At 36.9% G+C, this 144179-nt stretch overlaps 2 protein-coding genes across 6 annotated transcripts in view; both read left to right on the forward strand.

Moving 5' to 3' along the window:
* Positions 1-12416: 12416 nt before the first annotated feature.
* LEMD3 (LEM domain containing 3) lies at positions 12417-91333 on the forward strand. Of its 2 annotated transcripts, none has more exons than XM_025403548.1 (13): positions 12417-13965; positions 53808-53845; positions 58772-58838; positions 61356-61423; positions 81454-81533; positions 81622-81767; positions 82918-83019; positions 83147-83249; positions 83912-84090; positions 86406-86487; positions 88667-88772; positions 88860-88938; positions 89161-91333. In XM_025403548.1, exons 1-13 carry the CDS (start codon positions 12444-12446, stop codon positions 89322-89324), a joined length of 2736 nt encoding a protein of 911 aa, XP_025259333.1. In that variant the 5' UTR covers positions 12417-12443; the 3' UTR covers positions 89325-91333. The 2 variants fall into 2 exon arrangements, with proteins under 2 accessions (XP_025259333.1, XP_025259334.1); XM_025403549.1 differs by having other exon boundaries at positions 53811-53845.
* Positions 91334-117013: 25680 nt separating this feature from the next.
* The window catches only part of MSRB3 (methionine sulfoxide reductase B3), a 195425-nt gene continuing 168259 nt past the window's right edge, over positions 117014-144179 (forward strand). For 2 of the 4 annotated variants that reach the window (XM_025402405.1, XM_025402404.1), the window contains exon 1: positions 117071-117281. Coding sequence is in view for 1 of the 4 variants with exons in the window: in XM_025402403.1 (XP_025258188.1) it covers positions 117065-117281 (217 nt within the window). In the remaining 3 variants the exon portion in view is untranslated. Of the gene's footprint in view, positions 117282-117407; positions 117493-144179 lie in introns of those variants that run through there. The other 2 variants (XM_025402403.1, XM_025402406.1) reach the window with 2 other exon arrangements.

Below are 144179 nucleotides of genomic sequence, written 5' to 3' on the forward strand. Positions count from 1 at the left end.
CTTTTGTATAACCAGCAAAGTTTACTCCAAACATACCTCTATCACTGCAGTCTAGGATTGCATTAGCTTTTTTGGAAGCTGTGTCATAACATTGGATCACATTCTGTTTCTAGTTAATGAAAATTCCTGCATCTTCACTCAGCAACTGATGTTAATTCAAATCTACTTACCCTTGCACTTAGGCAGTTGGTGTTTTGAAATTATGGAAGGACTGACCAAAAAATTATCTTCTTTCATGGAATTCAATTATTTTTGTTCACAGAAATTTGCATCAATGCCTTTAATTGCTCAGTTTTGCTACTATGGCAACACTGTTAGTTGTTACTATTTTTTCAGCCATTACATTTTCTCATCAACTTTTCCTTCCTATCTTCCAACTGTCATGTAACACGAAAGTTTGTTGTTGTTGTTCTTATTTTATAGCCGAGGTTATCTTTTTTTTGAGACGGAGTTTCGCTCTTGTTGCCCAGGCTGGAGTGCAATGGTGCAATCTCTGCTCACTGTAACCTCTGCTTCCCAGGTTCAAGCGATTCTCCTGCCTCAGCCTCCCAAGTAGCTGGCATTACAGGCATGTGCCACCACGCCTGGCTAATTTTGTATTTTTGGTAGAGATGGGGTTTCATCATGTTGGTCAGGCTGGTCTCGAACTTCTGACCTCAGGTGATCCACCCGCCTCGGCCTCCCAAAGTGTTGAAAATGGAAAAATATTGTAATTGTAGAAAGAAAAGTTAAATAGGATTCAGAAGGCCTGAGTACTATCCCATCTACTAGCTTTGTGATGTTGCAGAAGGAAATTAAACTCTATTTTTCAATTTCATCACCTGTATAAAATAAGAATGTTGATAACTTGCATCTACTATTGAATAGGGTTATTTTAAAGTTCAGCGACATCATAGAAGTGCCAAAGGAGTATTGATATAAAACAAGAAAAATGACCAGAGACCCTAAATTGAGTTATAATCAGACTAGCTCCTCTTATTCTGCTACTTTTTTTCATTAAAGCATAGTTCAACAGTATAGAGAAATGGTCTGGAATTTAGGATACCTGGGTTCTAACCCCAATTTTCTCACTAACTAGTTGAGTAATGTTGGACAAATAACACAACCTGATAGGCTTTATTTCCTTAACCTAAAATATAATGGGATTTATCTACATACTTTTTAAGATGCCTCTCAGCTCCCTGAATTTTTAAAAATCTGTCATGCTGGCCCACACTCAAGAATCACATAAATCTTATTTGCCCATTTAACTTTATCAAGGTACATCTCTAGTGATGTTTATGATTATTTTATTTATGATATAATATTTAGGCTGCATTTCAAATAGGAGCAGTGGTGCCATCCTTATATGAGCAAAAGGGTTTTCAAGGAGTCCTAAAATACCAAAATGAAACCAACAAGGTTTAGTTCAAGTAATTCAAACAACCACTTGTGCTAAACTAGAAAGAATTTTTTACTCACTGAATATAAGTTTTATAGCTCAGGTCACCACCTATGGTACTAAAGACTTTAATAACAGTAATACATCCTGCTTGAATAAAAACAGCCTTTTAATATGAAATTTAAAAGATGTAGACAGTAGCAATCAATTATTTTTCTTTCCTTTAGAAAAAAATGTACCACTTGAACTTTTATGCAAACAAATCCAAATGCTAAGAAAAGAACCTAAGTTAATATGAGCAATAGAAAAGAATGACAACTTGGGATATTAATTCCAGTTTTATGAAGCATATTTTTATTGAAAACAAGACATGATTAAATATTTGACAATTAAAATAAATATTTATAACCCCACTATGGTAATGCAGCTATTTTTAAAATTTTGTTTATTACTTCTTATAGACATATATTTGTGTTCCTTAACTTGTTGAGAATCACCACCCTTAGGTCTTTGTACAGAGTGTCCATTATCCATAAGGAGAGCATATGATTGAGGAGAGTCTTCGGGAACTTAGCTTAGCAGCTTCTAGGTATCACTCTCTTGCTTTTCCTCCATCTCACTGCCATCTTGTTCTCAGCCTCCTGTGCAGGCTCTTTCTCATCTCCTCCATCTCTAAATGTTGGAGTACTTCTGGGATCAGTTATCAGACTTTTTTTTTTTTCCTATCCTGCTAATTTCCATGGCTTTAGATTTCATCTCTCTGCTGCTGACACACATTTATGACTTTAGCCCAGAGGTTCCCTCTTGAACTCCAAGTTCATGTATACATTTTTCCCAAATTCCTTTTCTTCAAAGCCCCAAAAATCATATTCAAATGAATCCCCTGAGTTCTCTAAAGACTTACTGTACACCAGGCTGCTACATCTCAGTAAATAGCAACTTCGTTCTTCTGGATGCTCAGCCCAAAAGCCTTGGAATCATTCTTGATTCCTTTCTCTCACATTCACAATCTAATTTGTAAGGAAGTCCTTTAAAATACACTCAGAATCCCAATACTTCTCACTTCCTCTCACTACCATCCTGCTGCAAATCATAATATTTTCAACCTAGATTGTTGCAATAGCTTTCTAACTTGTCTCTTTGCTTTTCTCTTTCCTTTTCTAAAGTCTACTTTGGAAACAACAGGTCTTAATATGTAAACTATATCACATTGCTCCAGTCCTCAACCCCTACCCACCCCTACAAAGGCTTGCCATCTTATTCAGAGTGAAACTCAAAGTCCTTATCATGGCTTAAAAGGCCCTACAAGATCTACACTTCTCCTCCACCACTGATCTGATCTTATCTCCTATGGCTAGTGCCCCATTTCCCATCCTATACCAGTGATATTGCCCTCCTTTCTGTTCTAAGAATAATCCCATCTTGCATATTCCCACACTGGGGTTTTGCCCCTGCCATTCCCTTCTCCCTTAGATATCCACCTGGCTTACTTCCTCACTCTCTTCAGATGACTGCTCAAATATCACCTGATCAGAAGGGTCTTCCTAATCACCCAAATAAAATAGCATCATTTGCCTGAAGCCTTCACTCTGTATCCTATTTTACCTTCCCTCATTTTTCACCTTAGCACCTATTTCTGACATATTACACATTATTTACTTAATATCTATCTTCTTCAGCTAAAGTGTAAGATCTAGGATGTCTATTTTGTTCATTGTTGTATCCCCATCACCTAGAACAATGTTTGGCACAAAGTAAGTACTCAGTAGATATTTGTTGAACAAATGAATAAATGAACCAGATAGTCTTAACCAAATACTTAGACAAAATATACAGGGGAAGGTAAAAGTAAACATGCTATTCATTGATTTAATACAGTGAAAACAACTGAACTAGAGTTATATATGGCTAAATCTCACAAAATATTGAGCGACAATATAAGTTGCAGAAAACTGTATATATAAAATGTGATATCAAAACATTTTATATACATATTGTGTGTGTGTGTGTGTGTGTGTGTGTGCACGAGACAGAGAGACAGAGAGAAAGAAAGAGAGAGAGAGAGAGACTGAAAGGGGGAAAGAGAGAGAGAGGAAAGAGATGATCCTTATTAATGATAAATACCATAATCATACTACAAAATGAATGGTTTTTAACCGAGGGGGTGGTAATGAAGACATATAATGATATTACTCTTAATGTTTTGAAAGTCAAAACAAAAAAATTAGTTATATAGACCATACTGTAGACTTCTTAGGGGGTCACAAAAGAGAATTTATATCTCACATAATAGAACCAAATAAAATTCCCATTATACACCTTTGTTTTGCTTCAAAAACCTTCTGCACTACCAGGCATCTTGTTTCTACCTTTTTTTTACAGCTTATTTTGGGAAATCTCAAACACGTAAAAAAGTAGAGAGATTAGTACATTAAACCCCCATGTACTGGGATTTCTGCTTCCTGTCAAAATGGAATAAGAGGGATTGGATTTACTCTGTAGCCTGAAACAAGTTTCAAGACAATGGGCAACAAAGGATAGTAACTCCGAGAGAGGGGAAACAAATAAGGTGAGGCTAAGATTGCCCCCATTTATTGTTAGGAGAGAAGTTCCAGGCTGTGTACCAGAAAGGAGGAGCCCAGTGACCACTGCCATTTATTGTAAACCTGTTCTTTAGGGCCAAATGAACAATGAAAGGATACATGACACTCAGAAACATTCCTCTTGTATGGATGAGTAGAAAATTCTCTTATTTAGAGTCAAGCAGCAGAGGTCAGGAGCAGGTTTCAGCCACGGGCAATGGAAAAGGATGCTTTCTAGTCCATCAACAAAAACTAACATCGGCCCTCTCCCCTTCTGTCCCCTTTCTCCTTTAAGAAGGCTTAAGCTTCTGGGAAGAACAGACAAGAAACATCAAGGGATAAATAAATCAAAGCTTAAAAGTCTTATTAAACCAAAACCTGGTGATTCTTGATGCCTGTTTCATATGAACTTCTCTTATAACAAATAAGATGACATTTAAAGAAAGGTTTCTGTTAACAAGAATGCATAATCATAAATGGAGGTGCTCAGACCTCTTTGTTTACACCACTGCTCATATGATGTGGGACAGGAAAATATTGGTATTAAAATGCTTTCTGCTGCTTAATGAAACCAAACCTCTAGAGAACCCTGGACCATGATCCTCTTTGCAGGTGTATTCCTTAAATTTCACGCTTAATTTGTAGACTCATATCTTTCTCTTATTTTTAGATACTCCTACAGGAGGCCTACTCCAAATGTATTTCTTGGTGTGTAACTCAAAGTCTTCCTAATGCCATTTTGTTACATGTGGCATCTCTTTACTATTCAGGCAACACATTTGTACAGAATACTGTGCATAAGACAATAAGCTAGGAGACGGGAGGGATGCAAATTTCAAAAAGGTATAGACCCTTATCTCAAGGAATGTAGAGTCTAAGGGGCAAGATAAAGCAAGTGTATAACTATAATAAAAAGTACAATAATAAGTACTATAAGAAAGTACTCTCAGAAAGTTTTGGATTTGGAAGGGATCTAAATGGTACAGTAGCTTTACTCATTTTAGACATGAAGAAACTGAAAGCCAAAAGATTAAATGACTCATTTCATGCAGTGTATGGGACAGCATGGTGGGTTAGAAAGAACAGTGGACTTACGGGTCAGAGAACCTAGAGTAATTTTGAATTTCAGTCCGTGCTAGCTTTCACAAAGGACAAATGATAGAGGCTTCTATCCTGGTTAAAGATCAAATGAGACAATAAAAGAATCTTATAGACTATGAGGCAAAATAAAAATGTAAAATATTACTACAATTGTAGAACTGGGAATAGAACCCAAACCTCCAAATTTTCAGACCCTTGTCCATCATGTATTAAAGTGAAATGTTTTTCCATGACTTTTAGTTAGCAATTTAGGCAATTCACTCACTTGCATAGTTAGAGTAGAATATAATTATCAATCATCACATACATATGTTGTTTACTTGAATCCTATGACAATTCCCCACCTGTCTGAGTTATATATAGAAAAATAAAGCAGATGCTCTCACTGCAAAACTTTCTTGGCTAATTCTTACAGTAACATAGGATAAAAATTTTATCCAACATTTCTCAATACCGTGTTGTATTTTCAGCCTGTTTGTTCTGGTTTCTTCCTTATAAGCAGTGTTAGTGTTGAGCAATTAAAAAGAAAAATAAATATCAGGAACTTTGTAGATCAAAACTACTGAACACATCCTAGAGGCATTTTAACAGAAGTGATAGCATTGGCCGGGCACGGTGGCTCTCGCCTGTAATCCCAGCACTTTGGGAGGCCGGGGTGGGTGGATCACAAGGTCAGGAGATCAAGACCATCCTGGCTAATACGGTGAAATCCCGTCTCTACTAAAAATACAAAAAAATTAGCCAGGCGTGGTGATGGGCGTCTATAGTCCCCAGCCACTCAGGAGGCTGAGGCAGGAGAATAGCGTGAACCTGGGAGGCAAAGCTTGCAGTGAGCTGAGATTGTGCCACTGCACTCCAACCTGGGCAACAGAGTGAAGTGATAACATCAATATAATATTGTGTTACTTATTTGATCTGCTAAAATGGTAAGTGATATAATCAGTTTTGTATTTTTTTCTTTCCAGTTGTTACATGTAGCAACAAAACAAAGAAACAGATTAATTGTAAAAGCCTTTGTCCTCTCCTTCACCCCATTACAGACACCTTCCTCTTTAGGGTAGATAAGAAAAGAGGGAACTAAGTTTATTTTTACCACCATATAATTGTATGACTCAATTAAGGTATTCAATGTTGGTATGGTATAGTAGAAAGAACAAGGAATTTGGACTCAGAGGTCCTGGGTTTCAGTTTCTCATTTGTCTATGGAGACTTGAGTCAAGTAACTTTGCTAGCAATCAGTTTTTTCATCTGTAGAAGATAAAGACTAAGAAAACCTACCCATTGGGTTGTCAGATGAATTATATAAAATTATATAAATTAAATGATTTCAGGCAGCTAAAAAGGTGCATATTAGGAAGATAACATAAACATTAAAAACATCTTAAAGTTTTTTTTTGTTTTTCTTTTCTTTCTTTCTTTTATCTCAGAGACAGCTCTTGCTCTCTCGCCCAGGATGGAGTGTAGTGGTGAAACCACAGCTCCCTGCAGCCTTGAATTCCGGGGCTCAAGCGATCCTCCTGCTTCAGCCTCCCAAGTAGCTGGGACTCTGGTGCACACAACCATGCCTGACTAAGTTTTATTTTATTTAACTTTTTGTGGAGATGGGGTCTTGCTACACTGCCCAGGCTGGTCTTGAACTCCTGAGCTCAAGTGATTGGCCTCCCAAAGGGTTGGGATAACAGGCATCTGCCACCATGCTTGACCAAAATAAAATAAAATAAAAATATTTTAAAATGACACACACAAAAATAAAGTTAGGAAACTTAGATGGACTCAGCAAGAAGGTTAATGTATAAAATATAGGCTACGTAGTCCTATACACTTGCTCTGACTGGATTGCAAATTTGAGTATAAACTTCTTAGCTGTCATCTCAAAGGGGGAAACATGGCAAGTCACCAGACAGTGTCCATCTGTTAAAAGGAAAACTTAAGACAAAATAAATTTGACAGAGTTTAAGGAAAATAATGATTAATGAATTGGGAAGTATCAAAACCAAAAAGAGTTTATGGGCTCCACTCTAGCAGCCAAAGCAGGGAGGTGTTTCTTTTTCCTTTTCTTTTTTTTTTTTTTGTTTGCCACGACATGGAAACAAAGTACAGAAATTACCCGATTAGCTACAGCTATGCATTGGCCTTATTTGGGTATGGTCTGATGGGAAGTCTCTAGTTATGTATCCAATCAGCTGATTGGCTGTTTGTGATTGGCTAAAGCTGGTGGGTTTTTTTTTTTTTTTTTTAAGTTAATTACAAGAACTGCTTCCACTTCAGTTTCAGTTTGCTTATATAAGAGCTTTAGGTGCAGAGACAACCTTAGGCTAATGGCCTCCTTCTTTTTTCTTTTTTGTTTTGAGACTCAGTCTTGCTCTGTCACCCAGGCTGGAGTGCAGTGCTGCGACCTCAGCTCATGCACCCTCCGCCTTCTGAGTTCAAGTGATTCTCCTGCCTCAGCCCTCCAAGTAGCTGGGATTACAGGCACGAGCCACCACACCCGGCTAATTTTTGAATTTTTAGTAGAGATGGGTTTTACCATGTTGGCCAGGCTGGTCTCAAACTCCTAACCCCAAGTGATCCCTCCTCGGCCTCCCAAAGTGCTTGGATTACAGGTGTGAGGCACCGCACAGGCCTAATGGCTTCCTACATTCATGAAGTTAAAAACAAATTAGTAGTCTTGTGATTCCTCAAAAAGTTCAACATAGAATTACCATATAATCTGCAATTCCACTTTGAAGTACATACCTAAAAAAAAATGAAAACAGCTATTTAAACAGATACTTATACACCAATGTAGCATTATTCACAATAACCAAAGGTGGAAACAACCAAAATGTTCATCAATGGATGAATGGATAAATAAAATATGGCATATTCATGCAATGAAATATATTATTCAGTCATAAAAAGAAATGAAGTACTGATACATGCTGCAACACATATGATCCTCGAAAACAAGTGAAAGGAGCTAGAAACAAGAGGTCATGTAATGTATGATCCCATTTACATGAAATAGCCAGACTAGTTAAGTCCCTAAAGACAAGAAGTATATTAGTATTTGTCAGGGGCTGGGGAGAGAGGAAAATAGGAAGTGGCTGCTTAATGAGTTCCGGGTTTACTTTGTGGGTGATGAAAATGTTTTGGGACTAGATAGAGTTGATGGTTGTGCAACATTATGAATGTACTAAATGCCATTAATTGTATACTTTAAAATGACTAATGTTGCCGGGTGCAGTGGCTCACGCCTGTAATCCCAGCACTTTGGAAGGCCAAGGTGGGTGGATCACCTGAGGTCAGGAGTTTGAGACCAGCCTGGCCAACATAGCAAAACCCTGTATCTACTAAAAATACAAAAATTAGCCAGGCATGGTGGTGTGTACCTGCAGTCTCAGCCACTTGGGAGGCTGAGGCAGGAAAATTGCTTGAACCCGGGAAGCAGACGTTGCAGTGAGCTGAGATAGCACCACTGCACTCCAGCTTGGGAGACACAGCAAGACTGTCTCAAAAATAAAATAAAATAAAACAATTAATGTTATATTTTATGAATGTCATTTCAGTAAAAATTAAAACAAGTGAATTGCTCTGGAAATATACAACCATTTCTAATAATGAGACCAGACAGGACATTCTTTAAGGAAATGAACTCTCAGCAATATCTTTATTTGAATGAAATGTTGCATTCATATCATTCTTCAATATAAACTGATGTCAAGGTTAAATGGGTGACATGGTGAAAGGTATTCTATTGGGAACAGGGTGGGTAGGGAAAGAGAGTAGGAGGAATAGCGTGTTAGTAATGTGGCCCAAGCTACATTGGTCTTTCATAAGGAGGCTTAATGCAGAAATAAAAACACCTCAAAGAAGAGTTGGACCAGAATCCATCATAAATGTTTTCCTCAGATTTTTGGAAGTTATGGAGCCGGACTGAGTTTGACATTGCACTGCCTGTCAAGTATTCAGGTGTAGTCAAGAATAGAGCCTCATACTTTAAGTGTTAGCCAGTCTGGAAGCAGGAGCAAGATCCACTGGCAAATGAGGAGAATGTTGGAAGTGAGCAGTGACAGTGTTGAGGTAGTGAAGGTTCTCCTGAAAAAGTATTGGGTCTTCTCAAACACCAAACAAAGGGTAATTATAAACCCATATAGTTCCATGAAATAAATTATGCTCTCAGTATCTTCAGAGTGGAAAGGTTTCTTGTAGATCAAACAAAGTCATGTATAGGAAAATTCTTTGAAAAGTATAAAGTAGCATATCAATCATAGTTGTCATTATTATTAATATCTGATAATAATACTTAACCTGTAAACAACATATTTGAACAACATTTTCACATACAGTGTTCATTCATCATTCTCAACAAATATTGATTGAATTGTCTGCCAGGTAGGGCAGGCAATATCCTCCACATTTAAAATTTTTATTTTTATTTTTTTTAGACTGAGTCTTGCTCCATCATGCAGGCTGGAGTGCAGTGGCACGATCTCGGCTCACTGCAACCTCTGCCTCCTGGGTTCAAGCGATTCTCCTGCCTCAGCCTCCTGAGTAGCTGGAATTACAGGCATGCGCCACCACACCTGGCTTTTTTTTTTTTTTTGTATTTCTTTTTTTTGAGGGGGGCGGAGTCTCCCTCTGGCGTCCAGGCTGGAGTGCGGTGGTGCTATCTCGGCTCACTGCAAACTCTGCCTCTCGGGTTCAAGACATTCTCCTGCCTCAGCCTCCCGAGTAGCTGGGATTACAGGCGCCCGCCATCATGCCATTTTTGTAACTTTTTGGTAGAGATGGGATTTCACCATGTTGCCCAGGTTGGTCTCAAACTCCTGACCTCAGGTGATCCGCCCGCCTTGGCGTCCCAAAGTGCTGGGATTACAGGCATGGGCCACCGCACCCGGCCCATCTTCATTAACTCTTCATTGGAATTACTTAATGCCTTGAGGGAAGTTTGACCATTTCCATTTTTGTCTATGGAGTAGCATTTTCTTTAATTGCTATTACATAGCGTTCTTAGGGGCCATGCTACCGAAATGGCTGCACACAATACTTAGCTTTATATATTGACTAACATTTGTTGAGTGCACACTGTGTGTTACGTATGGTGCTAGGCATTATGCAGATTATATAGTTTTATTTACTCTTTAAAACAGCCTTCTGAGGAATTTTTATCATCCCTCTTCTGTTTGTACAGAAGCTAAAGCTCGGAAAGATGAATTAACTTGTCCAAAGTCACAGGCAGAAACATAAATGGTTCAACAGTCCTTATAGGAGGTCATTTAAAGGTTCATGAAAATCAGAGGCTGAACCAACAGAGCTCTATGATTCCTATCAGAGGAGCCAGTATGGCATAAAGCAAATGTTGAACCAAGAATTAAAATAAGAAAGGGCTGGGTCCATATATAGTTTTGTCTAACTCCAAAGTTCACAGCTTAAGCACTCTGCTACATGGAGACACAAGTCCGCTAAGTTTATAATAATTTTAGTTCCCACCCAGATAATTATGGCAATAAAGTCCAGGTCATCATCATCATAGCCACTATAATTTACCGTTCAAAACTCTCTTATAAGTGTGTAACGGTCATAGATTCAGGAACATTTGTAAATCTTAAAGTCTCAATGATAAAGGACAAGGAAGTGAGGAAGTGTCCTCCACAGAAAAGTTTTTTTGAGAAGATGGCAACCTTTTGCTAGGAAAAGTGAAAAATTGAGGTATTATTCTGCTGTTTGATTCTGGTTATTGAAAAGCTAGTATCTATGCTTTTTTTTTTTTTTTTTTTTTTTTTAGACGGAGTCTCGTTCTTGTTGCCCAGGCTGGAGTGCAGTGGCGCGATCTCGGCTCATTGCAACCTCCACCTTCCCGGGTTCAAGCAATTCTCCTGCCTCAGCCTCCGGAGTAGCTGAGATTACAGGCGCCTGTCACCACGCCCGGCTTTTCTTTTCTTTCTTTTTTTTTTTTTTTTTTGTATTTTTAGTAGAGACGGGGTTTCACCATGTTAGCCAGGCTGGTCTCAAACTCCTGACCTCGTGATCCGCACCCCCCCGTCGGCCTCCCAAAGTGCTGGGATTACAGGGGTGAGCCACCGCGCCCAGCGGTATCTATGCTTTTGACTAACATTTTTCTGTACAGGTGTATAATGTAATGTAATAGGTAAAATAGCTCATTCAACAACAAAAAATTATTGTAGTATTTTGTAGCTACTAGGATTGAAGTACTAAAGAATTGTCTGTCTGCCAAGGTTTGGGGAAATGGGAAAATGGGAAAAGATCTTCACCACACTGGGCATATTTCACCTCTCTGGGATTCATTTCCTATTCTGTAAATGGGAGAGTTGGGTTTCCAGGTCTCGTCCTTGTTTTTTTGACTTTGTGTGAAGGTTTCTCCACCTCACCTGGCACTAGTCTTATTTCAAAATATTCATCTCATACTATCCTTTGTTTGCAATTCTTTAATTAATTCAACAAATATTTATTGAGCTTCTACTAGTATCGTAACAGAAGCAAGTTTCCTCCACACATGGAGCTTATTACAGTCCAAAAGGATAGGACAATAAATAATTTTGAAAATAAATACAAATATTTATTAATAACTAATAAATAACTATTGGTTGGAAAGGTGCTAAGAAGGAAATAAATAGGATCATGTGTTATGTCTTTGAGAGTCTTAAAATGAAGCAGATAAGCTTTCACTTTCAGAAGTGCTGACGTAGGGAAGTCATTAGGTTTCAAAAAAGGAAAAAATAAGATAATATCTTACAATTAACTAATGAATATGAACAGCCATTACGCTAGAAGAAAATTGTATTGTGATTGGTGTACTCTGTATCTTCTCAGAATGGGAGAGGTGAGGCTTCTCAAGAGCAGTGAGAGAAAGTCAATTTTTTTTTTTTTTGGTAAGTCAAGCGAAAGACGAACTGAAGTCAGACGGGAAAGCTGCCAATCTAGTCTGGCCAGCAGAATTTCTTTCAGTAGGTCTAGGCTTCCTTGGCAGTGGGAATCCAGATGTAAAGAAAACTTATGCCATGAACTTCAAGGTAGATTTCAATTATTACTGCCCGGTGGCAGGAACCTAGTAAGGAGAGGTCAAGGTGTGGTTTAGTAAGAGACAGCTCCTGGGAACGGCGCTTGGAAGGGCAGGGCGGAGAACAGCTGGAGATGAGACAGAGAAGAGCGGGGAGAATGCGCCAACACCTCAAGGTGAGAGAGTAGAAACAGTCTCCGCCGTGGGAGCCGCGCGCTGCTCAGGTGGCTGTTTCCCGCTCAGGTGAGCTCCTCCCGCGCCTCCCATTGGCCGAGACTCCCGCAGCGCTGGGAGGGCGACGCCGCGCGGTCTAGTTCAGGGTCTAGGGCGGCGCGTCACTTCCGGTAGCGCGGAGCTTGTAAAACACCCTGGAGAGAAAATGGCGGCGGCAGCGGCTTCGGCACCTCAGCAGCTCTCGGATGAGGAGCTTTTCTCTCAGCTCCGCCGTTACGGCCTGTCTCCCGGACCAGTGACGGAGAGCACCCGCCCGGTCTACCTCAAGAAGCTGAAGAAGCTTCGAGAGGAAGAGCAGCAACAGCACCGGTCGGGGGGCCGCGGCAACAAGACGCGGAACAGTAATAACAATAACACGGCAGCCGCCACGGTCGTAGCCGCGGGACCAGCGGCGGCAGCAGCCGCGGGGATGGGGGTCCGGCCAGTCGCGGGCGACCTCTCCTACTTACGGACTCCTGGGGGCCTGTGCCGAATCTCGGCCTCCGGCTCGGAGAACCTCCTAGGAGGGCCCGGGGGCGCCTCCGCCGCCCCCACGGCTGGCAGCAAAGTGCTGCTGGGCTTCAGCTCGGACGAGTCGGACGTGGAGGCCAGTCCCCGGGACCAGGCCGGCGGCGGCGGGAGGAAAGACCGGGCTTCGCTCCAGTACCGCGGGCTCAAAGCGCCGCCGGCGCCCCTGGCCGCCAGCGAGGTGACTAACAGCAACTCTGCCGAGCGAAGGAAGCCCCACTCGTGGTGGGGGGCCAGGAGGCCGGCGGGCCCCGACCTGCAGACCCCGCCGGGGAAAGATGGAGCAGTGGAGGACGAGGAAGGGGAGGGAGAGGACGGTGAGGAGAGGGACCCGGAGGCCGAGGAGCCGCTCTGGGCGAGCCGGACCGTGAATGGCAGCCGGCTTGTCCCCTACAGCTGCCGGGAAAACTATTCGGACTCAGAGGAAGAGGACGACGACGACGTGGCCTCCAGCAGACAGGTATTAAAGGACGACTCCCTTTCCCGGCATCGGCCCAGACGAACCCATAGTAAGCCTCTCTCCCCGCTGACTGCTAAATCGGCCGGCGGCAGGCTGGAGACTTCAGTTCAGGGAGGGGGAGGACACGCGATGAATGACAGGGCGGCGGCTGCCGGGAGTCTAGACAGGAGCCGAAACCTCGAAGAGGCGGCGACGGCGGAGCAGGGAGGAGGGTGTGATCAAGTGGACTCCAGCCCGGTTCCTAGATACCGTGTTAACGCTAAGAAACTGACCCCACTCCTGCCCCCGCCACTTACTGACATGGACTCAACCTTGGATTCGTCAACAGGCTCCCTTCTGAAAACCAATAATCATATTGGCGGTGGGGCCTTCAATGTGGACTCTCCCAGGATTTATTCTAACAGCCTCCCTCCCAGTGCGGCGGTGGCCGCCGCTAGTTCACTCAGGATCAACCACGCCAATCATACGGGCTCCAATCATACCTACCTGAAAAACACATACAACAAACCGAAGCTTTCCGAACCCGAAGAGGAACTTCTCCAGCAATTTAAACGGGAGGAGGTGTCCCCAACAGGGAGTTTCAGTGCCCACTACTTGTCGATGTTTCTCTTAACTGCTGCCTGCTTATTTTTCCTAATACTGGGACTGACTTACCTAGGAATGAGAGGGACAGGAGTATCTGAGGATGGAGAACTCAGCAGTAAGTATTAAATCCTGTGGGTAAGGTAACAAAGGGAATGTTGTTAGTGGTCCGCTTTAGCCGCGCTTAGCGTTTTACATGAACTGACTTACCTGCAAGAACATGGTTTGACAGCAAAAACGCAACAGTCAGTGCATGTGTCATCTTTCTTTAAGAAAGAACACCATTATCGAAATGATATCATATGACTGGTGTTAAGTTTTCTGCATGATGTATTGTAAAATTCAAAACAATTTTTAAAAGAATATTATAAGCTTGTTAGTAAAACTTATTTGTATATGTGACAGTTTTCTTTTAGCCCTAAATAACTATTTGCGCAGATGCCAATCACTCAACAAATTTGAAGTATTAGGATAAGGCACATTATAAATGTAGTGTTTTTTCAAATTGAGTTGTGATTCTAGCAGGCAATGTAGTGGCTCTTGAAATTTGAATTATTTGTAGTATTAACTGTATGCATAAATTCGGGTTAAATATTTTGTCGTATTAACTATATGTATAATTTCTTAATAGTGAATGAATATAAAAAAGCAGCAAGGCACACCTCTTAATTTATTTCCCAGCCCAAAGCACTTTCCCTGTCATCTGTACAAAAAGTAGTGGTAGGGCAGTGCAGGAGCTTGCAGTCAGATTTCCTTGGATTGGTTTCCAGGTCCTGTTATTTACTTGCTAAATGACTGTAGGTAGGTGTGTTCATTGTCATTATCAAAGTATTTCTGCCCTTAAACACAAAAAGAAGATGAATACAGACCATTTTGTGTTCTGCGAAGGAAATAAAGATGAGTAATTGAAGTACACAACTTTATTTTTTTTCCTTTTTAAAAAAAAACTTACCACACTACACTGACGTAGGTGTACACTGCTTTAGATTGAGCGGAGGAGGTACTGTTTGAGGTGAGACCTGAAGCAGGAGACAGCCTTGTTGAGAAACAGGAGACCATTCTGAACAGAGATTGTAAGAGGAAAGACCTTGAGTTGAGCAAGAGAGCCTTCTTGTAGGTTAAAGTGGTTAAGCACCTTGAGCAAAAGGGAGAGAGTAAGAGTTAAAGCTTCTGAACTTTCCTAATCTATAAAATGAGGCCTCTATTGACCAGAATGATGTTTGTGAAGATTAAAAGAGAAAGTAAATTAGTACAAAATGGACTTCTGAATACATAATTTCTCAGTGTTAGGTCTCTCTCTGCATTCCCCCTGAAGCCTTCCTACTCTTTTCACCCAAGATGAATTCACCGTATTTTTATTTGTATTCATAAAGTTGGCTTATTAGTTTTATTTCAAAATAGAGTGAAAGATGCATTTAGCCAACTCAGATAAAGAATAGGAGTCAAAATAGTGTAAGCTTTGATATAGCCAATTCCAAGACAGTCAAATAATAGATTATTACTCTATTGCTTAATTACAGGGGTTAGAACAAGAATGAAATTCAGCTCTCACTTTAATTTGTTCCCTGGGAGCATGAGTGTATTGTGTCCTGCCCCAAATATTGGGGAGAAAAAAAATAAGGGCACACTAGAAGTTCAACTAGTAAAAGTTCACATAAATTAAATGACATTACCTATCAGCAGTAGCTATCTGCATCTGTGTCTCTAACAGCTATAAGATCTGGCCTTTTTCTTTTTTTTTTGAGACAGTCGCGCTCTGTCGCCAGGCTGGAGTGCAGTGGCACGATCTCTGGTCACTGCAACCTCCGCCTCCCGGGTTCAAACGATTCTCCTGCCTCGGCCTCCCTAGTAGCTGGGACTATATGCACGTGCCACCAGGCCTGGCTAATTTCTTTTTTGTATTTTTTAGAGACGAAGTTTCACCATGTTAGCAGATCTGGCCATTTTCTAAGAGCTAATTGTTTTACATCTATTGTACCATTTCATCTTCCCAGCAACTCACAGAAGCAGGTGGTATTATCCTCATTTTTTGGATGAGGATGATACTAAGTTAAGAAATGCACTGAGTGGTGAACAGTTAGTAGTAAGGCTAAGACTTGGTTTCAGATTTTATTTCCAACTATAAAGACCATTTTAACAATTTTGGGTATTGTTTGTAGAGAACTTTCTAAATAAGTAGGTACCTTTATTATGATTAAGAAAGTAATTGACGGCTGTGCACGGTGGCTCACGCTTGTAATCCCAGCACTTTGGGAGGCCGAGGCGGGTGGATCACGAGGTCAGGAGATCGAGACCATCCTGGCTAACATGGTGAAACCCCGTCTCTACTAAAAATACAAAAAAAATTAGTCGGGTGTGGTGGTGGGCGATCGCGCCACTGCACTCCAGCCTGGGCTACTGAGCAAGACTCCATCTCAAAAAAAAAAAAAAAAAAAAGTCATTGACTGTTTGGTAGGATTTCATACAGAATTATTGATAAGCACAATTCTCAAGGTGACTTTCACATCTTTCTCATCAGTATTAAGATGAATGACTAATGTGATGTACTAAAAGTTTAGGTAGAATAGGATAGGATTTTGGTACTCTTCACCTTCACGGATAAGGAAGGAAGGAAATTATATTTACATTTTAGTAAATGGTAAATGTGAAGTAATCTGGGTGTTGGAAAGAACAATGGCTAAGAAGTAGAGGATCTGGGTTCTAGGACTTGTCTGAATGACTGTGGTCAAGCTCCTTAATCTCTGAGCCTCATTTTATATACTAAATGGAAATAACAATATCTGCTGTCTCTGGGGTTGTGAAGGTCAAGTGAGACAGTGTGTTAAGCATAAGGTGGTATTATTCAGAAGTTTAGACAAAATTTGTTGTATTCCTGGTAAACTAGAGAGAGAAATAGTTAAGACATTTCTATAAATGATATAGTAGTGCATTTCTTACCTGTTTAACATTTGGTTTTTATCCCATTAAATACACATTCTAGAAATTAATACAGAAATTTGAATCAAAGTATGATGAATCCTTAATGTATGATATACTTGACATATTGTATGTCTACCCTGTGGAAAGAAGTGCCTAACTTCAGTTAGTCTGCACACCTAACAGTGTTAGGGTATCAAGAGTGAATAATATTTTCACTCCATATATATATGTATACACACACACAGACACACACACACACGTATTCGATATCCTTTGTTATATTATGATGCTTTAACCGTGGAGTTCGTTGGTCAAATACTATGCTTAAGGAAATCCTTGTACTTTGAGCAATAGTTTTCACCAGAAGATTGTAGGTTATATGTGAGAGTAACTTTTAGGAGACTTTTATTAGTTCTTTAAATTACATATAACATATAATAGATTAGTCTTTTAAATTGTTCTTAATCATATAGTCTTTGAAACTTTTTCATCAATACCCTATTTTTTATTAATTGAATTGCTATAAGTCTCTTCTTCCTCATCTATAAAACTAGGGGGTTGGATTAGATGATTCCTAAGCTCTTTCCAGCTCCAAGGTTTAAGATTCTAACTTTGAACTGCCATACCAAAACAACTCAAGGATCAACCTGCAGTCAGAGTAGTCACTTGTTCCACAGGCGATTAGATCATTATAGCCCACCAAACGAAAATAGAGAAGCAGAGTAGATCAACTGTCCTAGGCTGATATGATCATTATTAATTTTTTTTTTTTTCAGTTACAAAAGACATGACTTCTACAGAAAGTTTGAATAGAGATGAAGGAAACAGTGAATGGTTATTGTATACCTCTCTTCCTAGCCTCATGCTGCCCCCATATAAATAAGTTCAAGTATTAAGATCCTTTCTGACCTTCCGTAATATTTTTCATGTAAATACATCTGTGTATGTGTGTGTATATGTGTGTGCGTACAGATTTTCATTCAAAAACAGAGTGTCTACTATGTGCCCGGTACTATTTTAAGCAGCAGAGATATGTGGCGAACAATATGTTGCATATGTGGAAGATGAAATCTCTGTTACAGAGCTTACACTTCTAGGAGGGGAATGGACAAGTAAATAAGAATTTCAGATAATGGTAGTTGCTAACACAAGGTATTGCTGGTAACTTTTTGGGGCTGAGGTGAAGAGATATGCAATATTACATAAAGGTAGGCAGACCTCTCTGAGGAAGGATGTTTGAACTGAGATGTGAATGACTTGAAGGAACTAGCCTTTGATCAGGAGAAGAGCATTCTGGCAGAAGTAACAGCAAGTGCAGAATTCCTGAGGCGAGAACAGCCTTGTGTGTTGAAGGACCAAAAAGAATGGCCAGTGTTCCTGGGACATAATGAATGAAGGGGAAAATGGCATGCTGTGAAGTTAGAGGTAGGTATGGGCCAGTTCGTAAAGACCTAAACACCTTGAAGGGCGTTGAAAGGAGTCAGAATTTTAAGTGACATTATAGCATACATGTTCTGCAACTTGTTTTTTCACTTAACATTGTATTATGGGTAACTTTTCCATATACTAATTTTAAGTACAGAGGTATAACTTTAAAATCTCATTTTCCACTAGTCCCTTTCTCATTGTATAAAAATGCTAAAATCTCTATCATTCTAAAAATGTTGCTCTTCAACGCTCTTTTCTTCTCTAGTTGTTACTCTCTTCTCAAACTTTCTACCTCTATTTTCTTCCCTGCCATTCACTCAACCCTGTCTAGTTTAGCTTTCTTCACCAGCCATTCCTCTGCTACCTCTCTTCTTCAAGTCACCAGTTACTCAATTTTCAAATCCTCATCTCTTTGGTATGTTTAGTGCATTGACAGCTCCCTTCTTCATGAAACTTTCTCCTTTCTAAGCTTCTGTATCACTACTCTCTCTTAGTTTTCATACTCCTGTCTGCCTGTTTTAAATATTGGTGGTCTCCACAGCTTGATCTTTGGCTGTCTCCTATTGTACACATTTCTCTAGGAAGTTTCATTCACTCTCCTGGCCATTATCTTCGTTTTGTATTTTTACCTTGGATTTCTCCTGAGATCTAGGTATACCTATTTGTTTACTAGACATGTTTTGGGTATACTAGAAGTATGTACCAATACCATCTGACATTTTCCTTATATTTATCTTGTTTTTGCTCCTCTTCCCTGTTTTAGTTAATGGTGCTTCCATCCACCCAGACAGAGCTCAAGAGAGAAACCTTGGATTTACCTAGATTCTTTCCTTTCCCTCACCTTCCTCCAAACCCCCAACCTAATTGGTTACCAAGTCCTGTAGTTCTGTTTCCTGTGTATCTTTTGAATCAGTCTTTTTCTGTTCCTTGCCACTGTTCTAGGTTAGTCTTTTGGCTGAACTCTTTTAGTAACCTAAAATGGTGTCCCTGCTTCTAGGCTTTAGCTCTTCCAGTCCGTTTGTCAGTACAGAGCAGTAGTTCTAAAGCACAAATGTGATCATCCCCTCTTGTTTAAAATTACACAATGGCTTTCTGTTAGTTATTGGCCAAAATCTAAACTCCTTGGCTAAACTGTTCAAGATCTGACTATACTTGCCCTTTCTACCAGTCCCCCTTATCACACTTACTTTCTAGAAAACTGAACTACTTGATGTTCTCTAAGTAATGAAATTTGGGCTTTTCTACCTTTGCACAAGTTATCCCCTTTTTTGGGAATGTTGTTTCTTTATTGTGTAACTGTGATTCATTCTTAAATATGTCCTCTCCAGACATCTCTGACTCTCTGTCTTTTTACCCTAGAGTTTGGCCCATCATTTTGTGCTCAAATAAGACATTAATGCATCCTTCATGGTATTTAGGGCAAAGTATTATATTTGTGTGTCCATCATGCCAAATAGATTACAGCTCCTCTCTTTAGAGTAATCTTTCTATAGGAGTAGAATACAGTGTTAAAGAGTACAGACTTTTTACTCAGTTCTGATTTTGGCTCTACTTTTTAAAGTAGACTATACTAGAGATATAATTGCCTCATACTAAAAATGAGATTGATAATACTGTCTCAAGATGACTTGTATTAAGTGAGATAATGCATCTAAGCTAGTGTTGTCTGGCACGTGGAAATCTCTTAGTAGATGGAAGTCACATTAGTATCTTCAGCACAGATTCATTATTCAGCAAATATCTGTTGAATAAATGATCACATATCAGGTACCCAGTATATATGCACTGTTAACTCATAATATCTAACTCAGTAATTGGTTATCTACTTAGTGTCTTGTAAGGATATGTAAAAGAAATCTTATTTCTGTAGAAGCCTCCACACCACTAATAACGGTAATAGGAAATGGCTAAGAAACATACGGGATATTATGTGGTGACACACTTGTATAAAAGGGGAGAATTCACTGTAAATTCTCAAATGATCGGTCTTATATGATCAGAAGCTCTAAATTCAACATTTGGATTTTATTCTGTAGGTTGAGTAATGGAGTTCATAGAGGTTCATAGAGGTTATAAAGCAGAGGACAAGCATGATTGAATTGGTCTTTTAACAAGTGATGGTGTAGATAGTGATAGGATTGGAGGGAAGGAGTAGGGTGATGAAACCTGAAGGAGGTTGATAAGTGGGAATGGAGTTGGGCCTCTGAACGACATAATTCATTTGAAGAAAGACATACGGTTTTGAATATAGGGAATAAAGTAGAGATAGGAGTCAAAGATTATTCTGGCCATGAACCTGGATGACTGTGAGAATGGTAATGTCATTGGAGGAATTAGAGATGTTGAAGAGGGATCTTGTTTGGGGAAAAGTGGTCTAGGGAAAATGAGTTTACTTAGGACTTATTATTTGAGTTGTTCAAGTGAAAAATTCTTGAAGGCTCTTGTAGATACAGAATTGGAGTGAAGATGAGAGACTGGTGCTGAATGTGAGTACTAGTACTGTTTACTAAAGGAATACTTTTAAATGTTTGTTCTTTTAATGTGTTGTTTTTTTTTTTAAAACCAAGACCGGTTGTTACAAAGAGGTAACTTGTTTTATGTCATTGTCATTTAAAAAATACTTTTACTTTTTAAAGTAGACTAGCCAAAAGGTCCCAACCGAACTTGGTATCTAAAATGAATATGGGGAATAAGCATTTTGAAAAATAGTTGTTGCTCTCATTCTTTTTTTTTTCCCCAACATGAGACAGGGTCTTGCTGTGTCACCCAGGTTGGATTGCAGTGGTGTGATCATGGGTCACTGCAGCCTCAACCTCCCAGGACTCAAGCAATCCTCACAGCTCAGCCTCCTGAGTAGCTGGGACTATAGCTCTGCACCACCACACCTGGCTAATTTTTTGTATTTTTTGTTGAGATAGGGTCTCACTTTGTTGTCCTGGCTGGTCTTGAACTCCTGGGCTCAAGTGATCCTCTTACCTTCGCCTCCTAAAGTGCTGGGATTACAGGTGTCAGCCATAGTGGCTGGCCTATTCTCTCATTCTTGAAGAATGAAAGCTCTGTGTTATGTTTGAAGTTTTACGAGTTGACTGCTTTGTAAAAAAAAAAAAAAAAAAAAAAAAATCCTAGATCTATGAGAATATTCCCATGAATGCCAGGGATTTGCGTATACCAGTTTGATGATTTCAGAAATTAAAGTCTACTCTATGAAGATGTTTTTCATTTGAAAATTATCCCTAGAATGATTTAAAATTAAAAATAATCAGAGGAAAAACTTGTGAATCTCTACAGATATATCCACGGAGACTAGTTTGAGGATACATTGGCATAGCTATCAGAGAACCTAGATGTCAGTATTGGCGCTTCCACTTGCTAGGTTTTTTTTTACTAAGGCAAGTTGCTTAGCTGTTGTAAACTTCAATATCCTCATCTGGAAAATAGGTTAAATGAGAATTAATGAAGTAATATGTGTAAAGTAAAACTTATACATGGCACATAGTAATAATAATAACTAACCCTTATGTAGCATTAACTGTGTACCAGGCACTGAGCTAAACAATTATTATTTAATCCTTATGAGGTAGGTACTTATCCCATTTTATAAGTAAATGGAGAAGTAACTGAGAAGTAACTCACCTAGGGTCTTGTAGCTAGTAAGTGAAGCAGCAGTAGTTGAATTCAGATAGTGGCTCTTAACCGTTCTTCTAGATTGCCTTTTAATATGTATAAATAAGGACTTGATATATGTTCTCTACTATTATTGTTATTAGAAAACTGTGAAGAGTATAGATTCATAAAATCCTAGAAGTGCCAGGAATAATCTATGAAACCTAACAACTTTAGGAAAAGTGGTATTCATTCAACAATTATGAATCACATGGAACTTTTTATCCTTAAGGTTTTAGATTAATTAAAGGGGAGGGGGCATCTGCTATAATACAAACTATAATATGTAATACATAGAACAATAATACAATATGAAAACTGTTTCTAATTTTTAAAATATTTGCACAGTCTCAAAACTGGTAGGGAAAGTGATCTTTTGATTTGTATTACCACTTACAACTTGTTCTTTCCATTGTTCATTTTTAGGATATAAAGACCTTTTCGTACATTTGTTCCCCCTTTTTTGCTCCTTTTAAATAAACTTTGTATTTTCCTTTTATACTCATATTCGTTTTAATGGAAAGGATGTGTTTGATAATTTCAGGGACACTTTAAAAAATTATTTTCATGATTCCTAAGAGTTGGGAAGTTCTTAAAGCTTGCTTCTCCTTGCTCATTGGTTATTCAGTATTAACTTTACCTATCTGAAAAATATGTTATATAAATAAAAGGAAATTTCTATCCTCAGTGCAAAGATAATTATATAGTTTATAAGTTGTTTAAAAGAGAAAGACACCTTAAACTGTTGGAACTCTCCTCCAAAATATACTTGTTAGTTAATAAGTACTACTAACTTCTTTGTGAAAATTTTATTACTAATGATATAATCTAAATTAGAATAAAGATATATTCTAAGGGTGGGGAGAATGTCAGGAGAAATAGCTAATGCATGCTGGGCTTAATACGTAGGTGATGGGTTGATAGGTGCAGCAAACCGCCATGGCACATGTTTACCTGTGTAACAAACCTGCACATCCTGCACATGTGTCCCAGAACTTAAAATAACGTTTTTTTAAAAAATGTATTTTAATCTTGTATTGATTATACACTAAAAATTGCTGCCATTTAATTTGGGAACATAGCTTAATATTAATTGTGGAAATTGTTATGACAGTTATTTGCTTATAACTTTGGATTTTGATTTTCATATTTAGAATTTATTTTTAACATAGATTTTATTTATTTTTTATTTTTTTGGAGACAGGGTCTCGCTCTGTCGCCCAGGCTGGAGTGCAGTGGTGCAGTATCTGCTCACTGCAGCCTCCACCACCCAGGTTCAAGTGATTTTCCTGCTTCCACCTCCCAAGTGTCTGGGATTACAGGCACATGGGACCACGCCCAGCTAATTTTTGTATTTTTTAGTAAAGATGAGGTTTCACCATGTTGGCCAGGCTGGTCTTAAACTCCTGACCTCAAGTAATCCACCCACCTTGGCCTCTCAAAGTGCTGGGATTGCAGGTGTGCGCCACAGTGCCCGGCCTTAACATAGATTTTAAAGTGAACCAGTAGCAGTATATTTGAGCAGTAACCTTTGGATTTCACTGTTTTAATAATCTATGGTTTAAACTGCATCAGTTTATACATTATATCATATATATATAGTTAATAATATTCTTTATTAACAATACTACCAAAATTTTTTTAAACAAGAGTTGATCAGGAAGAAAGAAGTTAGATCGTAATAATTTATTTTGCACATTTAATGTCATTATTTAAAAAATATATTTCTAAGGAAATTAGCTCTTCAAAAAGGTTATAAAAATTATTGTAACAAGTAATCTCTAAAAATAGAATAATGCATCTATCATATGGAAGCCATCATGAATTACTTTTCATATGTCTTCATTTTCTTTTATTTCGAGGTATAGTTTAAAATTATACCACTTAATTTTTCCTGGGTAGCAGATTTATTGCTTTGTGCTTTTGCACACCTTTTTACTTAAAATACTTTTGCAAGATGACTTCTGAATTCATCTTTACAGCTATGTTACTATCAAATGACAAGCTAAAGTTTAAAAACAAGGCTTGGTTGTAAAACTATGCAAGAGTTTAGTTCAGCTCTCCTGAACTAACTGGGTAGTAAGTATGCACCAGCAATTGCTGTCCTGCCCTGAATGTGACATGAATAGAAAAAACCCTTTAGTACCAAATGAGTATTTTAGCACATAGCAGAAAATTAATTTTGTTTTTCAGTTAGCTCATATGTATCTGAGTATGTACACACGCGCGTGCACACAGACACACACACACACACACAATTTGCTCACTATGGCTAATTCCTGAAAGCACGCTATACTTACAAAGGATGCTTTTGCTCTGTAGGAGTTCACCAAGGTAAAATATTCAAAGCATATGAAGAGGATTGTTGAAATTAATTAGGAGGTGAGGGGAATCTTGGAATATCTACTTCTAGGCTCTGAGCTATGACTTGGAACCTTGGTCAGCCTTATTAATGACTTCCTTGGTTTATAAGTGTATCTCCCATGGGATCACAATTGCTTTCTTGTTTGATTTAGTTTATTTGAAGAAACATTAAGTTTCTCCTACTCATTTATTCATTCAATCACCCATTCACTCAGATTATTTATTGAGCACCTATACTATGTACCAGGTAATACCAGAAGATAAGTATGTATCATACTTTTTAGAACTATGGGAGTGACACTCTCCCCACACTTTGGCTGGCATTCTCTCCTTTCTCCTAAATATTTCTGCACTAGCTAGCCTTCAGATTGGGATTTTGTTACCATGCAACAATATATCAGATTTTTATATATTGTGACTTAGGAAACATACTTTAAAAATTAGTTTCTGTAAATTCGAGTATACCGTCTGGTAAAGCTTACCACAGTGGATATGTACACAAAAGAAATAGTTGGATAATTGAAGTAATGTGTGTTGATCATTCCTTTCACCTTTTCTGTATTACCATTTTCTCAATTGAGAATTCTACCTTTAAAACCACACAATTTTAATAAATGTAGGTTTTATTATTTCTTGCAGGTTTTTAGGAGTAATTTTTAAAAAAGGAAGAGACATGAAGAATGAATTTGCCAAAAATGAAAATGTTATAAAATCTGAACATTTATGATTATGGTTCAAGATGTTCTAGAAATATTCTTATCCTTTTGACAGCAGTGTTATTTTGGTTTTTTAAAAATTTCATCTCTAAATGTCCCTTCTTTCAGATTTTAAAGCCTTAGGTGATAAGAGCAAACATTTATTGAGAATTTTCAGTGTGTGTGAGCATTTTATTTTAATTTTCATGCGGGTAACTACTCATACTATGTCTGTGAGAAAATGGAAAGATAGAGGGAATAAGGTTACAAGTGATTTGTCCAAGGTCCCACAGCTACTACGTGTTGGAGCCAGCATTTGAACCCAAGATCTAACTTTAGAGTTCACAGTATTAACTACCAGGCAGCAGTAGAATTTTTTTATACTTTATCTTATCGTTAGCTACAAGCTTTATTTGGGCAAGCAAGATACACATAACCTCTGGGCCTTGTTTTTTGTGTCTGTTAAATGAGGGTATGGTAAAATCAACTTTACTTCCAGCCAGTGATTTTTGTAGGGAACTGCTGTGATAATGTCTGTAGAAATGCTTTGGAGAAATTTGGAGTGATACGTAACTGTAATTTTAATATTATAAGTTAGGACTTAACATCTATAGTAGTTTAAGTAACACATGTTCAGCACTATGACATGTCCAGTCAGTAATGTTAATAAGTAATAGAGTTGGCTAAATTTATAGTCCTTATCAGTATTTTTAAACCTTTCTCTCAAGCCATTTGAGCAGATAAAAGGGAGTTATCTTTTCACATTACATAGTTAGTGCCTTCCTTATCTCCAGGACTGAAAAATAATGTGTTTTTTTTTTTTTGCAGCTATATTAAACAGGTGATGACACAACTTGAAACTGGATTGTAGCCTTGCTGATCACTAAAAGGTAGATTTGCTGATAGGAAAGTCAGAGATGGGATACATTGCTTTAATCCAAAATGTAGTACTGAATTTGAGACAGAAAAACATTTTTTAAGAATGAGGATGGGTCTTAGAGTAAGATTCTGTTAATGTTATGTGAAGAACAGACAATGCATACAGTTGGTACAGAAGGGTGACTTGTCACATGCTGTTCTTCAGCTAGTTTGTAAGATACCATGAGTACTGTTATTATCAAAGTGGGAAGATGACGTGTGTCCCCATGAATGCCTAATAGGTGAATATTAATGCTACTTAAATTAGAAGGTATTTAAAGTACATTAGGATCTTCAGTCTCTTAGATAAGTCATATGAAGCACATAATGAAATTTCCATCCCATTTTGCATTTGAAACTGTTACCGGTGATGGTTTAGACCAGAACCGTCCAGACACAGTAGCCACATTAAAACATAAAAAAGTTGAGATTAATTTTAATAATTTATTTTATTTAATTTTATTTAATCTGGTATACCGAGAATATTATTTTGACATCATTAATTTTCCATCATTAATGAGGAATCTGAGGATTAGGTTAATCACTTTGTCCAAGTTTATAGGGCAGGGAGAGGAGTTATGGAGTTATGTCATTGGGTAAAAACCTTAGCAACATGACTTGAAAGCTCATCCACTAACCATTGTACATACTATTTTATAATCAATACAAAAGTTATTGATGAAATATTTTATGCTCTTTTTTGAATTAAGACTTTAGAATCCGACATGTATTTTGCACTCATGGTGTATCTCGATTCAGACTAGGCAAGTCTGGACCGCTCTGAGTTATGGAGTTACATTATTGGTTTAATGAGACCTGATGACTGTCAGTTTTTGAATATTTGTAATGTGCCATGCATAGTGTTCTCTATAGTATTTTCAGTAGATCTTTGTAATGACTCTATGATGTCAGTTTTGTTATCATTTTAGACATAGACAGTGAGGTATGGAGATATTAATTTGCCTAAGATTAAACAGGTAGTCTGTAGAGGAGCAGGATTTAAAGCTAAATCTGACCCTAAAACCCCTGTCCTGTTTTCTGTTTCTGTTGCGCTGTTTTAAAGCACTGCCACTTAGGGTTTGGGCAGGTAGGTGAGTGAGCTATAGTTCTGGCACTGCTCAGCCAGTGACTTGTGATTTAATTTCTCCTTATTTTTAGGCACAAAGGACGTCTTAGCTTAGAGTGGAAGTGATGTCTTCTAAGTCCTTACTCATGTTACTTATTGAGAATGTTCCTTTATACTCATTCCCCATTTCCCATTCATGAAACCGCTTTCTACAATTCTTGAAACATGTAGAATGGAGAGATGGCCCTTTGAGTCTATTACAGGACCGTGGCGGCAGATAAGGGAAAACTCAGCTTGTATTGGCAAAAGTGAAAACTAATGTCTAGTAAAACTTATGTCTGGATGAAGTTTTCTGAGGGTTTCAGTACTTCATTCTGAGAAAGAATTGAGAAGTTCTTATCATGCTCTTTGAATTGTAAATATTTTTTCAGTTATTTTACAGGATGTTATATAGTGGATTAATACTTAGCACCTTGTTCTATTTAATTTGAATAATTTCTTTGAATTACATTTGGATTCCTAGAGAATATTTTCTCACAAAGACAAGCTTTTTCATTTCAAAAGGAAAAATAGGCAGTCCCTGATTTTTGAATATGTTGTCTTCCAGATTGTGTGTAAAACAATTATTTGAACTTGGAGCATGTTTTACTACACTGGTTTTAAGTTCCTGGGCTAGCCCACAGAAGCCTATTTAAAACCACATCCTATTTTAGCATTAATATACTATTGGTTTAAGTTTAGGGAATCAGAGCAATGGATTGTGTTCTGTGAGAGTTGGAGGAGAAAGAAAGTTTATATTTGGGTTTTAATGTTTTCTCTTATACTTTGTTGTTTTCCAACTTATACTGGCCTAAGCTTTCTGCTGTTTTAATATGATCTTGGCTCAATAACTTTAAAAGGTTCAATAACTTCTAAGTACTCAATAACTTCAACATTTTCTGTATGAAATAGGTTTACTTGTTGAGTGCTTGGCAAGTAAACATTTTATGCTCCTTTGTATCTCATTTAGTTTTTAAGAGTTTTATGAGGTAGGGGCTAGTTTTCCATCATTAATGAGGAATCTGAGGATTAGGTTAATCACTTTGTCCAAGTTTATAGGGCAGGGAGAGGAGTTATGGAGTTATGTTGTTGGGTAAAAACCTTAGCAACATGACTTGAAAGCTCATCCACTAACCATTGTACATACTGTTTTCCTCTTTCGCATATCCTCTTCTCCTTTCTCTCTTTATTAAGTCCCAACTTCCCTTATTCCCTCAATTCAGAAACTTTATTTTCTTTTTGAAAGAGACATGTCTTGCTATTTGCCCAGGCTGGCCTCAAGTAATTACTTGGGCCTTGGGCTCAAGTAATCCTCCCACCTCAGCTTCCTGAGCAGCTGGCTCTACAGGCACACACCACCAAGCCTGGCAGTCATCTACTTTAAATGTTAGGGTAAGCCGTTTGATTGAATGAATTCATAATATAATATTGCGGAGCTCTGTTCATAAAAATTGTATGATTTTATGATAAAATTTGATAATGTGATTATCTTTAGTGAGGATTGAGCCAATATGGAATCAGAGTTTAGCCCTGCCTCTCTAAATTGTTCTTTATCCTTAAATGTGTAGTAGCTGGATTGCCTACAATTCTACATTTTCTGTTAGAATTTATGGCAGTAGTTTTCAACTGTGGACCGAGAACATTTTGGGAACTGTGCCCATTATAAAGTTTGTCTGAAGACCTAATAAATAATTTACATTTCATACTGTGCTATTGTTTTTCAATGGTATTTCAATACTGCTGTGATTAAAATATAAAATATTGTATGCATGGTAGAATTTGGTCATATTTTCTTAATAAGTGGATATCAAAAGTACCGTTATGGGGAATCTGAATATCTTGATATAAATGAAGAGGTCCTTTTGCTTTAAGAGTGGAGAATCATTACTTAAAGAATGTTACAAGGAGATTTTATATAAATTTTATATATTATATATAGCATTTATTTTCAAGACATTCATATTGAATGTCAGAGAATCAGTTGTGGTGTTGAAATGACTGACTGACTTACCAGCTGGTAACCCCTTAATCTCACAGGCGATTGTACAAGATCTTGATTAACTCAGATTCTATTAATATCTTTGATTGGTAAAACATTTTTGGCAGTAAGTGAAAAATTCAGGCATTATAAAAGACTTGGGGAGCCTTGCCTTGAAGTCTATCTTTCTAAGAACTGTAATTTTATCCCAGTAGCTCTGTGGTAGAGACAGATGAAGGTTGGATTTGCAGTATATTATGTTATTTTATAAATGTGCTATTTTTTATTTCATGCTAAGATTGGGAAAAGATGACTTAAAATCTATCTAAGATACATGAGTCTATCTCTCTCCATGCTGCTGGGCATAGTTACAAAACATCCCATTTTACATTGAGGAACTAAGAGTCCCAGAGAGGGTAACTTGCTTAAGATTGTAAGTCATAAACTTTGGAGCTAGTGTTCCTTGCCTCAAATTTTTTTTTTTTAAATTTCGCCCATTGCTTTTTATTATGAAGAGAAACTTACTCATCTAAATGATATAACTTATGGAGCAAGCATTACTTAAAAGAAAATTTGTATTTTACTTAAATTCTTTAATTTTTAAAAAATTGTACAAGGTTGAACTTAATACAAAATAGCTATAAATTATATTAATGCCATCTTATCTAAGAAGGAAAAAGGATAAAAATATTACTCAGTGACTTTGAAAATATTCAGTACCTTTTAAAAAATTCTAATATTTGAGTTAGGAAATGAGAGAAACTAGGATGATTTAGGAGGATCTTTTCCTGAATTTTGTTTTGGGAAGAATATCAATCCAAATGCATTTAAAAAAATAGGAATATAATACTCTGCAAGATTGGTTTAGATTGTTTTTTGGTTTTTGGTTTTTTTGCTGACACCTTCTGTTTTCTTTAAAATTCCTTTTGGCTAATAAATTCTTCAAGGGTTAAAATAATAAAAGACACTGGTGTTACATCAGTACGTGTGTAGTGATAAAGAACCATAGTACAAACACAGTAGTTAAGTGAAAATATACAAGCATGGTGTATGGGTTTTGATGTTTAAAAAGCAAGATTAAATAGGCTATAGTAGTATGTTTGGAAATTTGGAAGAAAAAAACAACTTAAAGTGGCAAGTCAAAATTCTGCTAAGACCATATGCTAGCTAGGACAGACATGATATGAATATAAATAAGTTACTTGTGCTTTAATTTGTAAGGCCTTTTACATATGTTCTAACACAATCAGCTTTACCAGTTTGTTACAGGGTTGTTGCCATACTTTTCATTTATTTTTGCTAATCCTTGTTCTGCAGGAAGGGAGGATACACTGAATAAATAAAAGCAGATGAAACCAATGGTTTTGCTATATACGATAATCTTAGGGTTTAAAAGGGTTTTAGAAGCCATTAGCTACTTTAAGCCATATTAGCTACTTTAGCTACTTCAGGTGTTTGAGGGAGATAATGTTTTAGTTGGGCTCTTTTGGTTATAAGGACAGTTTTAAGAAAGTGAGTGTTTACTATGAGGATGTATGTAGACTTCAACTGTAGAGACATTAACAATTCAGTTCAAGGGATTCCAGGTCTGTGCTTGTGTGTGTGCCTCTGTCTCTCGGTGCTGTGCTAAGTTTTTCTTGGATTATTTCACTTAATTCTTGAAATTGAGGCCTAGGGAGGTTAAGAAACTCATCCAAAGTCAGTAAGTGGCAGAACTGATTTGAGTACAGATAATCTGACTCCCACTATGGGATCTTTGTCCCTATACTGTACTATCTGCACAATTTTGTATTATTTCATGTATTTGTTTTTTAGATTTCCCTTGGAATTATTCCCACTTCCCCCCTTTAAAAAAAAAAGTCTCACATTCTACTAGACCAGGAGTTCTTAAAACAGTGGTCCATCAATCTTAAGGAAGAGATAAATGGACTCCAGGTAAGCAGTAACTCCTTGAAATTATATGTACATATTTGAATATGCATGCATTTTTGCAGGGAAAGGGTTCATAAATTTTATTAAATTCTCAAAAGGATCTCTGTCCTCCAAGGTAGTAAGTCACTGTACTACCAGCAGCTCTAGGGAAGATTCTGAGTTATCATCTTTGTATTCCCTAGCACCTGGTTTTTGGTTACTCAGTAAATATTTGTTGAAGAGACCTTAACAAATAGAAATGGTATGTAGGAAAATCAGTTTGAATTTAGTCCTAATCTGGAATTTGAAGATGCCTTCAGTGTTTACTTAAAATGGTATTAAGGATCAATCTTACTGACTTCGTCCAGAAAACTGTTTTCTGGCAGATTCAGATTTTATGAATCAAGTTTTTTGAAGTCAGGTTTTTGAAATCAGAGAATAAAGCAAAATTCAACATTTAGAGTCTACAATAGGGTCTCTAAAAAAGGCCAATTTTTCCCCCCTCCAGTGTAGTATTAAGACTCTGTTAATATTGGATAAAGGATTAGGGACCATTATACATTTTAAACATTAAAATCATACTCAGGGGTTGAAGTACACTATGTAAGCTACATGGAAACTGAGAGCAGCTGAAGGCGGGGAGAGGTAGCCTAGTGTTAAAAGAAAAACTTTACGCAAAATAAATTAAACAGTTTATTTGAGCAAAGGATGATTTATGAATTGGGCAACACTCAGAACCAGAAGGGGTCCGGAGAACTCCTCTCCAAAGCAGTGATGGTCAGTGAGCTTTTATAGGCTGAATGTGCAAGTAAGACAAAACTTAAGTGGAAAGGCCCTTGTTAGAAGTTAGTTGGTGGTTTCTGATTGGGTATGTTTAAGTTTTGTTTTACTGTTTACACGGGATTGGGTTTTGGTTTGCTTACAGAGGAGTTCTGTTCACAGAGAAAATCTTCAGGCTAATGGCTTCCTCCTTACTTGCTTTAACAATTCTCTCCTTTTGTCAGCCTCTCAATCTTGAGTGCTTGACTAAAACTTTGAGCATTGATGACACTTTCTGTCACCATTATAGCAGACTTACTTGGTCTCAGTATGGAATACATAAGTCATGATGGCAGGCTCATGGAAGCAATATTCCTTTTTTTGGTTCATCTTATTTTTGTTTTTCTAATTGCGGTGAGACCATTTGGCATATTGCTGGTGGCTGCAAACATTCATTTAAGACACTAGAAAGAATACAGTGCACCAGGAAGATGACAATGGGCACTATCAGGAGGATAATAGTAGTTCTTTCTTACCCACAGGAAATATGTTTCAAGACCCTCATTACTCCCACAGTGGATGCCTGAAACTGGATACTACCAAATCCTATATATACTATGTTTTTCCTATAATACATACCTATGATAAAGTTTAATTTATAAATTAGGCACAGTTAAGAGATTAAAAACAATAACCAATGGTAGAAGAATTGTAACAATATACTGATAAAAGTTATGTGAATGTGGTCTCTCTCAGAATATCTTATTTTACTGTACTCATCTGTTTTTGGTCCATGGTTGACCAGGGGTAACTGAAACTGCAGAAAGTGAAACTGCCATAAAGAGGAAGGAGGGACTACTGTCATCAAAGGACTGGTGTATGCTCTTTAGCCAAGGCCTCTATGCACAGAACCAAGTAAAATAAAAAGGTTGATGGCTAGAACAAACCATAAACTCACTCTCTGTGTTCAGAGGGCAGTTGGTCAAGGTTTCTAGATTTGAGCTCAAAGCATATTTTCCTGGTTTGCAGTTTGAATGTTTCTGGTTATGGCATTGGGCATTTTGGTGAACTCCCTGAGTGGCCCATTCATCAGCAGGGATGAGTGTTGCCCAATACCCGCCTGTAGGGCGTCAGAAACCAAGAAGTTTATAGGTACGATGTCAAGGACAATGAACAGGACTAGAATCTGATATGCACAAGGGTGCCCTGTAGTTTTCTACTGAAACCTAATTTTTCTCTCTACAGCTGCTCCCATTTCTATCAAAGATAATCGCAATAAGGCTAATTTGTTTGCATAATAGGTCTAGTCTCATTAAATTTGGCTTGGTTGTTCACATACGTGCAGCAAGAGTAGTGATGGACCGTATAGGCTGTCTAAATCTGCTTTGCTGGAAATTTTAAAGGCATCTCAGATTAGACTTTAAAAGCCTCTCTAGGCTATGAAGCCATGCCAAAGACTTACCAGTAGACTTTGCCTGTACTACCTATAGATTTGGATGAATTCCTCTCTTCTCAAGGTCTTCAAAATATTTTTAAAGTTACTGGGCCTGCCTTATGCAACCCTTAAGGCCAGGAAACCCTTAAAGCCTCATGCTGCACCAGTTTTTTTCCAAGGGGCTTTCATGGCTTCATAAAGTAAACCTTAGTTCTTTAAAACTGGCCATATCCAGCTCTACGCACATTTTCAAATAGGACTTTCCAGTTAAAAGCCTTGGTATTATAACCAGTGTTTCCAGTTATAACTTGTTACAAAGAGAACAGATTTTTATTGAACTTTTGCAAGTAATTTACTGCAAACCAAAAATAAAATTTGAAGGTCCCCTGCAACCATCTGAATGGACTTCCTCCTTGGCCAGGGAACCCTAACATTTAACCCGAAAGACTGCTTCAGGCCATGATGGGAAGTGGGGGTTGAACATGCCTCATTTAAGTTGGGGTTGGATGTGCCTCATTTATACCTCTCCAGTATTAACGTCAACACAGACTCTAGGTCTGATAAGAAACATATACAGTCTATTTTCTCTAAAGCCTGCTACTTGGAGGCTTCATCTGCACGATAAAAACCTAGGTCTCTGCAACCCCTTCCTTTCTATATATCATAACTCTTTCAACCAATTGCCAATCAGAATATGTTTAAATCTACCTATGACCTGGAAGCCCTGCTTTGAGTTTTCCCCGTCTTCCAGATCCAGCCAGTATAAATCTTATGTTTCAATTGATGTATTATGTCTCTCTAAAATGTATAAAAGCAAGCTGTACCCCAACCACCGTGGGCACATGTTAACAGGACCTCCTGAGTGTGTGTCATGGGCGATCCTTAACCTTGGCAAAATAAACTTTCAAAATTGATTGAGACTTGTCTCAGTTACTTTTTCGTTTACACTGTATTGCCATAAAAATAGAAATAGTTGCTTATAGTTTCTGAATTCTGGAGGGATCAGATAGTTGAGAAAAGGTGTTTCATCTTCATTCACAAAGTTATACTTTACCAAATTATTGAAAGTTGTAGAGATAGCTTAAGAGAAAAGTTTCCTTAAATATGCAAAGCACAACATTGCAGAATCAGCAATGTTTTAAACAAAAAGGCCATAAAAAAACCTATAATTTTTCTTCATTAGTCGTTCAGTCTCATGTAATTCCTGTTCTGCTTGATGTCAGGTTAACAATTTTATGAACCAGTTTCTTCATCAGTGTTGTGGAAACTCTTAGCCAGACCAACGATATAATCTTACAGTTATAAGAAACTTGTACTTATTCAGAGTCTTTTCCATGAATCTCCTTGAAGATGAAACACTTTAGGAGTATAGTTGCTTGCAAAAGCTTTCAGGAAAGCGTCAGAGTAAAAATTAACTCTGTGGATGACGGGAGTTAAAATGGCTATGATAAGAATTTATTATTCAATTGACAAGGAAATTTTATTTTTTGTGACATCAGTATTTTAACATAAAAATCAAAATTATGACTGGTAACATCGTAACAGGACATATCAGATTTGTAGGAATTCCATACCGTTTCTAGAACACTCAGTAACATACCCAGGCAAATATAACTGAAGGAAAGTTAAACATCATTACTTGTTTGACAGTGCTTACCATGTAAATTTAGCATAATTAACCTTTAAACTAAGGCTAATTAGTTTAACATCTCTCTTTTTATGAGGAGAGAGAAAGATTCTTTTGAGATATTCTAGGAATCCCCTGGAAGCTATCAAAGTTAGTTTGAGGTAAAAAAGACCTAATGGAGGCCGGGAGTGGTGGCTCACACGTGTAATCCCAGCACTTTGGGAGGCCGAGGCAGGCAGATGTTTGCTGAGGCAGGAAGCAGCCTGATCAATGTGGTGAAACCCTGTCTCTACTAAAATTACAAAAATTAGCTGGACATGGTGTTGCACGCCTGTGGTCCCAGTTACTCAGGAGGCTGTGGCAGGAAAATCACTCAAACCTGGGAGATGGAGGTTGTAGTGAACCGAAATCGCACCATTGCATTCCAGCCTGGGCGACAGAGCCAGACTCCGTCTCAAAAAAAAAAAAAAAAAAGATGGAATAATGGAATAGAATTTTGGGAAAGTTTGTCAAAAATATCAAAGGTTTAAAATACTTGATTAAAATAGATCACAGATCACTTGAAATAATACCTACTGATTTAATCAGAGTGATAATTAAGAGGCAAATACAGGAAGTTACATAGTTGCTAAAAAAAAAAAAAAAAAAAAAGCACCTTAGCTCTTTTAGGAGAATTCGGTTTTCTTAAGCAAAGACCTAATAAAGCAAAAACAGACCAATACTTAAAGAAAACTTTGTTACCACTGTACTTTTGATATTAAGGTTCATCATTTTCAAAATAACTTTTAAATATAAAATTCATTCACCTTCTAGCCACTTTGACCACACATAAAATTCCTTTTTCACGATTGCTTTTCTACATGTCTGCAGTTTTCTCGTATGCATTCAGTTTTGCCCTATACCCTTCTTCCTTCCCATTGCGAACAACCAGTCATTCTTCTTTAGGATGGAAATTACTTTTTCCCTTAACAGAAACACATCTTTTATACCTTAATAGCTTTTTTTTTTTTTTAACCAAAAACATGTCTTACTTTCCTCCATACAGAGTTGTTTCCCTTATTATTTTTAACTTAGCAAAACTCCAATGGTGTAAGTTACCAGAGATTTTGGAAACTGGTTTTAAGTAGATGTATTATAACATAAAACAAAGCTAGCCATTATCAAGTTATTTCCTTGTTAGCTATTTTTACAGCATGTGCATGTTAGGCAGTCATCATGAAAGCAAGAATCTTAAAAAAGTTAAATACCTGTTTTTTTTGTTTGTTTGTTTTACTGCTGTGCTGTATAATACATGTTGCTGTTAGCAGCAGAACGTATCAGAGACATGGCACCAAAGTATGTTACTGTCGGCGAATTCATATGGATCTGCAGCAACCTCCGTTCTTGCCTCCTCAGAAGAAAGAATTCTTCTGAGAGGCATAAGGCAGAAGGAGAGATGGAGGCAAGTTTTAGAACAGGAGTTAAAGCTTTGAAGCAGGAATGAAAGGAAGTAAAGTACACTTGGAAGAGGGCCAAGTGGGTGACTTGAGAGATTAAGTGTGCGGTTTGAGCTTTTGACTTGGGGTTTTATATGGTGGCATGCTTCTGGGGTCTTGCATCCCTTTTCCCATGATTCTTCCCTTGGGGTGGGCTGTTTTTATGTGCAGTGGCCTGCTAGCACTTGGAAGGGGCCAGCATATGCAATGTGTTTATTGGAGTTGTATGCATGCTCATTTGAGGTGTTTTTCCGTTATCACTCACATGTCCCTGAAAGGTCATATATCAGTTAAAATCCTCCATGTTGCTTCTTAATGCATATGCTGGAGCCCGCTCGCCCAAGTCCTGAGATCTTACTGGAAAGCTGCTGATCACCAGTTTCAGGTGTTTCTGTTTATTGGTAGACTGCCTATCCCTGGCGCTGGCTGCAACTAATTATTGTTTTAGAGAGACAATTAACAACTGCTTGGCCATCAACTGATGGTCGCCTAACATAACTGGCGTGTGTGTGTGTGTGTGTGTTTTGGGGGAGGGGGCGTCTCCTGCCTTGCTCATACTTGACTAGCTACCTACTGTAACAAGGCACTTGGAAACTGGACACTGCACTTTCACTTGCACATTTGTTCTTAGGTTGAACCCATAGTTCTATAATCTTAAACATCTAGTAAAGATAACAAACTTATTTGACGAGTAAAAGCAGGTAAAATAAAATGTTATGCTCGTATTATGCTTAAAGCTGGTAATTGAGAAGACACAGCTGTTTTTATTAAACCAACAATATTGGGTTCGTTTTGCTTGTTGCCCAGATAGAGCTGATTTATCAAGACAGGGGAATTGCAACAGAGACAGAGTTTAATTCATGGAGAGCCAGTTGAATGGGAGACTGGAGTTTTATTACTTTTCAAATCCACCTCCCTAAAAATTTGGAGGCTAGGGTTTTTCAAGGATAGTTTGGTGGACAAGGGAATGAGTGCTGTTAATTGGTTGTGGATGCAGTCATAGCGGTGTGGCAGTGGTCCCTGTGTGCTGAGTCTGCTTCTAGGTAGGGGCCACAGGACCTGTTGAATCAAGAGTCATGGGTCTGGATGGAGCCGTTGGTGATCAGAAACATAAAAGCTTTAAAGGACATCTCAAAAGGGCAGTCTTAGGCTCTACAATACTGATGTAGAAGTAATTGGGGGAGTTGTAAATCTTGTGATCTCCGGGATAATGGCTGGTAATTGATGTCTGTACCTTAGCAGAATTCGGGCTTCTCTCATCCTCCTAATTTGGTGGTCTTTCATTAGTTTTACATAGGCAGTTTCGTTTTGGAGAATGTTTATTATTTAAACTATAATCTTAATTATAATTATAAAATAATTATTAAATTATTATAATCTAAATTATTGAATTGTAATCTAAATTTCTCCCAAAATTAGCTTGGCCCAAGCCCCAGGAATGACTAAGGACAGTTTGGAGGTTAAAGGCAAGATGGGAGTTGGTAAGATCAGATCCCTTTCAATGTCATAATTTTCTTACCGTTACAATTTTTGCAAAGGTGGTTTCATTCTTGGGTTCTGCAACCTGCAAACACTGTATTTTTGACCCATGGCTGGTTGAATCTGCAGATGCAGAACCTGTGGATATGGTGGACCAGCTGTACTTAATTTACATAAGCACTTGTTTTTCTTTAAGCCGATTAAATAGAGCTCTTTTATAAATTGTCTTTGGCAATACCATCCGGAGGTAGAAAAATATCACACAAATATAACACATGTACGTAAATATATAGGCAGAAGTAAACAGATCGTATAGCTCTCATTTTAAAATTTTAGTCATGTGCGACGTCTAAATACAGAACTCACTTGTTTATTAAAAAAATAGCTAGTTTCAAAGTGTGTCTCTGGCCAGATGGCTACGCTTCTTACTGATGTTTATGAAAAGACTGAAGATTTTTTATTTGCCAATTTCCAAATAGTTGTACCCCCGTTTTCCTCTTCTGATGAGTCATCTTCCCTAAATTTACATGTCTAAAGGGATGGCTCTTAGGTTAGACTAGGTAGAGCATTTATATCTCAAAGGCACACAGCTAAGGCTTCAGGCTTCAGTACTGTCATTTACTGAAACAAGGAAAGAAGGTTGTAGGTAAAGCCCCAGTTACAACAAGATGACCAGGAAAAGCTTCTTAAATGCTTAGGTAAAGCTAGTTATATAGGTTTAAGTCATTGTCTTCTCCATTGTAAGAATTTCTAGTGATTCAGTCCCACTTCTCTCTCTGGTGTAGAGAGAGAGACAAATGGGAGATTTCTTTTATAGATGTAAATTTCCCTTACAAAACGGTCTAAAAATAACTGGTTAAAAATAGTCCTTATGCCAGTAAGGCATATTTTGGAGACTAATTTGGCTAGAAGGATCAAGAAGTCCTGGATCTTGTGCTCCAATGAGAATTCTGAATTCCTCAGCAAATTTCTGGGGGTTTTCCTTTGGGACAGAGAAACCTTTGCTTGATCTGAGCTCAAGATTTTGACCAAGGCATAAAGGTGGTTAAAGATACAGACCTGGTTGATGTGTAGGCCTAACTTTATAAAACATTTGTCTAGCTTTCTTTTCATCTTTGGGTTGGGAAAATAACTGAGCTAAAAGCTTAGTAGATAAAGAATAGGCAGAGGATGGAGTGGGGAGGTGCGATCAGAGTTAAGTCAGTCAACATGTAATTTAAAAAAAAAATCAACTGCTTAAGCTTTTCATTTGCCTTTTGTAGGGAGTCTTTGAGAGAGGCAATTTTTGAGTCTTTTAGAAGCCTCTGCACACCAAAAAAACCCCAAACAGAACTCTGTTGTTTCTGAGGTATTTTGGATCCTTTTTTTCTAATGTGCCTTGCAAATTAAGTTTTATCACTGTGGCCACTGGAACTCTTGAGTTACTTTTGGTAAGGTTCACTCATTTCTCTAAAAAATCACAGGTTCTGAGCCCTTAGTTCTTAAACATAAAATTGGCTGACGTTCCAGATGGCAGAGTTCTAGACTTCTTGCCTGCAGATGAACCCATGATTCACTGCCTTCTCAAACTTACCTGACTTACCTTATATAAGACTATATTGGGCCTCCTGCTAGACCAATATAGTCTCTGTCATGACTTACAGGCCCAGTCTGGATCAGAAATGCTCATAGTCAAGAGAACTCAAAACAAGTAGTGAAGCTTGTATCCTGAGAGGGACCTACCATGGTGACCTCCAAATGTGCAGCAAAAAACCATGAACTCAAGGGGCTCAGTGGGGGCACTTATGCCTGTTACTCATTGCTCCTGTGGGTTATCGTTGGTGGGATCTCCTTCAGACCCTTATTTCTAACACTAGAACTATTAAAAGAAAAACTTTAGACAAAAGAAATTTAATAGAGTTTATTTCAGCAAAGAATGAATTATGAATTGGGCAGCACTCAGAACCAGAAGAGGTTGAGAGAGTTCTACTCTGAAGCATGTGGGCAGTGAACTTTTATAGCCTAAACACAGAAGTAAGATGAAGAAAATTTATTTGGTTAGAGTGGCAAGATCCTAGCTAGAGGTTAGTTGATGGTTTCTGATTGGTTGAGGTTACGTTTCATTATCCTGTTTACATTGAATTGGGTTTTGGTTTGCTTAACGTAGGAGTTCCATTTTACAGAGCTCAATCTAATGGCTTCTTTCTGATTTGTTTTAATAGTAGTCATATTTCCCATCTCAAGATGTGGCTGAAGCACGTGTAATAGCCAAGTAGAATGGTTGTGGGAAATTGTAGGTATCATTTTTTTAGCATTCACTCACACATATTCGTGTATATTCTCTCACTCCACTACAAGTAGAAGTTGTAGAAATTAGAGTAGATGTTAAGTGAGAATCTGATATGACTACAGTATATGCTGAACATTCTGTCCATTGTATTCATGGGGAAGCATGGTTTTTACTCTTAAGGTTCCATATATTATAATCAACAAAAAAGTCTTTAGCCTACTTTACCACATATTATAACTGCTTAAATTGTTATTTTACCAAGCAGTTTTGTTTTTGACTTGATGACATACTTAAGTGTCTCTGTTTCCTAAATGACTTTTCATCTGTGTCTGTTTTCTTCCAGAGGTAAAATCCAAACATATATATCATTTTTAAGCACATTTCTTATAAAGTCAATGATGGGAACTTCTTCAAATTTAGTTTGTATGTTCATTCTGGTCATACTTCCACCTCTATATGTTGTCTGTATGTATAATGCCCTTTTCCTTTTTTATCATACCTCTGCTCTTTATTCCCATTCAGTGAATGGAGGGGAAACTATTATTATTTAAGTCTTACTTACTTTATTCCTCTGTGCATTTGCTGTTTCCAGTTTTCTTATTTGCATATTGTTTTTGTGCCACTCAAAACTACAACTGGAGATAAGCATTGAAGATGTTAAGTACATGCATTGTAATTTTGAATGTTACAAAGTGGAAGACCTGTTGTATTTAATTGTACGTGAAATTCATATTACTTTATTGCATTGCAGATCTCCAGTGCATCACAAATCCCTTTTGGATCTCCAGACTCTTGTTTAGCACAATTCCTTCAGAATTGACTTTGTTATAATAAAGTTTTTCTTGTATCTTTTAATGTAAATTTAGAGGAACTGTTATAGTCTCCAGTGTGTAACAGTTAATATTTAAAATTTCTTCCTACAGTGAGCTGTCACCATGTTTAATAAATTATAGTATTCATTAGCATAAATTACTTTGGGTGCCAAGTTAACTATTGCACAGATGCTTTGTATTATTTATAGATTTGTATCTAACCTTTATAAGTTGACTTGCTTTTGTTTTTCTGTTCACTTGTCGCCGTGCAGTAGGCAGTAGCGTAATTATTTAAGTGTCATATGTACAAAAGTAGTTTTCAGGAAGAGATCTGTTGAAACTCCTAAGAGGTAGGTCAGTAAAACTTTTCTACCTTGAGCAATATAGTAAGATTAAGCTCCCATAATTTAAGTAGACATATTGCTTTGTCTTTATTTGAATCTGATCCCCTTGTATATTAATCCCTCGGTATCCATGGGGGATTGGTTCCAGAACCCCCACAGATACTAAAATCCACAGATGCTCAAGTCCCTCATATAAAATTGTGTAGAATTTGCATATAACCCATGCACATCTTCCTGTTACTTTAAATCATCTTTAGATTATTTATAAAACCTAATATGATGTAAATGCTATGTAAATGGTTGTTATACTGTGTTGTTTTTAAAATTTGTATTATTTTGTAGTTATATTGTTAGCATTTATTGTTTTGTTTTTTTTCCCCCACATATCTTTGATCTCAAGTTGGTTGAGTCCTTGAATGCAGAACACATGGATACAGAGGGCTATCACCACTACCTTTCTTCCCAACATTGTGGTAAACTACAGGGGTGTCTTTAGCTGACAAATTAGATAGAGGCAGCACCTTAACTGTTTCCCTCTGGAGTTTTGAGCCGGAACTTAGTTTGTCTTTGTGGGAGGGGTGAAGCAGGGAATTCATTATTAACTTTGTAGTTTATCTTAGAGTAAATTGTTGATATTTACTTAACAGCTAAGAGTCTTCTCTTAGATTAAACTTTCTTTGAATGAGGACTTCAATTTTAGTTACTAGTCAGATTCAGGAAGAATAATTCTATCAAACAATATTTTTTGAGTTGTGGATGCTCTATAAAGATATCAGAATTCATCTTTGGAAGGAGTAGACTGTCATTAAAGTCTTAAATGTCTATTTTGGTATTTTCTGGATTTGCTAATGATCTAACTTTCTAATTTAGTAATATTTTATTTAAATAAATGAAACCAGACTTACGAAATCATTGATGGATGAATCACCTCCAATTCAATAGGTTAAGCATTTTAGAAAATAATTTATGAATATTTGCAGCCACATTTTTAAAATTTCTAGACACAAGATCTTACATTTTAGCTATTTTTCAATATGCTGTTTCTGACATTGTTTTAGTAAAAATAAAATCTTATTTCTAATGTAAATTTTATGAATTTCTAAAAATAAGGCTATATTAAACATTCTAAAACCAAAAAAACTGTTACATTACAATGAATCTTCTAGGTATTTGCAAAAGAGAGGGAACTTTTCTTTTTCAGTTTTCAATTTATAAAGAGTTTAGATTGAATTATGAATAAAGCTGCTATAAACATCCATGTGCAAGTTTTTTTTGTGGACATAAAGTTGTCACCTCCTTTGGGTAAATACCAAAGAGCATGATTAATGGATCATGTGGGAAGATTACATTTAGTTTTGTAAGAAACCAACAAATTGTCTTCTGAAGTGGCTATACCATTTTGCATTCCTACCAGTAATGAATGAGAGTTCTCAGGCAGGAGAGTAGCGTCTGGAGGCAGGGAACCTAAGACTGACTCACACTGACTTCCTAGAACTGAATCAAAAGGAAAACCCCAACTTTCCACACCCAAGTAACAAAGGAACAGAGGCTACATACACCCTTTGAAACCCCTGCACCCCCAGCCCCTCTGCCACCTTCTGCATTGCAGATGAGAAATGGAAAGTACTTTTGATTGTTCCCGTCCAGGAACCAATCAGACTGATCACTGGCCTAGTCTTCATTTGCATAGGGTGTAACTTTGTGACTTAAGCCTCTGATTGGTCACCTTCCACCATCAATCAGACTGGTAGTGAGCCACTACTTCATTTACATAGGGTGTAACCAAGTGACCAGTGGGAAACCTCTAGTGGGTATTTACACCCCAGAAAATTCTGTAACCAGCACTCTTGAGCCACTTGCTCGAGCCTGCTCCCATTCTGTAGAGTGTACTTTTGTTTCAATAAATCTGTGCTTTCGTTGCTTCATTCTTTTGTTGCTTTGTGTGTTTTGTCCAATTCTTTGTTCAAAACACCAAAAGCCAGGATGACTCGTAGTCAAGACCCTCCACCCGTAATAGTTCTACATCCTCACCGCATTTATGATGTCATTGTTCTTGTTTTTGGCCATTCTGATAGGTATGTAGTGATATCTCTGTTTTTTTTTTTTATTTGAGACGGAGTCTCGCTCTGTCACCCAGGCTGGAGTGCAGTGGCGTGAACTCGGCTCACTGCAAGCTCCGCCTCCCGGGTTCGTGCCATTCTCCTGCCCCTGCCTCCCAAGTAGCTGGGACTACAGGCGCCCGCCACCACGCCCGGCTAATATTTTTTTGAATTTTTTAGTAGAGATGGGGTTTCACCGTGTTAGCCAGGATGGTCTCGATCTCCTGACCTCGTGATTTGCCCGCCTTGGCCTGGTTTCTCATTATTTTAATTTGTATTTCCCTGATGACATATGATGTAGATCATCTTTTTTGTATACCTTCTTTGGTGAGATGTCTGTTAAGTTCTTTGGCCCATTTTTAAATAGGATTTGTTTTCCTGAATTTTTTTCATGTATTTTGGATAGCAGTACTTTATCAAATATGTCTTGCAAATATTTCCTGACAGTCTATGGCTTCTCTTTTTATTCTCTTAACGGTGTCTTTTATAGAGCAGACATTTTTTAATGTGAATGTCAGCTTATCATTTCTTTGATGGATTATGTGTTTGGTGTTGTATCTAAAATGTCATTGCTAAACCCTAGGTCATCTAGATTCTCTTTTATCTTTTATCTTCTAGGAATTTTGTAGTTTTGTGTTTGATATGTAGGTGTGCGATCCATTTTGACTTAATTTTTGGGAAGGGTATAAGATCTGTGTCTAGATTAAATTTTTTGCATGTGAGTATCCAGGTGTTCCAGAATTATTTGTTGAAAAAACTATCTTTGCTCCATTGTATTGCCTTTGTTCCTTTATCAAAGATCGGTTGACTGTATTTATGTAGGTCTATTTCTGGGCTCTCTATTCTGTTTCACTGATCTTTTTGTCTGTTCTTTTACCAATACCACACTGTCTAGATTATTGTAGCTTTAGAGTAAGTCTTGAAGTCAGACACTGTCAGTCTCCCACCTTTGTTCTTCAATATTTTGTTGTTTATTCTGGGTCTGTTGCCTTACCGTATAAACCTTAGAATCAGTTTAACAGTATCCCCAAAATAATCTGCTGGGATTTTGATTGGTATTGCATTGAGTTTACAGATCAAGTTGAGAAGAACTGACATCTAGAAAATACTGAGCTTTCTTATCCATGGACATGAACTATCTTTCGGTTTAATTAGTTCTTTTTGATGTCTTTGATCAGAGTCTTATAGTTTTGCTCATGTAGATCTTGTACATGTTTTGTTAGATTTACCTATTTCATTTTGGGAGGATGCTAATGTAAACATTATTGTGTTTTAAATTTTAAATTCCACTTGTTCCTTGTAGGCATATAGCAAAGTAGTTGAATATTAACCTTGCATCTTGCAACCTTGCTATGGTTGCTTGTTAGTTCCAGGAGTTTTTTTGATCAGTTCTTTCAGATTTTCTACATATATTGTCATATTATCTGTGAACAAAGTTTTATTTCTTCTTTCAACCTCTGTACTTTTTCTTTCTCTTCTGATTGCGTTAGCTAGGACTTCTAGTATGATGTTGCAGTGCAATGGTGAGAGAAGACAAAACATCCTTGCTTCATTGCTCATCTTAATGGGAATGCTTTGAGTTTCTCACCATTAAGCATGGTGTAAACTGTAGGTGTTTCTATTTTTGTTTTAATTTTGTTTTAAATTAATATTCTTTATCAAGTTGAGGAAATTCCCTTGTATTCCTAGTTTATTTTACTGAGAGTTTTTTGTCTTTTTCTTTTTTTGATGCGTGGGTATTGAACTTTTTTTTTTTTTTTTTTTGTTGAGATGGAGTTTTGCTCTTGTTGCCCAGGCTGGAGTGCAATGGTGCCATCTCGGCTCACTGCAACTTCGGCCTTCCAGGTTCAAGCAATTCTCCTGCTTCAGCCACCCGAGTAGTTGGGATTACAAGAGTGTGCCACCACACCTGGCTAATTTTGTATTTTTAGTAGAGATGGGATTTCACCATGTTGGCCAGGCTGGTCTCGAACTCCTGACCTCAGGTGATCCAGCTGCCTTGGCCTCCCAAAGTGCTGGGATTACAGGCGTGAGCCACTATGCGTGGCCTGGGTATTGACTTTGTGTCAGATGCTTTTTCTGCATTTGTTGATAAGATCATGTGATTTTTTTTTCTTTAGCCTCTTGATATGGACTACATTAATTTATTTTCAGATTGCACAGCTGCAATAAATCCCACTTGGTTGTAATATATTGTTCTTGTTATACTGTGGAATTTGCTATTTGTTGAAGACTTTTGCATCTGTGTTCATGAGAGATATTGTTCTGAAATTTTCTTGTAATGTCTTTGTCTAGTTTTGGTATTAGGGTAATGCTGAACTCATATCTGTTTCTGTCTTCTGAAAGATATTGTAGAGAAGTGGTATAAGTTTTTCCTTAAATCTTTGGAAGAATTCTCCATCTGGCCTGGTGCTTTCTATTTTGGAAGGTTATTACTTACTGATTCCGTTTCTTTAATAGGTATAGTCCTATTCAGATTGTGTCTTCTGTGAGTTTTGACAGATTGTGTTTTTCGAGGAATTGGTGTGTTTCATCAAGGTTGTCAAATTTGTGGGCATAGAGTTGTTCACAACATTCTTTTGTTATCCTTTTAATATCTGTGGGATCCATAGTAATGTCCTCTTTTATTTCTGATACTAGTAATTGGTTTCCTCTCTCTTTTTCTTAGCTAGCCTGCCTAAACGCTTGTTAATTTCATTAACATTTTCAAGGAACCGGCTTCTGGTTTCATTGATTTTTCTCTGTAGATTTCTTGTTTTTTAATTTCATTGATTTCTGCTCTAATTCTTACTCTTTCTTATGTTTATTTTGGATTTAATTTACTCTCTTCCTGATTTTCCAAGGTGGAAGCTTATAAATGATATTAGGTCTTTCTTTCCTAATTTATGCATTCATTAAGTCATTTATGCCTTAGGTTGCAATTATTTGAATTTTAGCAATCAGGCCTTGGCGATGATCTTGTGCAGTAGGGTATTAATAACTCCCACATGCTTAGTGTTCCAATAATGGAACACTAGACATAAATTTAATAAATTTCCTTCTAAGCACTGCTTTTGCCATGTCCCACAAATTTTGGTACATTTTGTTTTCATTTAGTTCAAAATATTTTAAAGTGTCTCAAGATTTCTTTGTAAACCCATATGTTATTTAGAAATGTGTTGTTTAATCCCCAAGTATTTTAGGATTTTTGCAGCTATCTTTCCGTTGATTTCTTGTTTAATTTAGTTGCAGTGTGAGAGCAGTCATTGTATGACTTCTGTTTTAAATTTGTTATGGCATGTTTTATGGCCCAGAATGTGGTCTGTCTCGGTGAACATTCCATGTAAGCTTGAGAAGACTGTGTATTCTGTTGTTGTTTGATGAAGTAGTCTTTTGTTCATTATATCCAGGTGATTAATGATTTGTTGAGTTCACCTATGCTTACTGACTTTCTGCCTGCTGGATCTGACCATTTCTGGTACAGCAGTGTTGAAGTCTGTATGTTAGTGGATTCCTCTTTTTTTCCTTTCATTTCTGTCAGTTTTTGCCTCACATATTTTGGTACTTTTTTGTTAGGTACATAAACGTTAGGTATTGTTATATCTGCTTAGAGAATTGACCCCTTTATCATTATGTAATGCTCTTCTTTGTCACTGATAACTTTCCTTGCCCTGAAGTTTGCAGTATCTGAAATTAATACAGCTACTCTTACTTTATTTTATTAGTGTTAGCATGGTATAACTTTCTCCATATTTTTACTTTTAATCTACATGTGTCTTTACATTTGAGGTGGATTTCTTACAGACAATTTATACTTGGGTCTTGTTTTGTTATCCACACTCATGTTTTAATTAGTGCATTTGAACTATTGATGTTCAAAGTAAGAGTTAATGTCATCAGTAGCTTCTAAGAAACTGCCACTTTTTTTCCTTCATTTTTATTTTTTTTAATTTCAGGGGTACGTGTGCAGGATGCACAGGTTTGTTACATAAATGTGTGCCATGGTGATTTGCTGTGCCGATCATTCTGTCAATCCAGGTATTAAGGCCAGTATCTATTAGCTATTCTTCCTAATGCTCTCCCTCACCCCACCCAACCCTCTGACAGGTCCCAGTATGGGTCTTTCCCTTCCACGTGCCTGTGTGTTCTCATCTTTCAGCTCCAACTTATAAGTGAGAACATAGAGTATTTGGTTTTCTGTTCTCGTGTTAGTTTGCTGAGAATAATGGCCTCCAGCTCCATACATGTCCTTGCAAAGGACATGATCTTGTTCCTTTTTATGGCTGATAGTATTGCATGCTGTATATGTACCACATTTTCTTTATCCAGTCTCTCATTGATGGGCATTTAGGTTGATTCCATGTCTTTGCTCTTGCAAATAGTGCTGCAGTGAACATATGTGTGCATGTATCTTTATAATAGAACGATTTCTATTCCTTTGGGTATATTCAGTAATTGATTGGTGGGTCAAATGATATTTCCACCTCTAGATCTTTGAGGAATCGTCACACTGTCTTCCACAATGGTTGAACTAATTTACACTCCCACTAATAGTGTAAAAGCATTCCTTTTTCTGCACACCTTGCCAGAATATACTTCATAAAGACTTGTTGAAAAGCCTGTGGTTAGAAGTCTTTCTTACAGCTTTTGTTACAGAGATCTCAAACTGAGGGTACAATTATCATGTGGAATTAGTGCTTGAGTAAATATAAGTAATTTCAGTTTTAGTCTCTGTATTAATCCATTCTCACACTGCTATAAAGAAATACCCAAGACTGGTTAATTTATAAAGGAAAGAGGTTTAATTGACTCATAGTTCTGCAAGGCTAGGAAGGCCTCAGGAAATTTGCAATAATGGCAAAAGGAGAAGCAGAAGCAAGTACCTTTTTCAGGAGGTGGCAGGAGAGAGACAATGCAGATGGGGAAGAGCCGCTTATAAAACCATCTGATCTCATGAGAACTCACTATCACAAGAACAGCATGGGGGAAACTGCCTCCATGATCCAATCACCTCCCACCAGATCCCTCCCTCAACACATGGGGATTACAATTTGAGATTAGATTTAGATGGGGACACAGAGCCTAACCATATCAGTCTGATATCAGTTCCCCCCCCCACCCCAAGAATCTTCATTTTTATGTTGAGCAAGTGTGAGACTTTCAGATGATTACAAGATTGAAAGAGACCATAATTTTTTTTTATCATATATAAAGACTACGAACCAGCTAAGTAATAAGGATAATGGAAAATTTGACTCTGAGTTTTGACCTTTTACTTCCTTAGACGCATTGTTTTCAGTTTTCTTTATATTCTTAGTACTTTGATAGCAATGTTTAAAGTTTTTTTTTTTTTTTACAAAATCAGTGTGTACTTTGTTATTTTTAAGCATAGTTTATTTGAAAACAGCATGGGATTTTTGCCTCTCAAACAAGGACAGGTGAAAATTGGGAGTTCTGTAGGAGAACAGAAGGCAGAAGTGGAGAAGCTTTTGTGTTCTTGCCCTTTCCCTTCTCTATATCTGATTATCCCCATCTAGGTTTGTATATCGAAATTCAGATCAATAGGTGGGATTACAATTGAAAGGTTATTAATGAATACAAGGGTGGTGGTACAAGAGTTTACCTTAGGCAAGTTTTATGGAAGACAGTAATAGATAATTTTGTCCATAAAACTTTTCCTATTTTGATTATGTAAACTCAATATTCATATGTTAAGTATACATCAAGTGAACTGTTCCTGTCATCTAGAATGACCATCTATTTAATAAAGCCATGAAACAATTAGAGAACTTTCAGAAAACAAATGGGCAAAATGCTGTGTTACAAAAACATGTCCTGCCTTGTTCATCCTGTCCATTTTTAGATTGGTCTGGATAATAGTGAAATGCAGAACTGTTTGCCACACAGGTGCAATGTTTTGCAGCTGTTGGAAATGTTCCCCCTCACCCACAACCCCTTTGCTTTCTTCACATAAAATTATGCGGTGCTGACACCATTATTGCTAGAAGATGGGATTTGAGAATTTGAATGTTTGTTTACATAAAGATGTAATACAGAGAGATAACTGCACATTCAGGCATCTGAATATAACTGCCTAGATGACTTTATTGAAACTGTCCTTAAGGTCACACTAGCCTTAAAGTCATGGAGTTTTAGAGACTGCCTTTAAAACTCCTGTCTGTAGAATTGCTGCCCTCTAGGACTGAATGTCTGAGGACAGGGCTTATATGTATTTATTTTTAAGTCTCTTGTAACTAGCATAATACCTGGACATAGTAGGCACTTTATATGTTTGTGAATATTTTATGTTGCGAGATGAAGCCAAATGAAAATATCGTTTAGATGTAGTATGGTACTAAATCAGAAATTGTAATTTTTTTAAACTGATGCCATGTGGTACACTCTGTAGTAGTCATATGAACAGAGTGCCATGGCCTCAGAGAGAAGGGGAGTGAATAATTCTGTCCATGGAAGTCACGGAATACTTTATATTTTTATATATCATGGAAAATACTTCCCTGGACTACAATTGGAGAATCTGTTTTGAAGAGAATTTTTTCCTCATCTAAGAGAAAATGTATTTTTCAACAGCAGTGTTTTCCTCCCATATCCCCTTTTTTTGTCATTTTTGATGCATTATATAAATAACCAAATTAATGATTCAAAATTGGAAAGTTTTAGAGCATGCTTTCTTTATATAAAACCAATGTTTTATTTTCTATAGTTATTTCTATGATGAGAGTTATGTAGGCTTTGGAGTCAGACACAAATAGGTTTGAGTCGCTTATTTTTGAATCCCAACTTATTAAACTGTTTACCTCAAGGAAGCAACTTAACCTCAACATGTCTCAATATTTCTGTCTGCAAAAATGGGGCTAATATCTACTCTGAATGGTAGTGTTACGAGGATGAAATGAGGTACCTCTTGAGTACATGGCAGCAGCATTATTCCTGGTGCGTATTAGGAACTCAATAAACATAATTTCCTTTTTATTCAGAGAAGAGGGTTGTAGTGATCAAGGCTAGTACTTTTCTGGCATTGACGAAACTACTCATCTCGGAGACTGTAGTATACCCTCAAGTTTCTATTTGTTCAGCATATGCATAGTACCCAGTATCTGCAAAGGCATTGAGATACGTGGCGATATTGCAGTCTTGTTGGGGCTGGGGGTGAGGAGTTGAACACCAAATATTGAAATCATGATGAAAGGTAGTAAATTACTGAGATTCTGAGAAGGGGGGTTCTGAGAGGGAGGTCACGATAAACTGCAGTGATTAGGCATCCTTCATGGTTGTAGCATAGCTGCAAACTGAACCTTCAAGGCAGAATGGAGAAAACATTCAGGCTTAAAGAAGACCAGAAAGATCAAATGCTCAGTCTTCTGAGAGAATATTTTTGCGTGCTATAATTGACAGTGGTTCCATGTATACAGAACAAAAAATTGTCATAGCAGACTGAAGCTGGCTGTGTTGACCCGAAGAAAGCGTAGGAAAGCATCCTGGATGTACTGTTGCCTGTTTTCCTGAGTCATAAGTAGCATATCATTTATTCTGCATATGCTTGGGACTCTTAAGCTAGGAAAGCATATACTTTGAAGTTTATAAAAGTATAGATGTGTTCGCAAGTTTTTCCTTTTTATCTGAGAATTCATAACAGATGATAAATTTTATTTCTATGTAAGAGGATGGAAATCTGTTTACATTTGAGAAAAGACCAGTAAAACTAGTAACATTTTTGGAATTGTTGGGGTGTGGAGGGAGGGATTTGGAAGAGAAGCATTGTGTGTCTTATAAGCAATTATCACAAGATAAGAATTTGTTCCTTGCAACAAAGTGTGATTAGAAACCATTGGAAAATTTTGAGGGTTCTAATGAAACATTTAAGGAATTTGATTTTTACAGTTATTAGGATAGTTTAAAGGGAAAAGAAGTCAAAATATTAAGGACATTTACAAAGAAAAGTTTGGTATATTTGAGGCTTGAAATAATCTGAACTAAAGTATTGAAGAAGAAAGGTCCAAAAAAGCAATAGTGAGAGGCTGTTGGGAGTGTAGGGTTAAAGGAGGACAACAGATCAAAAATGGCTTCAAGGCTTTGCCTTTAGGGGATGAAAGAGTAAATTTTGAAGTACTATCTCGTCATTATCATTGCTCTAGGATAAGAGATAAGAGCTGTAATTCACTCTCAGGTCCCTCCCTAGTTTTCTCTCCCTAGTTGACTGAATAATGAATGAAGTGGCAAATTTTTGCTGTGGGATGCTTTTGAAACAAGGTTTCTTCTCTTCAGTTACCTAACTGGGATAGGGTATTACATATTTTCACTAGGGGTAACAGTATGTGTTGTTTCCATTAAAGACTAGGTAATTTGAATGTGATAGAAGATATTGGTATGTTTTTAGAAATACTGAAATGATTTGGGGAAAGGAAAAAAATGTGTAAAGATACTTTGAAAACTTTGAGGGCTTTTAATTTGTTAGAGTTGCTGTTTTGGGGTGGTGTTTTCCTGTAAAAACTTAACCCCAAGGACATGTTTTACTTCTGCTGTTGTTAATAGGTCTCTGTTCATTTAATAGGTGGCGATTATCATGAGCATTTTGGGAAAAAAAATTTAACGGAAGTTTTGTTGGGCGGAAAGTATACTCTTGGCTTTTTTAGGTATGTTATACTCCAGGTATTTTAGACTACAAGGCAAGAGGCAGAAATCTAGAAGGATACTAGGGGCAGAGCAATATTTTCAGCAAAATTGTTTTCCTCCTCTTCAGCTTTCTGTGTTATCCTATCCCTCTCCCTTCTTAGTAGCTCAGAACATACCCTCCTCCAGCTTCCTGCAGAATTTAACACTTTTGCTTCAGTGTTAAAGCACAAAGTGAAATAAAGAAGAGTGCCTAGATAGCACTACCAGCATTTTTCAAGCACTAACTGTGTGTCTAGTACTATGCTTGGTTCTGGGCATGCACATGTGTATAACACGCTCCCTGTCTTGAGAAGCCCACAGTCTGGTGAACATTCATAATTTACAGTTACGCTTTTATGGAGCTACTCAGAGAGCTGATTTTCCATTTGATAGTCTTAACAAAAAGTAATTTTGCATATAATCAAAAAAGCAATACTAGCATGACTTTTCTTCATAGACATTAAAACTTCTTTTTGGAACTGCACATTTATATTTTTAAGAATCATTCTTATAAAGAGCAAATACTTCTTACACTTCGTATTGTTTGGCTAATTTATTGTCATTTGGCCAAATGACAAGGCATTTTTTTGGTAGTATATTGAGCTAAATATAGCTGTTCAATGTTTACATTGAAAAATTAGTATTATTAAAAAGGGTATCTTTTTAGTCCATGTGTTCTGATCATTAACATTTTGTTTAATCTTGAAGCTGTATTATTTCTTCTCCATATTCCCCTTTTGAGTACTTTTGATTTTCTGTAATATCTTTCAAAACTTTTTCTTTCCCAACATTAAAATCCTTTGATGTATAGAGAAACATCGTTTAAAAATCCATTAGCAAGATCCCTTATGATGATAACAGGATACATTTTTTTTTTCCTTGCTCTTTTATTGTACCTTGTTAAGCTGGTCTCACATGAACTTTCTTAGAATCAGGCAGTTCCTGGTTCCTATGGGACTTCCTGTTTTCTCAAATAAAAATAGAAAAGCATCTCAGAAAGGAAACCTGGTCAGTGTGAACTACTTTGTGAGATCAGTTAGTCTTAGTCGTAACCTGGAGTATACAGATATATAGTCTATATAAAATATAAAAGTTTACAGGTATCTGAAAGCTTTGAATATTTTTGTATGTGATATTAAAATAAACAAAATGATAAGGAGAAGATTCTGAATAAAAACCCTGAGAGGTGCTACATATTCAGCCATAAACATTTTTGTATCTTAATTTAGAGGTGAAGGAGGGGCATAGGGGTTGGATGGAAAGTGGTAAATCTTTTCCTTATTATGTAATATTTTATTGGGCATTTGGAATTGTCTAATACTGAGACTTAATGCTTAGTTACTTCGATCTGTATTTTTTTTTTTTTTTTCTTGCCACTTTTTCAGATGTTAGCAAGGATTAGGAAGGTGGATTTAAAAAAATTAGAAGTCAGAATTCTAAATGAATTATTTAGTTTTAAAGCATCTTATAGATTTCTTTCAGTAGTTAACTGCTTCTTACCCTATATTTTGAAGTGAAATCAAGTTAAGGTGGAAACAATATAGTCATTAACAGTAATAATAATGAATAGTGTGTATTGAGTGCATATTAAGTGCTTGACACTGTGTCAAACATTTTATCTTGTTTATCTCATTTAATTCTGACAACAACTGTATAAGGTAGGTATCATTGTTATCCATACTCCTTTAAATAAGAAACTACAATTTAGAGTAGCTAATTAGATGTTAGTTCAAGGAGACATTACTAATAAGTGGTAGAGGTGGAGCTGGGACTTGAACTCAGCTTCTGTGACACCAGAGCACCTGATCTCAGTGATGATGAGAAAAACCACTAATTCAGAGTGAGAATGATAAGTGTAACTCTGAAAAATTACTTCCCCAACCATTATTATCACCAGTTTGTTTACATTTGGTTTGCATATTTATATCTAGTTTTAGCAAAGTACGTGCTGGCATTTCAGAGAGTTTGTTTGGGGGATTTTAATTCTTAAGTGATGCTAATACTTCTCTTTTTTTCTTTCCTTGATAGTAGAAAACCCCTTTGGTGAAACATTTGGAAAAATACAAGTAAGTAAATGATCATAGTACTGATAATTTCATGTCATGTTTTATATGATAAAAGCATTAGAATACTATCAACTAAAAAAAGTAATTTTAAAGTTATTTTAGTCTAAAACAATAGGTTTTATCAAGTAAAAAATAGTAATTTTAGGGTTATTTTAGTCTAAAACAATAGGCTTTCTTATTCTGAGTGTTCCTTAACTGTAGTATAATTAAATCTGACACAGATTTTCTCTTAAGAGCTGAACTGTTTATCGCTTTACTGTAAAAGACAACTGCCAAGTAAAATGGGAGTGGCATATCATCAGTGGATCTTATACTACACTTAAAAGTATACCTATTGCCTGTAGTTGTTGGATACCTTAGCAGTTTTTGTCTGTTTTGCCCTCATTTTATCTCTTTGGATCTTCTGCATATTGGCATGCCTATTCGACCATCAAAAGGACTTAGAAAGACAGCACGTCCTTCAGGCTATTTCTTTAATTTTTTAAAGAGTGCTATAATACTAATTTTAACCTAAATCTTATTTATGTAAAAATATTTTTCACTTACCCATCATTACAGGGACTTCAGAGATTAAGATGTTTAAGCTTGTAATTAGTTGTTAATTTTTAATTATAGGAACTGTTATATAGACTTGCATAGAAAACATTATTTGTTGTACTGAAGGATGTGTAATAATGTGTAATCACATCCATAGAATATTACTTTCTGTTGTTAAAGTGGAACTCTGAAATGATTAGTAATATTCTATTGTGGTGATAATTGTTTAAAACAAAGTTGGCTTTTTCAGTTGCATTATTAAGTGTAACAGTGCTACAGTGTCATAATTTAAATTTGGTACAGTATACTTACTGAACATTGGAAATAGAAGACTATTTTTTCTGTTTAATTTTCCCCAAGGAGGAAACTGAAGTTCTGAACTTCTGAATAATAGTAATAATTACAATGAAGATAGTGGCTGTTTACTTATATTAAATGCTCATTCTGTACAGGGCCCCTTGCCAAGTTGTATTAGTCTGTTCTCACGCTGCTAATAAAGATTTACCGAGACTGGGTAATTTATAAAGGAAAGAGGTTTAATTGACTCACAGTTCAGCTGGGGAGGCCTCACAATCATGGCAGAAGGTGAAAGTCATATCTTACCTGGTGGCAGGCAACAGAGTATATGCAGGGCAACTCCCCTTTATAAAACCATTGGATCTTGTGAGACTTATTCACTATTCATCACGAGAATAGCATGGGAAAAAAAGCCACCCCATGCATGATTCAGTTACCTCTCACCACTACCTCCCAAAACACGTGGGAATTATTACAATTCAAGGTAAGATTTGGGTGGGGACACAGAGCCAAACCATATCACAAGTGTCAAAATTCATCATTATTTAATCAAAGACATAATGCAAACAGTTAAAAATATCCTTGAAGAGAAAATTGGCTGAGGGTTAAAGAGGGAAATATTTAATGGTGATAATATATGAGAAAATTGGATAGAGTCACCCTATGGATTTTTCTCCCTCTAAAATGAAAAACAATAATCTGGCCCTTACTAAAACAGACAATTATAAAGTAGCTAATTCAAATTATAAAATTGCCTTTATTTAATGAAAGATTATTCGAAAGCTTATTTTATGTATTTACTTGTGGAACTTTAACTAGTTTGCAGAATGATTAGGGAAGCCAGTAGTTAGACATTAAGCTGAAATATTAGGAGACAATCTGAAAAGCAGTCAAAGTGGAAGAAGAGTATAATCAAACTGTAAACCAATAAGTAAGTTTAAAAGTTGATTTGTATACTTTTCAGATTTACTGCTAGTTTAGTGTACTTGTACTAAAGATAATTGAACCAAAACCTTTCTATTTCTTTCTCAAAATGTATTCATTCACTTAACAACATATATCATCATGCCACTGCACTCTACTACAGCCTGAGTGACAAAGCAAGACTGTAAAGATAGATAGATAGATAGATAGATAGATAGATAGATAGATAGAGATAGAGAGATAGATAGATAGATAGTAAATAGTATGTGTGTGTATCTATATATATCATAAACACCTATTTAGATTATAATTTAGTTGGCCATTGGGATAGCAGTTAAGGCCCTTCTAGTATATACATGGTCATTTAAACTCTCTGTTTGTTTGTTTATTTATTCATTTTTTGAGACAAGGTCTCGTTTTTATCACCCAGGCTGGAGTGCAGTGGCATGATCACGACTCACTGCAGCCTCAACCTCCTGGGCTCAAGTTATCCTCCCACCTCAGTCTCCCAAGGAGCTGGGGCTACAGGTGCACACCACCACACCCAGCTAAATTTTGCATTGTTTTGTAGAGATGGGGTTTTGCCACATTGCCCAGGCTGGTCTCAAATTCCTGAGCTCAAGCAGTCCTCCTGGCTCAACCTCTGAAACTATTGGGATTTCAGGTGTGAGCCACTGCACCCGGCCTTAAATAAATTTTCATTGGAACGATAATTCTTGTAAAAAACTATAGTTGAGCTTTCTGAGTTCTTATGTTATTTGTATGAGAATTTAGCAGTGTGTGTGTTATCCAGTATGAGATCAGTTCCATCTGGTTAAGTGTTGTTGCTTGTACTTATCTAGTCCTGTGTAATATCTGTGAATCAAAAGCTAAAGTTTATTCCCAGGTCCCTCTTATGTTTATTAAAGATGTAATCAGAAGACAGATGCCAAATGTTTAAATTTTGTTTTGTTTTCGAAAGGGGAGTGAGGAAGGGTATGATAGGACATATAAAACAAAAAGAAAGAAACTTTCTGTTACTTTAATCCCAAAATTTAACTAGATTCACCTTGGTTTTGTGTGTCACAATCCATAAGCTACACTATCATTGGAACACCTACTCATCCTGCTATGTTGAAGTTATTTATTAAAAATGATTTTGTGGTTTAATATATCAAAATGCTTAGATTTCAGAATCCTGAGTTTCAGCCCCTGCTCTTACTTTTTTTTTTTTTTGAGACGGAGTCTCGCTCTGTCACCAGGCTGGAGTACGGTGGCCTGATCTCTGCTCACTGCAACCTCCGCCTCCCAGGTTCAAGTGATTCTTCTGTCTCAGCCTCCTGAGTAGCTGGGACTACAGGTGCATGCCACCACGCTTAGCTAATTTTTTGTATTTTTAGTAGAGACGGGGTTTTACCATCTTGGCCAGGCTGGTCTCGATCTCTTGACCTCATGATCCACCCACTTCAGCCTCCCAAAGTGCTGGGATTACAGACGTGAGCCACCACACCTGGCCTACTCTTACTTTTTGATATCTAATTTTTGCAGTTTGAATTTTTGTTCTTATGTGAAGGTAAGGACTGGCTTGATTCAGAATCTGAATAAGATAAAGTTGAGGCAAAATATATATATGTGTGTATATGTATGTGTGTGTGTGTGTATATATATATATATATAGGAAGGCAAGTAGTAAACTGAATGAATAAGTAACTTATCTCAGTCAACCATCTGACATAAAACCAGCTATTCTGGTGGTAGGATCTTGGCACTTTTGATGAGTTTTCTTCTTAGTATAACTGATTAAATCTGCAGTGACAAAAACATGCCACCCATAGTGTGCAAACATGTTCTCTTCTGTCCCTGAACATACACCAGAAAATAAGTGGATGAGGTTGCATGTTATTAGACATATAAATGTTATTTTTCCAGCCTTTTATATCTTGCTTCAATTTGCTCCATAATCTGTTCATCCAGTCAATCTGTTTTGTTGGAAACTTCAGGAAGACAGAAAATAATAAAGACAGAGCCCCCTGATGAATCATGGATTTATTTTAGATAGTGCAATAAACTATTACCCCTTCCCCAACCTACCCTCCTCCATCATTTATATGAGTCCCTCTTGATCATAATTGCTCTTAAATTGGGGGTCTTGTTGCTTTAGACTACTTGGCAGGTACTTAGGCTGTACCATTGCAATAATTCTCTATCTAGACTCTTTATACAATTATTTCTGCTTCCAGGCCAGTCTATACATTCTACATTCTGGCCAGATAGTATTCCTGATGTACAAGTCTGTTTTACTCTCCTGCTAAATTTTCAGAATGAAGTCAAACTCTCTGTGTTGCTATCCAAGGCTGTCTGGTAGTTAATACTAAACAACTTTTCTAGTAGTTTGCAGAATCAAACTAGGCTACTGGTTATGTAAGAAATATAACTAATGCTTTCATACCTTCATGCCCTTGCTAAGGGTCTTTCCGATTGCCTAGAATGCTGATCTGTTATTTTTTCCTTTGAAACCAAACTCAAATATTCTGTTCAATAGATTCTCTTCCCTCCTTCCCTTCCTCTGTATTTACAGAAGAAGGAGGGAAGAGAATCTTCTGTATTACTTTACAGTTGTTATATAACATTTAATATGTCTTTTGCCCTTGAGAACAGGAACCATCTTGTTCACTGGGTCTCTCGCTTTGCTGAGAGAACAGTTCTTAACTCCTAGTAGATGTTTGTTGAATGTTTGTTTCATTTTAATGGTTCATAAGTTTATACAGGGGCACCTCATTCCCTTAGTTTTATGTGGTTGAGTTAGATTAAAACAAGACATGAAGGGGGGCAGCCTTGATGAAGAAAACAGTCTCATATGAGCAGTTTACATAAGAATACATTGTGTAGAGGGGGTTGGGAACATTGCTTTGGTGATTGATGGAGTTTATTGTCTGTGAGACCTTTTTTAGCACTAACCTTATGCCAATTTTTAAATCATTCTCCAGAAAGTGAAATATTTAGAGCAATAGAGTCTTAGATTAAGGTTTCTTAAAAATATGGTGCCCATTACGTAAATATGAATTTGTCTTTCAGATTGTGTGGCTTCTATGATTTTAAATTTACTGCTTTTTCTTTTTGAATAAGAATTATTTGGTGTATTTTTTTTCTTGGAATTGGGTATTTCATAATAACTTCTTTTAATTTTAGGAAAGTGAAAAAAATCTTATGATGAACACATTGTATAAGCTTCATGATCGATTGGCACAGCTTGCAGGTAATTGTTTTAACTTTTGTAGTTGCTAAAAATGTTTTGAAAAATGTATGTAGCATGTTATTAGTAGAAAATCTTTTTCCAAGTCCAGTGTTATATTTGTGGAATATTTTTCTTTAGAAGTTTTTATTACCTATACAAAGTGATTTTTGATTTTTACATGTGTATTTAATCAAGGCTTTTTTCCTGTCTTCCATCTGTATTAGAGGTTATATATATATATATACATATTTATATATATTATATAGTTAAAAGTTGATAAAATTCTTTATTGCATTAATAGTAACAAAAAATCCTGAAAGTTTAAGTATCAGAGGAATTAGGTAAGCAATGAATTAACTAAAATATTGGATTAAATATACAAATGCAGATTTTCTTTTATTTGTTGTATAGGTATCATTCTGTTGGATAAAGTAAATTTATTCTCCTGCAGTTTTCTCTCCTGATTCATTGCATTTTCCTCGTATTCTGCTCGTAGCAATTCTTTGAGAGCTCTAAGGTAGTGAGCTTGTCTGAAATTGGAATAATTTATTATAGATGAATTGGTATCAAGTTTAGCACATATAAACTGCAGTAGCAGCTTATCTATTGCCTTTTTTTAGTTCTTTTTTTATTTTTATTTTACATATAATCTGAAAGAAGAGACTTGGATTCTTGTAAGCAGTCATAAGAAAAGAAAAATACAGTTTTCAAACTTTTCTATGTAGCAGATCTTTTGTGTAAACCAGATTATTGGTAGCAGCCTATAGGTAAATATGGAACTTCTCTGGTTGAATGGAAGTATTTAGGATCCTGACAGTTTCCCATTCTCTCATCTGTCTTTGTTTTGTCCATTAGGTGCTTAATTCTGGTCAATTTTTTAAGCTTTTAATTCTGTATTATATTGCCAAAAGCCTTCTTTGCTTTGATTGTCATTCACACACTGCAAGCTAATGACATTTATTTGATATACTGTAGCACTCAGAGATAGGTTAAGTATATGCTAGTTGTGCTAGCCAGGGATATTGCTAACACAAGCTTCTACAGGTATCTCTGTAGCATTGTTTTATCAAGTATGGTTAATGGCCAGCTAAATCAGCATAATCTGGTGTGCTTTTAAAGATAAGATTCCTTCCCCTTGAGTAAGGGTCAGCAAGCTTTTTTTCTGTGAAGGGCCAGATAGTGGATATTTTAGGCTTTGTAGATTAGTTTGCCTCTGTCATAACCACTCAGTTATGTTATACCATGAAAGCAGCCATAAATACTACATAAGTGAATGAGCTTGGCTGTATTCCAATAAAACTTCCTTTATAAAAACCAGCAGTAGGCCAGATTTGACCCATGGGCTGTAATTTGCAGACCTCTGCTCTAAATCTATGGGATCTACATCTCTGAGGATGCACTAATAAACTTTCAAGACTTGTTCATTTAACAGGTACTTCTCCCCTTTTTATAGCTACTGATACTAAAATAATTACTTGAACAAAACTGAAATAAGAACATGGCAACTTTTATTTTAGAAACATTTGCCAAGGATTTTACTTTAATTATTCTACTTTCATGTTAACAAAACTACTTAAAAGACACAGGGAAGGGAAAACGTGACAATTGGAGTTCAATATGAGGATAATTTATTTCTAATAACTGCTTACAGTCTAAAGAAAAAGCTCTGAATTCTCTTCTTATCAACAATTAAAATAAAAGATAAATGTAGTTTTCCAGTGATTTATATGTAGCACATCCCTTTGTAGAAACCAGATCATAGGTGGAAACTTGTACCTGATTTCCCTGTTGATCTGTTATAACAATTTTTTTTTAAGATTTTTTTGAGACAAGATCTTTTCTGTCACTCAGGCTGAAGTGAAGTAGGGTGATCACAGCTTACTGCAGCTTTAAATTCCTGGAGTCAAGCTGTCTTCTCGCCTCTGCTTCCTGAGTAATTGGGACTACAGATGCACACCACCACACCTGGCTATGTTATAACAATTTTTAAGGCATGTACACCCCTTGCTAAAGATAAGATTAGTTATACTCTGACAATGCACATACTTTAATTCATTAATAAATTCAAACTTACTTGAACCTTTAAATGATTAGCTTTAAGAATAGATGCGTAAAATAAGTTAGCACAATGAATTTGCTGAATTTTTTCCCTTTTAGGAATAATACATATTTCTGGAGGGCGTCTTGTGTGCCAAGATCTGTGGATAGGCATCAGTGTGACATAGTTCCTATAACAGCTTACAGTTTAGTTGGGACTATAAGAAAAAGATATGTTCCTGTTTGGACTGAAATGCATTTAAAAGTTGTGGTTAATGTAAGGGTAGTTGTTTGTTTATATTCTTACTGGAATTTCTTTGTTTATATTCGTACTGGAATCGCTTCTAGAAAGTATAAATAATATTGTTCTTGTTCTTTGTTTACTGATTATAATAATATAACCTATAATTGTATAATATATAAAATATTTGAATTAATTGTTTGTTTTCTTGTGTTTAAGAGAGTACTGATTCAAAATTAATGATATGCTAATCTTTCCAGGAGATCATGAATGTGGCAGTTCTAGTCAAAGAACGCTTTCTGTTCAAGAGGCAGCTGCGTATTTAAAAGTAAGCAGTGAAATTAGAATTTTAATAGCTATATTTTAAAAAATTATATAAATCATTGCTACTTGTAAGAATCATATATTTTATTATTTTAATTGTACTGTTAAAAGCTTGGACCTACTGTTTGGTGTAATATGAGCAGTTATGAGAAGGTGAAATTGTGCAACTTTTTTTTTTTTTTTGTGAGACAGTTTCATTCTTGTTCCCCAGGCTGGAGTGCAATGGCTGATGTCGACTCACTGCAATGTTCACAACCTGGGTTCAAGCGATTCTCCTGCCTCAGCCTCCCAAGTAGCTGGGATTACAGGCACCCACCACCTCGCCCAGCTAATGTTTTTTGTATTTTTAGTAGAGATGGGGTTTCACTATGTTGGCCAGTCTGGTCTCAAACTACTGGCCTCAGGTGATCCGCATGCCTCGGCCTCCCAAAGTGCTGGGAATACAGGCGTGAGCCACCTGTTCAATTTTTTTTTAGTTTGTTTTAGAACATTCTCTATGAGAGAATGCATATTAATTTGGAAAGGGTACAAAGAAACATTGGTCAGAGGGAAATTGAGATAGGTGAGTAGTAGCATGTAAGAAAGCAGGTAAACATCTAACCATTTATTTAAAATCTTCTGTCCCAGATCAGTTTCTTCTCAGAATACTAAGAGAACTTGCTGTTCAATTTTCTCAACTACTGTAAATAATTTCTGGAAAATCTTAATGAAAGGAAAGGTGCTAGAAGATTAAAGATGGATAAATGTCATTCTGATTTCTCAGAAGTGGAAAGTGGAATTTGAAAACCATATAGGAAAGCTTGTTGTCAGTCCAGTTCCATAAAGATAATTTCATAAAGATATGAGTTCTTGCAAATGGAAATGTTGATCCCTGGAAGGTGGCTGGCATTTGAATGTGGACAAGTCATGCCATACAAATTTCATGCCTCCCATTCCCTTGTTAAAATTGTGGTAAAAAATACATAACATGAAATCTATTAACATATTTTTAAGTATACAGTACAACTATATGTGCATTCTTGTACGGCAAATCTCTAGAACTTCTTCATCTTGTATGACTGAAACTCTATACTCATTGCATGGCAGGTCCCCATTTTCCTCTGCCCCATATCCCTGGCAACCACCATTTTACTTTCTGCCTCCATCAGTGTGATTAACAGATACCTCATATAATTTTTGTCCTGTAACTGGCTTATTTCTCCTAGCATAATGTCTTCAAATTTCATCCATATTGTAACATGACAGTATTTCCTTCATTTTTTAAGGCTGAGTAGCATTTCATTGTATGTATACACATATTTTCTTTATCCAGTCATGTTGATGGGCTTTTAGATTGTTTCCACCTCTTGGCTATTGTGAATAATTCATCAATGAACATGGCAATGCAAATACTTCTTTGAGACTTTACTTTTAATTCTGTTAGACAAATACCTAGAAGTGGGATTGATAGATAATATGGTAGTTCAACTTTTTATTTTTTGAGGAACCTCCACACTGTTTTCATACTGACTGTACCATTTTACATTCCCTCCAATAGTATAGTAGGATTCCAGTTTCTCCACATCCTTACCATTTATTTGCCTTATAGCGCACTGTATTTTCAATTTATGTTTCCCTGATGATTACTGATGTTGAACATCTTTTCATATACCATTTACATACATATACATCTGTGTGTACATATAGCATATATACAACATATATGTAATACCCTATCTGTTGACCATTTGTATATCTTCTTTGGAGAAGTGCTGTTCAAGTTCTTTGCTGATTTTTAAATTCGGTTATTTTGTTACTGAATTGTAGGGGTTTCTTATGCATTTTGCATATTAACCGCTTGTCAGATACATGGTTTGCAAATATTTTCTCCCATTCCATAGGTTACTTTTTCACTCTTTCACTGTTTCTTTTACTGCACATTTTTCTATTTTTGCTTTTGGTGTCATGTCCAAGAAATTATTGCCTGTATCAACATCAAGAAGCTTTTCTTCTATGTTTTCTTCAAGGAGTTCTATAGTTTCAGGTATTACATTTAAGTCTTTAATCCATTTGGAGTTGATTTTTGTGTATGGTGTAAGATAAAGGTCCAGTTTGATTCTTTTGCATGTGGAAATCCAGTTTTCCTAGCACCATGTATTGAAGAGATTGTCATTTCTCCATTGCGTAGTCTGGCACCCTTGTAGAAGATTGTTGGATCATACATCAGTGGCTTTATTTCTGGTTCTCTGTTTTGTTCCACTGGTCCATTTATGTCTGTTTTTATGCTAGTACTACACTGTTTGGATTACTGTAGTTTTGTCATATGTTTTAAAGTCAGCGTGAGGCCTTTGTGGTTCCATATGGATATTAGGATTATGTCTTCTATTTCTGCAAAAAAACGCTTTTGGGATTTTGTATTGCTGTATTGCTTTGGGTAGTATAGTAATTTGAGTAATATTAAGTCTTACAATTCACAAACATGAGATGTCTTTCTATTTATTTGTGTCTTTTATTTCAGTCAGCTTTTTTTTTTTTGTAGTTTTCAGTGTATAAGTCTTTCACCTCCCTGGTAAAGTTTATTCCTAAATATCTAAATCTTTCTGATGCTATTGTAAATGGGATTATTTTCTTAACTTCCTTTTCAGATTGATTGTTGTTAGTGTATAGAAATGTAACTGATTTTTGTATATTGATTTTATATCTTCCAACTTAGCTGACTTTATTTATTCTAATTTTATATATATATATTTTTTTTTTAGTAGAGACAGGGGTCTTACTGTGTTGCCCAGACTGGTCTCAAACTCCTTGACTCAAGTTATCCTCCTGCCTTGGCCTCCCAAAGTGCTGGGATTACAGGCATGAGCCACTGCACCCAGCCAACTAACAAGATTTTTTTGGTGGAATCTTTAGGGCTTTCTATGTATAAGATTATGTCACCTGTTTAGAGAGATAAATTTACTTCCTTCTAATTTGGATGTCTTTTATTTCTTTTTCTTGTCTAAGTGCTCTGGCTAGGATATCTAGTGCTATGACAGATAGAGATGGGAAAAATAGCCACCCTGGCATTCTTCCTGATCTTACAGGAAAATCTTTTTTTTTTTTTTTTTTTTTTTTGAGACAGAGTCTCACTCTGTTGCCCAGGCTGGAGTGCAGTGGCATGATCTCTGCTCACTACAACCTCTACCTCCTGGGCTCAAGTGATTCATGTGTCTCAGCTTCCTGAGTAGCTGGGATTACAGGTGTGTGCCACCACACCTGGCTAATTTTTTTGTATTTTTAGTAGAGATGGGGTTTCACCATGTTGGCCAAGCTGGTCTTGAACTCCTGACCTCAGGTGATCCACCCACCTCAGCCTCCCAAAGTGCTGGGATTATAAGCGTGAGCCACGGTGCCTGGCCAGGAAAATCTTTCAGTTTGTCACCATTGAGTATGATATTAGCTAAGGTTTTCCATGTATAACCTTTAATGTGTTGAGATAATTTCCTTCTATTCCTCTTTATTAAATGGTTTTATCATGAAAGGATATTGAATTTTATCAAATGCTTTTTCTGAATCTATTGAGATGATCATGTGATTTTAATCCTTTGTTCTATTAATGTGGCATACTCAATTTTGATTTTTGTATATTGAACTATCTTTGTGTCTGAGGTATATGATCCTGGTGTGTGATCCTTTTCATGTGCTTTTGAATTCAGTTGCTAGGGTTTTTTGAGGGTTTTTGTATCTCCGGGATTTTAGTCTGTAATTTTCTTATAGTATCATTGTCTGGCTTTGGTGTCAGAGTAATGCTGGCCTCATAAAATGAGTTTGGAAGTGTTTCCTCCTTTTCAATTTTTCGGAAGAATTTGAATAGGATTGGCATTAATTCTTCTTTAATAAAATAGATAATAAACTCAGAAATGAATTCTGATTTTTTTCTTAGTCTAGTTAAGGGTTTGTCAATTTTGATCTTTTCGAAAAACTCAGTTTTGTTGATTCATTAAATTCTCTATTTATTTTTGCTCCAATCTTTATTACTATTTCCTTCCTTCTGCTAACCTTAGGCTTAGTATGTTCTTTTTTTAGTTCTTTGAGATGTAAAGTTAGATTTCTCATTTGAGTTTTTTTTTTTTTTTTTTAAACATAGTCTTACCACTGTAAACCTCTCTCTTGGTATTGCTTTTACTGCTTCTCATAAATTTTGTTAGGTTGTGTTTTTTATTTTTTTAATCTTAATTTATAATTTTTCTTTTGATTCCTGCTTTGACCCAATGCTTGTTCTAGGAGAATGTTGTTTAATTTACATATATTTGTGAATTTCTCAGTTTTTCTCTGCTCTTGATTTTTAGTTTCATTTCATTGTGGTGTGAAAAGATACTTGGTAGGATTTTGGTCGTCTTTAATATGTTAAAATTTTTGTGGCCTAATATATGATCTAATTTGGAGAATGTTCCATGTGCACTTGATAAGAATGTGTATTCTACTCCTGTTGGATGGAATTTTCTGTATATTTCTGTTAGATCCATTTGATCTATAATCATTGTTCAAGTCTTCTGCTCCCTTATTGATCTTCTATTCATTATTGAAAGAGGGGTATTGAAACATCCTATTGTGTTGCTGTAATTTCTCCCTTCACTTTTGTCATTGTTTGCTTCATATAATCAAGTACTCTAATGTGGGATACATATATATTTAGAATTGTTAAATCTTTCAGATGAATTGACCCCTTTGTCATTTATATAATGAATGTCCTTCCTTGTCTCATGTGATGATTTTTTTTTTTTTTTTTTGAGACAGAGTCTAGGCCTGTCACGCAGGCTTGAGTGCAGTGGTGAGATCATAGCTTACTGCAATCTCAAACTCCTGGGCTCAAGTGATCCTCCTACCTCAGCTTCCCAAGTAGCTGGGGCTACAGACACATGCCACCACACCCAGCTAATTTTTAAACTTTTTGTAGAGACAGGATCTCACCATGTTGCCTTTAAGTCAATAATTTGTCTAATATAAGTATGACTACCCCTACTCTTTTTTAGTTATTATCTGCATAGAATATCTTTTTTCATCTTCTGGCTGCCAGCCTGTGTGTGTCCTTAAATCTAAGGTGTATACATGATAAAATTGGAGGTTTTTTTTTTAATTCATTCAGCCACTCAGTGTGTTTTGATTTGGGAGTTTAGTCCATTTACATTTAAAGTAATTACTAATAGGGAAGGACTTATATTGCGTTTTTTATTAAATATTTTCTCTCTGTATTATAGCTTTTTTGTCCCCTTTTTCATGTCTTACTCTTTTGTGTGTCTTTTTTTGTTTATTTTTGTAGTGACAAGCTGTGATCTCTTTCTCATTTTCTTTTTTGTGTCTTTTGTAGGCATTTGTGGTTACTATTGGGGCTTATATAAATCATCTTATATTCACAATGATATTTTAACCTGATAACACCTTAACTTTAGTCACATGGAAAGTCTCTACTTATATCTCTCTTCATTCTTTATATTATTGATGTCACAGATTACATCTTTGCATATTGTGTATCATCAACATATTTTTATAAAGTTTTTTACACATTTGTCTTTTAAATTATATATCACAATTAAGTGATTTACATACCACCATTACAGTGTTACATATTCTGATTTTGTCTATATATTTACCTTTATCAGCAAGCTTTATATTTTCATATGCTTTTGCATTGTTAGGTAGCATCCTTTCATTTAACTTGGCAGTCCGTTTAGCATTTCTTATGCTTCTTATGAAGCAATTCTAGTGATGATTAACTCCCTTGGCTTTTATTCTGAAAAAGTCTTTATTTCTTCATTTTTGAAGGGTGGTTTTTCTGGATACGTAGTAGTCCCCTTTATCCATGGTTTTGCTCTTCACAGTTTCAGTAACCCCCAGTCAACTATGGTCTGCAAATATTAAATGGAAAATTCCAGAAATAAACAATTCATAAGTCTCACATTGTATGCCATTTTTAGTAGTATGATGTACTACTCCCCTGACCCCCTCGCCCACACACACAGTATTCTTGGTTGGCAGTTGTTTTCTTTCATTACTTTGAATATGTTATTTCACTCTCTTCTGCTTTGTAAAGTCTTTTGGGGACTCCCTTGTATGTGATGAGTAGCTTGCATCTTGGCTGCTTTCCTCTCCTTGGGTTTCAACAATCTGAACATAACATGTCTCAATATGGACTTATTTTGGTTTATCCTCATTAGGATTCATTGGCTTCCTTGAGTCTGAATGCCCGTTTTGTTTTCCAGGTTTGGGGAGTTTTGGGCCTCAAATACATGGGTTTTTTTTTTTTTTTTTTTTTTGCCTGTTTCTTTCTTGTCTTTCTGGAAGTTCCATATTACTTATATTGCTTATATTGGTTGGCTTAATGGTGTCACATTAAGTTCTTTAGACTTTCTTTACTTGTCTTTATCCTTTCTTCATTTTGCTTATCTGACAGAATAATTCCAAATTACCTTCTTTGAGTTTGCTGATTCTTTCTTCTGTTTGATACAGTCTGCTCTTGAACCCCTCTAATGAATTCTTAAATTCAGTTATTCTTTAGCTCCAAAATTTCTGGGTTTTAAAAATACTTTCTGTCTCTTTGTTGATATTCTTACTTGGTTCATGCATTGTTTTCCTGATCTTGTTGAGTATCTTTATGATGGCTTTTTTTGAATTATTTGTCATGTAATCCTTAGACTTCTACTTCTTTAGGATATGTTTTGGAAGTGTATTTTGTTTCTTTGACCATGTTTTTGTGGTTCTTCATGTGCCTTGTTACTTTGTGTTGGGATTCATGCATTTAACAACAACAGAAAAAAAAAAAAACCCAGCCACCTTTGTAGACTTTGTGCAGGGAAAGTCTTTTACCAATATGTCTGTGTAGAGATTCTGGGTTTCTTACATATCTTTTCTGTGGTTGTGGTTGTGTCCTCTCTGGATTTTTGTGTGTGAACTTCCAATTAGAGAAGTTTTGCTGTTTTATTTTCTCATAGTTTATAATCTTTTGATCCCTGGTATCTGTAGATTATCCCTGGTGTCTGTAGATTATCTGGAGCTGCCATAAGCTATCCAACTCTTTTGTTTGTTTGTTTTGAGACAGAGTCTCGGTCTGTTGCCCAGGCTGGAGTGCAGTGTCATGATCTCAGCTCACTACAACCTCTGCCTCCCTGGTTCAAGCGATTCTCCTGCCTCAGCTTCCCAAGTAGCTGGAACTACAGGTGCCCGCCACCATGCCCGGCTAATTTTTTGTATTTTTAGTGGAGATGGGGTTTCACCATGTTAGCCAGGATGGTCTCGATCTCCTAAACTTGTGATCCACTCTCCCCGGCCTCCCAAAGTGCAGGGATTACAGGCGTGAGCCACTGTGCCCGGCCCAGCCCCTTTTTCTTCTTAGGGGCCCCCAGGTGTCAAGAGTATACTCGGGAGGCTGAGGCAGGAGAATGGCGTGAACCCGGGAGGCGGAGCTTGCAGTGAGCTGAGATCCGGCCACTGCACTCCAGCCTGGGTGACAGAGCGAGACTCCGTCTCAAAAAAAAAAAAAAAAAAAAAAAGAGTATACTGAGTCCTGTCAGCATTTTGAATCAGGTGAGGCAGAAGACAGCCAGGCAACGCTCCCTGACCCTGTGAAGTCAGAACTTTGGATGCATGTCTAACTTTTTTCCTCCTCAGGGAGAAGCCAGGAGTTGGGGTTTTTCTCAACTTTCTTATGCCGAGCTGGGGGTAGGGACAATGGTGAGTGAGTGCTGTTGCCTTTGTTCTTAGTAGTCCTTAACTTGGTATCTTTCAACTATTAGATTCAGACACGACAGAAACCAGTTGCCTCCAAAAGTTAGACCATTAGATGTATATTCTAGTCTTCTGTTTTCCTTCTGAGGGGGAAGCCATAAGTTGGCAGTTTCCTCTCTATTGCACTGCCCTGTAGGGTGATGGGAGTGTCTGGGAAGTGAGTGACATGAATTTTCATAATAGCTTTGATACAGGTGGTTTTGTGCTTGCCTAGGTGCAGGAACCTTTTAACTAATTGCTGGATTTTTCTTAAATGGAATTGGTCCATGTATTTTTGTTGAATCAGTGTCTCATTGAGGGAAGGAGGGTCTGAGGCTTCCTATTCTGCCATCTTGCTGATGTCACTCTTCCACTTTTTAAAATTTAAAAATGTAGTATATGTTTTAAGGCTTTCAGCAAAGTTTTGGTAATAATCTCCTGTGATACGCTTGTCAACAAAGAGAAATATTGACTGAGTTTTTAACTTAATGCATGACTTATATGTAGGTACCAAAAAGATCCTAAGACAGTTTAATAATGAGATTATATCTGGAGTCAAATTCTGGCACTGCCAGTAGAAGCTATTGCATTTTGGTAAAGTCTCTTTAACTTTTCTGAATCCGTTTCTTTGTGAGTGTGGGACTGCTGTTAATACCTGTCAAAGTTGTTGGGAGGCTTGAGTATGTAAAATGCCTAGCTCAGTGCCTGATGATTATAGTAGCTTCCCAATAAACTCAGTTTCCGTGTTTTCTAATTAAATCAGTGCCACTCTAGCGAGTAATCTCTAATAACATGCCACAGAAATTTTGCTTAAGGTTGTTTATTGTCTTTATTTTCAATTTTGACCTAGATGAGAGCATTAATGACAGTAAAATTTATGGACAGTGTAATAGCTAATAGACTAGACAGTTAAAGAATCAGAATTCAAAAAGATCTTGACTAAGAAGGAGTTATGATTATAGGGCTCAGTGTTATAGGATGGACGAATGTCAGGGTGCAGGCAAGAAAAGGGATTGGATTGAGGAGGCTAAAGGAGACATAGAATAAAATATTCCGTGAAGAAAGGCATAGTGGGAATCCAAAGCAAGCAAACTGTTCCTTATAAAATAATTGAATGGGTTTTTACTTCTAATAGTAGGACTGTCTTATCCCATTCAGTGTTTCTTTCCTATTTTCTTTTTGTTATGTAGTTAAACCTCTGAGATTTGATCTCTGAGAGGTAATACCACAGATCTGGGTTATGATTGGTCATAAATTCCTGGAGCAAGTTTCATTTGCTTTACAGAAGAATCCTGAGACTCTTAAGGCATATTAAATATAATTAATTCTTCCTTGGTATCTGGGGATTACTTCCAGGACCCCATGGACACAAAAATTTGTAGATGCTCAAGTCCTTTATATAAAATACTGTAGTATTTATGTATAACCTATGCATATCCTGCTATATACCTTAAATCTTCTCTAGATTACTGATAATACAATGTAAATGGTATGTAAATAGTTATTATTATACTGTATCATTTAGGGCAAGCTTGTTCAACTCGCAGCCCAGGACGGCTATGAATGCGGCCTAACACAAATTTGTAAACTTTCTTAAAACATGAGAATTTTTGCGATTTTTTTTTTTTTTTTTGGCTCATCAGCTATTGTTAATGTATTTTATATGTGGCCCAAGACAATTCTTCCAATAGGGCCAAGGGAAGCCAAAAGATTGGACACCCCTGGTTTAGGGTATAATAAGGAAAAAAAAAAAAAGGACTGTACAAGTTTAATGTAGACATAATCATCTGTTTTTTCCCCAAATATTTTTGATTCATGATAGACTATATTGACTCTATTCAGTATTTCAATCCATGGATGTGGAACCCATGGATAAAAGGACTGACTGTATTGTGTTTCAAGGACTGAAGAAATGGGATAGGGACTGGGGACAAGATAGGACCTGACTAGTAATTAAGGTAGAACTGAGGAGGAGGAGGGATTGGTGTAGAATTATTAACCTCTTTTTCACTTCTCCCAACCATTTTCTTGTAGCTGTGGGTCAGTAATAGTACATGTTAAAAAGAAGGGGCACAGACGTGGGGTTGGGGTAAGTCAAAGTCTAAGCCAGGCAGCAGTAGAGTATAAGATTAGTTCTACTAGAGACTGGCAGCAAAGAAGTTACTGGAAGCACCCTTGCATGAGTTAAGTTGGAAACTGCTTATATCTACTTAAAAAAAAAAGTTATTAATGAACTGTAACTTTTTTTGTTTTCTTCCTCTTCTTCTTCTTCTTATTTTTTGAAATGGAGTCTCGCTCTGTCGCTCAGGCTGGATTGCAGTGGCACGATCTCAGCTCACTGCAAGCTCCGCCTTCAGGGTTCACACCATTTTCCTGCCTCAGCCTCCCGAGTAGCTGGGACTACAGGCGCCCGCCACCACACCTGGCTAATTTTTTTTGTATTTTTAGTGGAGACAGGGTTTCACCGTGTTAGCCAGGATGGTCTCGATCTCCTGACCTCGTGATCCACCCGCCTTGGCATCCCAAAGTGCTGGGATTACAGGTGTGAGCCACTGCACCTAGCCACTTTTATTATTTTTAATTAACATAATTGTACATATTTATGGGGTATAGTGTGATATTTTGATACATGTATACAATGTGTAATGATCCAGTGGGGTAATTAGCATAGCCATCACCTCAAATATTTATAATTTCTTTGTGTTGGGAACATTCAAAAATCGCTCTTTTAGCTATTTGAAAATATATAATAAATTGTTGTTAATTATAGTTGCCTTGCAGTGTTGTAGAACACTAGAATTTATTCCTCCTACCTGGTTATAATTTTGTTTAACCAACCTCTGGCTACACCCCCTCCTCCTGCCACTTTGCCACTTTCTAGCCTCTAGTAACCACTATTGTCTTCTCGCTCCCTGAGATCAACTTTTTAGCTTCCCCAAAGGTAAAATAAGCCAAGTTCTTAGTAGTCCTTAACTTGGACTTCTAACTCACTTGTCTTCCGCAAGTGAGAACATATGGTATTTGTCTTTCTGTGATTGGCTTATTTCACTTAACGTAATGTTCTTCAAGTGCATCTGTGTTGCTGTGAATCACATAATTTTGTTCTTTATTATGACTGAATAGTATTCCATTGTATATATACCACATTTTATTTATTCATCTGTTAATGAGCACTTAGGTTGATTCCATATTGTTGTTAATAATGTGGCAATAAATGAGAATACAGATACCTCTTTCACTTACTGATTTCCTTTCCTTTGGATATATACCCAGTAGTGAGATTGCTGGATCATATGGTAGTTCTATTTTTAATTTTTTGTGGATCCACCATACTATTGTCTACAATGGCTGTACTGTACTTTTCCACCAACAGTGGATAAGAGTTCCCCTTTCTCTGCGTCCTCGCCAGCATTTGTTATTTTTTGTCTTTTTGATGCTAGCAATTCTAACTGGGGTGAGTGAATATCTCATTGTGGTTTTGATTTGCATTTCCTTGATGATTAGTATGTTGGGCATTTTTTCATATACCTGTTGGTTGTTTGTATGTCTTCTTTTAAGAGATGTCTGTTAAGCTCATTTGCCCATTGAGTTCCTTGTGTGTTCTGGATATCATTCCCTTGTCAGATGAATAGTTTGCAAATGTCTCCCATTCTACTAGTCGTCTCTTCACTCTGTTGCTGCCTTTGCTGTGCAGAATCTTTTATTTTGCTATAACCCCATTTATTTTTGCATTTGTGTCTTCTCCATAAAAACCTTTGTCCAGACTAATGTCCTGAAGCATTCCTCCTGTATTATCTTTTAGTATTTTCATAATTTTAGGTCTTAAATTATTTAATCCATTTTGAGTTGGTTTTTGTGTATGGTGAGAAATAAGGAGGCTGGTTTCATTCTGCCTGTTTTCACAGCACTGTTTAGTGAAGAGACTGTCCTCTCCCCAGTGAATGGTCTTGGCACCTATGTCAAAAATCAGTTGGCTGTAAATATGTAGATTTATTTCTGGGGTCTTTATTCTGTTCCGATGGTCTGTGTGTCTGCTTTTATGCCAGTACCATGCTGTTTTGCTTACTATAGCTTTGTAGTATATTTTGAGGTTTTATAGTGTGATGCATCCAGCTTTGTTCTTTTTGCTCAGGATTGCTTTGACTGTTCATAGTTCCATATGAACTTTAGAATTGTTTTCTTCTACTTATGTGAAGAATGTCAGTGGTATTGTGATAGGAATTGCATTGAATCTATAGATTATTTTTGGTAGTGTAGTTGTTTTCATAATCTTCTAATCGTGAACATGGGATGTCTTTTTTATTGGTGTTTTGTGGTTTTTCTTAGATATCTTTTACCTTCTTGATTAAATTTAATTGTAAGTATTTTATTCATTTATTTATTTTTGTAGCTATTGTGAGTGGAACTGCTCTCTTGATTTCTTTCTCTGCTAGTTTTTTGTTGGTATATGTTACTGATTTTGAGCATTGATTTTCTGCCTGCAAGTTTATTTAATTTGTTTATCAGTTCTAAGAGGTTTTTGGTGGAACTTTTAGGGTTTTCTACATTAACATCATGTCATCTGCACATAGGGACAATTTTTCTCCTTTCCAGTTTGGATGCCCTTTATTTCTTTTTCTTGCCTAATTGCTCTGGCTAGGACTTCCAATACTATGTTAAATAAGAGTGGTGAGAATGGGCACTGTTGTCTTATTCCATTTCCTATAGGGAAAGCTTTCAGCTTTTTCTCGTTCAGTATGCTGTTGGCTGTGGGTTTGCCATATATGGCCTTTATTGTGTCCTTCAGTACCTAGTTCGTTGAGAGTTATCATGAAGAGATGTTAAATTATATTAAATGCTTTTTCTCCAGTGAACTCTGTAGCCTTTAGAATATTTTTATGTCTTGAGTTATTTTATGTTTCATATTCGATTTTGTCTTATTTATTAGAATTTCTGTTGCATATTTTTATAAGATTGTGGATTAATTTAACTTCATTCTTAATTAAATAATTATTTTATGTAAAATGTTAATACTCTTTTTATGTAGTTAGGCTTATATATGTGTGTTTTTGTTACCTTTTCTTTTTGGAATCTCATTTTTCATGTTTTTCAAATGCTATAAAACCTGCTGTGGTTTGTCATCACCATAGACGCAGTTTGTACTGCCAAAAGCAAAACAGAGAGAGCTTTAAACAGGGTTTTTTCCCCAAAAAAATATAGTTTTAAGGTCTATATAAAAGTCTTAAAGTACTATTTTTAATAATACTTATTTTTTCAACATAAAATTAAGTAATACCGGGTAGTCACCGTGGCTCACACCTATAATCTCAGCACTTTGGGAGGCCAAGGCAGGAGGATCATGTGAGCACACTAGACTGGGGAACAGAGTGGGATCTTGTTTCTACAAAAAAAAAAAAAATTTTAATAGCTAGGTGTGGTGGCACATGACTCTGTAGACCCTCTGTTGTCCCAGCTCCTCAGGAGGCTGAGGTGGGAGGATTACCTTGATTGTACCACTGCACTCCAGCCTGGTTGACAGAGTGAGATCCTGTCTCAAAAATAAAGAAATAAATAACACTCATTATTTAATTCATATGGAAAATGAAAGGAAAAAAAGCTTCAAATTCACTATCTAAGGATAACAACTGGCAAAATTTTGGTCCATTTTCCTCTAATTATTATAAATTTTTTTTCTAAAGCTAATATTACTTTATTATAAATATTTTATACTATAAATATTCATGTGTCTTTCCCTTGAAATTATTGTGTGTATTTCAAAAACCACTGAACGATTTTTGAAAATGTTTTCTATCATTGAATATTTCATTATATGATTTTATTTTATTGGTTTGTGGTTTTTCAATATTATGAAATCACTCTAATCTTTGCATATAGTAATTTTCTAATATTTCTTAGGAAATAATCCTAAAAAGGAAATTACTTGTTCAAACAGCATGAACTTTTAAAAGTGCTTTTGACATATGTTGCTGTATTACTTCCCAATTTGAAATAACTGCTTTAGCACAATCTAGCCTTTATTTTATTTTATTTTGTCCATATTCTGGCATAAATATGGAGGAAACTCTTTACAAAGGTGTAACAAACAAGGATTATAATATCTATGTGGAGGGGCTTCTGCTTATGGAAAAAGAGATCTATTACATGTTTTAATATATTTGCACTGTAGTTTCACCAGCAACACATTTAATTTTTAGATTGAGGAATAAATAAAGCAAAGAATGTGTAGAGCCCCTACAGGTATAAGCTAATTTTTTCACAACTTCTAGTACATTTTAAGCACAATAAGTGTAGTAAATGTTTGATGGAGAAAATGAGTGAATAAGCCTCAGTAACATGTTTTTTGTTTTCTTGAATTTAATTATTTATGTTTAATTCTTACTTTATCCAGTTTTCTTCTTCAAAGGAAATTTAATAAACTTAATAACTAATTTAAATAATTTAAACACTATTTTTCTAACTACTCCAGTGCTGCTCTTGAGCTTTTTAAAAAACTCATTTTTGATATTGAAAGCTTATTTTAATTTGTGAAAAGTTAAGAGGTCCCTCTGGTGGAACATTTAAGAAATACATAGTTTATATTTTCATGAAAATACATGGTTGGTTTTTAAGTTAAATGGTAGTAACTTTGTATAACTTTTTATGGAATGATGTAATGAATGGGGGTTACGTTCCTAGGTTGCTTTCAAAACCTGCTTAACCTTAAACACAATGAATATGTTTAAGATTTGTGAAGAAAATAGGAAAGTAGACAGCTGCAAATGTGTCAAATTATGGGGCTGGATAGACTTTTATGGCCTAGAATGCTAATTACTGTTAATAAAACCTGTGTGGAAAAATGAGTGTTCTGAGAAGTGGAGTGAGGGGGAAATTTTATGATAATAATTAAAGTTTATAAAGTACAATGTGGTACTTTCTATATGTTAATTCTAATTTCAGAATGATCCAACAAGATAGATGGTATTAGACCAATTTCATAAAGAAACTAAACCATAGAGGGGCTAATAACTAGAGTATCCAGCTACTATGTGATGGAACTGGGAATAGAACCAGAGTACTTGCTCTTTTCTATATATTGTTCTGTCTCTTAGATGGATGGAGTGGATTCATAATCCTTAGCTCCAGCTATTGAGTGGGCAGTGAACTGATGCTATTAAGGGTTAGGATTGGAAAAGGTGGTCAAAGTAGATACATCTGAATAGGTGGCATATTTTCACTTGTCCCATTTAAGGTTGTACATATAGCTAATCTATAATGGAGCCAGCATCTGATCCTGGGTCCACTTGGTTCTAAAGACTATGTTTTTTTCTGTTATTCTAGCAGGTGAAAGATCATACAATGCTTACTGAATCAGGAGTGATATCCTATTCAGCATTGTGGATTTTTGTGTGTTATATTTTAATTAAGTTTAAAAGGTGCCATCTGATGTATAGTGTATATCATCTCACAGTTCACTAGAATATTCACCAGCTGGAAAGCTGCATAGCTATTACTATGTAAATTATCAGTTTCATAAACTATCCATAATAGGTTTTTAGTCCTTGCTTGATTTCTGCCTATACCAGTGCCTTTTTCCCTTCTTACTAACTAAAGTTTTGTTGCCTTATTTAATGAAACAGTATTATTTTTGTACTTGGAAACTGTAGTCCAAGTTCAGAGCATCTGATGTGGGTTTACACATTTTTGACCCATTATTTTGAAAATAACATTTGGGAGAGGTCATGGGGGTATGTGTGAGTACACACATGTGTTAGATTTAAGATTTGGGAAAATATACTTCAAATTTAGAAAGATTTACATGAAGCAGTCAGTGGTATACTGACTGAGCTCTTGCCTATAAGTAAATAGTAATAAACAATAGTAATAAAAGTTGTGCCTTAAAAATTAAAAACTTAGTTTCCTTCTGATTTTTGTCATCAGTTATTGGAAAATGTTTGTTTTATGATGCTGGAATGCCTTACCTCAGAGGTTAGCAAGCCATGGCTTATGGGCCAGATCCAGCCTGCCTGTTTTTGTATGGCTTGTGAGCTGTGGTTTTACAACAGTTTTAAAGCTTGGTTTTAAAAAAGAAAGAAATTTATATGGCTGCACAGCTTAAAGCGTTTACTCTCTGGCCCTTCACGGAAAAAAGAAAAAGTTGACCAACCCCTGCCGTACCCACAGCTTTCCAGGTGGCTACAAAAAGTGAATAATAAAACAGTTTAAACTGTTAAAATCAGGTATATGCTATGTATGCTACAGTATTAGCGTCAACTATTTGGCACAAGCAAATAATTCAATTTTTGCTTTTATAAAAATTCCATTTTCTAATACTCTAGAATGCTATATATATATATTTGTGGAAATAATGGCATATTTTAGACCTCAACAGCCTATTAAATCCTTAATGAGGTTTTAAATAATCAATTGTTTATTGAGAATGTGTACCCATAAAATGAACATTCCGTGGTTTCGTTGTATTCCAGATAGTGAGTGGATGTCAAGTGATATTAGCAAGGGAAAGGAAAACAGAAAAAGGGAAAATAACAACAGATTGTCTTTTCTTACCCTTGTTATTTTGTAACTAAGAGGTTTAAGGCCTTCATTCCTCCTCGTACTTAACTTTTTAGATCTGTGGGTGTCCTTGTTAATTTTTAAGGGATATTTGATGAGAACAGTAATATTTATAATGTCAGCCTCCTAAAATTTTTGTATTTAAAATTTGCAACTAATAACCTTGGGAGTTTGTTTTTATGTTATCTGAAACTTATGTTTATAGTCTAGTCTTCGAAGACTAGATTAAACTTGTCCAGTAGTATATGTAGTAATGCAAAGCATGCCATGATACTAGGCAAATCATAGTAATACAAGCTGAACAGCATGTATATAAGTACAAGTAAATACAACATTTATTTCATTCATTTTTAATATATGCATGTATTTCAAGGGTACTATGTGACATCTGTGTCTTTGAAGAACCAAATGAACACAAAATCCTTTTTAAAAATGTATGGTAGTGACAACATTACAAAGAAAACTAAATGCAATAATGCTGTCTTCAGCTGCACTGATAACCTATATTAATCTTGCTTTGTAGATTTTCATTTATACACAAAGTGATTTCTAGTAGTAATTGAAACTAATTGCCTGAAATTATTTTGTGTAACTTTATTGCATATTTTAATACAATATTAAAGCGAATAAAAATCACTTGTATCCTTATTCTTATGCTACTCATATGAGTACATATATTTTTATAATTATAAATACAATTGGCGCTACGTATACATGGGTTTTGCACCCACGGATTTAACCAACCGTGGATCAAAAATCTTTTTGGGAATAAAAAGAAAAAAAATACAATGGAAAAAATACAGATTTAAAAAATACAACTGTCTATATTCATTTACGTTACATTAGGTGTTATAAGTAATCTAGAAATGATTTAAAGTATAAGAATGATGTGCATAGGTTATATGCAAATTCTATGCAATTTTATGTCAGGAACTTGAACATCTGTGGATTTTGGTATCCATGGGGCATCCTGGAACCAATCCTCCATGAATACTGAGGTATGACTATATATATAAATTAAACGTAGTTTTATTTTTTTAAGCAGATAGCTATTTAGCTCTCATCATGATTATTTCTAAGTTCATAATATCCATTGAAATGATCTCATATATAAACCTTTTTTCAATCATTAAATACATTGTCTGCAATTTTTTTGATATTTGTAAATGCTATAATAAACACCCAAGCTTAAAAAGACAGATGGCCTATAGTTATCTTCACTATCTTAAAAATCCCAATAGTAGTTTCATGTAACGATACCTAACAAGATTAGTTCTGCTTTATAAAACTTTGTATTACATTTGCAAATTTGATACATTAGAATAACTGATCAGTTTTATATTAGGAAGTAAACTATACTGATCAAATGAAAACCTTACAATTTCCAATGCTGCTGAAGAATTTGTTGATAAAATACAATAGGGCACTTCTTAGAAGAATCTCTTTTTAAGAGAGATTTTAATGACTTTTTATTTCTGTGTTTAGAAATTCATTTTTTCCTCTATGAGCCAGGCACGGTGGCTCATGCCTGTAATTCCAGCACTTTGGGAGGCCGAGGCAGGCAGATCACTTGAGGCCAGCAGTTTGAGACCAGCCGGGCTGACAGGGCGAAACCCTGTCTCTGCTATTACTAAAAATACAGTGATTAGCTGGGTGTGGTGGCACATGCCTGTAATAGCCCAGTTACCTGGGAGACTGAGGCACAAGACTCTGCTTGAGCCCTGGAGACAGAGGTTGCAGTGAAGCAAGATCGCACCACTGCACTCCAGCCTCGTTGACAGAGTGAGACTCCGTCTCAGAAAAAAAATAAATAAATAAATTCATTTTTTGGTTAAAAAGGACATAAAGACATACTAATAATACAAACTCCATGAACATAGGGAATTTTCACTGTGTTGTTTATGCTGCACCTCTAGTTTCTAAAATAGTACTTGGCACATGGTAAAGGTGTTTATAGCAGTATTATATTTGATAAATTCTAAAAATTGGATATACTCTAAATGTTCATTAATAAGGGGTTGATTAAAAGTGTAGAATAATCATACAATGGTATACTATTTTGTTGAAAAAATAGGATTTTTTCTATGTATACTGACATTGACACAATATTTTGTTCCATTAAAAAAAGCAAATAGAACAATAGTATGTGTAGTATGATACCACATTTATTTTTACTATTTTAATTTAAAAATACTCTACCCACACAGAGCAGTTCTTAAACTTTTTGGTTCCCTGTAATTACTGAGGACTCTCTGGCTTTTGTTTGTGGGAGATATATTTTTATATGTTTTTGTTTATATTAGAAAGATATATTTACTTTCTAATGGTACATATGTATTACAAATACATGTTTATATTAAAAATTAAAACTGAAAAAAATTTATGTATTTAGAATAAGAAAAATGAATCTATTATATGTTAACATAATGTATTTTTATGAAAAGTGACTTTTCCAGAATGAAAACATTCAATGAGAACAGTGGCATTGTTATATATTTTATAAATCTCTTAAATTTGTAGCTTAATAAAAGGAGACTGGATTCTTATCTGCTTCTGTATTCAACCTGTCATGATGTTTTAGTTAAAGTACGTCATTAAAATCCAGCCTCACATTGATATGTAGTCAAAACATTGGAAAGTATTTTAGTTGCCTTTTCAGATAATTGTAGATAGATACTCTTCTTTGATATGATACCAAACCTCTATAAGTAGTAGTTTCTTAAATGTTAGTTGCAATGTGGAATGTCAGACTATATCAGTGAACTTTTTGTACTCTCGTCTCATAAAATCCTTTTGTTTATTTTGTACTTTGAATGGATCTTTTACCTATGCATGATGTTATATGCGTGATTGGTTTTTATAAAAATCAGAATTTTTCAAATGCATTGGTCACATTTCATTATTCCATATCAAAAAACTGCATTTGTGAATGTTACACAAATCTCATTGGAAAGGTCTTCAAGTATTGTGAAGTTGTCCAGATCACAAAGATGAATGCTAGTTTTTCAAAATTCTACTTTTTACTTGAATGCTCAAATCTTATAATTGGTAACCCAGTCAGTTTTTCTTTAGTTGATAGGCTTACTGCTTTTATGTGTTGAGAATATGTGTGTGAAACATCCATATCTGGAAGAGTTTGCCATTTCTTTGTTCATTTGTAAATAGTATTGCATTTTAAAAAGTGGTGAATTCACTCCTATGATGGCACTGATAAACTAATGATAATAAAGAACTTCCAAGCCCGGCGCAGTGGCTCATGCTTGTAGTCCCAGCACTTTGGGAGTCCAAGGCTGGCGGATCACTTGAGGTCAGGAGTTTAAGTCCAACCTGGCCAACATGGTGAAACTTCGTCTCTCCAAAAGTACGAAAAGAAAAAAAAAAAAAATTAGCCCGGCCTGGTAGCTGACGCTTGTAATCCCAACTACTTGGGAGGCTGAGGCAGGAGAATCGCTTGAACCCAGGAGGCAGAGGCTGCAGTGAGCCAAGATTGTTCCACTGCACTCCAGCCTGAGTGAGAGAGACTCAGTTCCCAAATATGTAAAATTAAAAACAAAAAAAGCAAAATATTCACACTGATTATATTGGAGTAGTGGGAAAATGCTAACTTTTTTTTTCTTTTTTCTCATTCTTTTTAAATTTTCAGTAATGAATATTTTATGTTATGTAGTTAAAATAAAATGTTATATAGAGTGTGTTATAAGGGATACCTTACAGAGAGTCGAATGTAGATTAAGAATAGTTATTTTTCTCTATTTTTGTTGTTAGGATTTAGGTCCTGAATATGAAGGTATATTTAACACTTCATTGCAGTGGATCTTAGAAAATGGAAAAGATGTTGGAATAAGGTAAAGGATCTGATTTCCACTTTGACCATTTTGTACTGGGAGAAGTGATTTTGACTTTAAATTCTACCTTACTTATTTTTAAAAATAGGTGTGTTGGTTTTGGCCCTGAGGAAGAATTGACAAATATAACTGATGTGCAGTTTTTACAGTCCACAAGACCACTGATGTCTTTTTGGTGTCGTTTTCGACGTGCTTTTGTTACTGTAACTCACAGATTATTGTTGTTATGCTTAGGTAAGTTGTAAAGGTAAGAAAGGAGATAAATTGCAGTCTGAATTTTTGTGTGTATTTCACTAAATGCCAGAGTTGAGAATTCATTTTTGTGATTGTTGCCACATAAGTCACAGCTAGATGTCTTCTCTAAATATAATAAAAATAATGTCAGGATCATTCTAAGGGCTTGGAAAACAGTAATATAAGGAGAGGTAGGAATAAAACTTTGTCATAAGACTGTCACAAAAAAAACAAGTGTGGTCAGTGTATACATAGAAATCTACTTTAGAAAGTAGAATTGAAAAATATAAAAATTGAGCTTATTTTTAAATAATAGTGTTATAAATTAAGTTTATTAAAATTATGTTTAGTTTTTAAAATGTCATTTACCTAAATTAAAATTTTTATCATTTTAAAATTGATAATAGGGATTTAGGTGATAGGTTTTTTTTTTATTATTTATTTCTTTCTTCTTTAAAAATAATTCATTTTGGCCAGCTTTAGTGGCTCACACCTGTAATCGCAGCACTTTGGGAGACTGAGGCAGGAGGATTACTTGCACTCAGGAATTTAAGACCAGCCTGGGTAACATAGTGAGACCCTACCTCTACAAAAAATTTTAAAAATTAGACAGGCATAGTGGCATGTGCCTGTAGTCCCAGCTACTTGGGAAGCTGAGGTAGGAGGATTTCTTGAGCCCAGGAGTTGGAGGCTGCAGTTAGCCATGATTGTACCACTGCCCTCCAGCCTGGATGACAGAGCAAGACCCTATCTCAAAAACAACAACAACAAAAGAAAAATTCATTTTCTTTTTTAAGATGATTTTTATAAGATTTAGTATGTTTAGTCTTACGAGATTCACTTTTCTAGTCATTTTATGCTGCAGAGGAAAAAAGTTTGGGAAACATAGTTATATTTAATTTTTTTTAAACAGTAGTTAGAATTTAAATGTTCACTTGTCAAGGTAATGGAAGAAATGCTTTTTTCTAGAAAGAAGTGAAACTTTGGAAAATGTTCAGCATTAAATTTTTTTATGTAGTTTTAATCGTATAGCTAATTCAGCCATCTGTCTTGAAGATTCATTCCATTGTGGCAGTTAAAATAATCACTGCAATATTATTGAGTGATATTGACCACAATTTTTAAAACACAAAGTATATTAATATTACAGGTGTAGTGATGGTTTGTGTCGTTCTGCGTTACATGAAATATCGATGGACAAAAGAAGAGGAAGAAACAAGGCAGATGTATGATATGGTGGTGAAGATTATAGGTATGGTATTTCTAAGAATCTCAACTATTTCTAAGAATCTCAACTATTTCTGCAAGAGTCATTGTGTGATTAAACTACAACATTATGTCAAGTGATTGATTCCTTTGTAAATTTTATTTATTTTTAGATGTTTTACGAAGTCATAATGAAGCCTGCCAGGAAAACAAAGATTTACAGCCTTACATGCCTATTCCACATGTACGCGATTCCTTAATACAGCCTCATGACAGGTGTGTTCAAAGCATTATGAGTTCAAGTAAATCAGAAAATATGGGTGCTTTCTGCAGTATTGAAAATCATATTGAGAGCTGTGACCCTTCTCAACTAGACTGACTTACTGCACAGGTTTTGTTTTGTTTGTACTTTATACTCTCTTTCTAAATTCTCTTCTATTATTCTCCTGATTTTGAGTGACACCTGGATTTCTAAGTCATTCTCATTCCTAGGCATTCTTGATTCTGTGTTGTTAGTCTCCATCTTATTTCCTTTAATTTCATATTGATAAAGAAATAGATGATAGCCAGTGGCTGGTGTTTTACTAATGTTTATTAAGTACTAACTTTATTATTAATGAAGCTTTTAAAGTAAAAACTAAATACAACTTTTTGAAAATAATAGATAATTCCATATCCTGAAGCAGCATCTTGACCCTAGCAGCACATAATCGCCAGTGGAGCTTTGGGGGAAAAAAAATACAGATGTTTGTGCTCTAGCTCTGGAAATTGAAACTCAGTAAATCTGAGATGAGGTATAGGCATCTAAATCTTCTTTGAGCAAACTCCATGAGTAGTCGTAAGAACAGCTAGAGTTAACATTACCTCAGATACTAATATTTCAAAAAGATGACATAAGCCAAGATGATAGTAAATTTGCCATTTTGTCCACTTGATAGGAAAAAAATGAAGAAAGTCTGGGATAGAGCTGTTGACTTCCTTGCTGCTAATGAGTCTAGAGTTCGCACAGAAACACGAAGAATAGGTGGTGCAGATTTTCTGGTTTGGCGGTGGATCCAGCCTTCTGCATCCTGTGACAAAATATTAGTTATACCTTCTAAAGTATGGCAAGGTCAAGGTATGTATTTGTAAACATCAAAAAAGTAATATTCTTCCAATTTTTCAAAATGACAAAAATGTGTTAAGTGAAACAGTACAATTCAAAGATGTATGAAGGCAAAGCTGTCTTTCTGGTTCCATTTCGTAGAAGGAATCAGTGTTAGCTTCTTAAGTATCCTTCCACACTTTTGTCCTTGCTAATGCAAACATAAATGGTTTATCTTTAATAAAGATGAATATTCCTTGAATCTTGCCTATTTCACTTAAAGCAACTTAGTATTATATATATTAACTGCATTCTTTTCATCTAATTTCTTTATGTAAATAACACATAATTTATGTTATATATACAGTATAATATATATAACTTGTATGTATATAAGTGAAGTTATAACTTTTTAACTGCTCTTTTTTTTCCCAATTTTTGCCTGCCTCCTCTTACTAAGACCTTTCTATTTATATATCCGTCCTGCCAAGTAACTTTTGTGGGTATCTTTCTATATTTTTCTTAATGCTTACATAGTTTCAAAAACATGTATAAATAAGGAAGGGATAAGTTTGTAGGGGGTTTTGAAGATTGGCTGCCATATGTACCCAAACCTTTGCTACACAGAAAAGCAGAAAACAGTGCATCAGAAGATTATGACTTTTTCCTATAAAAGTATGTCAATATTTGCTAAACACAGTATTTGTGGAAAAGGTAAGTAAGTTGTTTTGGACATGCAATACAAAGTCCAGTCATTCCTTTTTTATTCTCCAATTAAATTTCGCTTTGAAAAAGCTTGAAAAAGAGGCTTCTTTAAACATGGCATAAAAGTGATGCTCTGTCAGGGTAAATAGCTAAAGCATCCAGGGCTTAATACCTGGGTGATGGGTTTGAGTTGATAGGTGCAGCAAACCACTATGTCACACGTTTACCTGTGTAACAAATCTACATGTCCTGTACATACATCCCAGAACTTAAATTAAAAAATGATGCTTTGATGTTGCCAACGATTATACTATTTCCTCTAAATGATGCATGCATTTCAGTTTCCCTATAAACTGAAAATAGAGAATTCCTTATTTTACTTGATCTCTTAACAGTGTTTGACAGTTCAGCCCTCCTTGAAACTTTCTTCATTGGGATTTGGGGATGCCACTTTCTTCTTCTTTTTTTTTTTTTTCCTCCTACCTCAGACTTTTCTTCAGTCCTTTTCTAGATTATCCTCTTTTTCTTCACCTCTAGGTGTTAGAGTTTCTCAAGGCCATCTTTTTTTTCCCACTGTGCCATCTCTTCCTAGATGATCATCTTGCTGTGACTTAATTTACCATATTGGGATAACTCCCCAATTTTTTATTTTGAATGAAGTCTGGTTTTCAGATTTTTGTACCAAACTATATATTTCTCTACTAGGAGGTGGGCCCCACAGATTCAACATGTACACCAGCCTGATCTCTCCAGTGTTCCTAGTCTAGTTAATGATACCTTTTCTGAGTTGATTCTGCATAAACTTAGGGGTAATTCTTAATCTCTCCTTTATCCCTCTTTGTCCAATCTTTCAACAGGTCATGTCATGTCTACTTCATAATATGCCCTGATTCTATCCACTTGTCACCTGCACTGTTGGCCTGTCTTACCCACATCATTATCCTCTCCTTCTTAGACAACTATAATATAATAATAACCTTCTAACTGGTCACCTTGCATTCACTTCTGCTTTTACCTGAGTCTCCACATAACAATGTATTTTAAAATTTGTAGTTTTAAAAGACAGATCTCATGCTCTTCTCCTTAAAAACACTTGAGTGGCTTTCTATTACTCTTACGATAATGCCCAAATACTTTTTTGTAGCCTACATCATCTTAAATAATCTGACATCTTCTGTAGATTTATCTTTCTATCCTTACTACTCCAGCCACATTTGCTCCTTCTTGCCCCAGGAGCTGTGTACAAGCAGTCACCTCTGCTTGAAATTTTCCTTTACATACTTCTTTTCACCCTGCTAATTTTTACTCTTCAGTTCCCACATAAATGTCACTTTTTCAGGGAACTTTTATTTTCTCATATGAGGTTAAGTTACTTTTAAAAAGCTGTCTATACTTTCCTTTCTTAGGACTTAATAATCACAGTGGTACTTTCTTGCATGACACTCTTTATCATCTGTCTCTCCCATTAAACTGTAAACTCTTTGATAGCAATGACTATCTGTCTTATTCACCTTAACATCTAACCAGGGGTCTGGCTCCTAGTAAAAGCATGCAGTGAATATTTTTCGAATGAACTGAATAAGTGAATACCTTTCAACAAATTGGAACAATGACAAATAGTAAATCTAACTTGTTTTTTGTAGCATTTCATTTAGATAGAAGAAATTCACCGCCAAATAGTTTGACACCGTGTCTAAAGATTCGGAATATGTTTGATCCCGTTATGTAAGTATTATGATCAGGGGTACATGTAACTCTTATTCTGAATATTTGGCTGGAAAATGCATGATATTCTCATAATGGTGTGTCTGTAATTGATAATGTTTTTCTTCTGAATCTCTACTACAGAAACGTTATGTTTTTCTCTTTCATTAAATTCCAAGCAAAGATTTGGCCAAAGGACACTAATGTATAAAGATTTGTAACACTTTTATAAATCTTTGTATTCCCTATGAATCCTCATAACAGATAAATAGATAAATGCTTGAGGCAAATTAATGACTCATGTCATTATACATGACTGTCAATATTTTTGCCTCAGTAGAAAATATAGATGAAAAAATCACTGCTTCTTAAAAATTTCAAATCTCAAATTGTAAAACGTTTCCTGTAAAGATGTATACACCTGCTTCTCTACAAAGTCCTGTCTCCACTTTTCAATGTAATATTTGAAGAACTTCTCAGACTTTATAATTCAAACAACATGCTTCCAGAGAATAGCACAGTCAAAAGTGACTACCTTAGAATTCATAGTATTTCATATATAAGCTGTAATAATTCTTACAGTTAGCTTCCTGAGGGTACTGCTTATCTATGCAGTGATATTACAGATCAAATTCTGTTTAAAAGTCTCGACAGTGGAGTGATATTACAGATCAAATTCTTTTTGTTTTAAAAGTCCCGGCAGTGGTAATTACAGTATGTATAAAATACCCCCAGAGTCTCATCACTCATTGATGAAATTCCAAATAAGTGACAGCAAAATTGGAAATGTGAGGAAGCAGTATGCACACTTGTTTGCACGCGCACGTACACACACACACAGACACTGCCTCTAATTTTGCAGAGATAGAAACAATTAGCAGTATGATGATACCTCTGTTGGAAATCTCACCTTGTATCTTAGGAACTCGCAAGTCCACTATTTTATTACCTAAAGTGAAAATTTGTGATTTAAAGTGAAGTCACTTTCCTCTCTCTCCCACCATCTTTGTCTCACAAGCAAGACAAATGTCCATTACTACAGCAGAAAAACCTTAGAACTGTTGTTATAGTGAGGTGACTGTACAAAATGTTAGTCCTGTATCATTATTTTGGAAAAGAGAAGCTCAAATATAGTATTTACTAAGATTTTTCTTTAGGAATTTGAACATATCATTACAATTAAAGAAAATAACATTCGGCTGGGCACAGTGGCTCCCACCTATAATCCCAGTGCTTTGGGAGGCCAAGGTGGGTGGATCACTTGAGCTCAGAAGTTCGAGACCAGCCTGGGCAACATGGCAAAACCCTGTCTCTACAAAAAATACAAAAGAAATTAGCCAGGATTGGTGGTATGCGCCTATAGTCCCAGCTATTTGGGAGGCTGAGGTGGGAGGATGGCTTGAGCCTGGGAGGCAGATGTTGCAGTTAGCTGAGATCACGCCACTGCACTCCAGCCTGGGTGACAAAGCAAGACCCTGTCTCAAAATAAATAAATAACATTTAACTTTTACAACTTTAATAAGTTCACAACTCATTTAAAGTACTTATTAACACTAGAAAGAAAACAGAAATAATTGTAAGTATACAGGATTTTTAAACGTAGGAATGACCCAGTCCATTTTTTCTGCAGCGGTGGGCTAGTCTTTTATTGCCTCAGCTCTCTGCACTCTTTTTTTTTTTTTTTTGAGACAGAATCTCACTCTGTCGCCCAGGCTGGAGTGCAGTGGCATGATCTAGGCTCACTGCAAACTCCACCTCCTGGGTTCACGCCATTCTCCTGCCTCAGCCTCCCGAGTAGCTGGGACTACAGGTGCCCACCACCACGCCCGGCTAATTTTTTTTTTTTTTGTATTTTTAGTAGAGACGGAATTTCACCATGTTAGCCAGGATGGTCTCAATCTGAACTCGTGATCTGCCTGCCTCGGCCTCCCAAAGTGCTGGGGTTACGGGCATGAACCACCATACCCGGCCAGTTCTCTGCACTCTTTTACTGGAAAGTGAGAGGAGGGCTGAGACTTCTGAATTATTATTTTTAAATCCACCTCCTGTTAGTCAACAAACATTTACTTAATACCAATTAAAATCATATGTGGTTTTAAAACTATCCCAATTCTAGTGTATATATATGTTGTAAGAGACAATGAAGAATTTTTACCGAGTAGGAATATGGTTGTTGATTTTTGTTTTCATTAACTTTTAGGGAAATAGGGGATCAGTGGCATTTGGCAATTCAAGAAGCAATTTTAGAAAAATGCAGTGATAATGATGGCATTGTTCACATTGCAGTAGACAAAAATTCACGTGAGGTAAAGTAACTTTTAGTATTGAATTTCATGTTTTGGATTTGTTGCTATTAAACTAAGACTATTTTTTTTCTTTTTTTAATATCCCAGGGTTGTGTATATGTTAAATGTCTGTCTCCAGAATATGCTGGAAAGGCTTTTAAAGCATTGCATGGCTCTTGGTTTGATGGTAAGAAATTTGAGTATTATAAACATTTTGAAAAGATAGTTATAGTTTAATTTTAAACTATACCAGATTTCAAGTAAAAGAATTTAGGTTAGCATTTTTTTGAGTAATAATTTTAGATGACTTTAGTTATGTTTTGTGCTCATATGTCTTTTACCACAGTTAATTTTCTGCAACTATTAAACAGTTTTACTGATCTAAAATATTATTTTTATCTTACAACAGGGAAATTGGTTACAGTAAAATATTTACGGCTAGATAGATACCACCATCGCTTTCCCCAGGCTCTCACTTCCAACACTCCATTGAAGCCATCAAATAAACATATGAACTCTATGTCTCATCTTCGTCTTCGGACTGGCCTAACCAATTCTCAAGGAAGTTCCTGAAAAGATTTCCTTCCATTTCTAAGACTGTTACTTACAATAGGAAAATTCCTGTTTGGCTTTTTGTCTTCCTTTTTAAGTGCTTTTTGTATGTAATATTTTTATTGATGAATACATCTCTGAACGTTCCAGAAGTCTTAAGGTTCCAAAGGGATTTAGCAGTGAGGCAGCAATGCTGAGTAGGTAGGATAATTACTTCATTCAGTTTTTGGAGCTCAGTTAAGCCAATGCATTTAAAGTTTTGCATGAGGAACATTGACTTTATTAAGCATTTTCAGATGTGGTGGTTGTATTTTTGCACCAAGAAGTGTTTGGATAACCACACAAAAGCATGATGAAAAGGCTTCTTGTAGTCCCATACTTTCTTGTGAACTAATGTTGTGAATTTTTGTATGCAGTCACCTGCATAGTTCCTACAGGCTAATGTGGTAAAACTGTTGATTTCCCAATTTAACCTTAGGTTTCTGTTGCTTATAAGTGATTCATTTGCTACAGCTGGAATATGGGAAAATTAATTTGGGCTTTGTGGTTACAAATATGTGTAAGTGGATGTATATGTACTTAAACTGGCTTTGTATATATGTATAAATGCTGGTGGTGGTGAAAGTAGTCTTGTTTTGTGAAGATGTCTGCATTAAAGCAGTAAAATAAGCTTTCTATTTTATTCATAATCTAATGTGTGTGTATATATGTATGTGTATATGTGTGTGTATATATATAGATGTATATATATACACACACACAGATATACACATATGGCTGTACTTTTGCATAGATCAAACAGCCAAACACCTGGAAGTATTAGATACAAGTTTAAAATATCTTTTATAGGTTTTATATAAAAATGTCTGAGTATGATTTTGTGTGAAAGTTCTGATACCAGTTGTAATAGATTTAAATTTATGTGAGCAATAAAGAAGAAATTGGCAGATATTGGAAAAATATTTTGTGAAAAGCTGTATTTATTATAGATACCAGGGCTGTGACATAGTACCATTGGGATTAAGTCATTTTCCCAATCTATTTATAATTTAATGATATGTTAGTGCCTCTGTTGTATGTCAAGTTTAAAGCAGGGCACATTGTTGCAGCAGAATGTGTATTTGACAAATTATACTTGCAATTTTGGGTCATGAAAGTTTGCAGTATAGTAAATGCACGATTGACCGTTGCTTTGTGCCTCAGTATTTAGTTTGTTTCAGTAAACTTACTTTATTACTGTTTATGATTTCAGATAAAAATAGTTGCTGAGTAAATTTTACTTGTAATCTACAATTGGCTTTTTAAAAATAACCTGTTGATATATAATTGTCAGTCCAAATGAATATGTGAAGCAGCTGGAATTGTACCAATTTTGGTTTTATTTAAAGCTCAGTTTCCTTTTCGTTTTATTGTATGCGTTGGGTTTGCAGCATGAACTTGCACAGATAATGCACGTTTTCTGGTTAAGTAAACATGATGCACACTATTCTGTAACAGAAAGCCCTATTGTGCCTTACCTATGTGCTTTTGTGGGCACCTTGTTTATGAAGAATAAAAAATGATTTGTTATCTGAAGAGAATAAATTTTAAATTCTCAGTTTATGTCTCAGATGCTAACGTGTGAAAATATAAATATATATAATATATAAAGTAACCAATCTTCCTGTATTTTATGTGCATCTTAGTGATTTATCTGAGCTTAGTGACCCCCATCTTGTAACCTGTTGCAAGAGTGAATGTAAAAAATAGTTGTGGCATTTTAAAAGGTCGCCTTTGATGCAGATGCATCTTTTTCTTGCTTCTAAAACATATTTCATGTAAACATTGTACATTTATTATTGTAATATATACTATTATGCAACTTATTTTACCTGAAACTGTTAAGCCGACCAAGATCCCTCCCTGCAAGACAGATGGGAATGTGTATAATAACTAGGTATTTGAGAAGTTCTGAAGTTTGATGTAATCTGTTACTTGTCCTGTTAAAAAAAAAGGAAAAAATTCTAATTAAAAATTTATTAGTTTTTTTTTTTATGTGTCTTGGCTTTTTAAAAACTTTTTAAGTGCCCTGTGTCTGTATTTATTTTTTACCCTTGAAAATAGGTGTCTTTAGTTTAAATCAGTTTGACAGTCTATGAATATTTGTGCTTATAAAGATGAATGAAGACCATAAAGTTAATTTTAACTACCCATCCCCTTAGCATTTTATTTTTTCTCATGAAAATGTCTTCATCCAACTTTCAAGTATTTGAACCAAAATGGGGCAAGAATGTCAATCAGCTGCATCACAAAGCATTAGTTCTGCTAGATACTTTTTCAAGCAAGACTTTCTTTAAAAGGAAGCATTTCTTTTTCTTTTAACATTCTGGCTTGAATTCTATTGCATTATAAACTATTAACAGTTCATAGGCTAGTTAGTTACTTTAGCATTGGTTTAGACTTTTTGATATGTTAATCAAGTAAAAAGAAGACTAGATTAGTCAGTCATGTGGTACACTTATTGATTACTAACAAATGCCAAGTACTATTACGCGTTAGGGATACAAAGATGAAAAACACATGACCCAGTCCTCAAGATGGTCACAGTCTAGAGGAAGAACACAGAGCAGATAAAAGATAATGTGGACAATACAGTGAGAGTGAAACAGGCAGAGGAATTCTGCGAGTAAAGAAAGGCACCTTATGCATCTTAATATAGAGAGAAGACTTCAGGGCAGGTGAGGCAACAACTGAGCCCTATTTTAATTCAGTTGAACACTCTTAATTAGTATAGATACAATTAATTATAGTTAGTATACAATTAGTATAGATACAATGATAAAATTTCCCTTCTATTACTGTGGTGAGCTCATGAAAAGGAATGTGATCTGTGTAATTATAAAATCAATACTCATTGGTATGTAGATTCATGAATATCTTGTGAATATTGAAGGCTGATGTTGGATTTTGTTATATTTTCCTTGTATTCACAGTTTGAATGGTAAGTTATGATTTCCAAGTGAACTGTGTTTTGATGTGTCGTGTGCCCAGAACATTTCCTTTAATAAGATTTATCTTGCAGTTCTTCCTCCCTGCTCCTCTTGACATCACATTATTGTAAGTCCCCTCCATGGCATTTTTGCCTTTTTTTTTTTCCCTAGAGTTACCCTGGCAAGTCACTTTTTCCAGCTGACTCATACAGGGTGCTAAATCAAGCAGAATTTTGGCAATCACTCTTTTGAGAAGGATGCTGAAGAACAGATACTTAAGAACTGAGATGATTAGGAACCAGAGTTGTGCTTTAAATAAACTGAATGTCCAGAATGCTCTTGACTTTTAAGCCCCATTGGTTAAACTTTATGACTAGAAATGCATTCTCATGGTGGTTTTCTATGCCTGAGAACCTCTAGTAGGGGTAACAGGATAGACACATTTTATTGATTCTTAGATTTTAAAACCAGCAGAGCCTTTGTAACTCAGATTTACTTTTTCTTTCATGGATAGACACTGGAGACCTGAGAATGCTCCTGAAACTGGAAAGAGGGCAATATAGGTATAGAGAGCATATGAACAAATATTGATGAGAAACAACCCAGTTTATGCACGAACTAAAAGCAGAACTGGGTGTGTTGGCTCATGTGTGTAATCCCAACTAGTTGAGAGGCTGAGACGGGAGGATCACTTGAGGCCAGGAGTTTAAGACTAGCCTTGGGCAACATTTAGACCCATCTCTAAATGAGAAAAAGAGTTAGCTGGGCGTGGTGGCTCACACTTCCTAGTCCCCATCTACTTGGGAGGCTGAGGTGGGAGGGTTGCTTGAGCCCACAAGTTCGATGCTGCAGTAAGCTATGATCATGCCACTGCGTCCAGCTTGAGTGACAGAATGAGACCCCATATCTAAATAAATCAGCTGGGCACAGTGGCACAGGCCTATAATCTTAGCACTTTGGGAGGCCGAGGTGGGCGGATCACTTGAGGCCAGGATTTCAAGACCAGCCTGGCCAACATGGTGAAACCCCGTCTCTACTACAAATACAAAAAAAAAAAAAAATTAGCCAGGCATGGTGGCACGCACCTGTAGTCCCAGCTACTCAGGAGGTTCAGGCATGAGAATTGCTTGAATGTGGGAGGTGGAGGTTGCAGTGAGCCAAGATCACACTACTTCACTCCAGCCTTGGTGAGCAAGACTCACTCGAAGCAAAAAAACAAAACCGTAAGCAGTTTCTTATGACTGAATCACTAAGCTTAAGGACATAAATAGATAAGAGGGGTAGGCAATGGTTACACCATGGAAGTCTTTGTAGGTCACATGAAGATTGGATGTTGGATATTAAGGGGAGTTTAGGTGAGAAATGGATGATACGGATTTATTGACATGAAAAATAGAGAAAAGATTTGAAGAATAAGAAAATGGGAAAGACTTGATTAATTATTGAGAGAGAAACTGATATCTAATTATTTAGCATGGGAAATCTAAAATCCCAACATTTTAAGGAACAGATTGGATAGGAAAAATGATAAATTGGGGTTTTGGCTATGTTGAGTTTGACCTGCTACAAAACATTTAGGTGGTTGTTTCTAGCAAGTGAAGGGGGATCTACATTTCTGAGATATTTTGAGAACTGTCTGAGGGAGGTACAATTTGGGAGTTAGAACCATGACCTTGGGTTAGATGACCTAGCGAGTCCAAATGGTTAATCCCAATTCTGCCATACTTACCTGTGTGGCCCTTAGATGGGGATTGGGGATGGGGTGAAGTAGAAAGGAAAATTTGAACTAAATTAAGAAGGTAGAATTTGAGAAAGTGTTTCAATGATGTGAAGTTAAAGTGTAATCTAATATGACCATCACATTTCTGGTTTGGGTAGCTGTTTGGCTGGTGATGACATTCCCCAAATTATAGATTACAATTGTCCCATGGTATCTGCAGGGGATTGGTTTCAGGACCCCTGTGGACACTAAAATCCACAGATGCTCAAATCCCATATATATAAAATGGCATAATATTTGCATTCAGTCTACTCATACCCTTCCATGTACTTTAAATCATCTCTAGATTATTTTTAATACCTAATACCATGTTATTGCTATCTAAATAGTTGTTATACTGTATTTTTATTATTTACTTTTTTTTTAATATTTTCTGTCTGCAGTTTGTTTAATCCACAGATTTAGAGCTTGTGGATACACAGGGCTGACTGCACTAGAGGAGGGGAGCAGGAAGCCAGTTATGGTGCTAGATAAGATGTCCTATAATTGACAAAATAAGGCAAAATGATCCCTCTGACTTCTCTTTGTCTACTGCAGAACATTGTTGGAGGAAGGGCAAGAGGGGACTGTCTTTGAGAATCTCTCCTCTCCACAAAACAGAATTAACTTTTAAAATGTTCTGTCATTGTCTGTGATTGTTTGATATTGATTAGAAATTTTCCTAGTTTGTAGAAAAATGAGATTTTGTATAGGTCTAGAAACCTGCGGCTGTCGAAAGAAGGAATACATGCTAAAGTTGACTTTTGTCAACTGTTAAGAACAGTTTTGAACTGTTCTTAAATGGTTTATCTTACACTCAAAACTAGAAATTTGTTTGAGGCTTTATGTTAGACAGCCTGTGTAACTGTAATCAAGTCATTTGGCCTGAAAGCCTTTTTCTTTTTCTTCTTCTTTTTTTTTTTTTTTTTTGGTGACTTCATTTTGTTGAAGTGATTTAAAAATACAGCTTTTAAAGGGCAGTACTATTTTTATAGTTCCAAATGTTGCCATACTTCTCTTGACAAAAAAAAAAAAAAAAAACTAATGTGGAATTTTGAAATCTCAGTGACTATTTCCTACTAAATAATAGTGAAATTCAAGTTGGATTTCAAGGCCTGCCTTTATCTAGACAGGTGCTATTTCAGAGAAATATGTCAGTTGTGTAATTAATAGTTTTCTAATGGCCACACTAAAAAAAGTATAAAATGGGTAAAATTAATTTTAGTATGTTTAACCTTATATATTCAAATTATCTGAACCTGTCTTTAAAAATGTTATTTTACATACTTCAAAAATCTGGAGTATATATTATAGCTAAGGTGACCCTGGGATATATGACTTAAGTGCTAAAACCTATACAGTGGGCAACTTTATTTACAGCCTATCTTAATCCAGATTTGACATTTTAATTGGAAATACTTGATCTATATTGAGATAGCATAAAATCTACAGTTGAAACAGTAGATTCACATACCCAAGTTCTTCCCAAATACTTAAAAGTTTTAAAATTTAAATTCAAATTTAAATTAATTTGAATTAATCAAATTAAAACTTGAGTCCTTCAGTTGTACTATCCACATGTAGCCAATAGCCACATGTAGACAGTGGCTACCATGAGTACAAGTCTAAACCAACCTGTACCTTTCTAGCCAAATCCCAGTCCTCATCCATCTACCTGTGCTCCAGTCGAACTAAACTGCTTGCCTGTCTTCTATATACCTAACTTTTACTTGATTCTGCCTTTTCTGATGTTGCTCTCTGGCTTTACTGATAATTATCCTATTATGCCTCCTTCACTTAACTTTCTCCAGCCACACTGGTTTTCTATGTCTCCTGTATACTTCCTATCTACAGGGCCTTCACACTTGCTGATCTCTGCCTGTAACATTATTTCCCTGGGACCAGATCTTTGAATGGCCTGCTCCTCCTTATTCAGGTTTCAGCTCACATCTCTTCATAGAGATCTTCTCTGGCCTTTCTCTTTTAAATTGCTGTTTTATTTTCTTATTAATATCTGAAAGTATCTTATATGTTTGTTACCTATATCCCTTGCTACAATATCAATCCCCATAAGAATAGGGAGTCTTATTTTTGTGGTGTTTGCTTGATTTTTAGGTCCCCAAATAGTGTCTGGCTGAAATTAGGTGCTCAGTATATATTTTTTGAATCAACCCATACACTTTATTCTGTTACTCTGCATCTAAAATTAAGTTTGTGTTTTGATTCTAGGGAGTTCAATATAACTTTCAGGGACCTAATTTCTTCTTAAATAGTGCTTTAGCAGAATCCCACAGATTTTGATGTGTTGTATTTTCATTTGCATTCAGTCCAGAATACATTCTAATTCCCTTTTGAGTTCTTCTTTGCCCCCTGGGTTATTTAGGAATGTGTTATTTAGTTTCCTGATACTCGAGGATTTTCCAGGTAACTTTACTTACACTTTTGATTTCTAATTTTATTCCTTTAGCATCCATTGAATGATTTGAATCCTTTTAAGGTTGAGACTTACTTTATGGTCCACAACACAAACTTTCCATAAAAATTCTATGTGTACTTGAAAAAGAGTGCTTTCTGCTGTTATTTGGTGGGCTGTTTTATAAATGTAAATTTGATGAAGTTGTTTGATAGTATTATTCAAGTCTTCTGTATTCTTACTAATTTTTCATCTACCTGATAATTATTGAGAAGGATTATTGAAATCTCTAACTATAATTGGGAATTTGCCTGTTTCTTGCAGTTCTGACAGGTTTTGCTGCATGTATTGCAAAGCTCTCTTATTATGTATATAAATAATCAGGGTTATTATATTCTCTGTGTTTTGACTCCTTTATGGAAGTGATCTTTATCCCGGATAATATTCTCTGCTCTGAAATCTACTTTGATATTAAGATAGCCACTCTGGCTTTCTTTTGATAAGTGGTAGAAGGGTATATCTTTTTTTCATTTATTTTAAACTTATTCATATCTTTATATTTAAACTATGTTTCTCGTAGGCAGTATTTAATTAGATCCTTTTAAAAGATCTGGTCTGATAATCACTCAATCTCTGCCTTTTAATTGGGGTATATACAGCATTTACATTTAACATTTAATGTGATTATTCATTGGTTAAGTTTAAGTCTGTCATTTTGCTGTTTATTTTTTATTTGTCTCATCTGTTGTTTCCTTTTCCTTTTTTCCTACCTCTTTTGGACTGTAGGTGAAATTAGTCTCTTTCTGAATGCGAAATTAGTCTTCCTCCTAAGAGTTGTGGACTGGCTTCGTACAGTGGCTCATGCTTGTAATCTCAACACTTTGGGAGACTGAGGCAGGAGGATCACTTGAGCTCAGGAGTTCAAGACCAGCTTGGGGAACATAGTGAGACCTTGTCTCTACCTAAAAAAAAAAAAAAACAAAAAAAACCACAAAATTAACCGGGCATGGTGGCGTGTGTCTGTAGTCTCAGCTATCTGGGCGGCTGAAGCAGGAGGATCACTTGAGCCCAGGAGACAGAGGGTGCAGTAAGCTATGATTGTGCAACTGCACTACAGCCTCGGTGACAGAGCAAGACTCTGTCTCAAAAAAAAAAAAAAAGCTGTGGCCATTAGCTTGAAATTTCGACATAGATTTGTGGAAACGATTCTTGCAGCATTTGGTTTTTGATCACAAGTTTGGATGATAGTTTAAAAAAAAAAACACCTTAGTATGCATATGGGCACAAAGGTTGATTAAAGGGTGATAATGAAATAGAGAGAGATGGTTTTGGGGATGCACTGTTCCTACAAGGGGCTCTGTAGAGTTAGTAAGGGGAGTTAGTTGTTAGACTTCCTTACTCCATCATCACTCCATTTTTTTAGTCCCTCTTTCATATTTTCCATCTCTTTGTCTTTCTGTACAACATACTGAGAAACTTCTTCACATCCATTTGTGAGTACACTAATTTTATGTTCAGCTGGGTTTAATCAACTCATAAATAGAATTTTAAAAATTTGTCTTTATGAGATATATTAGGTGTATTTATCTCAACTTTATTGAGATATAAGTCACGTATCATACAGTTCATATATTTAAAGTGTGTAACTTAGTAGTTTTTAGTGTATTCACAGAATTGTGTAACCAGCACCACAATCAGTTTTAGAATATTATCATCACCCCAAGAAACTTTACACCTCTTAACCATCACTCCCAATCCTCTTAACCCTCACATTCCTAGGCAACAACTAATCTTTCTGTGTCCTCATATTTTCCTATTCTGAACATTTCATATAAACGTAATCATACAATATGTGGTCCCTTGTGGCCAACTTCTTTCACTTAGAGTAATGTCAGGGTTCATCCATGTTGTAGCATGTATCAGTACTTTATTGCTTTTTATAGCTGAATAATATGTATAGATACACCATATTTTATTTATGTGTTGTTAGTTGATGAACATTTGGGTTATTGCCACTTTTTTGCTTATTATGAAGAATGGTGGTATGACCATTCATATACTAGTTCTCAAATAGATACAGGTTTTCATTTATCTTGGGTATAAGTAGGAGTGGAAGTGAAGGTTGTGGCAACCCACAAGTCATATGGTAACTCTATGATTAACATTTTGAGGAACTGTCAGGCTGTTTTCCAAAGCAGCTGTACCATTTTACATTCTCACCAGCAGTGTATGAAGGTTCCAGTTTCTTCTCACCCTCTTCAATACTGATGATCTTTTTTAAAACCATCCTAGTTGGTATGAAATGGTGTCTTAGTGTTGCTTTGATTTGCATTTTCCCTGCTGGCTTGTGATGTTGGGCATGTTTTATGTGCATATTGGCATTTATATATCTTCTTTGGAGAAATACCTATTCAGATCATTTGCCCATTTTTAATTGGGGTATAGCCTTCATTACTGTGTTGTAAGAGTTCTTTAAATGTTGTAGATCACAAGTCCCTTATCAGATTTCGATGTGCAAATATTTTCTCCTATTTGTGGGCTCTTTACTCGCTTGATGATGTCTTTTATAGGACAAATGTTTTAAATTTTGATAAAGTCCAATTTATTTTTTGTTGTTGCTTGTGGTTTGAGTATTTAAGAAACCATTGCCTAATCCAAGGTTATAATGATTTACACCTATGTTTTCTTCTAAAAGTTCTATTGCTTTTCCTTTTACATTTAGGACTTTGATCCATTTTGAGTTAATTTTTTAATATTGTGTGAGGTAGTAGTCCAACTTCATTTTTCTGTATGTGGGTATCCATTTGCGACATCCCATGAGATATCCCAGCACTGAGCTATCTGTTGAAAAGACTGTTCCTTACCCAACTGAATTGTCTTGTCACCCTTGTCAAAAATCTACTGATTGTAAATGTGAAGGTTTATTTCTGGAATCTCAATTATATTTTATTGATTTATATGTCCATCCTTATGCTAATACCACACTGTCTTGATTACTGTAGCTTTCTAGCAAGTTTTTAAATCAAGAAGTGTGAGTCCTTCAACTTTGTTTTTCTTTGTCAAGATCGTGTTGACTATTCTGGATCCTTCAATTTCCTAATAATTTTGGTGGGATATGCTTCAATTATTGCAAAAAAGCCAGCTGGCATTTTGACAAATTATTTGAAATCATGAAACGATAATTTTCAGTTTATGTTTGATTTCTGCTCTATAATCAAAGAATCATTTTGCATAATATCCCAGGCTTCATTTTGAAAACGGTCTCTCTCTGATCATATAATTCCTTTTGGCTCTTCCTGTGGTCATTTTTGTTGTTGTTTGTTTGTTTTTGAGACGGTTTTGCTCTGTCGATCAGGCTGTAGTGAAGTGGTGTGATCTTGGCTCACTGCAACCTCTGTCTCCTGGGCTCAAGCAATCCTCTCACCTCAGCCTCCTGAGTAGCTGGGACCACAAATGTGTGCCATCATGCATGGCTAAGTTTTTGTATTTTTTTAGAGACAAGGTCTCTCCACGTTGCCCAGGCTTGTCTCGGATTCCTGGGCTTAAGTGATCCACCCACCACAGCTTCTCAAAGTGCTGGGATTACAGGCCTGAGCCACTGTGTCTGACTTCCTTGTCATTGTTTTTTATCATTTCCAACTTTTTTTTAATTGCTAACTGGACAGACCCTGATACATTTCTGATTGTAATTTGAGCAGTTTTATGTCATTTTTATTGACTTTGTGAAATCCTCCAAATTTTGAGAAGTTTGCTAGTTCACTTTTTAGTGGAGTTTCATTGAACTTATATTGTGTTTTTAATGACAATCTACAAGACACGAACACAGACATTAATATAATGGGCAGAAATAGATCATACTGTGAAGCAGACAAGGATATGCAAGGAGGCACTGACTTTTTAAAGGGCACTTTTGTAAGAGAGTATTTTATGTTGTAATTCCACAAATAACCATATAACCTCCATGTGAGGTTATATAGTTGATAAACACTTGAATTATGAAGATACTCTAGTATGTAAGAATTTAGTATATGATAAAGGTGGCTTTTAAAATTAGTGAGAAAAGTGAATCATTCAATAAAAGTAAAAAAAAAAAAAAAAATTAAGAGGAAAGTTAGAGCCCTAATGTTACTATTGCCAGGGCCTATGGCTCCGGCAACTGTGTTTCCTTAGAAGAGGCACAGGCTCTTTGGCTTGTAATAACTTAGAAGATCTTAATGAATTGATACTTCCACACGGAGAGTCACTCAATTTCCTCATACAAACTTGACTGACAGAGGATATCTTTCACAAAGATTTCCTGTGTCCCAATAATACAACAAATATTTAGTTGTATTCTTGAAATTCAGGCTCTTCTCCTTAGCAGGCTTCTCTCCTTACAGGACAAATGGACAAAAGGACAATGGTTTCCTGATGCTTATTTTATTCAGGATTCTCATTTTGTTTGATAATCTCCACTGGGCTCTTCTATACCACTACCAGCATTTGATTAACAGAACCCAGTAACATATCAGTGAAACAGGGATCCTATTAGGAACATGTAAGTAACAGAACTATTCTCGAACACAACGTCCCAACTGGTATGCCATGAATGCGTTACAGATTTGCCCAAATATTAGCTTTAGAGTGGTGGCAGGACTTGGGATAGTGGAGCTCAAGGCCTAGTTGCCTCCAACAGGTTGTAAGCAGCTTCCTTTATTGAACCAATGCATGGTACAATTATTATCCTTTTCTTTGAGTGCCATTAAAGTTTAAAACAAGGTGGGGAAGCACTGTTCTAAGCAATTAGCTGGGAACAAGGAGAACACGAATAATACCATTAGGCAAACACAGTCATTTGGTATAGGGAAGAGTATCACAGATTTCAGCAGAGAATGGATGAGGAAGCAAGTTAGATTTTTTTCTGACTCTCAATCACTTCGATTCTGTTTTCGTATTAGACTGTATATCATTAATATGATATGTATATTAGTAACAAACTTTTGCAACTTTTATTTGTTAATACTCCTCTACATATACCCAGGTAAGTTCCAGTAGGAATAAAGACTTGAGAAATAGTCATAAAATAAGCAAAAGAAAAATTAGAGGAAAACATTTGATATAGGTCTAAGCACAGACATCAAGAAATGATAAAGAAAAATGTTACATGTTTGGTTGTACTAAAAGTTGTTTCCCATTCTGTAGGTTGTCTGTTCGTGCTGACTATAGTTTCTTTTGCTGTTCAGAAGCTCTTAGTTTAATTAGAGCCCATTTGTCAATTTTCGCTTTCGTTGCAATTGCTTTTGACATTTTTGTCATGAAATCTTTGCTCTTGTTTGTGTCCTGAATGACATTGCCTAGATTTTCTTCTAGGGTTTTTATAGTTTGGAGTTTTACATTTAAGTCTTTAATCCATCTTGACTTAATTTTTATATAAGGCATAAGGAAGAGATCCGGTTTCAATTTTCTGCATATGGCTAGCCAGTTTTCCCAGCACCATTTATTAAATAGAGAATCCTTTATCCATTGCTTGTTTTTGTCAGGTTTGTCTATATTTTTACCTAATGCTGAATAATAATTGAAATTTAATTTAATTTAATTTAATTTAATTTAATTTAATTTTTTGAGACGGAGTCTCGTTCAGTGGCCCAGGCTGGAGTACAGTGGCATGATCTCCGCTCACTGCAAGCTCCGCCTCCCGGGTTTACGCCATTCTCCTGCCTCAGCCTTCCAAGTAGCTGGGACTACAGGTGCCGGGCACCACCCTAGACTATAATTTTTTGTATTTTTAGTAGCGACTGGGTTTCACCATGTTAGCCAGGATGGTCTCGATCTCCTGACCTCATGATCTGCCCACCTCGGCCTCCCAAAGTGCTAGGATTACAGGCGTGAGCCACCGCGCCCGGCCCATTGCAAAAATATTCTGAAAAAATATTCTAACATAGACCAATATCTCAATGAAAAGTAGTCAAATGACATCAGGAGATGAGCCACAAATGAACAACTGCAAATGGCCAATAAATACATAAAACATTCAGCCACAGAAATAAAGGCAAATTAAAGAACAATTGAGAAGGTGTTTTTTATAGGAAACTGGATAAAGTTGACTTCAGTTTAGGGAAAATAGGCCCTTTACGTAACGGTTGGTTGTTGCGTAACGCGACGAGCATTTCTGAAGGTCAATTTGGCAATATGTAACAAAAAAATATTTTAACGTTCATACCCTTTGACCTTATATTTTAATTTTTAGGAGTCTATTCTGAAGAAATTACCAGAGATAACATGAAGATAGATGAAAATGATTTTCATCACAACTTTCTTTATATTGTGACTAAAAATTAAAAGCAACTAAATCTACAGATATGGTAATAAGTAAATAACAGATTATCATATGGAATTCTGGAAAATCATCCAAATAGTGCCTTTGAAGATTATTTAAGATGTGGAAAATAGTGTCTATGAACTGCTTAAGTTACATATACATTATATCATTCATATATATATAATTTTTTTTTTATATGTAGAGAGATAAGGTCTCATTTGGTCACCCAGGCTGGAGTACAGTGGCTCCAGGATAGCTCACTGTTGCCTCAAATTCCAGAGCTCAAACAGCCTGCCAAGTAGCTAGGACTACAGGCATATCCATCATGCCAAGCTAATTAAAAATTTATTTTTGTAGAGACAGGATCTTGCCGCATTGCTCAGGCTGGTCTGAATTCCTGGCCTCAAGCTACCCTCCCACCTCAGCCTCCCAAATCATTGGGATTACAGGTATAAGCCACTGCACCTGGCCTCAAATATATTTCATATAAGACACTGTCAGTTGTAAGAAGCACCATTATTTTCTCTGGACCTTAAGAAAGAAAACAACAACAAAAATGACATTCAAGGTGTAGATTGTAGTAGAAGACCCTAGCATAAAGGTAGGGTCAGGGTAAATGAGAAGTAGACTTGTCTCTAGAAGGGAACCGCAAAGAAACCAACCAGTCCTTGTTCAGATTGTGGTTTCAACTGCTACTACCAGCATCATCTGAAAAGCTTAAGCAAAAAGAAAATTTAAAGTGCTCACAGGAGCAAGCTGTGGTTGCATCATCCACTGCACTCCAACCTGGGTGACAGAGAACTTGTCTTAAAAAACAAACAAACAAAAAAGAGTAGGTTTTGGGTATATTAAGTTTGAGATATCTGTTAGACATCCAAGAGGAGCTGTAGAGCAGAAAGCCATTGCTCAAAGGATGAGACAAGGATAGAGTTATACACTTGGGAATCACTGTGTACAGATGGAACTTAAAGCCACATAACTGGATGAGATCAACCAAGGAAATGAGGGCAGACAAAGCAGAGGAGAGTATTGAGTATTCCAACATTTCAAGATGGGAGAAGGAGGAAGAGCCAGCAAATGAGGCTAAGCTAGAGGAGCTAGTGAGGTAGAAAGATAAGGAAGTGTTTTCAGAGGGAAATGGTGTTCAATGATGTGGAAAACTTCTGATGCATCAGGAAAGATTGTTTCAGTAGGTAGCTAGTAGGTATGAGCAGGGTAGGAGAGGGTTCTCCCCGCCACATAGGCCAGGAGTGTTGGGTGACCATTAGGTGATGGTCAGGTGGTTGTTAACTATTTCTCAAAGGAATAATTGTTAAAGTAATAAGTAATAACTGCCAGGGAAAGGCAGTTTTCTAATAGATAGAAAACACCTGAGGCCAGGCTCAGTGGCTCACACCTGTAATCCCAGCACCTTGAGAAGCCAAGGTGGGCGGATCATCTGAGGTCAGGAGTTTGAGACCAGCCCGGCCACTATGGTGAAACCCCATCTGCACTAAGAAATAAAAAAAATAGCTGGGCATGATGGCACATGGCTGTAATCTCAGCTACTTGGGAGGCTGAGGCAGAATCACTTGAACCCAGGAGGTGGAGGTTGCAGTGAGCTGAGATAGTACCACTGTACTCCAGCCTGGAAAACAGAATGAGACTCTATCTCAAAAAAAAAAAAAGCAAAAAGCAAAAGAAAAGCACCTGAAACTGATCAGCAGCTTCCCACCAAGATCTCAGGAGTGGGGAGAAATAACAAAAGATTCCGGAAGTATGCCAACATTTAAAACCCCAAGTCAAGAGGTCAAGCTGTGTACCTGGCTGGTATCTCAAGTTGCCTGCTTGGCCCTCTTCCAAGTGTACTTCCTTTCCTTCATTTCTTTGCTTTCCTTACTGTTCTAAAACTTTTTAATAAACTTTCACTCCTGCTCTGAAAAAAATTAAAAAACTTAAAAAAAAAAAAAAAGTGCTCACAGTTCATAGTTCCCTCCAGGAAGAAGAAAACATCCATCCCCCTGGCAGAAACGAACCTTAATGCAGGTAGGCAGCACTTTTCTTATTTGTAATTTTGACAACAATTTTAAGATATCATTGATTCTGAAATGTATTATTTCTACATTAGAGTCGTTAAAAGGTGAAAAATTATATGTTTAAAATAAATTGATTGTATTCTCTACACACAATTGGAAAGAAATGCTCAAAAATTTAGCAGTGGAGACCAATCTGTTGGATTACATACGTATTTTACAAAATTTACCATGAATATTTATTACATATTTAAATGTTTACCTTAATTGAGATTCTCATAATTGTCTTTATTCTGTTTGTAAAATTTAATCTCTTCTGCTAATATATTTCGAATTACTGCCAACCTTTGGCAATTAATCTCAGACAATGAGAATTTTTATAACTTCAGCACTTCGGAAAAGGGCTATGTTTATTTTGCCTGCCATGAGTTGTTATTGTTAGCAGACATAGGAAAGGACTTCTGAAACACACCCAATCCTTCCATTGAGAGACAGGGTGGCAGGAGGGGCAGGGAAAAGAGGGATAAGTGCTTAGGAGCATCGTCTCTAGAATCAGAACCATGCTTAGATTTCAGCTTTGACGCATACTAAGGGTGGTGTGACCTTAGGCAAGTTATGTAAATAGATTGTTTCTTCATTTTTAAAACAGTAATAATGGTGTTATCAAGAGAACTCAATGAAATAATGCAAAATGACTGCCATATAATATCACTGTTACTATTTCTAAACTGGTCTGTGAGAGCAACAACTTGATAATATGACTTATTTTTAACATCCCTTTGCTGTTCTTCATTGTGATGCCCCTTAGCGATGCTCACACATAAGACTTGTGAAAATGTATTCTCTCTTCAGTGCTTCCTTTTGAAATGACATATTCCCTATTCCAGCAAATAGAAAAAAGGGGTGCACTCCTGACTGGCATAATCTTGATGCAAATACAAGACAAAAAGGGAAAATTCAAAGGCCAATCTCACTGAATAAAGAAAATAGCAAAAATCCCAAACAAACCAAATTAGTCAACAAACCAAATTCAGCAAATAGAGTGAGAATTACACATCATGGCCAAGTTGGATTTATTCCAGGAATGCAGTTTGACATTAGAAAATCTGGCGGGGCATGGTGGCTCACACCTGTCATCCCAGCACTTTGGGAAGCCAAGGCGAGCAGATCACCTGAGGTTAGTAGTTTGAGGGCAGCCTGGCCAACATGCTGAAACCCCATCTCTACTAAAAATACAAAAAAAGTTAGCTAGGTGTGATGGCGAGTGCCTGTAATCCCAGCTACTTGGGAGGCTGAGGCAAGAGAATCTCTTGAACTCAAGAGGTGAAGGTTGCAGTGAGCTGAGATCGCGGGTGACAGAGCAAGACTCCATCTCAAAAAAAAAAAAAAAAAAAAAAAAGAAAAGAAAATCAGTATAATTTGTCACACTAACAAATGAAATAAATAATATGATCGTCTCAAATAGATATAGTAAAAGCATCTGACAACATCCAATATTCGTATATCTTTTTGTAAAAAGTAATTCTTAGCAAACTGGTAGTAGAAGGGAACTTCCTAAATCTGATAAAAGATATTTACGAAAAAACCCACAGCAAACATCACATTAGTGGTGAATTTTCTGGTATATCCCTTTTGAGTGCAGTTTTGAATGCCCAGAAGTTTTGATGTTTTCCTTTATTTCTGAAACTTGTTGCTTTTCATTAACTGTTTTTGTTATTTTGAAACTACTATATCCTTTTCATTTGCTTTGAAATTATATACCTTGTCTTTCATCTTTGCTAAATGATTCATCTTATTGTTTTCCTCAGCTATTGTGTTCATAATGTCTTTCTTTTATGCTTGGTGCTTCTGCTTCAAAAAGGCAAAAATCAAAATGTAACTTGTTTCTCAATGTGAATAACATTGAGATCGGATACCACGTATGGCAGTGTTGAAGAATTATTATCACTGGAACTAGGGTAGTGTCACTCATTACAGAGGTGTCAATCTGACTGCAATGACCAGTCTGTGCATTCCAATAGAAGATATTAAATCTTGAAACTGACTGTCTACAATTAGTCCTGTGTTATTAAAATGTTCCTTAATGTCCCTCTAAACATATAAGCTAGTATAATCTTTAACCATAGGAGTCTTAAAAATTAATTCATGTGATTACATCTTGTAACAATATGGCTCGATTGTATGGCGGACATCCCTAGAAAATAATAGGGAGCAATATAAACAAGAGAGAAGTAGACAGCAAGAGCGATTATTTGCATAAGCTACCATGTGGGTTGTTGAATCCCGTTTGCAGACCCAAAGAACTAGCCATGAACCTCGTTGATTGGCCACTTACTCTGTTATTTATTTATTATTATGAATTCTACATTGTTTCACATTTAATATTAGCCACATTTTAACATATAACGTTGAAATAAAAGCACATTTTCAAAAATTACATGGTATTATATCTAAATAAAACTCTAATTGTATAAAAATTTATCATTTTCACATTCTACTATGCTTTAATAACATCAAAAAATCAAAATTGCTTTTCTTGGTGTTTCCGAAGGACAGCACAATGTACTCAAAACACAACTTAGCTATAAAACAGAACCTTTTCATACATAGATACTGGTTGAAGAAATATTCTCTGTGTAATTAAAAATGTTTAGAGAAGGCATACTATTTTCATTGTGTTCAGAAAAAATTTGTACTATATTTTGGTATAATAAAGTATATCATATTCTAGTATTAGATTGATACAGTTAATTCCTATTTTCCTGGAATAATTATTAAAAATGTGTCCTGGTAAATTTAATATTACAGTTACCTAAGAGTTATAACTGAATTAAAAGATAATTTCAAAAAATTCACAGCACTAAAACTATAAGCAGCTTAATTTAATCTTTGATGAGTTAGGAAATAATTCAGAAACTTACAGCACCTCATTTCATAATGAACCTCACTTATTGTAGAATAAAACTGAAAATTCTACTTATTTGATTTTTCTGATTAGTTGGATTATGAATAAGCCATGTATTTCAGAAAGGTCATGAAAGCTGTGTCATATATACACTCATGTATTTTCCTATTAATCTTTCTTACCCCTGTTATGGGCCTTACAGAAAAGAGAGATTAAAACTTATGCCCTCATCCCCATTGGGAAGCAGACATGAAAATTATTACAGTTACTCTAAACCAGAGTGTTCCAAAGAATGATCTATGGACAACCTGTCTTAGAATTACCTGGAGTATTTGTTAGATATGCAGATTCCTGAACCTTTCACCAGACTTGCTGAATCACTGTGTCTGGGAAAGACCCCAGGATATTAACGAACTCTCGAAGTAATTCTGATTTTTAAGTTTGAGACTCACTGCCATACAGTTTCTGGATATGATTTGAGGTCTCAACCTAGGGAGGATCATCAGAGCAGCTCCAAATAATTCTTCCCATGAATGTTGATATAGGAAAAAGAGTGACAAAGATTGAAATGGGTGTGTTACTTCCCACAGAGTAGAAGAACAGGAAATAATACATTATGCCATCAGGCTAAAGGAATTTTAGAGGCAAAGTTGGAAATAGTTTAGAACTATTTCATTCATGTTGCTAATATCAATGCTTACTTAATATACGGAGTTTCCAAATATATTTTTCCTTATTGATATGAAGTAACATGAAATTAGCTGACTTCCATTTGATTCATTTGGAAGATGTTTTGATTGCTTTAATGCCTTGCTTTTACTTCAGATACTGTAGTAAATGTCTCTTCTGGGTCTCTTTCCATTAAATGTCTTGAATTTTTCAGAGCTTTGGTTGTGATACAGTTACATATTTTCATTAACATGAGCCAATTTTACTTGTTCTTGTAACTGTTATCACTGGGAACAGAGTATAAATGGTTTCTAGAAGGTTTCTTATTTTTATTTCATTTTATGTTATCATGAAAAGATAAGTGGCTGATGGTTTATTTGGTCTATTTGTTTTCTCTATGAGAGTTGAAACATATAAATTACACTTTAATCATTCCCCCTACCACTATAAAGGGTCAGTCACCAGCATGTATTAAGTATCCTTTACCCTTTGAGGAGTCACAAAAGGAGGCAGACTCTCACTTCCTTTGCAAATCTCTTTATTACTCTTGAGAATTCAGTCAGTATCAAAGTCCTGCCAAGTTTTCCCCTATATCTCTACTATCCACATGTCCAAAAGTGAGCATGGCTCACTTTTGCTCAGGGCCAGCTCTCATTAGGCCACAAGCCAGTCATGAAGGTTGGCTTTACTTTCTCTTCCACTTGTCTTCTCCAAAATACCCTCAACAGGCCAGGCACAGTGGCTCACAATTGGTATAATCCCAGCACTTTGGGAGGCCGAAGCAGGAGGATCGCTTGAACCCAGAAGTTTGAGACCAGCCTGGGCAACATGGTAAAACTCCATCTCTACCAAAAAAAAAAAATTAGCTGGGCATGGTGGCATGCGCCTGAGGGCCCAGCTACTTGGGAGGCTGAGGTGGGAGGATCCCTTGAGCCTGGGAGATGGAGGTTGCTGTGAGCCATGATCATGCCACTGCACTCCAGCCTGGGTAACAGAGCCAGACCCTGCCAAGAAAAAGAAAAAAACCCAGGAAAGATAAGAAATAATACTCCCCAGGGATGTGGACTGCAGGCCTTTTGTGGCCTCTAGCTTTACTGTGGGCTATTCTTGGTTACTGTCAATCATCAATTGTGAATCACAGTCTTTCCCTGTATCTACAAGTGGTTGGAAACCATACCTCTTCTCCTTGCTGCTTTGACCTTTCAGTCTCCACAAAATTAGATGCCAGGCCCCGCTAAGGCAATTCCAGAATGGAATTACAAAGTAGGAGAGACAAGGGTAAAAGTTTTGCAGTTCTACTTTGAATTTCCCCTTGCATCACCCAAGGGTCTTATGGTTTCAGACAGTCACCTTCCTGAATGCTTCTGTTGACCTGCCTCTAGGTTCAAGTTATGACTCCAAATGGATCCCCTTCTTTGAATCTTTCAACTGTCCCTACTCCTCCACTGAAAGGAGCCTTATAGTCTGAGCCCTTCTTCCTTCCCACCCATACCATACACTGTCCAATCACATAAGGCCACAGGTTTGGCCTGTGAGGACCACATTGGGAAAAATATCCCTGCCTCTGTGTGTGTGTGTGTGTGTGTGTTTGTGTGTGTGTTCGTGTGTGTACACTGGGGGATGATGGGTGAGCTGACTGTGGGTCCTCCAATCCATGTTTCCTATTCAATATTCCCTCCAGCAGGAACTCTGATCCTACAATTCCTTTGCTAATCAACCCATACACTAAACGTGCACATGTGCACACATATACACATTCATATAGATTATACAGCATAGTATCAAACCTGTATTGAGAATAGAATGTAGCCACAATATTAATAAGGCTCATGCCCTGGCTGGAAAATAAACAGATCTGTAAAGAAAATTGACATCTTTACTGATCTCTTCAAGATTTTCAAGAGAGCTGGACTAACAATGAATTTCTCTCCATTTCACACTGGTCACATTACACAAGTTTTTTGTTTGTTTCAGAATTTGCCTCTGACTGAAATATGGGGACTTGTGGGGTGGGAGTGAGTTTATCAGTTTCTCACTAGGGCTGCCAGGTTTAGCAAATAAAAATATGGAATGCCCAGTTAAACTTGAGTTTCTGGTAAACCATGAATAATGTTTTAGTGTAAGTTTGCCCCATGCAATACTTATACTAAAAAATGTTTTTGATTTTTATCTAAAATTCAAATGTATCTGGGTACTCTGTATTTTATCTGACAACTTTATTCCTACCATATCTCCTTGTTCATCTTGAGTTTCACTGCTACCATTTAGTCTAGGGGTCCTCATCATCTCAAGTCTGGGTATCTGCAATACTAGCCTGGGTGAGCTTCCCAACATTACTCTTCTTCCGATCTTCCCCACAGCCCACTTTTTAGAATTGTTTTCTTTCTTTTCTCTTTCTCTCTCTTTCTCCTTCCTTCCTTCCTTTCCTTCCTTCCTTCCTTTCCTTCCTTCCCTTCCTTCCATTCCTTCCTTTCTTCCTTCCCTCCTTCCCTCCTGCTCCTCCTTTTCTTTTTTTCTTTCTTTCTTTCTTTCTTTCTTTCTTTCTTTCTTTCTTTCTTTCTTTCTTTCTTTCTTTCTTTCTTTCTTTCTTTTCTTTCTTTTCTTTCTTTCTTTCCTTTATTTTCTTTCTTCTCTCTTTATTTCTTGTCTCTCTTTCTTCTCTCTCTCTTTCTTTTCTTTCTTTCTTCCTCTCTCTCTCTCTTTCTTTTTTTTTTCGTTTGACAGAGTCTTTCTGTCACCTGGGTTGGAGTTCAGTGGTGCAATCATGGCTCACAGCAGCCTTGACATCCCAAGCTCAAGTGGTCCTCCCACTTTAGCCTCCCTAGTAGCTGGGATTACAGGCACATGCCACCACACCTGGCTAATTAATTTTTTTTTTTTTTTGTAGAGATGGGGTCTCCCTGTGTTGACCAGGCTGGTCTCAAACTACTCAAGTGATCCTCGTGCCTTGGCCTGTCAGGGTGCTGGGATTATAGGCATGAGCCACCACACCTGGCTAGAAGCTACTTTTATTAAGCTCTCTTCCACCCAAGAAATTATGATGACTCCTATTGCTTTCCAAAGTGACTTTCTGTCAGCATGTACTTATATATCACATTTTAAAAATTTTAATTTAAACTTCTAAGTTTTCCTTCTTCTTTCACATTCCACATTGGGTCTGTCAGCAAATCTAGTGGGCCTCTCCTTCCAAATATATCTGCAATTTAATCACTTTCCACCGCCGCCACTGAATATTCTCTACTCCAAATCACCTCCTGTCTCACCTGCGTTATTTCAAGACCTCCTAACAAGGTCTGTACATGCCTTATCAGAATAGCCAGAGTTATTCTTAAAATGTGAGTCAGGTAATGTAACTGCTCCACTGAAAATGCTGTGATAGCCTCCCATCTCACCATAAAAACCTAAGTCTTTATAATGACCCATAAGATCCTACAAGATTGCCTCCCAGACCACAGCTCCTAATGCTCTCCCCATCTCCTCACTACCCTTTTTACCATCTACTTCCTAACCTGGCCTCCGGGATGGGCCTCCTACGGAGCAGGCCTGCTTTCACCTTGGGTGCAGCCTTTTGCTTGCTGTTCCCTCCTCTCCCAGATATTTGAATGGCTTGCTTTCTTCTTTCAGGTCATTATTGTCACTTCCCCAGCACTTTTAGCAATGTTTTCTGCCTTATTTATCTTATCAGTAGTTACTACTCTTTAACTTACTAAATATTTTACTGATTTATCTTGTTTATTGTCTATTTAGCACATAGCAAATATTTGGTTGATATTTGAGTGAATGAATGAATGACTGCAAAGATGATTTCCCTTGTTAAAGATATTTTTAAAATTGCATCATATATTTTGACGGCAATTCTTAAAGTGGTTTTCACAAAATAGTTTGAAAAATCATTAAATGTGTGTGTAGTCTTCTAATATTATTGCTTTGAAGGAGTTAAAAATTTTTTAAAATTATAAAAATAATTACTGTTAGTAACTTTAGATGTAAATATAAAAAGAAATTTTGAAGAAAAATATGTTGAAGAGATTACTAAATCTGAACAGATTTCCTTAAGAAGTAATTATGAATACAAATGCAGGATTCTGAGCTGTGAAGAGAAACTGAGTCATGACTCATTTAAGACAGAGGAAAATCATATCAGATAAGGCTTTAAAGGCAAAGAATGACTTTGTAGTGATTGAAAGTCGGGAAGCAATAACAAAAATTAATATTAGTACTATATTGGTATGTATTAAGGACTTACCATGCGCTAGCACGGGGTTAAGTGCTAAGCACCGTATGTGGTAGGTACCTTCACCGTTCCATTTTATAGACACAAGTATCAAGGCTTTAGAGAAGTTACTTGCCCACTGTCCCAAAGCTTTCATAGTAGAAGCCACACTTGGATAGATGTATCTGATACCAAAGCCCAAGTCCCTGACTCCTGAGTGGTCCTGACTCTTATGTGGCCGTTGAGCTGTAACAGCAGCTTGCAGGGTGAAAATCCCTTGAGTCATCATTTTGGAAAACAACATGCCATTTCCCAGAAAACCTAACACAGCTAGAGTTTCCTCTACCACTGGACCAGATTGTAGCCATTTTGGCTGAACAATAGATAAAAGAACTGATCTGCAGTTAGGGCCAAGTTGTTTGAAAAATACACACCTTTAGAATTGGACATACATACCCATAGGGTGAGATGCTGGCAATACAAGAAGCACTTAGGAACAGAGACTGAGTGAATGCTTCTGTACCACTTAAAAAGTTAATTCTTCCCCTTGCCCTATTCTCTGTGTGTGTAGTTGATTTTTGCCTATTCCGCTTTATGTTATAAAACCTTGTCAAAAGCCAAGCAGCTTTGTTGGTCTAGAGACGATTACTTAATTCTCTATAATATGGAAAATCTTGTTAAATATTTATTACTTACTGCAGCATATCCAAAGCAAAATCTGGCAGAGTCAGGCAGCACATCAATCACGGGAGTATAGACTTCAACTTTCTCCAGAATTTATCAACAAAAGGGATAGCTTCGACTGTGTCAAACAGAAAATACCATCATTGGAGATGCAGGCAAATCACTTTACTGTGAAAAGAAGGAAAATGGTCACTTTAATTTGGTCTTCTCTCTCTGCTTTATGAGTCCTACCTGATTTGCTGGTAGTGAGTGCTTATTATTTTAACGTACTTGGTGACTGGGGGCTGGACGGTGTCATGGCAATGGAGATCATTTTTCAGAATCTGAGAGAAAAATTCAGGCGTCTCCCTTAGCCAGTCAGTACTCATGGTGTGTCCCCCACATTGTTGAGAATAGTTCTCAACCCTGTTCCCACTTGCCTTCAGTGCATTGAGGCAGGAGGCATGCTTCTATCAGTATAACACAGTTTTCTCAGGGGTGAGAGTACTTCCCACTTCCCACTATAGGAAAGCAGAATTTGGGGAGTTTGTATTGAGTGTAGTTTGAAGAATTACATCCCCCAAGAGGTATTACTGTTACTGTCCAATTGAGCATTAATTGGTTTAGAACAGTGGCACTTGTTTTGCAGTTGTTGGCATCCTCCTAAGATGTTTCTTGGGGTATGTGAAGTGGGGGCTGTCCCAAGGCTTTGTGCAGTGTCTGAGGAGATTTTATTAAAGAGCTGAGAATAGCACCTTGGGGAGGTTACAGCTTAGATGCCTGTCATGTTCACCTATTCTTTTTGAAAGAGGCTGCCCCAAGCACAGCCCTATAAAAAGACAGCAACACAGGCCTTTAGGATGGGCGGCCATGTTCTGTTGGCATATGACCTTTCCATCTTAGCCACAACTGAAGAACTAGCACCTGGATCGGGGGCGGCCATTCTATAGGCTGCTCAATGGCTTATAAGACAGACTCAATATAAGAATGGTGATAGAATCAGATTCTCCCCCGCGGGGCATTTTTTTATGAGATGTATGGAGAGAGTTGGCACCTGGTTGTGGGAACAGAAGTGGAAACACAGGCAGAGAGACAAAGAGCTGTGGTTATGCAACTTGAATTATTCTGTGTTCTGAAGACATTTCATGAGTTGCAGCTGTGGTATGCCAGAGCTGGCTCTATGGCCCCGAAAACTGGTTGTGTGGATCCCTTCCCAACCCTGCCTTCAGAGACATCTGGTTGGTGGGAGTATTTGTACCATGTGAATTGGTTAATGCTGTAGATAAGGGCCCCTACCCCTTTCATCCAGATCTGGTTGTTAAATGTTTACCAGCACACCACTGGGTTGGGGGAGGGATGGTGTAGGAAGCAGCCAGAAGCAGCTACCTCCTCTGGGTCTTTTGCCTTAAAATTAATGTTGAACGAAATATGGTAACATGATTGTTATTAAGGCTATAATAAAGAAGACATTTAAAAAGCATTGTAAAATATATGATTAAAGTATCAATGGTTAAAACTACAAAACTCATAGGAATGTGGGCAAGGGGGTGGTACCTTTCCTGTTTCCCTAGCTATCAAAGGCACAGGCCCCACCCACCATGCCCACAAAGGATGATCTGACACGCCAGGTAAGCCTCTGGTTCTTATTTCCACATGTATTCTTTACCTTGGTTACTTGAGGTAACCTGAGTGCATACCAGTTACTTAAAACCACAAGAGCCCAACGAATACGGTTTTTGAACGCCACTTTTTTTTAATGTAGAGAAAATAAGACTGATTAGTATGGTAAAATATATATACACTTAGAATGAGGATTTAATTCTAATACTACTTCACCTCTTCCTGGTAGCATATTACTTATCTATGGCTCAGCCTCCTTAGCTGTAAAATAGGGATAAAAATAATCTCAGAGATATTTGTAAGGATTAAATGAGATATCAGGTATAAAAAACATCTAGCACAGTCTAGCTCTTATCACGCACTTAGTAACTTTTGTTCTTTTCTGCCACGCTTAGCATATTTATTTAAGCCTTTAGAATAGCAGTTGGCATTGCTGACAGTGATGTCAGCTATGTTGATACAATGAACTCTGTATTTTTACTAACATGAATTAGGTTGTAATGATATTGTATTATTTATAATTATTTATAATTTTATATTTTTGTATGTAAGATTCTTCACTAAAATATTTTAAATATACCCATAATTATTGCAAGCCTTTGGAATATGTTTTACACTTAGGGAGCTCCTATATTCCTTTCTACAAATGGCTGTGCCCATTTTATTTTTGTTTTTAAACAAACATTTGGACTACGGGCAAAGAACTTTGCAAGGTGTTGTGGGGGAAGTAGAAAAACAGACACTTATGTAACATAAGGCTATAAAAAAAGAGGAAATGGAGGGAATACTGAAGAGTTTCTTCAGTATTTCCAACTACCTAGGTTCTAGCTTCCTAATTAAATAGTCATTTTATGTGTCATTTAAATTCTGTATTCATTGCATTACAATTTATTCACCATTACTTTATCTGGGTCATCTACCCTTAGTCCCATTATAATTGCCAATGCATTAAGGATGTCATTTGCCCACTTGCTATATTTAATTCACAGGATGTGGTTTTTTTCAGTGCCAGATGTTTTGAGGTGAGCCACTTGCAATGGACTGTTTTTTGGTGTATGTGTTTTAATACTTTGCCAGAATTGAGTTTGATTTGAAACAAGGTTTTTGATTTTCAAATACAGCATTTTCAAACAAATAGTGTGATGTACAAATTACCATCACTTTGGTTCATGATGAAATAATCCACACTCTAAATCTGTTTGACATTTACCCCTTAAGTATTTTGGATCAATAAATCATTTCTGTATCATCTAGCATCTTAAAATGTTCGTAACTACTTAACACCCTATATCTCCAGGTCCTGTCCCATTAGTTTCAGGGAAAAAATATAGTAATTAAGACATAATTATGTTGTCTTGAAAAGTTAAGGGCCATTTGGACTTGATTACCCAAGGAGTTATCAGTGCCAAGGAAAACTCAGGCAATTACAGGCTTGGGCCTGTAATTAAACACATAGGACTGAAGTTTTGTTCATCAGAGGTGGCACCTTCTGAATGAATTACAGCATTGCATTTTAGACAAGTTACGGTAAATACAAAACAAGTGTGTGGAGGGGGTTGGGGGGTGGACATGAATAGAGATTGGAGCCACGTGGATAGAAACACCAGTGTAAACTTAAGCATTTTGTTGTGAAAAACTATTGTTCAGCCAGCCTGCCTGGGCTCCATATATGGTGTTCAAATATAAGTTTGGGACGAGCCCCTTTGCAATTTTGGCCAAGAACACACACACACTCACCCTCCTCTGCTAGAGAGGGCCAGCTCACCTGGAACGCGTATTATAGTGAGTGCTTGTTCGGTATATATAGGATGGCCAAGTAACTAACTGGCAGCGCTGCTCCTACCTCACTCTCCCACAACTTTTTATCCCCTCACCACCAACGCTCTCAACTCCTGACACGTCTTCCCACAAGTCCCTGGCTCGCTGTCCGGTCTCTTCGTGTTGGTTTGTCTGTTTCCCACTCCTTCAGCGGTCTCAGGTGGAACACGCCAGGTGGGCGCTCGGCTGTGCTCTGAGGTCCCGAGTTGGAAAGGGATGCCCCCTGACAGAGGGCGGCCGGCAACCCTGGGAAGGAGGAAGAGGGGGAGGAGGAGAAGGAGGACGGCGCAGAGGAGGAGGAGGAGGAGGAGGAGGAGGAAGAGGACAGGGCAGAAGAGGAGGGAGTTGGCGGCCGCAGAGCCCCGGGCAGCGGGCCCCGTCCGCGGCCGGCGCGCTCCGTGGTCCTCCCTCGCTCGTCTCCTATGCTCATATTTGGACTCGGCTGCCAGTGCCCAGGAATTTCCCGTCATGCCTCCTGCCGCCCCGTCCGTCGCCCGGAGCCTGGGAGGGAGGGAGCGAGGTTCGGACAGCGGCGGCGGCTGCCTGGCCTTTCCATGAGCCCGCGGCGGACCCTCCCGCGCCCCCTCTCGCTCTGCCTCTGCCTCTGCCTGGCCGCGGCTCTGGGAAGTGCGCAGTCCGGTAAGTTCGGGCTCCCCTCCCCTCTCTTCCCCTCCTCGCCTCACCCCTCCCACCCCGACCCTGCCACGTTAGGGTGTGACCCCGAGCCCGGATTCCATTCCGCGCCTGCTGCGCCCCGTCTGCTGCCTGCGGAGACAGCCCCTGCCTCAGCCGAGAAGGGGAGCAGAAGGGTTGCGCCCCGCGCCAGCGGTGAGGGGCCGAACGGAAGGAGGTCAGGGCTGGCTTCCCCCACACCCGCCGACGGGAGGCGTCTGGCAGCCTCACTGACACCTTATCCTGTCCCGGGAGCAAACCTGAACCCGCGGGAGCCTCTCGCCCCGCGCGGGTCCCCGAGAGAGGGTTCTGGCGGGGCAGCCCGCGGGAGGCAGGGAGGGGTCCATCCCGGAGCCCTCTGCTCCGTGCGTCGGCCCTGCCAGGGTTGCAGCTCGGATAACGGGCCCGGGGCGTGGGAACCCGCCCGCCAGGCCTGCGCTTTTCGCCGCGCGCCTCGGAGAGGACAGGGGCGCCGGGCAGGCGGCAGGGAGGGGCGCACCCGGGAGCGCACCCGCCGCCCGCTCGCCCGCCCTCAGTGCGCTGCTACCCCGCTGCTGGGCCAGACTACCGCGGGCCCGGCTGGCATTTCACAGGCCAAAATCGAACAGAACCCCTAGTTTGCCAGGTATCAGTTTTGTTTTGTTTTTAAGCAGAAAATGGCATCCAAGTCTATTTTTGAAGTTTTACACTGGACTATTTCAAGTCAAACTATATGAATGAAAAGTGCTGTTCCTGCCTTATTTGGTTTAGGGCTAATAGCTATCGGAAGTGGTAGTTCTGAAGTCGTTACAGTAAGATTTCATAAGATAATCTTCTTGAATCATGTGGAAAATACTAGAGGGGAATTTAATATCAGATTATTATTTTAAAAAGCAGTTATTTGAAAGTACAAAGGTAGGGATAAAGGTAAATGGGAAATTGCATGGACTTTTACATTTGTGATGAGTAGTCGTCAAAGCTTCTTGCTTCTTAATTTTATCTGGAATGGAAGAACATAAATTATAATTCCTTAGAGCTGAGATTACTTAGGAGATTTCAGTTTGCTTTTGTTTTTGCTACCAATAGACTAAATTGTCAAATAAGATATGGCAAACTAGGACTCATAAATTAGTTGAAACCTGACTCTGTGAAGCATAGATTATTTTCAGTACTCTCTGGTTTATCTCTTCATATTTTCATTTGCAGCGCTGGTGGCAAAATCGATTTTCAAAGACAATTTTGTCTATAAAAAATCTTCAGGGTTCATATAACTTATAAAATTGTCAGTTCAGATTAATGACAGATATTTACAATATTTAACTTTATTAAATTTGCAATTTGTAAATAGTAACTTGAGCAGTGATATCGGTTTCAAATTTGTTTCTGCATAGTATTGTTTTTCAAAAAACCCCTGCTTTTTATAGATTCGTATTTTAGAAGTAACTTTAATGGCACTTCTTGGGAAATACAACAGGTTCTAATTTCATATTTTATCAATGGATTTCTAAAAAATACTGTGCTGGATAGCGAAGAGTGGATTTTATTGCCAGGAAATACATGTATGCTTTCTTTTTCCTCAGTGATGTGTTGGCTTATCTAATACTTGTGGTGAACTGGCCTTCGAAGACCAAAATCCACTGTACTGGCCCCTTGCCAGTAATTTCGAACACCAAGTTTATATTTGAGCCATTTAAACATATATTCTTTTAATTTTGGTCCCAGCTGACATATCAGTCTAATTTCTGATGACTTATATTAGGGTCGTATACAAATATCTGGAAATTTTTATATTAAGATAAGTAGCTCTTTGCCATCTAGAATTTCGTCACAGTGCCTAAACTGTCTGGCAAGTTTGCAGCATACAATGTAATTGAGATTTTGAATCAACACATTGCTTTTTATTTTTAAAAGTGCTTGTTCCAGTATTTTAACTAAGATGGTAATCCATTAAGTCAGAAATCCTTACTGTTTTGCTCAACTCAAAAGAATATCCAAAGACTATCCCAACAGTAAGATTCATCAGTTTTTCTAATACATATGCCACTTATTAATTAAAAATAGATTTTAAGGCCACGTGTAGTGGCTCATGCCTGTAATCCAGCACTGTGGGAGGCCAGTCCAGGAGGATCGCTTGAACCCAGGAGTTGCAGACCGGCCTGGGCAACGTAGGGAGGCCCTGTCTCTACAAAAATTTAAAAAATATTAGCTGGGCATAGTGGCTCACTCCTGTGGTCTCAGCTACTTGGGAAGCCGAAGTGGGAGGATTGCTTGGGCCGGGGAGATCAAGACTGTGGTGAGCCATGATCACACCACTGCATTTTTGATTCTGTCATAATCTGGTCACAATCCCTCTAATTTTTCTGTACCTGTGTAATTAATTTATCATAGTTATGGATTTGGTTGATGAATCTGATTCCCATGTTTAGCTTCTTGGTAAAATTATTAAGTTGGACAGTTTCCATGTCTCTTCTAACTCCAAGATCTTATAATATTGTTTTTGTTTATATAACTCTGCAGAGCCACCTACTACATGTGGTTCAAACTTCTGATTGTCAGCCTGTGACTTGCTATACATGTCAAACTGGTCTACCATAGCCAAATGTGATGGGTGTGGTCCAGCTTTGGATAGTCCAGATCTGTCTCAGGATTGTGTTAACACCTGGAACATGCACAAAGATACATACATACCTGGACAGATTCCCTGTTAAGCGTCTATTACTTTTTCTTCCTCATCTAATAGCAGAAAGTGCTGATTATGTCATAGGGTAAATGCCTAACTGCTTTTTGGGGATAGTTAAGCCCAGGCCTTAAGACAGTTTAATATTCAGTTTTGTTATTTAGGTCTGAGTTAGGGATACTGCCAGAGAGCACCCAGACATTCCCGTGGTTGGGAAGGCTAGTTATCTGTAAGCATTCCAGATGAAATAGCCTATAATGGGTTATCACCTTTGGATCTTACCTCAGAGAAGATTGAGTTGGATCTACCTATCTGATTTAGCAGATTAAATTGAGTTTGGATGGGAGGGTAATCAGCTATTTAATTTGCCAGTCGTTAGCATTTCTTATTGCTGTATATCAAGGATTTACTTTGAATATTCTGTATTTTCTCTTTCCTGGCCATGATGGACTTTCCTTTTAAAATGCTCAGCACGGGCTGGGTGTGGCGGCTCATGCTGTAATCCCAGCACTTTGAGAGGCCGAGGCAGGCGGATCACCTGAGGTCAGGAGTTCGAGACCAGCCTAGCCGACATCGTGAAACCCTGTCTCTATGAAAAATACAAAAATTAGCTGGGCGTGGTGGCGGGCACCTGTCATCCCAGCTACTCAGGAAGCTGAGGCAGGAGAATCACTTGAACCGGGGAGGCGGAGGTTGCAGTGAGCCAAGATCATGCCACTGCACTCCATCTTGGGCGACAAGAGCAAAACTCTGTCTCAGAAAGAAAGAAAGAAAAAAAAAAATTGCTCAGCACAGTCCCTCATCCCTGTTCGTATATTTGTCTGTAGAGTATGCTGAAGTCATATTTATGGCTTTAAGGGAAGTACAAAAAAGGAAAGTACAGAAAAGATCAGTAATTCATCAATTGACTTTATGAAAGATTTTGGTTATTGCCTTAGTTAAGCTTCTGTTGCAAGTAACAGAAATGAACTAGTTTTAGCAAAAAGGAAGAAAGGAATTTGTTGGAAAACTATTGGAAGTCAAATGCAGGCAGACCTCATTTAGGGCCTGAGATCAGGGACTGGAAAATCTAGAATGTTCCCTGTCTCTAGTCTTTGTTTGCTTCACTGTTCTTTCTTTGCTGGTGTTTTTTTTTTTTTTTTTCTTTTTTTTTCTTCATGGTTAGATGTGGCTGCTCAGCAGCTCCTGAGTATTTATGTGTCCCTTCATAAGGAGGAACTATATTATTGAGCCTTGATCCTAAATTCCTGGGAGGTAGAACCTGATAGACACAGTTTAGGTCACATGGTTGACCTAGATTTTCCCTAAAGTCTCTTCTAATTCTAGAGTTATCTGGTGTACATAGTACAACCATATAGATGGTTTGATTTTGCATTTTTCCGTTTTATATTATAAGGTTATAGTCCTCAAAATGAATTGTGAACATTTTCTTTGATAACAACTAATTCACTCTGCTAATAATCATCTGCATATTTTCAGGAATTCACTGAATAAAATGCTGACCTCCATTGGCTCTTTAGGATAAGTTCATTAAAACTATATAAGTGGTAGAGATATTTGAAATAGTAATAGTTTAGGGACCAAGAATTAATCAGTTGTTTTCCTATTTCTCACACATATATAACATTTTCTGCCTCTTCCTTTCCTTTAGGCTTTTCCTACTGCCTGGACCTCTTCTCTATCAGAACAGGTTGAAGTCCTTCAGGCCTCTCAGATGGTAGTTTGTGACGTTTTCCTCTTGCCACAGAATTTGTAATTTCCTTGTGCTTCTAAGGCGTTTTGGACCATGGTTGGAGTACAAGTTTTACTATATTGTCTTGTGTTGTAGTTAAGTCCATATATATTCATCTTCACTAAACTATAAATTCCATATGTCAGTGAATCACCTAGAATGTTTTCTTTCTTCTTTTTTTTTTTTTTTTTTTTTTTTTTTGAGATAGGATCTCACTCTATCACCCAGACTGGAGTGCAGTGGCACACTCATGGCTCACTGCAGCCTCGAACTCCCTGGAATCAGGTGATTCTCCCACCCCAGCCTTCTGAGTAGCTGGGCCTACAGGCACCTGCCACCATGCCCAGTTAATTGTTGTATTTTTTTGTAGAAATGGGGTTTCACCATGTTGGCCGGGCTGGTCTTAAACTCCTGACCTCAAGCGATCTCCAAGCCTCAGCCTCCCAAAGTGCTAGGATTACAGGCATGAGCCACTGCACTCAGCTAGAAGAATTCTGATAGGCTCTCAGCATCCATTGTTCCAGGTATAATAATTCTGACTTTTTCAAATACTCTGATGCTTTTATGGTATCCTGCTTGCTGCTGTCTTCTTCTTTTGAAATTGGAGTTCAGTCACTCTGCTCTTCTTTTTTAATACTTGTCTGTTTCCTAGATTTTACAGGCTTTTCCATGAATACTCTAATTTCCTGTATGAAGACAGAATATACAAATGATAGGATGCTTTCCTGTAACTGAGATGGCAGGGGGAAGGAGAGGACAGCAACTCATATGGAAAGAAATCAGCTTTTGTGGAGCACCCAAAATTTATCAAATCAGATAGAGAGGACAGGTGTAGAGGAAAATGAGCATGTATAAAGAGGGATAATGGGACAATAAAGTACAAATATGGAAAATTAAGTGGAAGGCTTTTAATGCTGTTAGGGAACTTGGATTGGGTTAGTAAGTTATGAGACTGACATTTTTGATCCTTGAAATGTCATAATCAAAGGTGAATGATGAGTTATATAATCTACTAGTTTAGAGAATGAATTGAATTGGGAAATAAGTCATAGGACCAATAAAGAAGTGTTTTGAGAGTTTTTCTTAGGAATGAAGACCTAACGAGAGTAGCAGCACTGCAGTAGAAGTGTTGCTAAAGTACATTGGATAGAAATAAGCAGTTGGATATTGGCAAAGAAAGGGATGAATAAAAGGTGACATATAAGCCTGGGTGATGGAGAGAATGTGATCTCAGCAGGTTTGTGGGTGGAGGTAAAAATAAGTTTTGTTCTAGATCTCTTGCTTTTGAGGTGCTGGTAGGATATTCCTGTGGAGATGTGTAGTAGAATCCGAAGTGTGAAACTGGAACTTGGAGGGAGAGATCAAGGCTGGAAATAAAACATGTATGAGTAACGAGAGTTAAAAATAAAGAGAAGAAGAGAGCATTTGTTAGCTGGAGTAAAAGGAAGGGTATAGGAAAAGCATCATAGAGAAGAGAGAATTTGATCTGACTTTAAAAGATGCCGAGTCTGTATATGGCGTTCTGTTCACGAGCTTTCCTTGTTGAGGGGATATCACATTTACTAACTTGAGAGATAATACATGGGAAGTGTTGGACAAAGAATACTGCATCCACAATGACTTTTCTGAATTACAAAATCATTTCCCCTCCTTCCTTGCTTAACCCTTCCTCAGTGGCTTCTTATCTTTCTGCAGATAAAGGACTAACTCCTAAATGTCTTCATCATCACCAGTTTGAACACACATTCTGTCTCACACTCCTCCTCGTTCCTCCCTCTTCTTCCCCAAGACTGGACAGAATGTGAAGAAGATATGATTTCCACCAAATGGAATATTCTTTATACTTTTTTGGTGTCCTTTATGGTCACTTTTTGTGGCCGTGGTCAGGTTCTTATCCATAAAATAATTATTGATAACTTCCTAAAGTGAGAAATAATGATAAATCACATACTGCCCTCTTTTTTACAGAATTCTTTGCTTGCCTTATCTCTTCAAGTGTTGACTGCAAGGTTCCTGTACACTTACTTGAGTTGGCCACTCCGGTCACTGTGCCGTGATATCTGACACTTGGCCGTGGTAGCCTGGAGCAGCATTGTTACTGGGCATTGGTATGATTGGCTTACCCAGTTGTGTGCTGATTTGGAAACCTCAGGGCGATTTATTGATACTTTCCTAAAGGAAAGTTGAGGGAATTTATTTTATAAGAGGGCTTTATTCACACAGATTAAAGAGTTTTATAAAATGCGGAGATGCACCTGCAGACCTTTTCCCCATCTGAATGCTTCAGAATACCCACACCCTCCTGACCCAGTTCTCTCTTGCTACATTCCAACACAAGTCTACTGAAATGAAATTTCTGCCTTCTCCAAAAACCAAAGATGGTGCCAAATACCACATCTATCAGTGAGAAGGCCTGCCACTGGAAGAATGAAATACTCTAACTAAAACCAGTTTAAGCAACACTCGCAATTACTATCTCACCTAATCAGAAGTCTAGAGGTAAGAAGTGCTGGTGTTGGTGCAGCCATTAAGCATTTTTATCAAAGATCCAGACTTCTCCCATCTTTTCTCTCAGCTATCCTCAGATTGCTGGCAATGAATCCCAGCGTGGCTTCAAGATGGCTGCCACACAAAGCATAAAGAAAGGGCCTGGGCAAAATGGGTTTCTTCTTAAATGGCTCTCTGACAAGGAAAAGAAACCTTTTCCAGATACTCCCATCAGACTCTCCATATATCTAATTTCCCCTCACTCTCAGAACGATCACTAGTAAATATCCTGGGGTTGTGCACCGTATCTCCCAAACAGTTTGGAATTCTGTTATCCAGAAAAGAAGAGATGGTTTTGGCTGTGCAACCAGAAATGCCCACCAATCTGTACTGAGCAGGAAATAAAGAAAAACATGGCAGTGTAAAAAAAAAAAAAATGCGGAGATGAATATAGGTGAAATAGAGAAAGAATGCTGGTATAGGAAGTGTTTTCAGCTGGGTTTGGTGGCTCATGCCTTTAATCCCAGCGCTTTGGGAGGCTGAGGCAAGTGAATCACTTGAGTCCAGGAGTTTGAGACCAGCCTGGGCAGCATAGTGAGACCCATCTCTACAAAAACTACAAAAATTAGCTGGGCATTGTGTTGCATGCCTGTAGTCCCAGCTACTCAGGAGACTGAGGTGAGAGGATTGCTTGAGCCCAGGAAGCAGAGGTTGCAGTGAGCCAAGATCGTACCACTGCACTCCAGCCTGGGCAACAGAGTGAGACCCTGTCTCAGAAAACAAACAAAAATCCCCAAAAGCCAGGAAGTATTTTCTCAGGGTCTAGCTTCCAGGTGAATGGTGTATCCTGATTCTAGGTTTATAAAAATAGTGTATTGTTCATAACATTTGTCTAAAGTGACATATTTACATACAGTATATAGTATTGAGTAATTTCCAAGTCTTTAAAAATAATGGGAACCCTTCCATGTGGTAGTAATTATGTTTTTAGTGTCTGTTGACTGAGAAAATACGTAACAACAAAAGCTACTCTAAAACTTTGAAATAAGTTCTTGTAAATATAAAAACATTGTCATATATTTGGAAAGTATACATTTGGAAATTATGACTTATAGAGTCTATGGACACTTGATTTCTTGCTTTATGGATATTCTCAGGGAAGTTCTGGTCTCAACTTTGAGTAGCTCATTGTCGTCTTACTTTAGAATGTGGGGTATAGGGGAAACTTCTATTTGAAAATTTGAGTCATAGCGGAAATTTTGGAATGACAGGGAAACTCCTCAGAATCCTCTTACAATAGCATTTGTGTATGTTATGCCAGACAATGTACTTTATACTAAGACTGGACTTTTAAATCGTCTCAGGGATTAGAAGTCAATTACAATAAATAAATACTTTTTAAAAATTATATTTTTAGGTAAATGAGCATTGTTGTTAGGACTACAGTGCTATTTTAAAGTGAAATTTAGTTGATTTGCATGTGAGTATACACCTACCCATCTCCGTTATAGCCATAACATATCTTCTGTTACTATAAATTACATGACAAATCCTTATGGTTTCTTGGGTCACTTATTTTATTTAAAGACAGAAACATCTTTCAGTACATATGTAAGACTTAAGGCATTATTGAAAATAAGCCCGTGCAACATTGTAGAATCTATTAAAAAAAAAAAACAAAAAAACAAAACTCAAGGCCAGGCACTGTAGTTCATGCCTGTAATTCCACCACTTTGGGAAGCAAGGAAGGAGGCACTTGAGACCAGGAGTTCGAGACCAGCCTGAGCAACATAGGAAGACCTTACCTCTACTAAAAATTAATAAAATAAATTAGCAAGGTGTGGTGGCACGCACCTGTGGTCCCAGCTCCTCTGGAGGCTGAGGTGGGAGAATTGCTTGAGCCCAGGAGTTTGAGGCTGCAGTGAGCTATGATTGCATCACTGTACTCCATTCTGGGTGACAGAGCAAGACCCTTTCTCAAAAAGAAAAAAAAAAAAGCAAAACCAAAAACTGAAAAACAACTCAGGACAGTCCTTGTATAAATTAGATAGCCCTAAATTTTATGTTTGTTCTTTCATTTCTCTCTCTTTTTTTTTGGAGACAGGGTCTCCCACTGCTGCCCTGGCTGGAGTGCCATGATCCCAGGCAGGATCATAGCTCACTGCACACTGCAGCCTTGACCTCCTGGGCTCAAGTGATCCTCCCACCTCAGCCTCCCGAGTAGCTGGGACTACAGACTTGTGTCACCATGCTGGCTAATTAAAAAAAAAATTATGTAGAGATAGGGTCTCCCTATGTTGCCCAGGTAGGTCTTGAAATCCTGGACTTAAGCAGTCCTCCCGCCTTGGTCTCCCAAAGTGCTGGGATTATAGGCATGAGCCTCCACACCCAGTACATTTTTTTTGTTTTTATTGTGTTTGATTGTCAGAGAACCTGAGTTTGGTTGGGGTTGAGAGAGAACTATAGGGCCTATTATAGGTGAATACTTATTTTATCTTAGATTAGTGGTGTGTAGCTAGGGAAAGATAAGCTCGTATCTTCCTGTAACAGTCCAGATTAGATAGGGCAATGGGTGAGAAATTGTTTTGCAACTCTGGTCTCAGTAATTGAGAACAAAAAGGAAAAAGTGCACTGTAGTCCCCCTTGTTTCTGATTTCGTGGGGTGCGAATATGCCTTCTAGTCAGATCGTCTTAGGGGACCAAGAAGAGGAGGGTTGAGGGCAGAGCATGTTTACCTGCATGCAGAGCCACTTGAAAAATTGTAGGCTCATTTGCATATTTGCATCCTTGTGTACGTGTTCATGTTGCAGGGGAGTCAGTGTGGTATTATGAAAAGAACATTAGACAGTGAATTGGAAAACTAGGTTTTTCTAGTCCTGTTCTTGCCTGAGTCGTTTAAACTTCTTGTGCTTCAGTTTTCGTATCTGCAAAATGAATGAATTGGACTGGGTAATACCTGATGTTGCTTTAAGATTCTGTAGGCTGGGCATGGTGGCTCATGCCTGTAATCCCAGTACTTCGGGAGGCCGAGCCGGGCGGATCACCTGAGGTCAAGAGATTGAGACCATCCTGACCAACATGGTGAAACCCTGTCTCTACTAAAAATACAAAAATTAGCTGGGCGTGGTAGTGTGCGCCTGTAGTCCTAGCTACTCAGGAGGCTGAGGCAGGAGAATCACTTGAACCCTGGAGGCATAGGTTGCAGTGAGCCAAGATCATGCCACTGCACTCCAGCCTGGCAACCGAGTGAGACTCCGTCCCCCGCCCCCTCCTCCAAAAAAAGATTCTGTAATTTATGGATTATTTTAAAGTCTCCAACTTTTCATAAGTTTTAATGGAAAAATATATTTAATACAGTATACAAAATTATGTCTTCTTTTTAAATATTTTGTTCAAGTTGACTATCTTGTGCAATTCACTATAAATGTTACACTGCATCTAAGATCTTGTGTTTGAACTTCCTAGCCCAGTGTGCCCAGTAATTTGATCTATGGGCAAAGTTACATAACCCTTTTAAAGATTTAGTATTTAAAGAATAGATTACAATGTATCAGAAGCATCATATTAAATATCCCATCTGGAGTAATGGTATTAAGCCCTAGAAATTATGTCTTTCTAAATATGAAGCTGGGAATTGCTTATTTATGCTTGACAATAGATTTCAGATGAGAAAAGTCCTCATTTAGCAGGATATATTATGGTCAGAATTTGTCTCTGATTACCCTATTAAATGTATTTAACTCTTAAGGTTAGTTAATCTGGTCTTATTGTTAAAAAAAACTTCACTGTGAGTTTTAAAGAAAAAAACTTGGCTAATTTGATGATTTTAAAAAGTGTCTTCTCTTGCCTGTAAAATTTACTTATAAGATTTGTCTTTTTTATGAGAGAATATTTTATACACAAAAAAGAATATATAGTGTCTATATAAGGTATAACAAATATTTTTTAAAAATCTGTGTACCCTCATCCGGCTTCAGAAATGGAATGTGAAGATGCCTGTGAGACACACATTTCCTCTATTCAGAAGTACCCACAGTCCTATATTTTGTGATTATCGTTGAACACAAATAACTGATAAACTCTTGCTTTCTTTATAATTTTATCATAGATGTATGTCTCTATATCATATTGTTCAGTTTTGCATGTGTTAGAACATTATATAAATGTTATTGGCCAGGTGTGGTGGCTCACACCTGTAATCCCAGCACTTTGGGAGGCCGAGGTGGGGGGGATCACCTGAGGTCAGGAGTTCGAGGCTAGCCTGGCTAACATGGCAAAACCACGTCTCTACTAAAAATACAAAAGTTAGCCGGCACGGTAGCACATGCCTATAGTCCCAGCTACTCAGGAGGCTGAGGCAGGAGAATTGCTTGAACCGGGAGGTGGAGGTTGCAGCGAGCCAAGATCGTGCCATTGCACTCCAGCCTGGGTGACAGAATGAGATTCTGTCTCAAAAAAAAAAAAAAAAAAAAAAAAGTTATCATCTGCTGTGTATCCTCTGTGACCTGCATTTTTTTTTCTTTGTAAATTGTATTTTAGGTTCAAGGGATACATGTGCAGGTTTGTTACATGGGTAAAGTGCATGTCGTGGGAGTTTGGTGTGCAGATAATTTTGTCACCCAGGTAATCAGTATGGTATAGGTAATTTTTCAATCCTCACCCCTCCTTCCACCCTCAAATAGGCCCCAGTGTCGATTGTTCCCTTCTTTATATCCATGTGTACTCGATGTTTAGCTCCCACTTAGAACATGTGGCATCTGGTTTTCTTTTCCTGCATTAATTTGTTTAGGATTATGGTCTCCAGTTCCATCTATGTTGCTTCAAAAGCCATGATCACATTTTTTATGGCTATGTAGTATTCTGTGATGTATGTGTACCATGTTTTCTTTATCCCCCACAAAATTATGTTTATATTATCTATATTGGTGTATATAACTCATCTTTCTAAAACTTAGCATTTCTTTTATTGTCCATATGTTTTTCTACTTTTTAATTTATTTATGCTCCTTGGTCATTTATCCATTAGGATTCTTGTGTTTTCCTATGGAATCAAATTTGTATTTTCTCGTATTGCTTTCTAGCTTCATTATCTATATATTTAAAAATAATAATAATAGTGATGATAACAGTGATAATAATAGCAACTACTGACATACAGATATGTGCTATGTGTCAGGCACTATTCTAAATATTTATTTATTACAGTTTTATCAAGGAAGTACAATATCATCATGATAAATCATATATTAAGGTTAAGGACTGAGGCAAGAGTGTTCAGTAATTTGTATGACTGTGATTTAATCTGGCAGTCTGGCTTCACAGTCCATGTTTGTAATCATTACACTACTTTGACTCCTATGTAGCCTTTTCTTTTAATTATGCTTTTTCCCATTTAACTTTTTAAGATACTTAAACATTTCTGTGACATTCAAAAGAGAACGGCCCTAGTGTGATGTTCAGATGGGTTCTACTGTACAATACCAGTTGCTCAAAGCCATGACACAATGTAATTTTCCGTGATTTTGTTCTACAGGTCTTTTAAAAATTCTCTGGGATTCACTATTTCTTTTCTTTTTCCTAACTGAGGGGGGGAAAGTATGCCTTATTTATTATCCTTCTAAAATATTTCAGTTTTTCACTTTTGGTCTGTGGTTTGGAATTGATTCCATTGTTTTCCTGTGTGTGTTCGGACTAGTTTCTTCATATTTGGACAATGCCTTCCTCTTTTGAAAAATATTGATATGACCTTAGATGAATCACTTAATCTTCCTGAGCTTTGACTTTTTCAAGTAAGTTGCATTTGTTAAGTAATGAATATTTTAAAATCAGACATATATAATTGCTAATCAGAACTCCTTTTCAGTATGAAGTAACCAAGGGAGATCATGAGGGGAAATACAGAAAGTTTTTGATAGTGATTGGAAACTACTGATTTTACCCAGACCCCTCAAATTACAGAAGAAGAAACACTGGCAGAGATGTACCACAATTTTCTTCTACAGCTTTAATTTTTTCCTAAGGTAGCTAATTTTCTTTTTTCTTATATTCTGTGGCTTTTTTTTTTTTTTTTGAAATAGAGTCTCACTCTTGTCACCCAGGCTGGAGTGCAGTGGCACGATCTCGGCTCGCTGCAACCTCTGCCTCCCAGGTTCAAGTGATTCTCCTACCACAGCCTCCCGAGTAGCTGGGATTACAGGTGCCTGCCACCATGCCTGCCTAATCTTTGTATTTTTAGAAGAGATGAGCTTTCTTCATGTTGGGCAGGGTGGTCTTGAACTCTTGACCTCAGGTGATCCGCCCACCTCGGCCTCCCAAAGTGCTGGCATTACAGGTCTTTTCTCTTGGTTTCCACACCCAGCTTCTGTGGCTTTTTTGATGTCTTGGTTTTTCCAAGCTCTTGGGTAATTTCTTAATATCCCTTATTTAAACATGTTTAAATATCTCTCATCTTAAAAGCAAAAAGGCTGTTCAAACCTGCCCCCACCCCACGATCAATCTGTTTTACAAGTTGCTTACATCCTTGCTGTCTCTGTTTATCTGCTATCCATCCAAAAATATGTATTGAGTCCTGTTACATGTCAGGCACTAACTTGTCTAACCTGAGGTTACAGTATGGACCAGAGAAACACAGGACCTCATTCTCAGGGTCTTTCCTTCACAGTTTGGAACCAGCATGGCATGTTGTAGAAGGAGTGAGTAGACTATTTTGTGGTAGGAGCAGGAGAGAGCATGGTTAGAGTTTAGGGCAAAGAAGAAGACCAGATTATATGGGGCTTTTAGATCATTATGAGGAGTTTAGATAGTATTCCGTGTGATGGAAGCCATTAGAGGATTTTAGGTAGGCAGTGGCAAGATTTGATCTGCATTTTAAAATAATCACTCCAGCTGACTTGTGTTGAATGGATTGTGGGGGCCAAGAGTGGAGGCGGTAAACCATTTAGGCCTACTTCAGTGGTTCAGATAGGAATTGATAATGGTTTGGACCACAGTGGTGGTGGCAGAACTGAGACCTTGCTGATTGGATATAAAGTCTAAGGAAAAGAGAAGAATCATCTATACTATTCCATTGAAACAGTTTTGGATGAAGCCACTAATGGTGTTCATATCATTGAGCCCAGTGAGGTCAATTTGGTCCCTGTCTTCCTGACTTCAGGTTATTTGATACCCTGACCACCAACTCCTTCTAGAAATTGTCTTTTCTCTTGGTTTCTAACTGTTATTGTTAGATATATGATTTTAGGCAAATTAGTTATCTGTGCCTCAGTTTTGTCACTTATAGAATGGAGATAATATTGTATCTACCACATAGGTTATTGTAGTCATTAAATGGGAGGATATATGTGAATTACTTAGCACAGTAATTCACAGAGTTAATTCCCAGTAAGTGTTAACTAGCATCGTCATTGTCGTCATCATCATCATCATCATCATCATTCTGGGACAACACTTTCCTTGACCTCTCCTTTTTCTGGTCTCTGCTCCTTCTTGATCTTCTTTGCTAGTTCTTTCTCCTTCAACTCAATTCTGAATGTTGAAGTTCCTTAGGGCTCTGACATTTACTTTTCTCATTTAGTATACTTTCTTAGACAGTCTTATTTATTCCATGGCTTTAGTTCTGTCTGTATATAATCAGCTCTCCCCATCTACCACTCAGCCCAGTTCTCATTCCTGAGCAGACAGAGGAAAATATGAGCAGTAGCCCTGAGGTAAGAGTGTAACTCATTGAAGATTGGGGAAGAAGAGTAGTGTGGTGCTCTTCTAGCTTTCAAAGGATTTAGGAAGCACTGTCATGCTGCCTCTTGAAAAAGACAGCCAACCTGAGAAATACTGGGGGCATTGCCTGGAAATCCTGGATAGCACTCCAATCAGAAAAAGAAACTTCAATATACAGACAGAACTAAAGCCATGGAATAAATAAGATTGTCTAAGAATGTGTACTAAATGAGAAAAGTAAAAGGTAAAAGCAGAATTCCATGTATTCATTTGCCTCTATATCATCTCCATTTAAATGGCTGTGCCTTAGATACAATAAACACATCACAAGCTGAACTTTTTTTTGCCTGAACTTAAGCCTCCCCACCTTGTTACCTAGCTAAGTAAATGGTACTGCTATTTGCCCAGTTACTTGAGCCAGAATTGGAGTCCTCTTAAATTTTTTTTATTGATCTCATGGCCTGTGTCATATCTTTGCCTAGATTTCTGCAGTGGTCTCCTAAAAGTGTCTCACCACCTTTGTTCTTACACCACTCCCATCCATTTTCCACCTTTCAGTCATGTTTATCTTTTTATTTTGTAGATCTGATTATGTTGTTCTCCTTCACTTACTTCCCTTTCTTTTTAGGATGAAGTTCCAAATTCTTATACTGGCTTCCAAGGTTTGCATCTGTCAGCCTCATGATTTCCTCGCCTGTTCCTCACTGACACCTCCACCACACTGCTCTTCTTTCCCAATCTTCAATGAGCTACACTCTTACCTCAGGGCTACTGCTCGTCTTTTCCTCTGTCTGAAATACTTCTTTCCTTATTCTTAATCTGGGCAACAGCCTTAGCCTTTATTCTTAGTTTAAATGTTACTTCCCAGGAAGGCTTTCTCAGGCCCCCCAACTAGAGTACATCCCTCTGTTGTATAGGATCTTCCCCACTCTGCTTCTCTGTGATCCTTACTGCACTTGTTCATGTCTTTTGCTTCACTAAGAAATGAGCTTCGTGGTGGCAGGGACCATGGCATCTTGTTTCTCACTTTCTCCCCAGCATCTGTTTGTTAAATAGAGTGAGGAATAAATGCAGCATGAGTGTGCCCAGTTTGGGGAAGGAGAGGCCTTCTAGCTGGGTTGGTGTGTTTGTCTTAATCTTTCAGTGCGACAAAAGAGAACAGAAAAGTTTCAGTTTTCTGTAGGTTTACTTTCAGAGGTCTCCTGCAACCTTCAGGTAGACAGGAGGGAAGCAGCATCAGACTGAAGGCAGCTCTAGTGAGGAGATATTGTTCTGGGGTTGAAGTTTCTTTTTTCTGACTGGAGTGCTATCCAGGATTTCCAGGCAGTGCCCCCAGTATTTCTCAGGTTGTCTTTTTCAAGAGGCAGCATGGCAGTGCTTCCCAAATCCTTTGAAATCTAGGCATGAGCATTACCACAGAACCCTTGTTTCATGTGGCTTCCAATGTCAGAAGTGCTTGTTAGTGTTTTCTGTTGGATCCAGATAGATACTGTGACAGGTTTAAGCTCTCCATACCTCATTGCCTACCTGCCCTCTGCCTTTCCTCCTATTTAGAACCCCACTGGGAATCTGCTGAATCTCACTAACTTGCAGTAACAATATTTGTGCATGAGATGAGTTAGGAATTGGCCTTTTCTTCAATACAGCCTCTCTGCCCGATAGCAGCAGTTTTTCAAAGTGGGTTTATTCTTTTAGTTTCCAGTGCTGATGTAGGTTTTCCCCTGTTTTTATACTTATCATTTTAATGGGAACTGGTGGAAATCTGATTGAGGAAAAACATGGGTGAGCTCTTTTTGAAAGGTATTTATTTTATTGCCACCTTTGTCCTTGTGCGTGTGTGCACATGCATGTGTGAGCAATTTCCTTCTCTCTTTGCTTTAAAAAAACTCCTTCTAGGCATTTTGTTTTGTTTTGTTTTGTTTTGTAACTTTATATGAGAGACATTGTTTTTAATAGGCACATTTAAATCATTTATATTTTATGTTATGGACATATTTGATGACACTCTTTGTACTATAGTTTTATGCTGTTTTTGTGATTTTTTTTCTCCCTAGGTTTTCAATCTTTTGCCATGTGGTTTCTGTGGGGATTTTTGTTTTGTTTTGTTTTGAGACAAAGTCTCTGTTGCCCAGGCAGGGATGCAGTGGTGCGATCACGGCTCCCTGTGGCCTCGAACTCCTGGGCTCAAGTGATCCTCCCACCACAGTCTCCCAAGTATTAAATAGCTGGGACTATAGGCATGCCTACCACATCTGGTTACTTTTTTAAAAAAATTATATGCAGACGAGATGGCACTATGTTGCCCAGGCTGGTTTTGCACTCCTGGCCTTAAGTGATCCTCCTGCCTCAACTGCCAAAGTGCTGGGATTACAGGCGTGAGCCACTGTGCCTGACCTTCCATGTTTTATTCACTTTTATCTTTCATAGGGATTATTTTAGGTTCTATGACCTTGAAAAAGTGTCTAAAGACATCATTGAGCCTTACCTAATTATTAAATTGAAAAAATAAAAAAATGCGGTAGCATTTGACTCTTTTCTGCAGGAGAACTCAGGATTCTTGTCTTTTTCTCTGCCCTGCCTTTGTTAGCTAGAGTGGGGCCTGTAGATACACATGACTATTGTTGAATAGTTGACATTCTATATGATTTTGTATTATACATTCTACCTTTTAAGGGTTATTTTTATCTTTTTCATTAAATCATATGACATTTACTGCATTCAGTGACTACCACCACAACTTTTATATGTTAATTTAACTATCCTTAAGGATATTTGATTCATACATCATTTGGCTAGAGTCTCCCTGTTTTTTGATAGGGAAAGATATATGCCTGCTTATTTCCTGAGCCCTTCTGTTATCTGAGGAAACTAAACACTATTATATAACATGTTAACTCTGCCTTGCAAAACAACATTTAATTGATAGGAGGATTACAAAGAAGCATAATTGGGAGGCTGTAAAATTCCTATATAGAATAACCTAAAAGCAAATATTTTAGTTATGGAATATAAAAAGTTGCTAGCATTCTATACAGAAGAAGAACTTAGGAAAAAGGAATTTATCACAAATTCAGGTGATAAATTATATCAGTCACAAGGTTATTGCTAGGAATTCAAGACCTGTAATGTCATAGATAATTCTCAGGGTCACAAGACACAATTAGTTATAAGCCCTAGAACAGATTTGTTTTTGAATGAGAGTGAGCGATGTTGGCAGTTTTAGTTGAATTGCAATAAATGTTTTATAATTTCTATTGTGCTATTCACATTGGAGTTGACCAACTGTTTATTTTGTCAAATACTTGTTTTATTAGTGTATTTGTTTCATGCGTACACAGAGTTGGATCACTCTACATGATTCGCTGAAATAGTTGGTCACAAAATTTGAAATTTCTTTTTTGTCAAATATAACGATTTCTCTGACAGTCACTAAAACATAATTGTTGAAATGGAAAAAGTAATCTTAGTTGAGTTGTATGTTAGGCAATCACCTCATTCTTTCCCTGTGCAAAAATAAATTAATTAAACCCTCCAACACTCACACACATGCGTACATGTGCCACAGCCACACATCCATTCTCTTTCTCTCTTTTAAACCTCTTCTTACTTTTCAGTCTCCATAAGGGAAGTAAAACTCACTAAGCATGCTTCTAGATGCTTTCAAAAACATTCTCTCATTTAACTCTTCCAAAACTTAATGAAGTACATGTTATGATCCACATTATACAACTGAGGAAACAGGATCTATAGAGATCCATAGGAAGCTGAGGATCTTAGACAGTAACTAAATTGCTTAAAATATATCAGCTGGTTAAATGATAGAGTCAGGAATTTGAACCCAGTTTGGACTCTTTTCTGTATTCTGCACTGCCTAGACAGCAATACAGGATACTCTAGTCCCTGGGAACTAGGACACTATGCGCAAAGATGAAGGAAAACAGAAAGTGCCATTTGTTCAATGATATTGAAACATTTATTGAGCCTTTATTTTACAGAGGTGAAAGGCCACTGACTACTCTCAAGGAGTTTAAAAGAGAAGCAGATTTATAAACCTAAACTTCAAACTGCAATAATAGAGACCCTGAAGTAGGGAGTAGCGTAGAGGAAGAGCTGATTAATTTTCCCATGGAAGTGATAGGGAGAAGGAAGTGGGGGACAATTGTGAAAGAAATGATTTCTAAGTATATCATAAATATAAATGATTTGTAAATAATATTCTGCCCAGAAGAGATGATACCTAAACTGTGTTTGAAGGTTAAAAAATAATGGAGTACTATGCAGCCATAAAAAGGAACAAGATGATGTCCTTCGCAGGGACATGGATGGAGCTGGAAGCCATTATCCTCAGCAAATTAATGCAGGAATGGAAAACCAAACACCACATGTTCTCACTTATAAGTGGGGGCTGAACAATGAAAACACATGGGCACAGGGAGGGAGGCAACACACAATGGGGCCTGTTGGAGGATGGGGTAGGGAGAGGGAGAGCATTAGGAAAAATAGCTAATGCATCCTGGACTTAATACCTAGGTGATGGACTGATAGGTGCAGCAAACCACCATGACACACGTTTACCTGTGTAATAAACCTGTACATCCTGCACATGTACCCCGGAACTTAAAGTAAAAATTTAAAAAAGAGTCCATTCTGCATATGAGATGGAGGATGTGGGTCATATGGTGAGGGTAGACAAGACTGTATAGGAAACTGTAAATGGTTGGCTATCATCAGAACATTATATTTATTTGACAGATATTTACTGAATGCCTACTAAGGGTTAGGCATCATCGTGTGAAGTCGTAGAACTAAAGTAAGGGACAAGAACGTTCATGAAGCATATAGTGTACCGGAGAGTGTTAAGGATTGAGGTTCTATACATAGGGAAAGAAACGAACCTGATAGGTCTTTAATATCAGGATACACTGGTTGGATTTCTTTCCCCTGTAGGTTCTAATGAGCCATGGAAGCATGTTATGCAGGTTTATGGCATGGTCAGATCTAGAACACAGCATTTTGCAGTAGTATGGAGGGTGAATGTGAGGGGAATCAGATTGAAGGCAGAAAGACCAATAAGAGGCCATTACTTATTGTAGATGGGAGATGAAAGGGATGTATTTGAGCAGTATCTTGGAAAAAAATTGACAGTACTTAATATTGTTTGGATATGAATGGTTACAGTAGAAAGGAATTGAGGGTGACTCCCAGGTTTGAGGTTTTAGTGCCTGGATAGATGGGTCTACTATTTTTTTTTTTCTTTTGAGTCAGGGCCTCACTGTCACACAGGCTGAAGTGCAGTGGCCCAATCTTGGCTCACTGTAGCCTTGATCTCCTGGGTTCAAGCAATCCTCCCACCTCAGCCTTCCGAGTAGCTGGGACCACAGGTGCATGCCACCATGCCTGGCTAATTTTTGTCTTTTTGGTAGAAACAGAGTTTCACCATTTTGCCCAGAGTGGTCTCAAACTCCTGAGCTCAAGCCATCCTCCCGCCTTGGCCTCCCAAAGTGCTGGGATTAAAGGCATGAGCCACCACACCCTGCTGAAGGAACTACTTTCTAACAAGGAAATACAGACAGATTAATTAATGAAGAAAGAAAGTAATACATGATTTGAGTTTGGGATATAATAAGCAGTTTGAAGTACATGTGGAACACTCAGATTCTTTGAAAAACATCTTTTAATCACCTAAAATTCATGAAGAAAAATAGTATAGGACAAAGTGGAAATTTTGCAAAATATTTAATTTCTTCTACTTTATGATCTCATTCAGGACTTTTCCTCCCTCCTAAGCCCAACATGATGTCAAAGGATAGTTGATAGAAGTCATTAAATATACTTTTTAGTGGAATATAAGGAGTCAATTTTCATAAAACTTCTCTTTTATCTGCTACATCAGATGCAAGCCATCATTATAATTTTATTTAATAATTTTCTATTTTCTGCAACAGTATGTAAACTTATGGGGAGGGATACAAAAATTCAGATACAAGAACAGATATTTACTTGTAATTTCCAGTGCTAAAACTTTTTATTCCATGAATGGGTGGCAAAGTTCTGACTTAAAATATATGAAATATGATTTAAGGATCTGCATTTTTAAGGATTATATTTAGCTCACTAAAAATAGTCTTTTAGTGATATAGATACTGTAGTTTATAGTCTCAGGCATAGGATTTAGTTGGCTTGCATTCGCAGGATTTTTCTTTAGATAAAATGGTCTATTGAGACACTGGATCTTTTTTTATGTATAAGCTTTATTTTTATAAAAAACCTGCACATGGCTCTTGGTACAGGGGAACTAAGGTGAAAAAACCTGCCTACAACTCCACCTCTTTCTATTTCTGTCTCACTCCTCTGAAGTCATATTTTAAAATTATTATTCTACTAGTTACTTTCGTAATTTTGGTTAATATAGTTATAGTGCTATTTATTGGTGCATCAGTTTCAGATAATAACCAGTTACAGAATATAAGTATTTATCTGCTATCTCTTCACCTTTTTGTGTACCATTGTTAGACTTACAGGCTAAGCTGCTCTGACAAAGAGATTACAAGTGGAGCAACTTACCGAAAGTAGAAGTTTCCCTTTCATATACTAGTCCAAGGTTGGGCTGGTGAATAGCTTTGCCTCATGACCTGTTAGGTTTGTCTTCCTCATCAAGTGCCTTCCTTCTCAGCGTTCAAGCGTACTGATGCAGTTGTTGCCATTTCTCAGGAGGGAAGAGGAAATCCAAAGCAAGTGACTTTGTCTTTAAAGGAGATGACCTGAAAAATCATACATGATACTGAATTACATTCCGTTTTTCCACAACTTAGTATCATGTTCACATCTAGCTGCAAAGGAAGCTGAGAAATGAGGCTGTATGTTCAGTTAAAATTTCAGGGGGTTCTATTGCTAATAAGAAGAAGGAAGCATGGATTCTAGGGATCAGTTAGCATTTCCCAGTCTAGTTGGTGTCTTCTAACCCTCTACTTTATAAGAGAGGACACTGATACCCTGAATCTTTCCTCCGCCTTTCTGTCCAGCCTTCTTTACATTTTGTTGCTGTATACTTTTTGTTTCACAATATGAAGCTGCTAATGCTCACAGTCTGTTCTGAAATCACAGTCAAATATTTGTCCATAGGTTGTCTCTAAAAGCTTATATTGTTATGACTATGTACACATTGATTACTTCGAGGTCACAATGTGAGCTATTAATGTGGTTCTTTCTCATTAGTTCTGGGATCATGATCTCAGCTATTGGAAGAAACAGACATTTTTCTATCATCATGGCAAATGGATTGATTTTCCTTGTATTTGTTGATTGATTTTAAATCAAACATTCTATCTATAAGGTGTGGATTTAGGCATTGACTTGTTAGATTACTAAGAAAGCTACAGTGAATGTGCTTAGTGTCCAAGAAACTTTCAGTTGCTTCAGGAAATAAGATCTTCACATTGTCATTTTATTGTGACCAGAAGCTACTCAGTCACTTTTGCAGCTGAGGAAAATCTTTAGTTTTTGGTGTTGAGACAAGTTTGTGAGCTCTGAGTGATCGAAGTAAAGTAGCTGCCTCCTGGCCTTTAATGTTTGAATATGAGAGGGCAGCCGCATCTTCTGACTAAATTAAGAATCTCTTTGGGATATTTAGGATAGAAGGGATGACTAATGAGAGAGAAACTACGGACTTTTGGAAGTGGTCTCACAGTTCTTGGCATTAGACTTCTCATCCTTACAGAGTCTGTTGTTTTCTAAAACAAGGACATCAATCTGGGGGCACAAGGGCCTGTGCCCTTGAGGAGTTTGGAATGTAGTAGAAGAGATTAAAGTTTAGTTAAAATTCTGGCTCCATAATTTACTGACCATATAACCTCAAGCAGGTAATTCTCTAAACTTCAGTTTCTATTGGAACAAATAGCCCCCAAATTCAATGACTTGAAATGCGGAAAGTTTAGTTCTTGTTTGTACTATGTGTTCACTGTGGTCCAGATGGGAGCTCTGCTCCATATCTCCTTATCCCAGGATCACGACTAATGGAGCAGCCACGATCTAATTATAGAACATTGCTGGTCCCTGCTGCAGAGGGAAAGAAAGCTCTGGAGGGTCTCGCACCAACAGTTAAGTGCTCTGGCTTGGAAGCAATACACATAATCATTTCTGCTCACAATTTATTGCCCAGAGCTAGCCAGCCACATGTTCCCACCCAACCACAAGGGGGCCAGAAAGTGCATTCCTACCATATGCCTGGAAGATGGAGAGCCAGAATTACTGTGTAGAGAGTAATAATGACTACTACATATAGGAGTGCCTAGCTCAGGGTTGATATGAGGATTAAATGAGGTTACACACATATATATACACACACACATACACATATACACAGTACAGGTGCTCAAAAATGATTATTGTTAATAATCTCATCATAGATGTATACATGCAAATATTCAATAACAATATACAGGGAGACTAAAGCCTTTATTATAAGGTTAAAAGACTTTATCATAATATATATGAAAATGCCTTGTAAATAATAACATACTGTGCAAAAGCAAGTTGATATTATCTAGTAAATGTTAGAAGATAAAGCATTAGAGCTTGGTTCAAAGTTGGTGCTAGACCTTTGTATTCATCTATCAAGAAGTGATGGTTGAAGTTGTAAGAATAGATAAAATCTACATGGAAATTTTGGAAAACTTGCATCTCCTACTGTGAGCTTGACAGCTTCTCAATATTTAAAAACTTTTCTGATGAAATCAGTGATGATATTAATGAGTATGGTGTTTTGATATCATGTTATGAAATGTTTCAACATACGAAAGATCTGTGTAACTTGGTGAACCAATATTTTCCAAAGGAGCAGTGCAGGATGTTACAAAATCATGCAAGATTAGAAGGTCCATTCAAAATGCAAGATAGACCAATGGGTTTTAATGTAACAGGATGAGAAGTTCATTGATATGGTTTCAGACTACCATTTGTTGATCTTCGGTGTGATAACAAAGAATAAAACATACAATTATCTGAAAGGGTTATTAAAATACTCCTCCCCTTTCCAGCTACTTATTTGTATGAATCTAGATTTTCTTCACTTATGTACTTCAACCAAAACAACGTATCACAACACATCGATTGCAGAAGCAGAGATGAGAATTCAGTTGTTTTCTATTAAGCTAGATAATAAAAAGAGATTTACAAAAATATAAAACTCTTTCCATTATACATATATTTTTATTTTTGGTAATATAGTTAATTTTCATTATAAATGTCATTTTTATAAATGTATTTATTTAAGCTTTCGGGTTAAACTAAAGTTTTACTATTTTAAGAATAGTCATTTTGTAAGTTATTTTTTATTTGCTTTTAATGGAGTAAGCAAATAGTTAAAAAGTTTCTTAGTTGTAATTTTTAATAAGTAAATATTAATATTTATAATCATGTGAACAAAAGGTATTTGGAGTCCTTGATAATTTTGGGGAGTGTAAGGAATCCTGAGATCCAAAAGCTTAAGAATGGGTAACCCTAAAGATATAGAGATGAAAGAATACAAATAGAAAGTCTTCCTTCATACAACTTCTCTTTGGTTCCAAACTCCCGTATGTCCCTGCCACTCCCTCTCCTAAAGCTGGAAGCAATTCTCTTTCCTCTGAAATTCCATAACACTTGATTTCTACCCCTGTTAACTCATTTAGCTTATGTCTTATGTTCCCACTTAAGCTAATATGTTTTTTAACAGCACAGACTATGTCTTACATCTTTGCATGTTCATCAGCACCTGATACATTGTTTTCCATGTAGCAGGAATTTATATAGATGAATTGAGTAAGTTAAAAAAATTATCTCTTAAAATCACTTGAAAGATCGACTAAACATTCTGAATAGCCAGGATTCTGTTGTTTCTTAAAACAAATACAATCACAAAAGGATCTCTGTTTAACAAAAGGAATGTCAAATTCTAGCCAATGAGCTATGGATTTCAAGCAGTAGCTAAATGATTGATCAGTTCACTCAACAAACACTAGTTGAGCATAAACTGCTAGGCACTGGGTTGATAAAAACAAAGATATTTTTATAGAACTATATTATATAGATTAGTGGTTCCCGTGATGAATTTTCTTCTGTTCATAATAACATTAAAAAATAGCAACAATGAAAATTCTCCCCCACAAAACTAAACATATTCTACTTAAAAGGATGTTTTTTATCTTGAGATCGCTTTCTTAGTTCTTGGTGTCAGTATAATCTTTCTTTTCTGATATTATGGTGAGATTAGGGTTTTGAGACTTTTTTTGGTCATTATTTAACAAAACTCCAAACTGTTGGCTCCTACAGTTCTGGGTGTGGTGGAGGGGAGCATTTTACTAGCTTGTGAAAAACCACTGATGTGGACATTCCTTTGGCATTTATTGGGAAGGGATTCGACCTTTAGGTTTGACACTTTAAAACCACTAGTACCATCAGCTCACTTATTCTGGAGCTAATTATCAGCTTTGTGAGTTCTCTAGATTACTTTTTATACCATCTCTTTTTGGAAGATTATTGTTCAACTACAGGGAAAAAAGTAAAAGGGAAAAAAGATAAACCTAAAACAAAACCCTAGCCAATTAACTTTAATCAAATTTTTGGATGTTAGAATTCACGGGGGAGATGAAGAAGTAGAGATTTTTGACCAAAATAGGGCATTTAAATTATTTTTGGATTTCAAGTCAGGTTACATTTGCAACTTCCCACATCTTCATAGGAACTAATAATTGTATAATATATTTTAATTCAAATTATTACCTTTAAGCATTATTAGCAGTTGAGATGGCAGAGACAGCAGCATTGGAAATGATGATCCTGAACAATATAGTCATATCCTGAACATATAATCAGTCATTTTCGTAGTCTTTCACTCAATAAATGAATGACTGTTATGTGCCAGGTACTGGGATGCAGGGATGAAAGACACTGTCACTGTCGTTAAGGAGTTTATAATCTAGAAGAGGGAGAGATCTAAGCAAATCAGTACGCTGAAAATTGTTATGGGGGTATGATAGCATATTTGGTACTATACTGGGGACTAGAATTGGAGGAGTTACGAATGGTGGAGGTTGTAAGTGGTGGCAAAGATAGTAAGGATCTGGAATGAAGACATGGAGGTGGAAATAGGAAACAGCTGACCTATCAGGAAAATTACCACCATGTTAGTATGGCAGGAGTGTGGGGTGCAGTGGGTTCTAGAGGTATGGCAAGGGAAAAGGCTGAAGAGTTCAGCAGTAGCTGAATGTAGAACTTTAGATACTTTAGAAACTTTGTTTAGGAATTTGGGCTTTATCAGAAGGATTTACCAGAATGTGTTCTAGGGGTTGGGTGATAGGACAGAAAGGGGTTTTGTATGATCAGAAACATTTCAGAGGCACCAATTGAGACAAAGTTAAGCAGGCATATCTACTGAAGACTTCTCAGACCCTTTATATTGGTTAGCATTTCCACAACTATTTGACTACTAAACTTGTTTGAAGGGCTATCTTACATTTCTCAGAACATGGTTTGGAGAACCCTGTGATATACAAGGGGGAATCATCAAAATGTTTTAAGCAGGAAATTATAGACAATTACGGAATCTAATTCTGTTCTTAACACATAATGTGATACTGCTCACTAGGCATTGTGCAGTCAGTATTTTTAAATGCCCACTATTTTCAAAATTATCTACCAGATATTTGGGGAGATTAGGAAGATTCATGAGACATCTTGTCTGGCTTTTAAAAATGACATGTTGATTAGGTCGGGTATGGTGGCTCACGCCTGTAATCCCAGCACTTTGGGAGGCCGAAGTGGATGGATTATCTGTAAATGTTGTTCATCCATGTAGGTAATTGAATAAAAGGCAATGCAAAAGTGAGGAAGTTGAGAATAAACTTGGAGAATTATGGATTTTCTGGTGATCCGTGCTCAATCCTGATTCCTACAGGGTGTTTAATGCTAAGCATTTGCTTCTTTCTGGATTAGGATTGTTTCTGGTAATGGCCTTCACTCAGACAGTTCAGGAAATACAAATGGTTAAAAGCTGCCAAATTGAAACTTCAGTTTGGGGGTCTGAGAGTGGAAGTAGCTGTTAGTTTGTTTGGTCCTCAAAAGTACATTATCAGCATATTGAAGTTTTGGTAGATTAACATAGAGTTAGCTTTACAGATTCTAAAGGTATATCCAAGGAATTTAGAGAAAAAATTTGAAGGTGAAAGCAGTTGAAGTTGCATGTGGTGGAACTAGAAAGATCAAGTCTAGAAATCTGAGAATGTCAAGGGAGAGAATCTTC

Source organism: Theropithecus gelada, chromosome 11, assembly GCF_003255815.1.
Source record: "Theropithecus gelada isolate Dixy chromosome 11, Tgel_1.0, whole genome shotgun sequence".
NCBI classification, from domain to species: Eukaryota; Metazoa; Chordata; class Mammalia; order Primates; family Cercopithecidae; genus Theropithecus; species Theropithecus gelada.

Bases quoted from the DNA above. Each gene is read 5' to 3' on its own strand.
- LEMD3 (XM_025403548.1), top strand. From the start codon at position 12,444: ATGGCGGCGGCAGCGGCTTCGGCACCTCAGCAGCTCTCGGATGAGGAG. The intron at 53,846-58,771 runs GTAAGTAAATGA...TTTTAATTTTAG, and splicing joins AAACATTTGGAAAAATACAA to GAAAGTGAAAAAAATCTTAT. The intron at 84,091-86,405 runs GTATGTATTTGT...TGTTTTTTGTAG, and splicing joins TAAAGTATGGCAAGGTCAAG to CATTTCATTTAGATAGAAGA.